Here is a 144,179-nt window from a genome sequence, read left to right on the forward strand (position 1 = left end):
CTTTCTTTGTTTTTACTTTCGTTTCCTTTCTTTTTTTCATAAGCTCAAGTGTCTTTTCTGAATACGTCTTGGCTTTGGTTGTATTAGGTTTTCCTACTTCCGCTGATTCTTTGAGCACTTTTGTTAGTCTGTCATTCAGCTCATGAATGTCACATTCAGCATTACTGAGAGCCTGAAATCTGTTCCTTATTTCCAACTGAAAGACTGTTTTGTTTTCATTTACTTTTATCGGGCATATCTTGTTATCTTTAATCATGTTCTTTCTTTCACTTTGAAACTGAATCTTTTTGTGCAACCCATCATTCTGTGGTCACTTCCAATATTTACTTTGTTTATAACTGTGACATTTGTGATCGTGTTATTCTTATTTGCTATAATGAAGTCAATTTCATTCATTGTTTCTCCATTTGGGCTTCTCTAGGTCCACTTTCTCCCTGTTCTTTTGTGAAAGAATGTGTTCATTATTCTCATGTTAAACATTTCTGCAAAGTTTACCAGCATTTCTCCTCTTTCGTTCCTTTCTCCCACTCCAAATTTTCCCATGCATGCTTGTCCATTTTTTGATTTTCCAACTATTGCATTGAAGTCTCCCATGAGTATAGTATAGGTGGTCTTTTCCTCTTCCATAATCTGGGAGATGTCATCATAGAATATTTCAATTTCTTCATCTGAGCTCTGAGAAGTTGGTGCAAATATTTGTATTACTTTCAGGGTATATTTTTGGCACAGTCTGATTACAACCACTGCTGCTCTGTCAGATACACTGCTGAATTTAACAATGTTATCTGCACGATTTCTGTTAAATTAGAAATCGTACACCACTAACTCTTTCATTTTCCCTTCCTCAGTAGTAAATTAGGTTGCCACTGTCATTGAGCTGAATTACTTTTTCTTTTTTTTCTGTGGGTCTCACTCAAACTTACAATATCCCAACTAATGTTGTCCAGTTCAGCCATTAAGTTATCAAGTTTGTAATTTTCAGCAAGGCTTCTTACATTGTATGTATATATCTTCATGGATTTAAGAGAGTTTAATATCCCAGTCTCTAACTTGTCAACACAGTGCCTACTTGCTTTCGGTGGCACACTGCTCGTAAGCACGGGAGGCAGTGCGGTTGGATCTATAGTAGACGATGATCCAACAGGAACGCCCGTCAAATAGTTTGCAATAGAACTCATGTTTGGTTGGGAGGATTGTGAGAAATAATCTCACCTCTCTGCCACATAGTTTCTGGTGAGATGCAATTTTTCTGCCACCTTATTCGATATATTCAGTGGAGCCCTATATATCTGTAGGGGGTCCCATGGTCCGTGCCGTCCAAGACGGTACCTTGTATATCTACAAGGCCATATCATCAGCTATTGCAAGCCCACTGCTGAACAATGCCTCCCTCAGCCTTCTCCACGAACTCCTCTGCCATGTTTTGCCAGCATAAACTTCTCTGTTTCATATCTCCACCTTGTTTATGGACTTTTTCTGCTATGCTTACAATCTCTTGAAGTCCAGTCAGTCAGCCTCTTCTCCGTCGGTTATCCCTTGTTCTTGTTATGTGACCTACACACCTTCATTTTTATTCTTTTATAACTTCTATATTTGTCGTTGACTTCAGTCTGCTCTATCACTGATCTTTTCATTGCTGTTTTGGAACGGATTAGTTGATTTTCGATCGATTTTGTCACATTGCACGTCTCACTACCCTACGTTACAGCTGGAATTATACATTCGTCATATACTTTTCGTTTCGTATATACTGGCAAAGTACTTTTTATGATGTCTCTTTGTCTACCGAAAGTTTTCCTCCCAGTTATAATGCGTATTTTTATTTCGTTATCATGGTCTTTTGTTAGTTTTAATATTTGTCCCAAGTAACTGGACTCGACCTCTTCAGGAATTTCATTGCTTTTCCTGATGATGCTCTTTGATGTATCTTGATTAAACATTAGTTTTACTCATTTTCATCTTCAGGCCACTTTGTGACTTTCTCTATTAAGGTCATTAAACATTTCTTGCAATATATCTGATAGTTCTGTGATTAGGACATTGTCATCCACAAATCTTTAATGGTTAAGGTTTACACCATCTGTGTTTACTCCTTTGTTCTCCCAGTCTAGCTTTTTGAAAATACTTTCTAAGCATGCTGTAAATAATTTTGGTGAAACTGTACCGTATCTCCCTCATGCACGCTCTTCTCAGTTTTACTTTCTTCTGAATCGTTATGTAATTCAATTGAGCAGTTTCCTCTTTATATAAGTTTTGAGCAGTTTTGCAACGTCCTCATTTACTCCTTGTTCTCGCAGTGAATTTACAATTGCTTTCTGCTCAACTGAGTCAAAAGCCTCTTTGTGACGAACAAAACCTTAGCACAGTGGTTTCTTATATTCTGTATTCTTCTCAATTAGCTGATTCATTGTGAGTAGATGATCAGCATTTGAATAGCCGCTTTGAAATCCTGCCTGCCCATGAGGATGTTTTTCTTCCAGATTTGTTGTTAATCTGTTCGTAAGAACTTTAACGAAGTTTGTAAATGACTGGTAATAAGCTAATGGGTCAATGGTTGGGTCTGAGAGACCCATCCACTTTTTGCCACTTACTGGTTCAGCAACTACTATATGCCAGGGACCCCTGTCCTTCCCAATAGCTTCTTAGGTTTGGATGCCCATGCTAAAGGTGGCTGAGTGGTTTTCCAGGTCTCCTTCTGTTTTGGTGTATAACACACTAAAGTCATCGTCGGGTCTGTGAGACCCAGGTTTACTGGATAAGGAGGGCTGAAATTTACTGTTGTGTGATGCAAATTTTTTCACCCTGTGAATTGCCCTCTCCACACCACAAAGACCCTTCATGCCACTAGCTTTGACAGCAGTGTGAGCATCATTGTGTCGTTTCTTTTCTTATGGGGTCCATGTAAACAGAAACTGTACAGATTTTTTTTTTTTAAATTTGGCTAAAATGCTTTAAATATGTTAATGTTAATTGTATATTCATTATTGCATAGTAAATTGAACCAAAAAGGTTGTAGATTGGTCAAAGATTCAGTAAATAAAACACAAGTATTTTTTTTTTTTTTTTCTATTTTGTGGGTCTGTGAGACCCAGGTGTCCTAATGGTGTATAGGCGCAACTAGGTGTACTGTTTCAGGGTTACGATCTTTTTGGTCGCCTTTCTTGTAAAGCGAATTAACTATTACATTACACCCCATTCAAGGAATTTTCTTCCTGTTTATACACAGAGTTATTAAGTGTGCAAGCCTGTTTTGTACTCTTACTCTTGCATCCAACAGTAAATCTGCTACTATTCCATCTTCTGTGGCCTTCTCTCTTGTCATACTTTCATTAGAAGTTTAATTTTACACAACAAAACAGAGGAAGGAAACACAAATGAATAAAAAAAATAATAATAATCCATACACCAGATTACTGGCATCCTCCAGTCATAGAATATCAGAAACAGTTGGACTTGAACAAGTGTAGGTTGAAGTCTGGGGGGAAACAACCCCAGGGAAGCGAGTTCCAAAGATGCAGTTCTGGGAGCAAAAGATTTCTGATAGAAGTTCTGCAGTATGGCTGCGTGACATTCCAGTCATGACTGCTACCAAATGCCCATGTACCACGAGGTAAGGCATGGTGAGGTGACACAATGAGCGCAACTTCGTCTGGGCTTTTGCCATAAAAATATCTGTAAAATAATGCAAGGGAGCCATCATTCCTTCTTAATTGTAGGGGAAGTACGTTATTTGTAATAGCAGGGTTATTAAAAATTCCAGCAGCTTGATTCTGAATTTTATCTAGTTGTTTTAGTGCAACCTCTCCACATCCATTCCACAAGGGTGAGCAATATTCAAGCTGAGAGCGAACATGACACTTACAGTTTAAATTATAGCTAACTTCGTCTGGTGTTGCCTCTGGTATTTTGCTTGTGGCAATTGAAATGTTATCTATTGGTACTATTGTATTTGATGCATACAGTTCTTTATAAAATTCCTGAACTCTTCACCATCTTATCCTTGCATGTAATGATTTCAAAACTGTCTTTCAGTGATATAATTTATTGCTTTCCTAGTGGCATTTTACTTTGGATCTGTTTCAGACATTTTCCTTTTTTGATGGTTTCCTTGACCTGGTTCATGTTTATCATTCTCTTTTCTTTTCTGTGTCTGTTGTTGACAAGCGTATTAAATTCCACGATTTGTATTTCATCTTTCTTTATTTGTACTTTTACTGTATCTCATTTCAATTTTTCATGAGCACTAGGGCTATGTTGAAAATTTGTTGGCTTTGGTTCCATTAGCTTTCTCTAATACATCCGCTGATTCTCTTAGCACTATTCTTCGTCTATCATTCAACTTATGAATGCCACACTCAGCATAAATTAACCCGCCGTGTGCCAATGCCGTTTTAAAACGGTCTGACATAACTGCACGGCCAGTGCCAGTGCTGTTTTAAAACGGTCTAAAATAAAAAAACTCCACTGTGACCGCATTTTTCAAGATTCGCGGGTAAAAATTGGCAGGCATGTAAGGTAACTGCTCCTCTACCATCCCCTAAGCTGTCAAGGCCATACACTCACTTGTTCCCCCGCTCACGCTCGCTCTGCCTCACCCTGCTTGTGTGTCTCACCCAGTGCTGTACACAGTGAATGCATTTTGTAAATATTTTCATGTAAGTGTAAGTTATAAATATTTTCTTGTAAGTGTATGGACTATATCATGAAGTCAAGTTGTAAATATCTTGTTATAAGTGCCAGGACTGTACGTAATGAAGTCAGGTTGTACCTATCTTCAAGTAAGTGTAAGATAATGCATTCACAGTGAGAAAGACACTCAAATTGTGATAGATGCTGAAGTAGTGAGTAATTAGAAAAGTGTACAGAACATTACTATACCTTCCCAGCATAAATACCTGAGTATGCTTTACATAGAAAACGGCTTTCTCTAACGTAAGTAGTAAATGTGAGAGAGCGACTATATCTGTATAAGAGTATATCGAACTGAATGAAACCCATTTTCGAGCCTTGGTCAGCATTTTAACGGCAAAATTCGTTGTTTCCACATCAAAATCTACCATTTTAGCCAAAAAACAAAAGATCAAAAAATGGCCGGTACTGGGGTGACCCAAAGGGCTAAAAATAGCCAGCACGTGGCAGGTTAAAGCCTGAAATATGTCCATTATTACCTGCAGCACTGGCCAGCAGGTCAATGAGTGGCCAGCATTCTTCTTGTTCTTCTTCTGGCGGATTTGTAAAAAGTAGGTCTTCGAGACATGAAAGTGGTACCATATATGGTAATTTGACATGACAAATCCAAATGTGCCATCAGCTGACACCTGAGGTGGTGCCATTTCATGACAATTTAGTAAACATGCTAATTTAAGCCTACTGAGACAAAAGTCAGTCCATATAAGGTTATTTGACATGTAGAATCCAGATTTGTTGTCAGCTGACACCTGTGGTTGTACCATCTAGAAACAACTTTAGTAAAAGGTCATCATTTAAGCCCATTGAGACAAAAGTGGTCCCATATAAATCTAGTTACTTTTTGCTGCACACTGTTGGAAACAAAACCCTCGCTGCTGGTCCCAGAGCAAGTTTACTCTTGTTTCGAACTGAAAGACTGCTTTATTTTCGATTGCTTTTATACGATACATCTTTTTACCATTATTCATCTTTCTTTCACTTCTGAAATTGAATCTGGCTGTGTAACCCATCATTCTATGGCCACTTCCTATAATTACTTTGTTTAAACTGTGACATTTATGGTCATGCTATTTTTATCTGCTATCATGCGGTCGATTTCATTCTTTATTTTCTCCAGTTGGACTTCTCTGCTCCATTTTGCCATTGCTGTTTTCTGAAAACATGTGTTTATTATTCTAATGTTATACATTTCAATAAAATCTGCCACCACTTCACCTTTCTCCCACTCCAAATCTTCCCATACATGCATCTCCATTATTCGATTTCCCAGCTGTTGCATTGATGTCTCCCATGACTATAATATACTTTGTCTTTTTTTCTTCCATAATCTGGAAGATGTCGTCATAGAATGTTTCTATTTTTTCTTCAGAGCTTTGAGAAGTTGTTGTATATACTTGTATTATTTCCACAGCGTATCCTTTACCTAGTCTAATTATAATCCATGCTGTTCTGTCTGATAAACTGCTGACTTTAACGAAGTTTTTTTGCAAGATTTCTGTAAATCAGAAACCCTACACCACTTAATCTTTCATTTTGCTTTCCTCTATGGTAAAAAAAGCGATTGCTGACTTGGAGTTGAAATAATTTTTCTTTTTTTCTGTGGATCTACTCAAAACTACAATATACCAACTCATGTTTTTGAATTCAGTCATTAAGGCATCTAGTACTTAATCTTCTGTGAGGCTTCTTACATTATTTGTGTAGATCTTCATGGATTTCAATTTGTTTAATGTCCCGGTGTCTGATTTTCCGAGACAGTGCCTATTTACTTTCGGTGGAACACTGCCCAGAAGCACAGGAGGCAGAGTGGTTCGACCTTTAACCCCTTAACCGCGGGACGTCACTCTCGTGACGCTTGGGAGCAAGGGATCATACCGCGGGGCATCGCTTTTGTGATTCTGTGTTATTTTGAATCCACCCGGGCTTCCAAGTGGGGGCTTGTATCATCTATCAGTACTGCCAATGTCCAACACTAGTCAGCACTCCTAATCTCATCTGTACTCCCATCCATTGTTGACAATTTAGCCATTTCTCCCTGTTCTTGACTCCCCTCCCTACCCCCCCCTCCATTACCCTATCCTCTCGCCTGCCTGGCCGTGCTACGCTAAGTAAATCTTCCCTGGAATTTTTCACTGATTTCATCCATTGAAATAAGCCCTATGCCCTATTTTTATACCAAATAATATATACAAGAAAGAAATAAGGTAAGTGAGAGTGCCATACACCTGGAATTGGCTAATTATCACCTGACAACACCTCACGTGCACTCGTTCGCTAATTTTCGCTGTTTATTTCCCCTTGAAATATGCTGTATAATCTATTTTCGTAATAAATATACATATAAGGAGGGAAAGGAGAAGCCTAAGTGATATTTACATTCACCTGGAACTACCTAATTTACAATGTATTGTCTAGATTTCCTGCCAATCATTTCACTGCTATAAATTAGCTGTGTCAAGAGGCTAACATAGGGAGTACTGATTTCCCTAGGTAGGCCACCACCCCGGCCCACCCTTATCAGTTCACTCTCATCTTCCAGTTTGGAGATACGTCTGTTCGCTCTTGCTAGCTTCAGGGACTTTTTCACCCCCATGCAAAGGGCCGTGTGACCTTTACCCCCTAGTAAACCTCGTGTGGCAAGAGGTAAAGGGCTGACAATTGATAAAAGAGTGACTACGATCTTTCTATTGAGTAAAACAGTGCAAGTGGAATTGTAAATAATGTGTAAATAATGTGTAAACAGCAAGTGAAAGTAATGAATGTGAATATACGTGAACAGTGGAAAATAGTTTTATAAGTTACTTCAAGTGACAGTGCATAACACAGTGTAAATAAAATAGAAATGTAAATAACGTAAATAAAATAGAGAACGTAAAGAGAAATGTAAATGAGTAGTATTATAAGAATACGAGTATATACCCTAGGAGTAATGAAAGTGAAGTTTCACTCTAGAATGTCTGAATACTATGAGTTATGAAAGTGAAACTGAAAGTGACAGATTCACTCTCAATGCTAGTATACAGGACGAGAAAGTGAATGCTACGTATTTTACTGAAAGAAATTGAATCCCTACAGTGACATTAAACTAATACTACTGAAGGAAACTTATGGATAAAGACTGCAGATATATATAAGTGTTATATAGTAATAGAAATATAAAGTGGAGGGGTTTTATGAATAATAAATGACAGAGTACCAAGAGCGAACTAGCGCAAGTGCGATGGTCAGACGCGCTCATAATTTTCATTGCTTTCACAGTGGGTTTTTTTTTTTTGGAGTATGGATCCCAAACTACTTGAAAATCATAGAGTACTGTTTATAGTGTTAATATCTGACTGTGGTAATCATATTACGGGTTGTCGGGAAGTGTAAAGTGGAGACTTCGTTACCCAACTTCAGAGGTCTCCATAAGACCTACGGTAACAGACGAAGGCTCAACAAACATTCCAGGAGAAAGCTGAAGGTATGTGCCATAAGCATATGTAATTTTAATATTCTAGGACTAATAACTGGTTTTTGGCAAATATTTTTTGAGAGTCTGTCGGAGCCCGAATAACCCCACAGCACACGCAAAACATTGGTAAACATGCCTGCGGTGTAGGGGTTAATAGATGATAATACAGCAGGAACACTCATTAAAACATCAACAGTAGAATTCATGTTTTGTTGGGGTCTATCTATCTATCTATTGCCAGACGCCTCAATCCCGTTTGGGGTGGCCACAAACAAATCGCCTCCAAGTCGCCCTGTCCCCCGCCATCTCACTGCCCTGCTCCCAACTCACACCCCCCTCTCTCATATACCTCTCCACCCCATCCCTCCATCTCATCCTCGGCCTCCCCCTCCCTCTTTGTTGGGGTGATTGTGGCAAATAATCTCACCTCCCTGACACATAGTTTCTGGTGAGATGTAATACAGTATTTTGTGCACCTTATTCATTATATTCGGTAAAACTTTATATGAGGTCTGTTCAGAGAGTATCCGACCTTAGGCTCTAAAAAAAATAATAATAATAAGTAACTAACCTGCTGAGCTAGGCTACAAATCCCCCTCAAAGTAGGCCGTTTCTTACATGACACACATAGCCCAGTGTTCTTTCCAATGCCTGAAACATTTTTCAGTCAGATTTCGGCATCTCCTGCATGTGCTTCTTCGCATTCGTCATTATCTCCTCTCTCGTCTCAAGTCGGGAACCCTTCAGCGGAGTTCTGAGCTTGTGGAATAACCAAAAGTTGCACAGAGCCATGTCTGCTAAGTAGGAAAACTGCCGGACCTGCGGGATGCTGTGCATGGGCAAAAATTCCTGAATCAGTTCAGAATATTGGGCTGGGGCATTGTTATGGTGGAGTGTCCAATTTGCTGCTTTCCAAAGGTCTGGCCTCTTCTGCTGAACTGTTTCACGATGACGATGGATAGCATCGAGGTAGTAATGTTTGTTGACAGTCTGACCACAACACCACAGTAGTTGGATAAAAACAGTCAGCACGCTTTTCGGCTCTATTGACCTGTTGTCCTTTTTCACCAAGGGAACCCTGCATACTTCCACTGGGACATCTGTGCTTTGGTTTCTGGGTCGTTCCTGTACACCCAAGTCTCATCTTCAGAGACAGCAGTTTTCAGAAAGTTAGGATCGTGATATGAACACTGTAACATGTCTTGAGCAACGTTCATCTGCAGAGCTTCTTGTTTATGTGAATGGAGCTTTGAAACGAACTTGGCGCAAACTCTTTGCAAGCATAAATCATCCATTAACATTTTGTTTATTAATCCATTGCTGATTCCAATTTCGTTAGTAATTTCTCTGACATTCAACCATTTCCCATGACCAAACTGTAGACCTTCTTCTCGTTTTCATCACTCCTGCTTGTTGAGGACCTCCCAGGGCGTGGATCGCTGTCGACTGACAACCGTCCATTTTATCAAGTGACTGAACCACTCTATTATTTGCATTACCTCCATGGTTTCATTCCCCGAAACTTGCTGGATCTTCCTGATATTTTGAAGTTGTGTATCACCTAGTTTTTGGCAAAATTTGATGCAGAAACGTTGTTCGACTTTTTCTGTCATCGTGACAGGGACAGGAATGCAACGAGGATGAGATGCATTCCACGAGCACAGGCTGACTGACGGCCAATGAGTCCCTTCTGACAGCTGATATTAATAATGCATGTGCACGAAAGTCCTGCAGTGCGTTAAACAAAACCCCACCACTATCCAACTGGTTGTTGAGAAAAAAAAAAGTCAGATACTGATACTTTCTAAAAGGACCTCGTATACTTTTTGTGGATCCTATGGTCTGTGCCGTCTAAGATGGTAGCTTGTATATCTGTAAGGCCCCAGCCTTCCGCCACCCGGGGATGCACAAGGTGGCGGCAATGTATGTAACCTATATATATATATATATATATATATATATATATATATATATATATATATATCTACAGGGTGTCCAGCAAGTCATGCACCATAGGGAAAACTGAAGTTTAGAGTATTTGTTTGAAGTGCTGACCGTCGTGCCTCATACAAGCATTCAGGCTCATTGAGGACATGTCGTCAGATGTCAGGGGTTATTTCTCTGCATGCAGCTGTGATTCTCGATTTCAGATGAGTGGCGTTATATTCTCTGCATGCACAACGGCCATTAAATGACCCCACAGGTAAAAATCCAGAGGTGTGAGGTCAGGGCTAAGCGGGGGCCATTCTACGTGTCCACGTCGACTAATCCATCATCCAGGGAACTGTTTGTCCAGATATGACCTGACTTTAACAGCATAATGAGCAGGGGCTCTGTCCTGATGAAGCCACGTTGGATATTCTCCCTCAGGATTCAGTATGCTTGGAAATGCCTTGGTATCCAGCATCTCTAGATACCTTTCTCCCGTGACATTGTTGTCAAAGAAGAATGGACCAGTCAGTCTCATTCCACAGACCACACCACACCATTACACGTTCACGTCCTTGTTCTTTACTGGCATCAAACCAATGAGGGCTCTGAGGGGACCAGTGACGCGTGTTTTGGTGATTAAGTTCGCCAGACATGTAAAAGCTGGCCTCATCAGAGAATAGGATGCTGGTGGCAAAGTCGGGGTCATAGTCCACTTCTGATAAAGCCCACTTGCAAAACTGCACTCACTGATCTGGGTTTTCCTTGCGCAGTTTCTGCAGTAATTGCCTTTTGAACAGGTGCTACTCCTCCAACTTCAGGATGTGGTGAAAGCTGCTTTTACTGACCCCGATTTCAACGGACAATCGGCACAGGGATTTCTTTGTGCTCACAGCAAAGCGTGCCAAGATAGCAGTACATGTTGCTTCGTTTACAACAGTCTTTGGTGGTCCTGAACGTGGTTTGTCGCACACACTTCCCTTCTCCTTGAATTTGGCAATCATTTATCCAACAGTGGTATGAGAAATTGGGTTTCCATGTGGATGTCGGCGATTAAACTCGTCTGTCACCTCTCTTTTGCTTTGCGTACTCAGCAGCAGGGTGATCTCAATGCGTTCCTCTTGGGTCAACATCGTTGTGCAGCTGTATCATAAATCCTGCAACAACAACAACAACAACAAAAATAATTAACTTTTTCCCCTATGGTGCGAGACTTGCGGGACAGCCTGTACATATACACGGAAAATTTAATAATAAAACGGTCAATGTGTGTGAAATAAGTAAGAAAACAGGAAAAAGAAAAAACTCCAGAACACACACACACACACACACACACGCACCGCTCAACTGTGCAATGCAATCAGTGACATCCGCAGCAGGGCCCGACAGCAGAGCTGGTTTACCACTGCCACTTCATAACAGACTCATCCCCTTGCCCGTACCTGACCTGAAATAGCTGATCAGACCAAATGCGGGAGAATATCCACTTAGGGCTGCATCATCACTTATTCATTCACAATTTCTCTCCATTTATTTCTGTCACGCACAGCCACTCTTCCTTGCTCAACAGACATCCCTCTCGCATCCAGCGCTCTCTTCACACTGTCCATCCATCCTATTCGTGGTCTTCCTCTCAGCCTTACACCTCTCACATCAGATCTAGTTATCTTTTTCACCAATCGCTCATCATCCATTCTCTCCATATGCCCAAACCATCGCAACACCCTCTGCTCAACTCGACCAGCCATCTCCCGAACAACTCCAGTTCTCCTTCGCACTTCATCATTCCGCACCCGATCCATACGCGTCACTCCACACATACTCCTCAGACACTTCATCTCCATTACATTCAAACTTTTCCTCTCTGCTACACCCATATTCCATGTTTCAGCCCCATATAATGCAGTCGGTACCACAATACCCTCATACAGCCTTCTCTTTACATCCATTCTAAGCGAACGACATCTAAACACTTTTTTCATTCCTCCCAGCACCTTTCCTACTTCATTTATTCTAAACTTCACTTCTGCATCTATTCTTCCATCCACAGCAACATGTGACCCTAGATATGTAAAACACTCTACCTCCTCAAGCAACTCGCCATTCAAAACTATATTCATCCCCCTACCATCTACCAACCTCGTACACTTCATCACTTTACTCGTATTCTCATTTACTTTCAATTTCCTCCTTTCACACACCCTTCCAAACTCCTCTACCAACTGTCTCAATCTCTCCTCTGAATCAGCCACCAGTGCAGTATCATCTGCAAACAACAGCTGCTTCAGATTCCACTCTCCACCATCAACATTCACCAGACTCAGACCTCCACCTAAAACTGTTGCATTCACCTCCCTTGCAACACCATCCATGTAAATATTAAACAACCAAGGCGACATCACATATCCCTGTCGCAGCCCCACTCTCACAGGAAACGAATCACTCACAGCATTTCCCACTCTTACACACGCTCTACTATTCACATAAAAACTTTTCACCCCTTTTAGTAACCAACCATCAAGTCCATATATGGGTGAGACACGGAAAATTTAATAATAAAACGGTCAATGTGTGTGAAACAAGTAAGAAAACAGGAAAAAGAAAAAACTCCAGAACACACACACACACACACACACACACTCACACACACACACACGCACGCACAGAGAGAGAGAGAGAGAGAGAGAGAGAGAGAGAGAGAGAGAGAAGACAAACTTGAAAGAATAATCGGGAATAAAAGACTAACGGAGGACCTCCGAATAATACAAGACAAAAGACTGCTGTCGTGAGAAATCAGAGAAAATCGACAAAGAAGAGAACACCAAGAGCCAGATTCTCGTCGGGTGAGCAGGCTTACTATTACGGTACCTTTCTCTAGTGGTTGTATTGGACGTTATTCGTAAATTCCAATACTCTCTTGTGCGTTCTTTGGATCTTTATTTTAGCTGTAGTTTCACAGAATTGCACCAACTCAGTGTAAATGGGCCATTTGAGAAATAAGATTGGAATGAGAATATGTGGTCAAATCACAAAAAAATTGGCTACTGTTATTCCAAATCCAGTCTCAATTGGATATAAAACGCGTAGATCTTAGAATACTGGCCACTTCAGCCGGTCCTTCCCAAAGATTTTATGTTGAGATTATGGTGACATTCGTTTCTGTTGTTATACTGAAGTGCACGATGTAAGAAACCGCACTGTAGTGTGGAAGCAGTGGACTGTGTGTGTGTTGTAATTGATGTAGGTATGTAACAGGAAGGGGTGGCGACCACATTTCAGTCTGGTTAGGTGTACTCGTGTCTCTCTTTAGGTAGGGAATTTTCTCATGAGTGAATGTCTAACTATGGTTCATGGTTTCAAATGAACTGTTTTGAACAATTGTGCTGGTTATGTGTTTATGTATGTGTCTGTGAAGCGAAATGTTGGATGGATGGTGTTTGGAAGTGTGAATGGAAGATTGTCAGGTGTTGATAGAGGAAGGGCGAGAGAAGGTGTGGCCCTGTTAGTGAGTCCGGAAGTACAGCAGTGTGTGATTGAATGGAAGGAGGTGTCATCGAGACTGTTGTGGGTGAAAGCGAAATTTGAACGTGAGTTGTGGGTGTTTGTGAGTGCATATGGGCCTGGTAGTGAAAGGGATGAAGAAGAGAGGGAGTCTTTCTGGAATGATGTTGATGAGTGTCTGGAGAGTTTCGGAGCGAATGTGAATGTGGTAATGATGGGAGATCTGAATGCTAGAGTGGGTAATGTAGCAGTTGAAGGTGTAGTTGGTATGCATGGTGTGGCTGGAAGAAATGAAAATGGTGAACGAATGATAGGGATGTGTGTTGAGCGAGAGATGGTGATTGGAAATACGCTGTTTGAGAAGAAAGATATTTATAAGTATACATGGGTGAGACAGGAGGGTGGAAGGGTTGTGATAGAGCACTGATGGACTATGTGGTTGTGTCTAGGAATGTAATAGGAAGATTGTTGGATGTGAGAGTTCTGAGAGGGGAGGGTGGAGGAATGTCTGACCACTACCTGGTGGAGGGGAAGTTAAGAGTAGGGAAGAGCTAGGTGAGAGCTAGGAGGGTTAGGTATAGCATGGAGGTTTTGAAAGTGAGTGAGTGAGTTGGATAAATGACAGAATATGATAGAGTATCAGGAGAAATTGAAAGATGAGTGGAATGCAGTGAAAGATCAGGAATATGGCAGTGTGGAGGAGGAATGGCAGTTGTTTAAGAGTGCTGTGGTTGGTCATGCAGAAGAGGTGTGTGATGTGAGACGTGTGGGTGGTGGTGTAAGAAAAGGAAGTGAATGATGGTGCGAGGAAGTAAGTATGGCTGTGGCTGAAAAGAGACGTGCATATGAAGTGTGGCTGCAGAGGAAGGATGAGGTGTCATATGAGAGATATAAGGAAAAGATGAATAGGACAAGAAGGGCTGTGCATGATGCTAAAGTGGCGGCAGATGAGAGGTGGGGTAGGCGGCTGACTGAGAATTTTCAACAGAATAAGAAAATATTCTGGAAGGAGGTGAAAAGGGTGCAAAAGAGAGAGTCTGGGAAGGAAGAGTGAGTAAAAGCAGAGGATGGAAGGATGTTCACTGAGATGGATGCAGTAAGGAGGAGATAGGCAGAGTATTTTGAAAGATTGTTATTTGAGTAGAGGAGGAAAGGGTGGCTGAGACTATGGCGGATGGAAGGGTGCAAGGAATAAATGTGTTGGGGGAGTTGAATGATTCTTTGATCACGAATGAGGAAGTGAAGAAGGCAGTAAAAAATATGAAAACAGGGAAAGCTGCAGGTATGGATGGGTGTGCTGTGGAATGCCTGAAGGGTGGTGGAATGACTACTGTCGACTGGTTAGTAAGATTGTTGAATGTGTTCTTTGTGAAAGGTATGGTGCCAATTGACTGGGCAAGTACTTGGGTGGTCCTGTTGTATAAGGGCAAGGGTGATAAGTATGAATGTACTAGCTTTAGGGGTATAAGTCTGTTCAGTGTTGTAGGTATGGTGTATGGTAGTGTTAATTATGAGAGTTAGAGAGGGTACAGAAGGGGTGATCGGTGATGAGCAGTGTGGCTTTAGGAGAGGGAGGGGATGCGTGGATCAGGTGTTTGCTGTGAGACAAGTGCGTGAAAAGTATTTAGCAAAAGGCAAGGATGTGTTTTGGGCATTCATGGATTTAGAGAAAGCGTATGATAGAACTGATTGGGAGGCTTTGTGGACTGTTTTAAGATTGTATGGACTTGATGGTAGGTTACTAAAAGGGGTGAAAATTTTTATGTAAATAGTAGAATGTGTGTAAGAGTGGGAAATACTGTGAGTGATTCGTTTCCCGTGAGAGTGGGGCTGCGACAGGGATGTGTGATGTTGCCTTGGTTGTTTAATATTCATATGGATGGTGTTGTAAGGGAGGTGAATGGAAGAGTTTTAGGTGGAGGTCTGAGTCTGGTGAATGTTGATGGTGGAGAGTGGAATCTGGTGCAGCTGCTGTTAGCAGATGATACTGCACTGATGGCTGATTCAGAGGAGAGATTGAGACAGTTGGCAGAGGAGTTTGGAAGGGTGTGTGAAAGGAGGAAATTGAAAGTAAATGAGAATAAGAGTAACGTGATGAAGTGTACAAGGTTTGTAGATGGTAGGGAGATGAATATAGTTTTGAATGGTGAGTTGCTTGAGGAGGTAGAGTGTTTTAAATATTACAGGTCACATGTTGCTGTGGATGGAAGAATGGATGCAGAAGTGAAGTTTAGAATGAATGAAGTAAGAAAGGTGCTCGGAGGAATGAAAAAAGTGTTTAGATGTCGTTCACTTAAATGGATGTAAAAAGAAGGCCGTATGAGGGTGTTGTGGTACCGACTGCGTTATATGGGGCTGACACACGGAATAAGGGTGTAGCAGAGAGGAAAAGTTTGAATGTAATGGAGATGAGGTGTCTGAGGAGTATGTGTGGCGTGACGCGTATGGATCTAGTGCGAAATGATGAAGTGCGAAGGAGAACTGGAATTGTTCGGGAGATGGCTGATGGAGTTGAGCAGAGGGTGTTGTGATGGTTTGGGCATATGGAGAGAATGGATAATGAGCGACTGGTGAAAAAGATAACTAGATCTGATGTGAGAGGTGTAAGGCTGAGAGGGAGACCACGAATAGGATGGATGGACAGTGTGAAAAGAGCACTGAATGCGAGAGGGATGTCTGTTGAGCATGGAAGCGTGGCTGTGCATGACAGAAATAAATGGAGAGAAATTGTGAATGAATAAATGATGACGCAGCCCTGAGGGGATATTCTCCCGCAGCTAGTCAGGTCAGGTGCGGGTAAGGGGCTGGGTCTATTATGATGTGGCAGGGGTAAACCAGCTCTGCTGTCGGGCCCTACTGCGGATGTCATTGATTGCGCTGTGCAGTTGACCCTTGTGCGGTGTGGTGCGGTGAGGATCTGTCCGTTCTCCCCTTTGGGGCTAAGATGCGAATGAATGTGTTTGAATGGATGTGTAAATGGGGAGTGTGTCGTCCTGTCTCAGCTACCTCCCTCTCCTTGGGGGAAGCAGCCTAGGTATATAGATAGATATATAGAATTTTGGGCGGTTGTTCTTTTTCTGTTTCTCTGTTGAGGGGAGTGATGCAACTTAAAGTTACAAGGGTGCAATGGGTCATTGGCTGGGGTGATGAATTGTATGGTCCTTGATTGGATGTATCTTTTGTTTCTTGTTGTAGCTTGCCTATACTACTGTGTAGTCTTAGTGCATCGTGTTATTTGTTCTACGGCACTGTTTTATTTGGCTATAAGGCTCGGTTTTGTTTTCTTGTTAGTTCAAAGGTTTTCGTTTGCTGTTATTAGTTCTAAGGCTCTGTTTTGTTTTGTTATTACTTCTAAGGTTCTGTTTTGTTTTCTTTTTTTAAATGTATCCATGACTGTATTGGTTAACACTGGGGACAACTTGTACTAGCATAACTTACTGTTCTTTAATTAAATGTTTATAGACATTTTTTAGGGACTCTTCATGTTCTCAAAATGTACAGCCTGTGAGTCTCAGGGCATCGAGTTTTTGAGACGCCTTTCCACTGATGTTCATTATATGCTGAGAAGAAGGTCATGTGTATGCCCAAGTTGAGTTCTTGAAGAATAATAACCCGGTCAGCACAAGAACGACTTTTCATTCTGTTCTAGCAAAAGTCAGTCCAATTTTTTTCAGCATCAGAAGCCTCCCTCGCTTTTTGTAATGAAGGCATTATCGTAAGTCTATGTCTTTCTGCCTCAGCTCCGAAAGTATCTGTAAACCTGAATGAATCCGTCTGGAGGAAAACAAATGACAAACCCCTTATTAACCCTTTGATTTATTCCACAGAACCAATTGCATGGAAGGTCCAGAGAGTAAAGTCAATTCATCTAAGAAGGGAAGAACCTTCGATTTCATCTGAGAAGATATGAACCTTATGCTTTTGAAAACTGGCAGCTGATTGGTTGTCCGAGTGCATTCATTAGTATCAATGAATTTTAAATATTTTCATTATAAGAGTTATAGTAGCAGTTTCTGCGGAGAAGTCTTCTGAAAAATAATATACGTATCGTTAATTACATGGTCCAGATAAGTGTGAAATTTTCAGTTCTTTTTTGGTCTGCCTCTCGCAACCCTACCCATGACGATCACACCTCTCACCTTGCGCACCCAGTTACCATTTTCAGTGCTCTTCATATGCCCAAAGTATCTCAATCTCTTCCTCTTTATCATAACCCTAATACATTCAAGTCTCATCCTTCCTCTCAACTCCCTCCAGTCGCAATCCTAACCCCCCAGGCCTCTCATTCAATGACGCACTACACATCCATCTAATCGTTTTTGTACGTTTGAGACTACAAAATTCATCTTTCTTCACTGCCCAGGTCTTAATGCGGTACATCATTATCACAAACTGCATACAGTAAACCCTTGGCACGGATGAAGAGCCCTCTCAGTGTCAGGAGAGGCAACAGCTCCCAGAACATCCTCCAACCACTCCTTACCCTAGCCACAGATCTAGCTCCAGTCCCACTCCCAGCACACAACATGTTCCCCAAATAGTAAAACTCTTCATTAGTTAACCACACACAATTTAAATATTTCTTATTTATAGGCACATTTGTATATTCTATCAAGTGTACTGCCAGACGCTCATGTTCAGTCAAGAAATTTATCAGCCATCAAGAGACTTTTCATTTCTGTTGAACAATCTAGGAATCTCATTATGGCAAAGACAAGACGATTTATCCAACTGTGAGAAATCGTAAAAGTTAAACGGTTTAATGCTCTGAAACACTTCTATATATTCAAAAAATATTTTACCATAGATAATGGTGACAACTGATCCCATTTTGCGCTCCTCGAGATGTAGGGACCCTAAGTTTAGCTACCTACTTATGTAACATTTTATTGTAGGTCACTGCCCTTGGCGTTCTTCTTTGTCCCCTTTGTCACTGTATTGTCCCTTGTAGGGGGCGGCCTCACTAAATTGTTGCCTCCACGTCACTCTGTGTCTTACATCTGTTAATATTGTTTTCCGTATACTCTTACTCACTCCATCTGTCCATCTTTTTCTCTGACTTAACTCTTGACCTTCCTCACCGCAATGGCTGTTTCCATGCTCTGCTCACCGGTTCATCTGCAACATTCCTAATTACATATCTGTAACGTCTTACCCCTCTTTCCTTATGATTTGCACTTATTTCAACTACTCCCATTGTCCTATACTTTGGCTGGACATTAACATACTGCAGAAACCACCAAACGTTATCCCAACTGGCACCTTTAGAACACTACACCATTTAAAAAAAAATAATTAATATGGAAACATGTTTGTACTTACAGAATCTTTCTGCGCCTAAATTATTTTCTTGGCTTTGAAGAACCCGCAGGTATGAAAACATTAACTTCCAATTCGGGTGCTATGTACGTACGTACATTTTCATAATCAGTATGATGTATTCTACCATTTCATAATGCTAAAGATGATTTTTGAAGGGGTCCTCTCTTCCCCATTTCCCAGGATAGGACACTCCAAACCATTCTTAACCCCTACACCGCGGGCTTGTTTACCAATGACTTGCGTGTGCCGCGGGGTTATTTGGGCTCCGACAGACTCTCAAAAAATATTTGCCAAAAATCAGATATTAGTCCTAGAATAATAACATTACATATGCTTATGGCACATACCTTCAGCTTTCTCCTGGAATGATTGTTGAGCCTTCGTCCGTTACCGTAGGACTTGTGGAGACCTCTGAAGTAGGGTAACGAAGTCTCCACTTTACACTTCCCGACAACCCGTAATATGATTACCACAGCCAGATACAAACACTATAAACACTATTCTACAATTTTCAAGTAGTTTGGGATCCATACTCAAAAACAAAAACACTGTGAAAGCAATGGAAATTACGAGCGCGTCTGATCGTCGCACTGGCACTAGTTCGCTTTTGTTACTCTGTCATTTATTATTCATAAAACCCCTCACACTTTATATTTCTATTACTATATAACACTTATATATATCTACAGTCTTTATCCATAAGTTTCCTTCAGTAGTATTAGTTTATTGTCACTGTAGGGACTCAATTTCTTTCAGTAAAATACGTAGCATTCACTTTCTCGTCCTGTATACTGGCATTGAGAGTGAATGTCACTTTCATCTTCACTCTCATAACTCATAGCATTCAGACATGCTAGAGTGAAACTTTCACTTTCATTACTCCTAGGGTATATACTCGTATTCTTATAATACTACTCATTTACATTTATTTACGTTCTCTATTTTATTTACGTTATTTACATTTCTATTTTATTTACACTATGTTGTGCACTGTCACTTGAAATAACTTATAAAACTGTTTTCCATTGTTCACGTATATTTACATTCATTACTTTCACTTGCTGTTTACACATTATTTACACATTATTTACAATTCCACTTGCACTGTTTTACTTAATAGAAAGATCGTAGTCACTCTTTTATCAATTGTCAGCCCTTTACCTCTTTCCACACGAGGTTTAGTAGGGGGTAAAGGTCACAGGGCCATTTGCATGAGGGTGAAAAAAGGCCTTGAAGTCAGCAAGAAGAAACATACGTACTCTCGCTTCGGAAGATGAGAGTAAACTGATAACGGAGGGCCAGCGTGGAGGCCTGCTTTAGGGGTTATTCAGAGTTACCAATATTGGTTCTTGAAACAGCTAAGTCTAGCACTGATATGATTGGCAGGAAATCTAGACAATACATTATAAATTTGGTAGTTCCAGGTGAATGTAAATATCATTTAGGCTTCTCCCTTCCCTCCTTACATGTATATTTATTACGAAAATAGATTAGAGGCCTACTTAGGAGATATATATTCAGAGCTACCAATGTTATATCTTGAAACAGCTTTGTCTAGCACTGATATGATTGGCAGGAAATCTAGACAATACATTATAAATTAGGTAGTTCCAGGTGAATGTAAATATCACTTAGGCTTCTCCCTTCCCTCCTTACATGTATATTTATTACGAAAATAGATTATACGGCATATTTCAAGGGAAAAAAAAACAGCGAAAATTAGCGAACGAGTGCACGTGAGGTGTTGTCAGGTGATGATTAGCCAATTCCAGGTGTATGGCACTCTCACTTACCTTATTTCTTTCTTGTATATATTATTTGGTATAAGAATAGGACATAGGGCTTATTTCAATGGATGAAATCAGTGAAAAATTCCAGGGAAGATTTACTTAGCGTAGCACGGCCGGGCAGGCGAGAGGATAGGGTAATGGAGGGGGGTAGGGAGGGGAGTCAAGAACGGGGAGAAATGGCTAAATTGTCAACAATGGATGGGAGTACAGATGAGATTAGGAGTGCTGACTAGTGTTGGACATTGGCAGTACTGATAGATGATACAAGCCCCCGCTTGGAAGCCCGGGTGAATTCAAAATAACACAGAATCACAAAAGCAACGCCCCGCAGTATGATCTCTTGCTCCCAAGCATCACGAAAGTGACGCCCCGCGGTTAAGGGGTTAAGGCCTAGGGGTTCCTGTATCATACACATCCCGTTCCAAAAGTCTTGCCTGAGCTGAACATAAGCATCTGGAGATAGTAAGACTAAAATAAATGATCCATTGTTAATTTTTAAAAAGCCACTGTACTGAATGGGACAGCAGCGAGGAATGTACACAATATTACTTGTTTCTGGTCCTGTACCTAGCAAGAGTTCGTAACTAACATTGTTAATCAACATAAACCAACAAAAATGTTTGACAAAATTTCTTACCATACTTGGTTCCTACCAAAGGAAACTACCTACTGAAAATCTCCAGTGATAAGATTATCAGATTCTGCCATTATCTATCCCTTGGGAGAATGAAGTGTGTCGGGTTTGGTGAAGTAGTTTCATGAAACCTCTGTATAATATTAACTCCATGAATACAGTTTTTCTTTTGCTACATCCTGTAGATTTAGCTCAAATTTAAAAAGTTCTTTCGTTATGATCAGATGAATAAAGTTTATGTCTAAACGCTCTAGTTCAAAAAGCCTATAGCTGCAAAAAATTGTCTGGTGGTAAAATAAAAAAAAAATGAAAAATATATCAGTGAAGTAGTTAAGCAGTTTGGGATGTTAACATTATCAAACTTTCCGATCAACAAACTTAATCTATTTATGGGAAGCTAGTAGACGAATCATTTAAGAGGATCTTCCTTACAACTTTTTCAATTATCAGTCCCGAAAACGTAAGTTGTACTGCTGGCAGTTTGGGATGTTAACATTATCAAACTTTCCGATCAACAAACTTAATCTATTTATGGGAAGCTAGTAGACGAATCATTTAAGAGGATCTTCCTTACAACTTTTTCAATTATCAGTCCCGAAAACTTAAGTTGTACTGCTGGCAACAAGGAAAAATGTAACATTTCAGAAACTGAAGTAAAAACAAATGTCATGAAAATATTCTAAGACGGCACGGAAAATGAGACATATTCTTTAAAGTAAAGAAATCACTAGTATATGACACTCCCCAGTCACAGATGACTGTGTCCCGAAGAATACTATACAACTTCCTTTTATAGGAGCTGTTTTGATCGTGTAAGCAGCCATTCACTTTCTTGCCCTAGTATTCCCTACCCTCTAAATATCGCCCAATTGCCTTAACATCCTGTATTCCAAATTTTCTAAACTATTCTTATTAAAAGAAATAAATAAAAAGCTACCTTTCCAATCAGAACCTTCATTCCAATTGTCAGCATGGGTTCCATCAAAAATGCTTGACTGGCGATCTTATCACCTTTTCCGACTCCTGGCCATTTTCTTTTCGGGAATTTGGTGAAAGTTTTGCCTTTGCACTTGACATCTCAAAGTCTGTCGACTGAGTCTGACTGAGTCTGGCATAAATCTTTAATTTCCAAAAAGCCCTCGTATAGTTTCTATGCTTCTATTTGTGCCTTCATATCTAGCTTCCTTTCTGGTCGTTCAACAGCAGCTGTTGTAGACGGCCACCATTCTTCTCCTAGAGCTGTCAATAGTGGTGTTCTTCAGGGCTCTCTCCTATCACCAACACACTTCCTTCTATTCATCAGTGAGCATCTAAGCTGTACATCTAACCCTATCCACTCATACCCTGATGACTCCACCCTTCTCCTTTCCACTCACTTCTCGCAGCGTCTATCTCAGTAGTTACGTCAGCAAACAATGAATGGGGCTATGGAGCACTAATTATCTGATTTGGCACACATCTCTGAGGTAAAAGTAATCTTGTTCTCTTAATGCATCAAAAACTCAGCTCTTACTGCATTTTACCTGTCAAAATCTTCCACAAGAGTATCCTCTAATTTTTTAACATCCAGCTCAGTCCTTTATCATATCTGAACATATTTGGGGTTTCATTCTGTCGGCATTTATCTTGGGAAGATTATATTAACACCCTTGTAATATCTGCTTCTAAGAGATTTGGTATGCCAAGCTGATTCCATATATTTTTTTTTTACCTCTGCACGGTTGTTGACATTATCCGAGGCTTTTATTTTTCCCTGTGTAGATTGCAGCCCTCATAAATGAGGAGACTTTCCAAATACAACTCTTCCCAACAAGGTGGAGCCAAATGCTTTTCATCTATTTAACTCTCCACTTCTAACTGGTTCTCTTCAACCTCTGTCACATCGCCGCACTGTTGCATCTTTGTCTCATTTCTATCATTACTTCAGTGGACATTGCTCCACTGAACTGTTTGCTTGTATCGCTTCACCACTACAGCAGCAGTTAGCACCCATCTGGGGGAGACGGTGGCTCAATCGGTAGAGATTTGGCCTGAAGTCCTACTGGATCCAGGTTCAAATCCCCGCTGGGGCAGGGAACAGTTTAAGGATTTGAATTTCATAAAAGCAGACTTTACTGATCTACCAGAAGACCTGCCGACAGGTCGTAAAAATACCCCGGCTAATACCAATACACCAGTTCTGTATAAGACAACCCTAGAATGTATTCAGTATGGACGGTGGGTGTTAGTGCCGTAGTGGTGACATATAGAGGTTTATAATATGTCGGAGGACTACTTGGTCTTGGGCGCCTATGCCCAGAGTCGGACACATAAAGAAAAAAAAAATCTTTTTCATTTTCTGTCTAGTTCACTAAAGCAAGAATTAATCGTTACTTCCAGTCGTTCAGGTATGCAACAGGTCATCTCTGAAACTGTCTTTCTCTGTCAGTATTTCCTACTACCTATGACCTCCGGTCTTTTAGACGCAGTGTGTCCAAGCATCTTGAAATGAATGGATCTTGAATTTGGCTCTCTGTCATTTAGTTTTTGTTTTTTCTTGGAGGAAACGATCTTAATGGCCTCTGGTCTTTGTTTCCTTCTTTCTTGCATAAAAAAGTAACCTGACACACTAAAATAACTGAGTTTCATTAAAATGTCTGAACTTTCATGCTACTTGATTGATAACATAAATGTTGCCCACAATCAAAACTTCCTCTCCTTCGTCCAGAACTGGATTGAGCAGATACACATAGACGTGAGGTACTGTACTCATTACACTAAGTAATACAAGCATTTATCTGGAATAGTTATACAAGTCCCTGAATATTCACATGGTGGGAGAAAGTGCACATTTCCGACCAGAGTTGGCTGACTGTAACCACCGGAAGCCTCCACTAGTTAGGAGAGAAAAATGAAGGTTCGTGAGGTAATCATTAAAAGAAACTGAAGCAGGAAGAAAAGAAAGAATGACACGGCAGACACGCTATGAAGGTAAAAATTAGGAACAGCCAATGAATCACTGAAATATGAAAAGCAATGGCGAGATTCTGGGGAGAAAATGGGGCAAAAAATTTGTATTAGTAAAAGGTGTGGGTGAAAATTATCAGGAAGATATTAAGAACACCCAAGCCAGCGGAATGATGGTCCAGGTTATTTCTTTCCTGGGCATCTAAGACTCACTCAGCTGAATAAGACTGCCCAGCATTAGACAGAATAAATTAATATACGGACCTCCACCATGAAATAGTTAACTCTCCCAGCATTATCACTCTCAGCCTTTTATATTCTCTCTTAGTTGAATGAATTGTCTGGCGTATTTGAAAAAAAAAAATGCCATGGGTGACCATTCCCAACCCTCTAACTATCGTCCAATTGCTTTAACATCCTGTGTCTCAAAAGTTTTCGAGCCAAATCTTAACAGAAAAAATTTAAAGCATCTTTCCTATCACAACCTTCTTTCTGATCGTCAGTATGGGTTCCGTCAGGGACGCTCCACTGGCGATCTTCTCACCTACCTTTCAGACTCCTGGTCATCTTCCTTTCGGGACTTTGGCGAAAGTTTTGCCATGCACTTGATATTTCAAAGGCTTGTGATCAAGTCTGGCATAAATCTTTAATTTCCAAACTATCCTCTTGCGGTTTCTATCCTTCTATCTGTGTCTTCATCCATAGCTTCCTTTCTGGTCGTTCTATAGCCGCTGTTGTCGACGGCCATCGCTCTTCTCCTAGATCTATCAACAGTGGTGTTCCTTAGGGCTCTGTCCTGTCACCACCTCTCTTCCTTTCATTCGTCAATGACCTTCTAAGCTGTACATTCAACCCTATCCATTCGTAAGCTGATGATTCCACCCTTCACCTTTCTATTCGGTTCCTGCAACACTCATCCAAGCAGTTACTTCAACAAACAAGGGATGAGGTTATGGCACTCCTAATGTCTGACTTGGCTCGTATCTCTGACTGGGATAAAAATAATCTGGTTGTTTTTAATGAATCAAAGACTCAGTTCTTACACTTATCAACCTGACAAAATCGTCCACAGGATTATCCGTAAATGTGTAATAATATCCAGCTCAATCCAGCATCATCCTGGAACATGTTTGGGGTTACTTTCACTCGGGATTTACCTTGGAAAGATCATATTACATCTCTGATAATATCTGCTTCCAAGAGATTAGGTGTACTAAGCCAACTCCGTACCTTGTTTACCCCTGCACAGTTGTTGACTTTATACACGGGATTTATTCTCCCATGTGTGGAGTACAACTCTCACGTGTGGGGAGGCTCCCCACATACAGCTGTTCTCAACAGGGTGGAGTCAAAGGCTTTTCGTCTCATTTACTCTCCTCCTCTTACTGGCTCCCTTCAACCTCTGCCTCTTCGCCACACTGTTGCCTCTTTATCCCTTTTCTGTTGCTACTTCCATGGTCACTGCTCCTCTGAACTGTCTGGTTGCATCCCCCCACCTCTACAATGGGTGCGTAGCACCCATCTAGCAATAAACTCTCATCCCATTCCTATCCAGCTGTCTAATGCAAGAGTTAACCGTTATTCCCAGTCCTTCATTTATGCAACAGGTCAACTCTGGTACTGTCTCCCTTTGTCTGTATTTCCTACTCCCTATGATCTCCAGTCTTTCAACCGCAGTGTGTCCATGCATCTCGAAATGAACGGATGTTGAATTTGGCACTCTTTTGTATTGTTTTTGTTTTTCTTGGAAGGAAGTGTTTTTTGGGCTCCTAGCCTTTGGTTCCTTCTTCCTGACATCAGAAAAAAAACAAAGAAATAAAAGGCTGAATATAATAACATCAGGTTTAGCAATGGCTGGAATGAGGTTTGAAAAGGTATTCATGACCTTCAAGGTTCAATAGTCGTGTATTTTCCCCAAACTTCACCCTCTGTCCTAAGAGGTTAGGCATGATGAACTTACTTTTTTCTTTTAATCCTTCAGTCTGAGGCTGTTATTGATACATTTGCTATTTCCAGACGATTTTTTTTCTGTTTGTTTGTTTTCAGTATAGGAAAGAGTTTCAGGCTGGTGGAATTAGTTATATGCTTTGTTAATCCCTTCAGTAGGAATGACCCTTACCTAAGTTAAACAGAACCGACGGCAGATTTTAAGAGTGAAATGAAAAATTCGTCATTGGATCGAAGTGCAGTAAATTATCAATTATTCGCCATCACAAAATCAGGCCTTATGCAATATCTGGTACTTCTTGTTCGGCTCTGTTAAAGCAATACCTAACAAAATTATGCAATATCCGGCCAAAAAATGGGAAGCAATCGGTCCTCTGGCCCAAACACGGGACCCAATCGGCATGTGGGCAAACCCCGGCAATGTGCCAGCCAATCACAATTCATTGTGGGGGTGGCCCACCCAATGTGCTGAAGCTACCGTTGCTCTCTCAGTCTCTCCTGTGGATGCCGTATAGTGAGGACGTATCTGTGTTGAAGCTTTGTAGCCGACATTTATATATATGTAACTCTTTATTCTTGTAATAGGCGAGCCTTGAGTTTTGGTTAAAGTTATTTTGGTAATTGAAGAGCAGGAGGAGTTAAAGATGAATACAGGGAGTTGATCTTGATTTATTATCTCCAGAGAAAGTCTAAGTTGAGTAGCGTATGTATTATACAGAGACTTAATATACTAAGTAATTCTAGTTGGATCCCTCTTCTTATTTGCTCTCTCCATTACCCGCCGATTCTATGGCCTGTCTCCTTCTGATCACAGATTCCTACATTCTTGTGTAACAGGGGTCGTGTCACGTGTGCTCTACTGTCGTGGAAGCTTCTAGAATACTGTATGTCTGTGTGTATGTACTGCTTCCGGTGCACGATCAACATTCCTTCATTTAAAGAGTTGCAAGCTAATTTCCCGTTCCCACACCTTGTGTGGTGCTGTCTATCTATCTATCTATCTATCTATCCATCATGCTTTCTGTTATGATTTGTATTTATAATATGGAGTCCTGACATCGCTCGGTCACGCAGCTGGCGGTCCTCCGACAGCAATCATCCTTGACATATGCTAATCTATTAATACATAATATTCTTCTTTTTCACTCTTATACATAATATTGATTATAATATTTTACAGATATAGTATTCATGGTAATATTGCAATGATTCAGTAATATTACATTTTAATCCGTCACGTCCCGAGGTTTTCCGCACCTCCGACACCCCCATTCCCGAGGTATTTTCGATTTTTTTTTTTTTTTTGGCTAAAACCTCCGCTTTTGGTGAGAAACATCGAAAATTCATGGAGAAATCGCTCACCTGAGGTTTAAAATACTCAATCCAGGTAGGAGTTCCTTCCTACCTGACTGGGTTTTCTAACATGTTGGCACCAAAGAAAACGAGTTCTATGGGAGGGTAACTATTTTATCCACTCATAAACGATATTTATTTATTTACTTGGTACGAATTTATATGTAGTATGAGAGTATATTGGTTTTCAAGCAGTAATATAGGCATTATAAGCATTGTTTCACTCACTAACTAATCACCATTCATGACCTTTTTTTCCCACATTACCTGATCATCATTTCTGACTGTTTCTTCCTCTAATGCTATGTAAACCTTGTCCTCCACATTGTCATCGATTGGGGAATCACTCTGGCCCTGAATGTCTTTATTGGCCAGGTCACTGGTAACAGGTGAATTGCCGAGACAACGGCGTGAGGGGGGGAGGGGGGAGGTTATGCGGTGTAAGGCATTGTCCCTGCTTGGCATCTTGTAGAGGAATAGAGGAAGGTGTCCCGTGTATACATACAAAAAATCACGCGCAAAAATTGAAAATTGTGCAAATTAGGGACCTTGCAATTGCACGACGTACCAGTACGTCGCCGGGACTGGCAAATGCAAATCGTTGCAACGTACCCATACGTCGACAGGACGGGGCGGGTTAGACAAGTTGTATACATAATTGAATAAAAGCAATATGGTTAAATTATTACAGTGTAATACATTTTGTAAATTGGTTATTGTATGACATTTTGTGTATGTATAATAGTAAAATACATATATGCAAAAAGAATAGTTCAAAGTTAAGATTATGTAAGAGCTATTAATATTTCATATAGAGATAATGATACTGGTATACTTCTATATCATGTGTCATTCTCCTTTTTTTTTTTTTAATTAAAATTAATACTATATACAAAATATGTACACTTCTTTCAGGGGGGTTAACTTGGATGCTAATTCTACGCCCCCTAAATACTGACTCCAAATTTGCAATTCTTGCATGCATTCTGTGCATTGCGAATAGCACTACTGCAAATACAATGCAGAAGATTATAAAGACAGTAGGTGCTGGGTTATACACATAATATGGGTTGAACATACACAAACTCAAATCTTCCCAGGGCTTCATTGTTTCATTGATCAGTTGCATGGTTTCAAACTTAGGTGAAGTCAACTTAATACTTGTGTTCATGTTTAAGTCCATATTAGGCAGTGGGTGGAAATGTTTGTGTGTATGATTGAGGATGGCGTAGTGACTGATGGTGGATAAAGTGGACATGGATGGTGTAAATACCGCACAGTAGTCTGGTGCTATGTATAATCCTGATGCTGAAATATGAGATGGTGGTATATCTGGACAGACTATGTAAACTGTTGTGTTATGAGTGAAATAAAAAAAACTATGAGTGTCCGATGCGTTGATGGTGTACAAGCTTATCTGGAGCAAAAGTGAAGTTGCAATGATTATGAATATTGTGATTTCTTATGATAGCCATTTCACAAGGGACTGTTTCAGTAGGCTGAAACGTAAAAATGTACGCAGGACAAAGGTGAACAACATGTAAGGATGTACGACACTTTCGTTCAATCATTGATTCACTTGCGAAAGTGACGGTGTTCCGTCTCTTGGAGACCATGATGAGTTCGGTGTCTGTGTTGATGTTGATGATGACCAAAATGTTATTATTCTTACAAGGAAAGGGATGTATTTCGTATACTGTGAACAGGTCGTCAGTTGTGAATGGTATATGAAATACTGCTGATGTTGGTGTTAGTGTTGCTTCTAAATATGGATAATATTGCATGAATTCCCTACTTCGGAACAGAGGCTTCAATTTATGTTTATGTATGCCTTGACTGATTATCTGACGTAGCTCATGAACTGGAAGTAAGTCAATCGTGATCTTCCCATCACCGGCATTCGAATCCCCTTGCATAAGTGCCCTGTAACGAACTCTAGTGTTGTCTAATTGGAGTAGAATTGTGTCAATGTGTTCCGGGATGATGGTGAAGTGTTGGAAAAGTGTTATATTACCTTCCATGTCATTAATTTTGTCTGCACTTTCGAGAGCTATGTTTTCCGCCTTTTTAAGATTTTTCACGATTGTCTTCATTGCTGAGTTATGTCCTGTGATGAATTTATCTTGGTATGTTAGTACCTGAGCTATTTTTTTAAATTTGTTGTTTATTTCTTGAAGGTCTTCCTCTGTAGCCAATCCAAAGTTGTTCCCAAGAACTGCGCCACCCAGGTCGAACAAACCGTGCTTTTGGCGAGTACGTGTGATGTTGTTCTTGTTGCTCAATACCTCTGTTCCATGAGATGGGAGATCTTAGATCATGATGAGCATAGTTGACTTAGCTTGTTCCATTTTCCTTTTCACTAACTTCACTATTTCATCCACTTCCTTTGTGTTATGTGCTTGTGAAACATAGTCTCCTATCATGAAGTCCAGGGTTCTCATGGGTCTTACGACTGTTTCTAGATAAGAAGGTAATTCATATAAGTAATCCAGACTTATTTCAGTACTCATGACTTTTACGATTGACGTCGTGGCCATTGGAGCTATGAGGCATCCTTGCCGTACTATGTGTTGGGGGTCTAAGTGTGCATATCCTCTTGCTATGTAGAGGAGAATCCATAGCATAAGTCCTTTCATCGTTACCTACCGACAAAAAATCTATTAATTTTCTAATATGGTCATGCTGTTGTCGATGATAGTGATGATGTGAATTACGGTTGACTAACGTAGAACAATAACTGGACTGTATTTCATTTATAGAAGGAGTTTAACCCACCCCGTCCTGTCAGTGTATGGGTACGTTGCAACGATTTGCATTTGCCAGTCCCAGCGACGTACCAGTACGTTGTGCAATTGCAAGGTCCCTAATTTGCACAATTTTCAATTTTCGCGCGTGATTTTTCGTATGTATACACGGGACACCTTCCTCTATTCCTCTACAAGATGCCAAGCAGGGACAATGCCTTACACCGCATAACCTCCCCCCTCCCCCCCAAGCCATTGTCTCGGCAATTCACCTGTTACCAGTGACCTGGCTAGTAAAGATATTCAGGGCCAGAGTGATTCCCCAATCGATGACAATGTGGAGGACAATGTTTACATAGCATTAGAAGAAGAAACAGCCAGAAATAATGATCAGGTAATGTGGCAAAAAAAGGTCAGGTATGGTGATTACTTAGTGAGTGAAACAATGCTTATAATGCCTTTATTACTGCTTGAAAAGCAATATACTCTCATACTACATATACATTCGTACCAAGTAAATAAATAAATACCGTTTATGAGTGGATAAAATAGTTACCCTTCCATAGAACTCGTTTTCTTTGGTGCCAGCATGTTAGAAAACCCAGTCAGGTAAGGAGGAACGCCTACCTGAATTGAGTATTTTAAACCTCAGGTGAGCGATTTCTCTATGAATTTTCGATGTTTCTCACCAAAAGCGAAGGTTTTAGCCAAAAAAAAAAAAAAATCGAAAATACCTCGGGACTGGGGGATGTTGGAGGTGTGGAAAACCTCGGGACGTGATGGGTTAAATCGATATTTAAATCTCGTAAATGATGTATTGTAGATTTTTTTGGAACAGTTGCACCTATGTTTGATTGTTTGGTATATGACTTTAATTTATTTTTGTAATTATTGTTGTTTTCTTGATAGGTTTCATGAGTTACGTTCGGTTGCTCGGTGGTATCCGAGGCTGAATAATTATTGGACAGTTCCCTTGAAACTCGTTTTAAATGGTCAATATGAACTTGTTTCTCTTCGCGACTTGACAGTGACCTAATTAAAACTTTGTTTGCTTTTATGTTACTTACTCTGCATGGGCCCTCAAATTTTGGGGATAATTTATTGTTTCTCGTATGAATGATACCATAGACAATGTCTCCTAAGCTGATAGGCGAATCTCTTGCCTTTTTATTTAATGCCTCCGTCATTTCTTCCTTGGACATAATTGTTTTTTTATTCTTTTGTGTATGTCCTGGAATTCACGTAAACGGAGTTTAAAGTAATCATCGTAGTTGTATATGGGCTGACTGTCACCTTCTAGGAGCTTATATGGTAGTTTTTTATCTGTCCCATATATATAATGAAATGTGTGTCACCTATGGATTTATTTATATATCCATTAATTGAGGCTTCTACTCTGGGAATCCAATCATCCCAGCTTGCATAATTTTCAATGAGAATGTGTCGTAGCACATCTAATACATTTTTGTTTTGTCTCTCAACTAACCCATTAGATGCTGGGTGATAGGCTAGTTAACCTTTTTGATATTGTATTGTTTACATATTTCTTGTAAGATATCAGAATTAAATTATCCTCTGTTATCACTTATTAGTACCTTTGGGGTATTAAAGCGTCGTATTACATTATCTATTATTGCCTTTGCTACTGTCTCTGCTCTTTTATCTTTAATTGGGGCTAAAATTACATTACGGGAAAAATGACCCGTTGCTACGAATAGGTATTGGTTATTATTGTATGATAATGGCATCATGAGTAAATCAACCGCGACAAAGTCCCATGGTTGATGTGGTACAGGGTAATTACCCATCGGTGCAGGTGAAACTGGGTATCCTTTGTGTTTTGCACATGATTCGCATCTGTCTTAATGATTGTTTATATCTTTTTGTAATGATGGCCAGTAATATAACAACTGGGCTTGTCTGAATGCCCTATCTTTTCCAGGATATCCTGCATGTGGGCCATCGTGTATCGTTCGTAATACTTGGGGTATCATGTCATTAGGTACTACCATCGGTTATTATTTCTTTGGCGTTTTGGTTGTCCTGGGTTGATCTTGTATAAAGTATTATTGACTATTGTGAATTGTTCGAGTGGTACATGTAGTTTGGGTAATTGTATGTCATCTCCACTTTCTAACTTGTATATAACTTTAGACCATATTGGATCAAGTCTTTGTGCTTTTGCAATATCATCGTGGTTTGGGATGTCTCCTTTGAGATCTAATGCCGTGACCTGAATTGTGTTCGGGTTCCTAGATAATTCGTTGGCTACTAGATTCACTTTACCTTGTACAATATGTAATGAATATATACATTGTAGTTTTCGACTGTACATTTCCATTTTGCTTTCCTCCCAGAGAGGAGTTTTTCTTTAAACATACCCACTAGCGGTTTATGGTCAGTGAATAAGTGTATTTCGTAACCATATACCAAATCTCGAAACTTTTGTAATGCAAAAACCACTGCAAGTGCCTCTAAGTCTGTAGTGCAATAATTTGTCTCTGCATCATTTAAATGTATGCTAGCAAATGCAATTGGTTGATTCTGTCCTCTTCTATCTTCCTGCATCAGTACAGCCCCTAATCCTTTAACTGATGCATCTGTACATATAATAATGATTTTGTGAAATCCGGATATGCCAAACAAGGTGCATTTGTTAGTTTAATTTTTAGTTTGGTAAATGCTTGTTTTTGTTCTTCTTCCCATTGGAATATAGCATCTTGTTTGAGTAGTTGGAATAGAGTAAAGGCTATATGAGAGAATTGTGGTACGAATGACCTATAGTACCCAGCTAGACCCAAAAATTGTCTAACTTCTTCATTCGTAGTGGGTTCAGGATAATCTCTTACTGCCTGTATCATCAGTGGTGTGAATACCATTAGAACTTAATTTGTAGTCTAAGAAATTTACTTCCTTAAAGCAAAATTTGCATTTAGAAAGCTTAATTTTTATGCCAGCATCACCAAGCTTTTGTAAGAGTAGGTCTAATTTCTGGAGGTGTTCTGTGATATATTGCGTTGCGATGATAATATTAAGATAAACAAATATTCTTTGTCCTAAAATTCCGGACAATACGTAATTCATAAGATGCTGGAATGTGCCCGAGGCTGTCCTCAGTCCCATGGGCATCCTTCAATACTGATAGTGTCCTCTATTTGTGGAAAAGGCAGTGTATTTACGTGACTCCTGTTCGACAGGAATTTGATAATAACCACTTAGCAGATCGATCGTGGAAAATACATTATTTTCTGGTCCAATATTCTGTAGGATGTCGCTTAGCAATGGCAGAGGTAATCGGTCTGGGATTGTGTGATTGTTTAGTTTACGGTAATCTACTACCGCACGCATTTCTCCATTTCGTTTGGGCACGAAGAATAATGGGGCATTCCACAGGGAGACTGATGGCTCAATAATTCCAAGTGTTAACATTTCATCGACATACTGGTTTGTGAATGTATGCTGAGATTGTGGGATCCGGTAGGCTGGTACGAAAATTGGTGGTGTATCTGGGTGCACATTAATCTGATTAATCAGGTTAGTACACCCTAATTGTTTTCCGGGTAATGCTACGGTGTCCCTGTGTGTTTCCAACAGGGTTAACAAATCATTTTCTTCATCAAATTCACCTGAGTGAATTAAATTCTCTTTTATGCTTTCTCTATCCTTAGATTTTTTCTCACTTGTCACTCCGGTTACAACTATTTCCTTCACAGGGGCAGGACATTTTTCAATATTAAGTATGCAAATCCCTTTTTTCAACTGTACTTCCCCATTCATGTGAATAATAATGAATATCTGAATTTGCCCTTCGTTGTTCATGTCACAATGCGTTTTCTACTGACATTCCCTTTAGATAATTCTTCTAAGACAAGAACAGTACTAGTTCGTAATTTGCTCTTCATGGTAACTTTCATATAGGAATTAGGAGGTATAACTAAATCATTGGTGAGATGGGCGGGAAAAACTGATAAATCAGTACTGTTACTAAATCATTGGTGAGATGGGGGGGAAGAACTGATAAATCAGTACTGTTACCTGGGTTTCTAATCCTGGAGGCTAGGGGGGAGGGTGGTGTGAGTGGATCTATACACTCATCTGTTTGTGTGTTTGTTTAAGCTTTTAATATTACCAATTCTTTTTGGTTCTCTTTTACTAATCGATGAGGGCTCTTATGGTACTTCCTCTATGAATTCATTGTCAAAGTCTATTTCATTCATTTGTGGAATGGTACTTCCTCTATGAATTCATTGTCAAAGTCTATTTCATTCATTTGTGGAAGTAAAGTTATTTTCTCTGTTCTTATGCATCTTAAGCCCAGTAACATATGAGCTTTAATTGCTAAGTTTTCAACTGTATTTTGCCCCTGGTCCTTCCTCTGCGGTTTGTTTGGACCTTGGCCTTTATTCTGAGAACGGCCTTGTTGCTGGGGTTCGGTCTGAGACGGTTTCCTAGATTTATCAGCTTTCCTGTTCCAGGTGCGCTGCTTGCGAGTTTGATACCCGTATGCAGTGAAGAATGCATCAGCCTTGTTCGCCATTTGGCTGGCATCCCTTACCTGGCAGATCTTAAGCTGAGCCATAAGTTCAGTAGGCCACGACTTTTCTAGTTGTGTGCGCAGCATAAGGTCAATTATCCCCTCATCCGTGGAAGGAGTTTCATCTTTCTCCATCCACTCATCTAAGTAAGCAGTAAACCGATCAAGAAACTGAACGGCAGTCTTTTTTTTCTTGTAAACGCGCCCTCATAAACTGACTCTTGGCGTCGTCAACTATGAGATTGTATTCTTTGATGAGTGCGGCCTTCATCATCTCATATGTGAGATTGTCTCCACGAATTCTGTGGAGAATATCGAGGGGAGGCCCATCAAACAGGCTAAGAAACTGAAGCTGCTTAGCTGCCTCATCCAGCTGGTACAGCTGAGCCATGTCTTTGAAATGGGCTATGAATGGCTCGATTCGCTCGCCTTCCTTGTATGGAGGAAGCTTGATGTGTGGGGTCGTCAAAATGTGTGCAGGGAGAGCGCTTGTGGAGCTTGGGTTAGCTGCACCAGATGCTTCTGAAGCCAAGGAGTCTTGCTTGAGCCTCAGCATCTCAGATTCATGTTTTTCACATGCCTCACGCTCGGCACGTTCGTGTTCTCGTTGTTCTCGCTCGTATTCACGTTCTCTCTCACGTTGTTCTAACTCGTGTTGACGTTCTCTCTCACGTTGTTCTAACTCGAGTTGACGTTCTCTCTTGCGTTGTTCTCGCACGTACTTGCGTTGTGCTCGCTCGTACTCACGTTGTTTTTGCTCGTATTCACGTTGTTCTCGCTCATGTTCATGTTGAATTCTACACTCTTCGCGAGCATCATTCTCACGAGAATTTATAAACTTTCTCAACAGTACACAGCAGACTAATTACTCACACTTGCTGTTTGTTAGTACTGTTAGCCTCTGGAGAAAGTGACTCCACCCCTGACAATCAATAACTAATGCTATTAATGATAAACAGGTTCTTGCCAGTGTATCAACTCCATGCTGGCACAATGGATTTAAGCTTATTACAAGAGGACTGGCCTAAGTACCAGTTATGGATAATACAAAGCATTTATGTGAACTAGGAGCGGCAAGTAAAATAAGCTTAATGTGGAAAAATAAAACACGAGTTTACATTACATTAAGCTCAAGAAAAAGAACTGTAAATTTATTAATTACAATGAAATAAATTTACGTTACATGAGTCGCAAAATGAATTCAAAATAACAAGGAGAATACACTCACTCGCTCACTCAAAAGCTAAACTCTTAAGCCTAGGAAAAACGAAAGGAAATACTGGTCAGTAGAGTGGGCTAGGTGGAATGAACTGGGCGCTGCTAGTATGACGGATGCTGCAATACGCTAAACCTCTCGCCGATTCACACTAGGTGGAGATTTCAGGAACTCGCTGTGGCAGCGCTGCTCCTTCTCTCACAACGCTCTAATCCTGACTGAATTCGAATTATGGGCAAGGGCTGGAGCTGGCCGTGCTTGGTTCAATGGTCATTAAAAACAAAGTGAGCGACACACACTCACAATAAATCACTCAGCGAAGGCGCCAATGCCGTGCAAGGACGATCACTTATGAAACAGTGAAAAATGTTCTGAAAACACTCCTGATCGGGTCAATACGAGGACGGTTAAACTGAGTGATACTTATTGGGAATTCCGCTAGAATTTGCTGTTTCCCACCAAAGTACAATGTCACGAATTTGTTTAGATACAGAATCGCGCGAATTCGTGACAGACAATGTCTCCTAAGCTGATATGTGATTCTTTTGCCTTTTTATTGAGTGCCTCCATCATTTTTTCCTTGGACATCGATAAATATTTTTTTCACTCTCATATGTATATCCTGGAATTCATGTAAACGGAGTTTGGGGTAATCATCGTAGATGAATATGGGCAGATTTTCACCTAGAATTTCATATAGTAATTTTTTATCTGTCCCGTAGATAAAGGAGTGTGGCGTGTCTCCTTTAGACTTTTTTTTAGATCCATTAATTGATGCTTCTACCCTGGGAATCCAATTATCCCAGCTTGTATAATTTTCATTAAGAATATGTTGTAGAACATCCAATACTTTTTTGCTTTGTCTCTCTACTAACCCATTGGATGCTGGGTGATAGGCTAAAACGTTGACCTTTTTGATATTGTATTGTTTACATATTTCTTTTAAGATATCAGAGTTAAATTCACCTTCATTATCGCTTATCAGTACCTTTGGGGTCATGAAGAGACATATTACATTATCTACTATTGCTTTTGCTACTGTTACTGCTGTTTTATCCTTAATTAGGGCTAAAACTACATAGCATGAAAAATGATCTGTTGCTATGAATAGGTATTGGTTATTATTGTATGATAATGGTAACTTGAGTAAATCAACCGCAACAACATCCCACGGTTGATGTGGTACAGGGTAATTACCTACTGGTGCAGGTGTGATTGGGTAGCCTTTGTGTTTTGCACATGATTCGCATCTGTCTGTATGACTGTATATATCTTTTCGTAATGGCCAGTAATATAACAGCTGGGCTTGTTGAATGTCCTATCTTTTCCAGGATGTCCTGCATTTGGGCTATCGTGTATCGTTCGTAATACTTGGGGTATCATGTCATTAGGGACCACTAATTGTTTATTATTTCTTCGGCGTTTCGGTTGTCCTGGGTTGATCCTGTATAAGGCATTATTGATTAGTGTGAATTGTTCTACTGGTATATGTAGCTTCGGTAATTGTATGTCATCTCCACTTTCTAACTTGTATATAACTTTAGACAACATTGGATCAAGTCTTTGTGCTTTCGCAATTTCATCACAGTTTGGGATGTTTCCTTTGAGATCTAATGCCGCGACATGAATTGTCTTCGGGTTCCTAGATAATGCATCAGCTAATAATTTCATTTTGCCTTGTATGTAATGAATATGTACATTGCAGTTTTTGACTGTACATTTACATCTTGCTCTTCTCCTAGAGAGGAATTTTTCATTGAAGATACGCACTAGTGATTTATGGTCGGTGAATTAGTGAATTTCGTAACCATATACCAAATCTCGATACTTTTGTAATGCAAAGACCACTGCAAGTGCCTCTAAGTCTGTAGTGCAATAATTTTTCTCTGCACCTTTTATATGTCTGCTGGCAAAGGCAACTGGTTGATTATTTTCTCTCTTATCTTCTTGCATTAATACAGCCCCTAATCCTTTAACAGATGCATCTGTGCAAATTATAAATGGTTTTGTGAAATCCAGATTGGCCAAACATGGTGCATTTGTAAGTTTATCTTTTAATTCATTAAATGCTTGTTTTTGTTCTTCTCCCCATTGGAATATAGCATCTTTTTTCAGTAGTTGGAATAGAGGAAAAGCTATATGAGAGAACTGTTGTATAAAAGACCTATAATATCCTGCTAGACCTAAAAATTGTTTAACTTTGTCTATCGTTGTTGGTTCAGGGAAATCCCTCACTGCTTGTATTTTATCATCGGATATATGGATCCCTTCTGCATTTAGTTTGTGGCCTAAGAATGTTATTTCCTTATAGCGAAATTTGCATTTAGAAAGCTTAATTTTTAAACCAGCATCACCAAGCTTTTGTAGGAGTAGGTCTAATTTCTGGAGATGTTCTTTTATATCATTAGTTGCAATAATTATATAATAAAGATAGACGAATATTCCTTGTCCTAGAATTCCGGACAATAGGTAATTCATCAAACGTTGAAAAGTGCCTAGTTCTGTCTTCGATCCTACTGGCATTCTCTTGTATTGGTAATGTGCTGTATTTGTGGAAAAGGCAGTGTATTTACGTGACTCCTCATCTAATGGTATTTGGCAATATCCATTAAGCAAATCGATTGTGGAAAATACATTATTTTCTGCTCCAGTATTTTGCAGGATGTCACTTAGCAATGGCATGGAAAACCAGTCTGGTATTGTGTGATTATATAGTTTACGGTCATCTACTACCTCACGCATTTCTCCATTTCGTTTGGGCACGAAAAATAATGGGGCATTCCACGGGGAGACTGATGGTTCAATAATACCAAATTTTAGCATTTCGTTGACATACTGGTTTGCAAGTGTACGTTGTGACTGTGGGACTTTATAAGCAGGTCAAAAAATAGGTTGCGTGTCTGGGTGCACGTTAATCTTGTGAGTAATCAGGTTAGTACACCCTAATTGTTCTCCAGGTAATGCTACCGTTTGCCGATGTTTTTCCAACAATTTTAAGAAATCAGTTTCTTCATCAAATTCACCTGAGTGAATTAAATTCTCTTTTATGCTTTCTCTATCCGTAGATTTTATCTTACTTGTCATTCCAGCTAAAACTATCTCCATCACAGGGGTGGGACATTTTTCAATATTAACTATACAAGTCCCCTTTTTCAACTGTACTTTCCCATTCATGTGATTAATTAGGAATACCTGACTTTACCCATCATTATTCATCTGACATAATGAGTTTTCTACTGACAATCCTTTTACTAAACATAATTCTTCCAAGACAAGAACAGTACTATTCTTCAATTTGCTCTCTATGGTAATTTTCATGTAGGAGTTAGGAGGAATACCTAAATCATTGGTGAGATGGGCGAGAAACACTGATGAGTCAGTACTGTTACCACAGTCTCTAGTCCTGGAGGCTGGGGGGGGGGGTGAGTGGATCTATACACTCATCTGTTTGTGTATTTTTGTTAACCTTTTAATATTTCCAATTCTTTTTGGTTCTCTTTTACTAATCGGTGAGGAATCTGATGGTAATTCTTCTATGAATTCATTATCAAGGTCTATTCCATTCATTTGTGGGAGTAAAGTTATTTTCTTTGTTCTCATGGATCTTAAGCCAAGCAACATATCAGCTTTTATTGCTAAGTTTTTAACTATCTATCTAGCTATAGCCCGATGCCCTAATCCCACAAAGGGTGGCCACAGACAAAATGCCTCCAAGTCGCTCTGTCACCCACCATTTGACAGCCCTCCCCCCAACTCACTCCCCTCTCCCTCATATACCTCTCAACTCCATCCTCCCACCTCATCCTCGGTCTTCCCCTCCCTCTCCCTCCCTCCACTTCACCTATATACACCCTCTTAGTCAGTCTTTCATTCTCCATTCTCTCCACATGTCCAAACCATCTCAGTGTATTTCTCCTAATTTTCTCAATGACATCCACATCCATCCCACAACACTCCTTCACTTCTTCATTCGTCAGCATGTCCCTCCATGTCACTGCACATGCTCCTCTCAAGTAACTCATTTCCACTGCTCTCACTCTTGACTTGTTCCCCTCTAGCGAATGCCATGCTTCCATAAGTCAGGGTAGGGATCACAATACTATCATGCAGCGACTTCTTAACTTCTATACTCACCTCCCTATTTCTCATCACTACTTTCAGTGAACAAACAACTGTTCTTCCCTGCTGTACCCTTTCAAGCACTTCAATTCCGAAAGTTCCATCCTTACTCATCACACTACCCAAGTACTTCAGTGCACTCACATTCTCCATATTCTCACTATCCAACCTCACTGTGCATTCTGTGACTTCATTCCTCTCAAACACCATAACTTTACTCTTGTTTACATTAACTTTCAGATTCCTCTTCCTACACACTGTCCTAAATTCATTCACCAAACCTAGCAACCCCACATTCATCTTCACTCAACAAAATTGTATCATCGGCAAACAGCAACACTGGAATCTTCCACATCTCACTCTCATTCATTAGAGCCACCCCAACATCCACTGCCTTACCTTGCACCTCCTTTACAACCCCATCCATGTATATATTAAACAGCCATTGAGACATCACACATCCCTGTTTCAGTCCCACAATGAGATCAAAGAACTCACTCAGCTCACCATCCACTCGCACCATAGCCCTAGCTCCTTCGTACATATTCTTCATAGTGCTCAACAATTTCCCCTCCACTCCATATATTCCTAATACCTTCCACATACCTTGCCTATCTATTCTGTCATAAGCTTTCTCCAAGTTCATGAAGGCAGCGTACACTTTCTTTCCCTTCTCTAGATACTTCTCCACTAAACATCTTAGAACAAATATCTGATCTACACACGCTTTTCCCTTCCTTAATCCCCCTTGTTCATCTCCAGCTAGCTTCTCTGTTATATGCCTAACCCTGTCAATGAGTATTCTGCCATATATTTTTCCAGTCACACTATGAGGGCAAATACCCCTGTTGTTACCACATACTTGTCTCTCCCCTTTTCCTTTGTATAAGGGAACAATTATACCTGATTTCCAGTCCTCTGGAACCCTTCCCTCTTCCCAAGCCACTCTACACAACTTCCGAATCCAATCCACAACAATCTCACCCCCATACTTCAGCATTTCACCACACACTCCATCAATTCCTGGGGCCTTTCCCTATTCATAGCAACAGATCATTTTTTATGCTATGTAACTTTAGCCCTAATTAAGGATAAAACAGCAGTAACTAGCAAAAGCAATAGTAGATAATGTATTATGTCTCTTCATGACCCAAATGTACTAATAAGCGATAATGGAGGTGAATTTAACTCTGATATCTTAAAAGAAATATGTAAACAATACAATATCAAAAAGGTTAACGTTTTAGCCTATCACCCAGCATCCAATGGGTTAGTAGAGAGACAAAACAAAAAAGTATTGGATGTTCTACGACATATTCTTAATGAAAATTATGCAAGCTGGGATGATTGGATTCCCAGAGTAGAAGCATCAATTAATGGATCTAAAAAAAAGTCTATAGGAGACACGCCACACTTCATTATCTACGGGACATAAAAAATTCCTATATGAAATTCTAGAAGGTGAAAAACTGCCCACATTCATCTACGATGATTACCCCAAACTCCGTTTACATGAACTCCAGGATATAGATATGAGAGTGAAAAAAACATTTATCGATGTGCAAGGAAAAAATGATGAAGGCACTCAATAAAAGGGCAAAAGAATCACATCAATGTAGGAGACATTGTCTGTCACGAATTCGCGCGATTCTGTATCTAAACAAATTCGTGACATTGTACTTTGGTGGAAAATAGCGAATTCTAGTGGAATTCCCTATAAGTATCACTCAGTTTAACCGTCCTCGTATTGACCCGATCAGGAATGTTTTCAGAACATTTTTCACTGTTTCATAAGTGATCGTCCTTGCCACGGCATTGGCGCATTCGCTGAGTGATTTATTGTGAGTGTGTGTCGCTCATTTTGTTTTCAATGACCGTTGAACCAAGCATGGCCAGCTCCAGCCCTTGCCCATAATTCGAATTCAGTCAAGATTAGAGCGTTGTGAGAGAAGGAGCAGCGCTGCCACAGCGAGTTCCTGAAATCTCCACCTAGTGTGAATCGGCGAGAGGTTTAGCGTACTGCAGCATCTGTCTTAGTACCAGCGCCCAGTTCATTCCGCCTAGCCCACTCTACTGACCAGTATTTCCTTTCGATTTTGCTAGGCTTAAGAGTTTAGCTTTTGAGTGAGCGAGTGAGTGTATTCTCCTTGTTATTTTGAATTCATTTTGCGACTCATGTAACGTAAGTTTATTTCATTGTAATTAATAAATTTACAGTTCTTTTTCTTGAGCTTAATGTAATGTAAACTCGTGTTTTATTTCTCCACATTAAGCTTATTTTACTTGTCGCTCCTAGTTCGCATAAACACTTTGTATTATTCATAACTGGTACTTAGTTCTCTTGTACTAAGCTTAAATCCATTGTGCCAGCCTGGAGTTGATGCACTGGCATAACCTGTTTATCATTAATAGCATTAGTTCTTCAGAGAAATTACCAATATGCCGGGAATCGAACCCAGGACTCTCAAGTGAGAGCCAGGCAGCATACCACTACACCACGACCAGGTAAAAGTTAACTCATGTTGTCACTTTTACCTGGTCGTGGTGTAGTGGTATGCTGCCTGGCTCTCACTTGAGAGTCCTGGGTTCGATTCCCGGCATATTGGTAATTTCTCTGATGATTTTTCCTGTGTAAAAATACTGGTTCTCTCTTCAATAGCATTAGTTATTGATTGTCAGGGGTGGAGTCACTTTCTCCAGAGGCTAACAAACAGCAAGTGTGAGTAATTAATCTCTGCTGTGTACTGTTGAGAAAGTTTATAAATTCTCGTCCTTAGAGAGTCGGGGAAGTAAGCCGGCATAAAGTAAGCTTACTGCTTGATTTTCAGAAGTCAATTCATTGTCTCTATTTTCAAGCAAAACATATAACATTTATTAAATTCTTAAATTCACAAAACCCCGTGACATCTGGCGACCTCATTCCAGGATACTAACTCCTAGCTCTAAAGTTATTAACGGGGTAATACTCACTCACTCATATTTAGGTATTTATCATTAAAGTCTATAGGCACTATCTTACTGGTGATTAGTGATTCATTTCTATTAATTTTATGTAATAGTTTTTACAGTCTGTTGTTTTTGTATTTTCTTTCTTTATCAGTTTAACTAGATAAAACTGGTCACCACTAACCTGTGCCTATATTCTTTACTCTTGATTATTGGCATTTCTCTGCAAAATAGCAGTCAGTACTTAGTCTTTAGCTCACTCAGACTGAGTTAGCATAATGTCTACCAACGTCTATGTACAGGAAGCTAAAGATATGGGGCTTAGCGACCCCCAAAAAGTTAAAGACTACGTCCTCTCTCGGTTTAGTTACGAGCAGCAACGTGAGAATGATGCTCGCAAAGAGTGTAGAATTCAACGTGAACATGAGCGAGAACAACGTGAATACGAGCAAAAACAATGCGAGTACGAGTGAGAACAATGCAAGAGAGAACGTCAACTCGAGTTAGAACAACGTGAGAGAGAACGTCAACACGAGTTAGAACAACGTGAGAGAGAACGTGAATACGAGCGAGAACAACGAGAACACGAACGTGCCGAGCGTGAGGCATGTGAAAAACATGAATCTGAGATGCTGAGGCTCAAGCAAGACTCCTTGGCTTCAGAAGCATCTGGTGCAGCTAACCCAAGCTTCACAAGTGCTCTCCCTGCACACATTTTAATGACCCCACACACCAAGCTTCCTCCATACAAGGAAGACGAGCGAATCGAGCCATTCATAGCTCGTTTCAAAGACATGGCTCAGCTGTACCAGCTGGATGAGGCAGCTAAGCGGCTTCAGTTTCTTTGCCTGTTTGAGGGGCCTCCCCTCGATATACTCCACAGAATTCGTGGAGACGGTCTCACATATGAGATGATGAATGCAGCACTTATCAAAGCGTACGATCTCACAGTTGACGACGCTAAGAGTCAGTTTATTAGGGTGCGTTTACAAGAAAAATAGACTGCCGTTCACTTTCTTGACCAGCTTACTACTTACTTAGATGAGTGGATGGAGAAAGATAAAACTCCTTCCAACCGTGAGGGGATAATTGACCTTATGCTGCACACACAACTAGAAAAGTCGTGGCCTACTGAACTTATGGCTCAGCTTAAGATCTGCAAGGTAAGGGATGCCAGCCAAATGGCAAACAAGGCTGATGCATTCTTCACTGCATACGGGTATCAAACTCGCAAGCAGCGTACCTGGAACAGAAAAGCTGATAAATCTGGGAAAATCATCTCAGACCGAACCCCTGCAACAAGGCCGTTCTCAGAATAAAGGCCAAGGTCCAAACAAACCGCAGAGGAAGGAGCAGGGGCAAAATACCCAGAAACCTGAGTGGAGACGGTACAACAAGTACCCTAACCAGCAGCAGTATCAGCCACGCAACCAACCGTCAGGACTGTCCTTTTCAGCACCAGCCCATCGGAGGCAGGAGGCGAACGCAGCCTTCATTCCTCAGTAGCAGCACGGTGGTGTCGTCCCTAGCAGTACAGGTACTTCCCCGCAGTTCTCTAGTCCCCCAGCAACAGTGAACACTCTGCCACAGGAGGTCAATGCTCCGTCTCCCCAGACAGTGAGTACAACCTCTCAAGTATCTAATTCATAGGGCAACATGTTTGCCACATCATTTATTCAGCAGCCTCATCAGTGGCTGGCTGCTTCCCCCACAGGTAACAGTGCCTTCCTTGTTCAGCCAGGGTTTGTGGGAGGCATTCCTGTGAATGTCCTGAGAGACAACGGTTCCTCAGGTTGCTCTGTCAGGCAGAGCCTTGTTCGGCCTGAGGTGTACATAGGTCGACAGATCCATGCTAACCTTATTGATGGATCAGTGAGAGTGTTCCCTGAGGCACTTATCCAGGTGGCATCTTCATTTTACGCTGGTACGACAGTCACAGTTGTCATGCCAGAACCTTTATTTGACCTTATCATAGGCAATATTCCAGGTGCCAAGTATAGTTGCACCAAAGATAACGCTACACAGACTTCGGCTGCAGAAACACGAGCCATGGCTGATGCTCCAAACTGTGTCAACCCAGCGACCATTTCATCGCCACAATATCAGATGTGTAGCCAAGTTGTTTTTCAAGAACAACATTCTGACCTGATACTTGCTGCCGTGCAGAAGAAGCAAAAGGGTAGAGTGATTAAGTATTCACGGGGAGGTCAAGCCAAGTTCCTTCGTAAACAAGGACGGCTGTACCATGAGTCACAAACACCCCAGGGTGAGGTTCGACTGCAGTTTGTCGTTCCCACTAAGTATTGCCAAGCAGTGTTAAAATGGGGTCACTGTTCAGCCTCAGGAGGTCACATGGGCAAAAGGAAAACCCAGGGCCGTATTCTTGCTGACCTTTTCGGGCCAGGGATGGGACGAGAAATAGATAGTTTTGTGCGTTCCTGCAATGTGTGTCCACGTACCACTAATCAGGGACATGTCCTTCCTGTGCCGTTTGAATCCACACCCATCATCTCAGAGTCAGTTGAGAGACAGGGCAGTGGTGAAGTGGGTCCAGACCTGACGTCTTGCCTGTTGGCCCCACAAGACACATCATGTCCAGGGCCTGTACATACATATGTACCATAGGTTAAGGGGAAAGTTCAAGAACCCCGCAGGGACAATCCAAGGTTGTGTATGAATTACCTTGTGGAACATCTCAAGCTGTGGGCCTCTCTGAGGATTCCCGGAGAAAACACATTATCTACATAAATGTTCACATCCACGGTGGGTGTTAAAATGTGACCTGCCCGAGATTCCGTAGGGATTCTCAGCTTCCTGTCATTAATCGTAAATGTAGTGTTAGGTTAACCAGTAAACTGCTTGTTCTGAGCGATTTGATCAATGCAAGAACTGGCACGTTTCCTGGTTAATAATGTAGGTTAACCAGTAAACTACAAGGGTCCTGAGAGATTTGTTAATCCAAAAACTACGTTTCCTGGTTAATAATAAATATAAGTACTGATTGCTAGGCAGAGAGAAAGAGAGAGAGAGAGAAATGACACTTTTGATGCTCCACCTTGATTCCTTTCGCAGGTGCAGCTGGCGGGTGCAGCATTGTTGTGCAGATCAGCTGTTCGCCCCTGTCGCATGCTGCTGCCTCTTCTCCTCTGCCTCGTCGTCATTATTTACTATTAATTTGTATTATCATTTTACACGTAGGCACAGTTACACCGCAACTGTCACACCTACACCATGTATTACATACATCGTGCTACATAACAGTTAGTTGTTAATGTAAATGTAACGAACTTTTTGCTCAGTTTGACCTGAGTACAGGATTTTTCACCGTCATCTTGGAGTTTTTTCCTGAAGCTTGCTTCTATTAACGTAAATACGAGGTTTTTACGCTCATGGGTGACCGTGATTTTCTCCTGTAGCAGGGTAGTACACACACCACAATGTGAATTTTGTGTAACTGACTTAGGATTTATATGTATGTATATATCGGAAAAAATTTCATAAGAAAAATGTGATATTGATGGGGCATAATGTCACGAATTCGCGCGATTCTCTATCTAAACAAATTCGTGACATTGTACTTTGGTGGAAAACCGCAAATTCTAGCAGGATTCCCTATAAGTATCACTCAGTTTAACCGTCCTTGTATTCACCTGATCGGGTGTGTTTTCAAAACATTTTTCACTGTTTCATAAATGTTCGTCCTTGTGTGCGGCATTGGTGCCTTCGCTGAGTGATTTATTGTGAGTGTGTGCCGCTCACCTTGTTTTCACTGACCGTTGAACCAAGCACGGCCAACTCCAGCCCTTGCCCATAATTCGAATTCAGTCAGGATTAGAGCATCGTGAGAAAAGGAGCAGCGCTGCCACAGCGAATTTCTGAATTCACATAGTGTTAGTCGGCAAGAGGTTTAGCGTATTGCAGCATCTGTCCTAGAACCAGTGCCCAGTTCATTCTGCCTAGCCCACTCTACTGACCAGTATTTCCTTTCGTGTTTCCTAGGCTTAAGAGTTTAGCTTTTGAGTGAGCGAGTGAGTGTATTCTCCTTGTTATTTTGAATTCATTTTGAGACTCATGTAACGTAAATTTATTTCATTGTAATTAATAAATTTACAGTTCTTTTTCTTGACCTTAACCCTGGAATAGTAGTGCTGTCAGCATCACGTGCCTACTTGCAATGTCTGGAATCCCGGACAAACTTTGGGGGTAGAAATATACATATAGGAATGGGACAGTTTATTTTAAAAAAATTTCACTTAAATTAGATGCTAATCTTAACTCTAGGAACTATGAACTAAATGTATTTAACTAAAACATTATAAAAAAAATAAAACAAAAAATGTGTAAAAATGACAAACAATGCTACATCCTTGTAATCTTTTCACCACTGCCAGCCACAGTGTTGCCTGATGGTGATGACTTGTGCCACACATGAAGTCCAGACGTCCCCCGATATGCTCCAGCCTCCCTAGACAAAATTCGACACATTACATGATATGTTTCGTAGGCATACTCACAAGGTCCTATTTTAAAAACGTTGTACAGAATACCGGACAATTGGCTACAGCAGATGAGAAAAAAACGGGAGCAACACGAACACACCTCACACACACAGGACAAACTGAAATGTCATGGCAGCTGAGTGCTGTAGGCCTTGGAGCGTCTCTTCCACAATGAAAAGTAGGCCTAAATTCGGGATCCCGGACGACGCCACTGAACTAGGGTTAATGTAATGTAAACTCGTGTTTTATTTCTCCACATTAAGCTTATTTTGCTTGCCGCTCCTAGTTCCCATAAACGCTTTGTATTATACATAATTGGTACTTAGGCCAGTCCTCTTGTACTAAGATTAAATCTATTGTGCCAGCCTGGACTTAATGCACTGACAAGAACCTGTATATCATTAATAGCATTAGTTATTGATTGTCAGGGGTGGAGTCACTTTCTCCAGAGGTTAACAGTACTAACAAACAGCAAGTGTGAGTAATTAGTCTCTGCTGTGTACTGCTGAGAAAGTTTATAAATTCTCGTCCTTAGAGAATCGGCGAAGTAAACCGGCATAATGTAAACTTACTGCTTGATTTTCACAAGTCAATTCATTGTCTATTTTCAAGCAAAACACATAACCTTTATTTAATTTTTAAGTTTTCAAAAACCCCGTGACATTGTCTATGGTATCATTCATACGAGAGACAATAAATTATCCCTAAAATTTGAGGACCCATAGAGAGTAATTAACAAGACAGCAAACAAAGTTGTAATTAGGTCACTGTCAAGTGGCGAAGAAAAACAAATTCATGTTGACCATTTAAAACGAGTCCCAAGGGAATTAGCCTAGCCAATAATTATACAACCTCAGACACCACCGAAAAACCGAACATGACTCATGAAAACAATCAAGAAGACAACAATAATTGCAAAAATAAATTACGGTTGCGTACCAAACAAATAAACATAGGTGCAACTGTTCCTAAAATTGCTGCAGTACAACATTTACATATTTTACATATCGATTTAAACTCCTTCTGTAATTGAAATAACGAGCAAGTTATTGTTCTCCGTGAGCCAACCGTAACACACATCATCACTATCATTGACCACAGCATGACTAGATTAAGAAATTAAAAGATTTTTTTTTTTTTTCAGTAGGTAACGATGAAGGGACTTATACCATGAACTCTCCTCTACATAGCAAGAGGATATGCTCATTTAGACCCTCAACATATAGTATGGCATGGATGCCTCATAGCTCCAATGGCCACGACGTCAATCATAAAAGATGTAATGAGTACTGAAATAAGTTTGAATTATTTATACGATTTACCTACTTACTTGGAGAACATTGCCAAATCAATGAGAACCCTGGACTTTATGATAGAAGGCTATGTTTCAGAAGCTCAAACACAAAGGAAGTGACTCAAATAGTGAAGCCAGCGAAATGGAAGATAGAACAGGCTAAGTCCATTATGCTCATCATGGTCCAAGATCTCCCATTTCATGGAACGGAGGTATTGAGTGACACAAACAACATCACACATATTTGCCAAAGGTGAGAACCGGTACGTGTGATGACCTGGGTGGTGCAATTGTTGGGAACATCTTTGGATTAGGTACAGAAGAAGACCTTCAAGATATAAACAACAAATTTAAAAAAATAGCTCAGGCACTAACATATCAAAAGTTTGTCGCCAGACAAAACTCAGCAATGAAGACAATTGTGAAAATTCTAAAAATGACAGAAAGTATAACTCACCAGAGTGTGGACAAAGTAAATGCCATGGAAGGGAACATAACACTTTTCCAACACTTCTCCATCATCACAGAACATATTGACACAATTCTACTCCAGTTAGACTAAACTAGAGTTCGTTACAGGGCACTTATACAAGGAATTGCGAATGTTGGTAATGGCAAGATCACAACTGACCTACTTCTAGTTCATGGGCCATGACAGATAATTAGTCAAGGCATACGTAAGCATGGTTTGAAGCCTTTGTTCCATGATAGAGAGTTCATGTTATATTATCCTTATTTAGAAGCAACACTAACACCAACATCAGTGGTAGTTCATGTACCATTCATAACTGACGACCTGTTCAAAGTGTATCAAATATACCCCTTCCCTTCTAAGAATAGTAACACTTTGGTCATCATCAACATCGACAGACACCGAACTCATCATGGTCTCCAAGAGACGGAACACTGTCACTTTCGCCAGTGAATCAATGATTAAACGAAAGTGCCGTACATCCTTCCATGCAATTCACCTTTGTCCTGCGTACATTCTCACGTTTCAGCCTACTGGAACAGTCCCTTGTGAAATGGCTATCACAAGAAATCACGACATTCATCCCCACTGCAACTTCACATTTCCTCCAGATAAGCCTATACACCATCAGCGCATTGGACACTCACAGGTTTTTTTTTTTTTACTTCACTGATAACACATCAGTTTACATAATTTGTCCAGATATACCACCATCTTATACTTCAGCATCAGGATTATACCTGTCATAAAAGACTTTGTATAAACTTGTAGAGAAGTTTTGTAGATCAGTTATATATATATTGAACTTGTAGTGAGTAGCTTTGTAAGTAGAAAATCTTCATTCCCATTTGTCATGCAATGACAGGAGAGGTAAAGAATAGTATGGGACTATTTTTATTTGTCTTGGAAATATTAACAAAGTCTCTCACACACGAGTGAAGTATAAGTAGAGACCCGCGAGCTACCTCCCTGTCTCGCTTTCTCTCTCTCTCTCTTCCCTCTCGCCCATGTTGCTAGGCTCGTTCTCCCTACTACCTGCCGGTTCTATGGCCTGTCTCCTTCTGAGCTCTGCTTCCTAAATTCTGGTGAAGCAGGGGTCTTGTCACGTGTGTTACACTGTAGTTGGAAAGTTCTAGAAACCTGTGTGTGACTATGTGTGTGTATGGTCACTAGGCTTTGTTCGTATGCTATCTCGCTGACACACTACCTACATCATCCCCTGACTTGCTACTTCCTGTGTATTGTCAACATTTCCTCAGTTAACTTGCAAGATCATTTCCCTTTCCCAGGCTTGCCTGGAGCTCCGTCCATCCATCTATTTATCTATCTATCTGTTATGATTTGTAATTATAATATGGAGTCCTGACATACATAGAACCAGACTACTGTGCGGTACTTACACTATTCATGTCCATTTTATCTTCCATCAATTACTATGCCATCCTCAATCATCCACACAAATATTTGCACCCTGTACCTAAAATGGATTTAAACATAAGCACAAGTATTAAGTTGACTTCACCTAAGTATGAAACTATGTAACTAATCACTGAAACAATCAAGCCTGGGAAAAAATGAGTTTGAGTATGTTCAACCCATATTATGTGTATAGCCCAGCACCTACTGTCTTTATAATCTTCTCCATTGTATTTGCAGTAGTGTTGTTCACACTGCACAGAATGCATGCAAGAATTGCAAACTTGGAGTCAGTATTTACTGGAGGAAGAGTGAATATTCAAGTGAGACCCCCAGAATGAATTGCAAATATTTTGTAAAGAGTGTTAGTTTTTTTTTTTTTTTTAATTGTTGGAACACATTAATTAATATTACATGATATGAAGTATGTAATTCTTATACCAGTATCATTATATCTTTATGAAATACAAATTTATTAATAACTCTTACTATAATATTAACTTTGAACAATTTTTTGCATATATGTGCCCGTTATACATACACATTTTACAATATGTCATACAATATTCTATAATCAGTTTAACTACAGTGCATTTGCTCCATTATGTATACAGTTTGTTTAAAATGTTTTATGTTTCTAGGATATTATTAGGTCAGTACAATATTATCATGAATATTATGTCTATACAATTTTATAATCATTATTATGTATTAATAGACTAGAGTGTCACTAATGTAGGCTGTCGTAGGTTCTCTAGCTGGCGTATCCAAGCGATATCAGGACTCCATATTATAATAATACAAATTATAATAGATGGCATGATAAATAGATGTAGGAATCTACATTATCATAATACAATTCATAACAGATAGCATAATAGATAGGAACACCAGTAAAAGCTATGTGTTGAAAGGAAATGAGTTTGCAAGATTGTGTGTATAGGAATGCCAGAGGTGCAACAGAAGTCCTACATACATACAGACACACACAAGTTTCTAGAATCAGTACATACGGGTTATACACATGACACAAGCCCTCCTAGAGAAGGAAGGAAGAAATAGAGAGTCAGAGGGGGGCTAGCTTTAGAAACTAAAGGTTGTAGAGAGAGGGAGAGAGAAGAGGGGTCTAACGAGACTGTGGAGGGTGACAGTGGGACTCTATATTCACTCGTGTTTGAGAAACTTTAGTTAATCTTTTCAAGACAATAAAATTATTAATATTCCCATACTCATTCTTACCTCCCCTGTCATTGCATGGCAAAGGGAACTAAGATTATTTACTTACAAACCTACTCACGTATAACTACCGCTCGTCCACGAGCACAATATATGTATAACTGATCTACAGAACCCACTACAAGAAGCTACGAAGGATGTGTTGCTGTGCTAAGGCTGTGATTTGAACTATTTTCGTTGTTAGTTGTAACACTCACTTTGATAACAAAGCAGCATGCCCACAACATCTTATGTTTTTCTAGTATATTTTGTTGTGGTTTGCCTGCTTTTTATATGAGCTTTTATTTGCTAGAAATGTTTTGTAGAATGTAAACATGGCCTCTTTCAATTTTCGATTCGAAAGGTGGAAGAGGCTATGTTTACACTTCTTTTTCTATATCTCAGTACAAAAATGAACGTATTATTAAAAGTATCCTAGCATTACTCGCCATAACAACAACTAAGAATAGAATCGTTAGTATTACTAAGTGGCAGTCAATGTTTACTTTTGTTTACCACTCACTTCAACTCCTTATGCTCAGTCCGAAAGACCATATTGTGACGTCAGTAGGTCTTATAAACATCTATAGAACCATTGATCCTGACATTATACTATTAAACAGCCATGGTATATCATCACATTCTACACTAAGAATCCCAGGATATACCTCCCACAAAAGAAACTCATATAACCGACCAATGGATGGCTCAGCTATAGCCATAAAGAATAACTTATAAATTACTAGACCATTTCATTTCAGACATGATTGGTGTAGAAATTTCAACACACACCGGTAAAGTCATAATAGCCACTGTTTATCTTCCACCCAGGCGCCCTTACCTCCCAACCCCCGATTTTATTAACTTATTCAGAAGAACCATCCCTGTCTACCTCATTGGTGATCTTAATGCTAAACACCGCCTCCTGGGCAACAGAAATTCAAATGTCGTAGGAAGACAACTCGCTAGTCTCATCCAAGACACCACAGTAAGACATATTGGCCCCAACTTTCCTACATTCCTCTCACACAACTCCATCTCCACCCCAGACATAGCCCTTTGCAACCTAATAGCTTACCACAACACCCATTTCTCTCCAGGCCCTCTCACCACTAGTGATCACACCCCCATAATTGCCACTATCTCCACCGCCCCAATAACCGTCCCCATTCCTCCTCGACCTAACTTTGCCATGGCCAATTGGAATAACTTTAAACAAGATTTAATCACAACATTTACTAACTTTCATATCCCCGATGATGGTACACTAGAGGAAATCGATCGATCTCTTGAAAGATGGTACTCCAACATAAATATTGCAATCAACAATAACATCCCTACAACCACACATAGAACAATCACTACTCCTAAACACAGCAGAGACACACAGATACTCATCAATCAATACAACGCATTAAGAACTCACTCCCAAAGACATGGTTGGACACGAGATCACTATAGACGATACAAACTACCTCAAACTCAACTACACACATCCCTCCTAACAGAACACAACACTCATTGGGCAAACACTATTACAAACACTGCCAATCTTTACAATGATCCCTCCACATTTTGGCGTAAAATAAAAACCCTCTCAGGAACTTCAACCCCTGAGCCTCATTACATATTAGATCATCTGAGAAACAGACAACACTCAGCCTCTGAAAAAGAAAGAACACATAGGCGACACTGGGAGTCCATCTTTCAAGAGATCGAAGAACAGAACAACAACAGACACGACAATTTAGTTAAAGAATTCCTTACCATCAACGCAGATAGATTAACACCGTACCATTCAGCTAACCCCGATAGATTAGACTCAGACACAATATTTACCACTCCTATTGCGACAGATGAAATTACCTCTATTATTAAGAACTTAAAAAAGACTTGCCCGGGAGAAAGTGGATATAATAAAACTATACTATCCAATCTCCCCAATATAGCCATTGAAAATTTAAAAAACATATTTAATGCAACCATCTCTGCAGGATATTTCCCCGACAAATTTAAAGAAGCCATTATAAAACTAATCCCAAAAAAGAACAAGAACCCACATCTCGTAGAGAATTACAGACCCATCTCTCTCTTAGAAGTCCCTGGAAAGGTACTGGAGAGAATAATTAATAAAAGGCTCAGACTACACCTTGAATCTGAGAATCTATACAATAAGAATCAATACGGTTTTTGACTACTAAGGGGCACCACTCAAGCAATTGCAATAGCATCAGAACACATAGCAATAAGTAAATCTAACAAAGGACAATGCCACACCATCCTTAGAGATGTAACAAAAGCCTTTGACAAGGTGTGGCATTTAGGACTTAAATATAAATTACTTAATCTCAACCTCCCAACTATAACTGAAAAAATTCTCTGTGATTTTCTTGACGACAGAAAGGCTAAAATCAAAATAAATAATTACACAGGGGCTAGCTTTGCTCTGGAAAGCGGGGTTCCTCAAGGGAGCGTACTCTCACCAACTCTTTACTCTATTTTCACCAATGACTCCCCACAAGCAACCATGGCATCAATATAAGTTACGCTGACGATATTTCCCAAATTATTAACTATCCTGGACCTTCTAGAAGGATCATAAACTCAAGAACTCAAAGCGAAGTCGAGAAAATTAACGAATATGAATCAAAATGGAAAATACAAACTAACATAAATAAATTTTCCGTCATCCAACTTGCCAACACCAAAAAAGAACCTTTAATAATTAACGAAGAAATAACAGACTTCAAAGAAGAGGGTAAAATACTTGGGTTTAAACTTAACTCTAGAGGCTATCTTCCCAGTGTACAGGATAGAAAACAAAAAGCTACTGGAGCATTATCCCGCTTACTCAGATTCAAGGACATGCCTATAAAAGTCAAATCCCACCTTGTCAAAGCACTGATCCTCCCCATACTAGAATACCCACCCATTCCCACACACACCTTCAGCTATACCCAACTTAAAAAACTACAAGTCTTACAAAACAAAGCCCTCAGATTTGCAACTAATCAGCAGTACCCTTACACACTTAACACGGAACAAATTCACGCCATAACTAAAACCAAACCGTTAAACATAAGATTACATAACCAAGCGAAAAAAATCTGGAGTAAAATCGAGGAAATAAACCCTGAAACATACAACGCATTAACTTACAATATCAACGATGAGAATCGCTTCTTCCACAAATGGTTCCCTAGTAGTTTAAAAACCATAATAAACAACCAAGACCCTATACCAATTTACTAAACTCAACCAAAACGATAAGTGACGCACTAACGAATACTAAAACCACACCTATTTGCGACATAACCTAATTACGACATAAACCCAAGCAACCCAACCTAACCCTCAAAAGCTAGGTAGCTAGCTCAAGCCAAACATACAAAACATATGAACGCACACCCACGCACACGCGCTCACATCCGCGCGCACAAGTGTACACGCACGCACACACACAAACACATCGCGCGCACATACGTACACGCACGCACACACACAAACATACACAGCCATAACCACTACATATACTTACCAAACTAACACAATATACAAAACAAAGCACTTACCTAACTAACTCAATAAACAAAACTAAAGCAGTTATCTAACAAATACTATAAACAAAACAAAGCATGGTGGCCAGCCCACCAACTGTCTACTCCCTCTTCCTTCCTCTTTCTTACTATCCCTTCCCCTATTCTCTCTTCTTTCCCCACCTTCCTATTAAAAAAAAAAAAAAAAAAAAAAAAAAAAAAAAAAGGTCCGCATGTTGTCCGTATGGAAATCCGGAGTGCGGACCCATATTCGTTAGAACCAGCCTTAACTGTAACTTCTAATGGTAAGTAGTTCTATAGCATATGATTTTTTAGTTTCACATTAGTACTTGTATTTTTGTGTCTTGTACTCTTCCTAGTAATTGCATTGCTGTTATAATTTCTTGTCTGTTTTTTTTCTGCTGCATTTTGTTGTGATTGGCATGACTTTCACAAAGAACTTACATTTTTTTTTTTTGCTCCAGCATATAATATGGCCACAGCAAAGAAAAAAAAAAAGAAAAAAAAGTGTAGGCAATAGTGTGGAAAATCTGAAATATGGATTTGTACAGTATCAGCACCAAATAACCAACAGCAAACAATGTGCCTGTTGTGTGAATAAGTCTTTTCAGAGTAAGCCATGAAACCTTCCGGGCTTCTTGAACATTTGAAGAAAATGCACTCTGATAAAGCAGACAAAACTTAACGTATTTTCAGTCATTTCGAGAAAACTTTCAGGAACGGAAAACCATTGGAGATATGTTTGCTAGCACTTCATAACAATCTAGTGATGGTCTGCGTGTATCATACAACATCTCATTGCTGATTGCTAGGTCTGGGAAGCCTCATACAATTGGAGAAGAGCTTATTCTGCCAGCAGTAAGAAAGGTTCTGCATACAATTTTACACAAGTCACCTGAACAATTTATAGAGTCATTCCTCTCATTGATAACTCTGTTCAAAGAAGAATGGATGAAATGGCTGAAAACACTGAAGACACATTGTGAAACATGCTTAGGATAAGAGAATTTAGCTAACAATTAGATGAGTCCACATTGCCAGGCAATGAATCTTTGCTTCTTGCTTATGTTCGTTTCGTCAAAGATTAAAAGTTTGGTTCAAGAGCTGTTACTTGCCAGACAACTAGAAATAGACACTAAAAGAAAGTCAATATTTCGTGTTCAGAATTATTTCAAAGAGAAAGACATCCCGCTTACCAACATTCTTGCTTGTGCAACAGATGGGGCACCATCGATGATACTGTAGGTCGTCATCGTGGCTTCATCAGTATCTAGAAAAAGGCTGTACCTGGTGTGTTTACGGTGCACTGTGTAATCCACAGGCAACATCTGCTCCCCCAAAACCTAAGTGGTCTACTTCACAATCACTAAGCACTGTTATCACAGCAATAAATAAAATCAAGGCACATGCACTCAATTCCCGCCTGTTTCAACAGCTTTGCACTGAGAATGATGATTTCGTCTGTTGTTGCAGACAGAAGTTAGATGGCTGTCAAAGGGAAACTGCCTAAGACATTTTTGTTCACTTCTTAAAACAGTTGTTGAATTCTTCCAAGACTCCAATTCTGTTCTCTGTGATGAGCTAAGAAACATTAAGCATGACACTGCTTACTTGTCAGATGTATTCACAAAGTTCAACGAAGTTAATTTGCAACTGCAAGGAAAGAAGTAAACCTCATCAAAGTCAAATCAGCCCACTCCATGTTTCTGTCCAAGTTACAGTTATTCAAACGTAACATAGCCCGTCGTGAATTCTTCCAGTTTCTGAGCCTCTCTGAACTGGAGAAGGTGAAGAGCATACCAGACGATGACCTTCATGTGTATTGTACACAGTTGGATGCTGCATAAAGACGTGTCTGACATATTTCAGGATCATTTTTTGCTTAAAATACTAGACTGATATCATCCATGAAGAAACAGGAATTGTGGAGGAAGAAGTGGTTTCACTCAAAATGACCCTGAACTGAAGCCAAAGTTCAAAAAACCGTATCAAGATTTTTGGCTACAATTAAACATTTCTGACCGCTACCCTGCACTGTGAAACAAAGTCAAGATGTACCTTATTGCCTTCCCAACATCATATTTAGTAAAGCGGGGCTTAAGTGCAGTCGGCCAGCTTCTTTCCAAACAAAGAAACAGCCTGAAAATTACTGAATACAGGGATCTAAGACTTCTTCTTAGTGCCTTCCAGCCTGAGGATGAGAAGCTGATATCCCTACACCAAGCACATCCATCCCATTAAAACTGTGAAGACAATGTAGTTTCAGGTGAGATGTAAATTTTCCCATTCATATTGTTAAAACAGCTAAATAAATTGCATTATTAGGTTAAGTTTTATTTGTGAAATACATACGTGTGTTTACAGTATTAGATTAGTTGTTTTGAATATGCAGTATACCCAATACCAAGCAAGATGTGTGTGCTCGTGTATGTGTGTGTGTGGAGGGCGGCACTAGGGATGTGGCCTGGGAACCAAGGGGGCGGCAGCCTGAAAAAGTTTGGGAACCACTGCTTTAGACAATTATAAGTAAATGTATTTATCTATTATATTCAATTATACAACGATATATCAGTTCAGCTTCATCCACATCAGTTTACGCTTCCAAATTAATGTGTGTGTGTGTGTATGTGTGTGTGTGTGTGTGTGTGTAATTCACCGGGTCGGTCAGGATCACTTGATGGTCGTGATTGTCAGCTTTTACCCTCCCGGAAGGGAGCTGAGAGCTCATATAGTCCGATCTAAGGGCAAGGCTGTGACCTTCACACACGCACACACCCGTCCCCTTGCTCTAGGGGGACAGTAACCACTCACTTCGTCAGTGAAACTTTTCGCAACCTGAGCGAGGCGCGAACTCCCGTCCACCAGTTTGCAAGCGGGAACGTTACCACTGCACCAGCGAGCGGTGTGTGTGTGTGTGTGTGTGTGTGTGTGTGTGTGTGTGTGTGTGTGTGTGTGTGTGCTTAATATGTAATGTGTGTTTGCGCTTAATATGCAATTTCATTTTATGTTTTAGTGCATGGAAAGGGAAATAGGCAGGCTTATTGGAGGCTTGTAGACAGGAAAAAAAAAAAAAAGAATGGTGAGAAAATTAATATCATTGTGTCCTCAGATTTCTAGAAATCCCAGCTTTATCCACGACCTCCATTCACTCCCCATCATACTTTTTAAACTTAACCCTCTCACGGATATTCCCTCACACCATCGCCTAATACATTAGACTTTCATTTGACACCTGTCACCTCCACCCGTTACCAAGCAACCCTACCTAACCTGACGCAAAAGACTCTTATCTAACTCCTGCACCTCCACCTTACATCCCTTAAATTCTACTTTACATTTCCATGTGTTTTAGGTTATTTTCCGTCTTATACCTTCGCCATATTCTTTTATCTGCCACTTTACACATCCATTTTTTGGCAAGTTGAAATGAATCAAAGGCCACGACACTGGAAAATGTGCCTCTTCCAAAGAATGTTGAATTAAATGATGAAACAAATATCGGTTAATTTCGATGTAACTGGACAAAGTGTGTTTTAAAGACAAAAACTTTCGCAGCGGTAAAAACCGACTGAGAATGACAATTCCAGAGTTGACCAGCTGCACACATGAATTTCAGAGCACCTACTATCTCTAGCCATTGAGAACCGGGCAGTATGTTGCGAGACGGGTGCTACATGTTCACTGCAAAGTGAAACAGATGTAAGCAAAGAGTTCTAAAGAGCACTGAGTAGCGCTAAATTGGCTGCGGGTTAAGAGGAGAGAGTTGATGAGTCGAAAAGCATTTAACTCCATTTACTTAAGAAGTTTCCTATGTTGTACACACAGGTCCCTACATATTTATCACTCTTCACTCAATGGCTGATCATTCCACTCTCTTTTTTTCCATCTTCTTCTCTTTACATCCAACACAACAGTTGCTGCAACACTCACGCAGTGAGTCATTTACATACTTATGTTACCACTGATAAATAATAGGAAGAGACTGGCTGAAAGTAGGTAATCGTAAACAGTTATAGAAGAACTGTGGCTGTCTACTACATCAGCTATACATCAGACAGACAGGAAACATGCGAAGTCCTTTCCTATGTGAAGCCCAAAAGAAAGAAAAAAAATATCAAGGAAATTCGAAAAGAAGAATGATCATGTTAAAAAAAAAAAAATGGGATCGTCACTTGACCATTCTTGACGGTACCAGCCGAACGGTAATAAAGATAAAGAATTGACAATTGTTTCAAAATCATGTTGCAGGTGGATTAAAAGACTTTGGAAACACATGATACAAAGGCAACAGGGACATAGCTGCATGATACGTAATACCTCTGCTTAGTACATTTTAACACCTCTGTCTTACAGGCCTATCTAGTTTTGTTACTTACGTAACCACTTATTCCATATTACAGTTGCTCGAGGAATGATGTTTCCATCTGATTTCACTGCGTCATTTAGCATGCCCTTAACAAATAACACACGCGCTGACAGCCCTACCTATCACCCTACACCTCACAGGACACACCCACCTGATACTAACACCCCTCCTGACAAATTAAACCATGGGCTAACTTCTCACCCTAGTCAAACCAGAGTAGAGGAAAAAGCGCAACCCACCTCGATGTAGACGACTTTGTGGGTTGGTAGTTTAATGGGAAATGAACAGTATTTTTCTATGAAGTTTCCCCTGACCTGAATAAAATCATATCAGTGGCAAGTATAAAGAAATCATTCACAACGAAAAACAGTATGGTCTCCACACAATTAAAGGACACTGACATAAGGAACAGGCAAGGCTTCTGTTCCATAATTATTAATGAACTATTTGTTCATTTTTACAATCTCAAAATAATTAGGTCTGTATTGTTTGATCTTTGACTCCATAAAACCCTTTAAAAACGTCTTGGTTAAAAAAAAAAAAGTTATCTTTCCGCCAAGGAATAATTCTAGCAATACATTGAATTGGTAAAGAAATGAAGGCATGGAACCAGACTGCAGTGTGTGGAAGAAAGAAACAGGAATGAAGAAAAAACTGAGGAAATAAAATATATCTCCACCACAGTACAGAGACCATAATCAAAATCAGACTACCTGTATAAAAAATTTAACTCCTTCTGTTCAGTGATGTATTTTGTGGTTTATTTTTTGCTGCCATCAGACGATTTTTCAGCTTGGAAGGGATCGTGAAAGTGGCATATAAATGATTAAATGTGAGAAGATCTCTAGAACTGGTTGAGCCAGTCAATCACATCCTAAGGATTTTCACACGCAAGGCGCTTCACTCTAGCGTAGCCTCATATGGTGCTTCACTTTATCTAAGATTTTTCGCACGTAAGATGGGGCAGTTTAGTTAAGAACCACATGGTTCCTCACGCAGCGCCCTAAGGATTTGCAAACAAGGTGCTACATTCTCCTGGAGTTCTATGTAGTGCTCCACTTTAGCAAAGACCCATATGGTCCCTCATACATCTAGTACCTCTGGACCTTTGCACTAAAGAGGGCCCTGTTTAACTTAATACAATAATCTGGCGGTAGCAAGAACAAAGTTATAATGACGATTTCGCTGTGCTGGAGTTTACGGATTTTTCTCTCAAAAACGTTGATGATGACAGCTGTTATACAATATTAGTATTTGCGGATGACAGTCCTCGATAAATCATATCAACAAATGCGAACGAGTGCTGCTGCATTGACATGATAATACAATGATGGAAATAAATTGAGAAGCTTAACTTAGTCAAATGAAATTCATCAATGAACAATATTAAATACTGTGAAAATTAACGCATACGAATAGGCATTTATGATACGGGTTGGTGGATTATACAGGGTAATGGACTGATGTACAGTTGCGAACAAGATTTCATTTCCACTGCCTTCAGTGAGTCGTAACGTATTGAAGTGTGGCTAATCTCACCGATAATACTTAAATGGGATGATTAATTGTATTGCATTGTTTCGAAAGTGAGTCAATACCTATATTGCCTCTAAAGTGTTAGCACCTACTAAGATCAGCTAAACCATCGCTGCCCAACTAGCGGCAAAGGAGCCACATTTGGCCCGAGGGCAGCCTCTTTTCGCCACTACACTCTCTATATTTGAAGTGGATTTAATATGTGTGTTTATTTGTTTTGCAGATTACGGTACTTGTATTTAAATCTAATTGTCAATGTTGATAATTCCAAAATAATTTTCATGGTCAGTGTGTGTAATGCTAAAAATACTGTTATTAAAACTAATGAGTTCACAACGGCTGAACAAATGGGTTAGCTCTAGTTAATGAATAAAGTAATAACACACACACACACAATATATATATATATATATATATATATATATTGTTACATAGCCTATGATTTCATCATCCTTTGTGTAATTCTAACGTACAGTGTGCTGCCTGTTTGATCACGAGCGTGTTCTACCTCACTCCCCCCTTCTACCGTTATAGTAGAGTAAGTCGTTCTTTCTGTTGTTCAGAGCAGGATTGTCAGCTCTTTGTCCTCTATGGCTTCATTTGCGCGTCCTTCTTACAAGTTGTATCAAGCTCTGCTGGCCCCTATATAATGAGCTCAGTCTCTGCATTATTGCCACTTAGATCTACTCCTCATTTTGTTCACATCTCTGTCCTCCCCTGTACAGTTATTATTGTGAGTGCCCAGGAAGTCTCCAACCATCTAGCAGCTGTGTAATTTGAGTATAAGTGTTATTGCATTTTGTTCTTGTACTGTATAGCATAAGTTGTTAATTCTTAGGCCTAGTGAGGTTTTTGTAATTTATATAAAGGTTCTTATTGTCAGCAATTATTAATAATAGTTCGTATCTGTAATAATTTATCTTGCATTAACTGAGCATTACCCAGTGTATTTTCATTTTATCAGGGCTGACTTAGATAAACTTACTCTTGCTAATTTCGTGTTAATAGAGGCTATTGCAGTTAACCATATATTTAACCTGTTTTTTGCCATTACATTATCCTTATGAGTCCTGACTGTTGTTAGTTTGAGCATTAAACTTTAACTTGTAATTTTACCTAACTCTTTTGTTTTGAACCTGGAACTTTACGGGACAGTAGTGATTTTTTAGTATTCTCACTTGGAGTGTACATTATCTTTCTCTGTTCCGTAACAATATATATATATATATATATATATATATATATATATATATATATATATATATATATATATATATATATATATATATATATATACACACACATTATTATTTTACTGTCATGTTTCACATCATGTGTACGGACGTGCGTCACAAAACCATTCGCAATATAAAGATGGAAGCTTTGGGTAAAAAGAGTGAGCTCCTCTCTGATAAATTAACCAGCAATATTCAAGCTGGTTGTCTCATTAGTTCGTAATACCAGATGCAGAAAAATATTACTACCCGCAACTGTACATACTTGTCTAGTAGTGTAGCGATCCCACCACCCAGCACTTGGATTGTTAGCATCCTCATATCCCAATTTCTCTCAGCAGCACGGTGTCACTTCAGAAACAGCACTAGAGTGCCTTGCGATACTAAACGAATTTTAACTCAGTGACAGAGAAAGATTTGTTACATCATCAGCACTCACCACCAGAGCTGATGGATTAAAGCTACAATTCAAACCAACAAATTCTTTTTACACACGCAATACTGAAACTAGAGAATGTGTTATGTTCTTAGCGGCATGTACTGTACAGTGTAGTGTGTGTGTGTGTGTGTGTGTGTGTGTGTGTGTGTGTGTGTGTGTGTGTGTGTGTGTGTGTGTTAGCAGTATAACCCAAACTTACCCGATATTAACCAATCTTCGTGGAAAGGTGGAGGGACAGCCCATATACAAATTTATTAATTTTCAGAAAAATAGATCAGGGGTAAAAATCACAGGGCTAGGTCGAACTTTGTTTGGCATAATCGACTTGCAGTTTTTTGTAAATGCATTTTGAACTTCGCTTATGGGAGTGACTAAGGTACAAAGGAGTACAAAGGAAAGCAAACAGCAATAGACATTATGATCCTTTCGAGGCTGTTTGTTACAGAGTAGACTATGACTATGAGATCTAATTCTACATGCTGAAGGATAAGGATAGTAAGGCAAGAAGCCTCCCCCCCCCATCTCCAAACCCTTCAAAGCAAGAAGCCCCCCCCCCCAGCTCCAAACCCTTCAGTTAAAACTGGCAAGAAAAAGTGAGAAAAACCACAGTGCAGCATGCAAGTGCGGGCGTACTAAGGAATTAAAGAAAGTGAGGACGATATTATCGGATTTATATTCAAATGCACTACTTATGAATCCTATCAATTTATTTATTTATTTTTTTTCAGCTTCTGCACATTGTTTGCTTGGTTAAAATCGATAGGTATCATAACTCTTAAGTCTTTTTCATGGTTTATCAAGTTAGACAATATTCATGCTATAACTAGCTCGTACATTTATATTGCCAATGTTTAGGATTTTACATTTATTAATACTGAAATCCCTTTGCCAGACTTGGACCCAGTTAAACAGTTGATCAAGATCTCTTTTATTTGCCTGCCTCTGCAGTGCTGTATATGCTCTGTCACCTGTATTAGTATCGTCATCAAATTTTGAAATTTTACAACATAATCCTTCATCAATATCATTTATATATATTAAGAAAAGCATAGGATCTAACACTGAATCCTGCGGCACTCCACTTGTAATGTTTAACTAGTCTGACTCTTTTCCGTTTACTACAACTCTTTGCTTTCGTCCAATGAGCCAGTTTTCTACACACCCGAGAACACTGCTGCTGAAACTATGTGCCTTTAGCTTCTGAAGGAGTCTTTTGCGTGGAACCTTGTCAAAACCCTTTTGAAAATCGGGGTAAACAGCATTAACAGATTTAGTGTCATCATACATGCTCAGTATATCATTGAAAAAAGTCCAGCATATTCGTGAGGCAAGAGCGATTGTTATGAAAACAATGTTGCGAATCTTTGATGAGATTGTTTCATTCTATGTGTTTTACAAACTTGTCTCTGATAAAAGTTCCAAGCAATTTGCAAATCAACGATGTTAAACAATTGGGCGGTAGTTTTCTGGCTGTGCTCTGTTGCCTTTTTTTAATATTGGGATTACGTTAGCAAACTTCCATTCATGTGGCACTTTACTGCTCCTAAGTGATAAGCTAAAAAGTTCAGATAAAGGCTTTGATATTTCATTCTGTAGTTCCTTCAATACATGTGGAGATATTTTGTCCGGTCCCGGTGTTTTATTCTCTTTTAATCTGCTAATTGCAAGTATTACGTCACGATCATTAACTGTAATGTCAGTGATTATGTGGTCCTCTTCTATAGGAATGGGGAAAACAACAGAAATCGTATGTATATTTTCTGTCGTAAATACTGACGTGAAGCTAGTATTAAGAATTTTCGCCATCATAGTTTCATCATCAATGTGATCTCCATTATTTGTGATTAAGGGACTGATTGTCGGCGTTATAATCTTTTTGCTTGTTATGTAACTAAAAAATTCTTTGGGATTTGATTTACTGATACTTGCAATATGTGCCTCAAGGTTTCTTACTGCATTTAATTAATTTTTTGGCTTTCCATCGAAGGGCATCGTATTTGTTTTTTTCACTTTGACTCTTTGCGATTGTATAATTTTTATGCAAGATTTTTTGTTTCCATACAATGTTTAATGTAGGAGTTCCACCAACTGGGTTTAGAATTTTTGATAGGCCCTCTGTTGCGCACTGGAATACATAACCTGACAGCACTATTGAGAGTTTCTGTAAAAAAATTCCACTCTTCATTGATATATAAAGTTTCGACAATAGGATACCAGTTACCTGCACCTACAATTGCCTTTAATATCTTAAATTTCCCCTCTTAAATTCAGGCACTTTCTCACAACTGGCCCTGACATTGTCTTCGCCGATTTTAATAGTAAATATAACTATGCAATGATCATTTGTACAAAATTCTTCTCCTACAGTGACATTGCTCACTACGTTTTTGATGTGGCTAAGACAAGATCTAGGATGTTAGCTCCACGTCAGATAATTTACAAATTGATACAATGAGCTTTCCTGCATGTTTGTATATAGGTCTAACCCTGTGTGTAAGGATAGAGCTTCTCCTTATTTTGGAATTGGTAAATTAAAATCACCAAATATTTCAGTGCTTTGCATACAAGACGTTTCAGCAGTTTGATTGTAGGTTTCATTGTCGATGTTCAGTGGCTAACTGGGTGGATGATAAATTAACCCAAGAGTGATTTTATGACAAGATTCATTTCTGAGCTGAATATAGTGTCAGTGTTTTCAATACATGGTTTGGTAATTACCACTGGATGAAATCCTGATTTAGTATATAACAACACACCGCCCGCTTCTCGATTCTTCCTTTCACGACTGAAATGTGATAGCCAGGTAATTAAATTCTGCTAGGAAATCTCTTTGCTCAGTATTTTTCCACGATTCTGTCATACCAATTACATCATTATCTTCAATAAAGACAAGGGCCTCTAAATCAGAAAATTTATAACGTTGACTATGCGCATTTACAAGAAGAGTTTTAATGTGTTTTCCCTTCCGATGTGGGAAGCTTCCATTACTTATTGATTCGTTAGATTGTATGACATCTACGTTTGCCTCCCATGACGCTGTTTTTTCTCCAGAAATAACTTACTGCATCTCTAAGCAAAAGACCAAGACGGGCAGAACCAATGGCATTCAAATGTAGTCCATCATTTGCAAATAATGTTTGCTGCTCATAAAACTGGTTCCATGTGTTGATGAACTCAACTCCTTCCTGCAGGCAAAGTGACTTGACCCTATTATTTATACTAAATGCTTTACTGAAGAAGGCATTCCCTGTACCAATCCTTGGGAGTATTCCTGAAATTAAGATGTTGTTAGTTTTCTCCTTGTAGCATCGAATCATCCTACATTTGCCTACTGTGATAGTTGTTTTTTCTCCAGAAAAAACTTACTGCATCACTAAGCAACGACTGATATGGGCAGAACCATTGGCATTCAAGAGTAGTCCATCATTTGCAAATAGTGTTTGCTGCTCATAAAACTATGGTTCCATGTGTCGATGAACTCAACTCCTTTCTGCAGGCTAAGTAACTTGACTCTAGTATTTATACTAAATGCTTTACTAAAGAAGGCATTCCTTGTACCAGTCCTTGGGAGTATTCTTGAATTTAAGATGTCAATTTTCTCCTTGTAGTGTCGAATCATCTTCCTGTACTTCTCTATCAGCTCCTCTGATCAGGTTCGTACAACATCATCAGTACCTGTATGAATGATAACTACCCTGTCATTTTTTTGCATTCTTAAAAACGTCATCCACAGCCTCCGTTACGGCATCTACTTCTGCACCTGGGATACAAAAATGCTTTCGTTTAGAGGGTGTCCTGTCGCAAAATTCAACCAACTGACCATGGATGATGGAGTCCCCAACAACCCGTGCCTCATGGGGCTCTTCCTCTACTTCCGTGAGAATCTGAAATTTGTTGTATGTGGTTAATGGAGTGATGTCCCTTTTCCTTGCAAGCCTTGCGCCATTCTGCACTGGCTGGAACTCATTCTGTACCGTGGGGAAAGAAGTAACTACAGCGGGAGGAGGATGGTTAACCTGGACTGCAGTTGGTCAAGCAGTGACATTATCCTCCACAGTGTGTCTAACATTACTCACAATGAATTCTTCCAGCGCATCAACTTTTCGGGTCAGGCAGTTAAATTGGTTTGTAATCTCAGACAGCATGTCTTCCAGGCTCTGACGTAGTTTGAACATCCTGCAAACAAAGGTGCGGTCCATATAAAAGGATCCAGTGAAACTACTGGAGCAGGTTAAGCAAATAATGTTCCACGGCATTCTGAAATCCAAGGTTACTGTGAAGAATTTTCAGAGAAAGAGAATCCGATAATACTGATTAGTACCTGCAAGAGATATTGGAACAAGAATAAGTTACATATACAAAACCTGCTAGAACTGTGACAATTTATGCAATGGTTACAGGTTTTGTTGGTGGGGTCATGTTGCTGTTTAGAACTGTACAGGAATGGATACCTTACTGGTTAGAAATGTACCTGTTACAAAGACTGGAAAGCTAACCGTTACTTGGAATGTAGAACTAAAATTATACAGCCTGAAATACAACAGTGAAGTCACAACAGTCTTACAATACACATTCATTATACAAGTTATTGTCACTTGAAAAGTTACAGAATATGAAAACACAATTATATCTTACCTGTAAGGATAACTGTAGACGTGGGATATAAAATGTTTTCATTGGTGGGAACAGTGAAAAAAAAAGAAAGAAGGGAAGAGTACTCACTCACAACGCTGTGCACAGGGGAATGCTTAACACTAAATCCACCAAGCATACTGTACCAGACTGCAGTTGTTTACATCTACCAACACAACGGTGCCAGCCACAGTCACAGACGATTGTCACAAACTGCTCAGATCGTCACCGAAATCGTTCACACACTACTGTTAATACGCAACAATTACACTGAACTGCTGTATCACTCCAAAATAAAGATCAATTCGAACAAAGACAAGCCAAAACATTACAAAATTCCACTCAACCTATAATATCAGCTCAAACAAAGAAATCAGAAGAAAACAAAGTTCCACTCAGTTCCGAATGGTTATACTAGGTATAAAGTGTTCTTACCGGCGAAACAACATTTATATATCCTAGGACAACTACCTACATTTTACTATTAATATCTGCTTAACACTTGAAATTTCGATCTGACATTTCAATCTCACAGGACAATATCCTTTCCTTGCATTGCCTGAGGGCTAGAAGGTGGGGGAGAGCATTGGAGCATATCATCCAATGCATGAACTAATTTGCCTCTTTAACTTCTTTAATTAAATGGTAAATATACATATTAATGCTGGGGTCTGACCACCTAGCAATGGAGATCTTGTGTATGTGGTTTTAATTTGTGTGTAACTCTCTCTCTCTCTCTCTCTCTCTCTCTCTCTCTCTCTCTCTCTCTCTCTCCTTCAGCTTGCCCTCCAGCAATAATCACACACACAAATCTCATTACCTCAAATCCTCCTACCATCTCCTCAGGTGCCTAATGATGGGAGAGAGGATAAAAAAAGAGAAATGGGCAGGAGGAGGAGGGGGGAGGAGGGGGGGAGGAGGGAAATTAAAGGGAGAGAGAATTTACTCTTCGTACATGCGGCCAGATGATTGTAACTTAAAGAGTTTCTACTTCTGATGGCGTTATTGAAGGGAATACCGAAGCAGTTCGAAATGCTCTTCCTCACCTAAATAAATTTGTCTGGAAACGAAGGTGTCAAAATACATAAACACGTCACTTCATCAAAAGTGATTGAATGTTGTGCAATTTATCAAAGCAAATTAATTCAATGTGTATTTCGCCACTGAATTTCAAACACCACCTAAGAGAGTAAAAAGAAGTTTTGTATACTATTCACCCTCATCAACATCCCGGCATAGCTGGCCCGGGAAACTTTATTGGATAGTTAGCAAGTACAGTAGGTGTAAATGTTTGTCAACAACATATTTCTTGTTTGAAATGATATAGTGCTTAGGGGAAATGAGGGAAAAGGGGAAGGGGAATGGATAAGAGGGAGTATGATGAGGGAAAATGGAGAAAATACAGCAACAGTAAGATGAGAGAGAGAAATGAGGCATAAGAGAGAAGATGAGGAGGAGAAGGAGGACACGGGAAGATTAGTGTGAAGGGAGGGAGGAAGAGTTAATAGAAGAGTAGGAAAAAGAGAAAAAGTGGGAGGAGAGGGCGAAACAGGAAGAGAGGACAGGAGGGAGAGAGGCAGAGGACAGAATGTTGGGACGATTAGGGCGGAGGATCGAGAGGCATAGGATAGAGTGTGGAGGAAAGAAACACGAGAAGAAGAAGAAAGTGTAAAAAGGAGGCAGGGACAATAAGAGATGAAGATGGAGACAAGTAAAGCAGGAAGGAAGGAAGCGGAGAAAAATGGAGGGAAGTAATGGAAAATAGACAGAGGGAGAAAAAAGGACACCGGCTGGAGGAAAGAAAAGGAGAGAAGAGGAGGGGATAAGGATGATAGAGCCTGAAGGAAAGGAGAGGACCGATGAGGGAGGGAGATAGAGTGTAGAAGAGGGAGGGAGGAGGAAGACAGAAGAGAGAGAAAGGAGATAGGCGAGGAGGGAGGAGAAAGAGGATAGATGAGAGATGGTGGATAAAAGAGTAGAGAGGGAAAGATAAAAGAAGAAAGGAGATAAAATGAAAAGAAACGGAAGGAAGGAAGAGGAAAGTGGAAAAGGGGAGAACAAAGTGAAAGAAGGGAGACGAGGAAAGATGGGGAAGGAGAGAGGGAAGAAGAAGAGGGGAAGAAGGAACAATGGATAATGAAAGAAGAGAGGTAATTTGTACCATCATCCACTTATTTGATGTAGTGCTGCCTACTTCTTCCCTCATGTTTTTCATTCTTTTTTTGTGTCTGTCCTCCCTCTTCCTATTTTCTCCCATCCCTTCTGACTCTGCTAATACTATTCTTTACACTTCAGGAGGCTCTGCGCTGAAAAACAAGCCAACTGGTTTCTTGTAACACAGGAAACCATTTACAACGCTGGGTGGTAACCATATAATTAAATGACGGGTTGACAAGGAGCCTACAATGGTGCCCTTGTTATACTAGGCTGAGAGATGCGAATGAGGGATCCATCCAGGAATCAAACCTCCACATTAATCCCCGCTCCTCTCTGGGCGTGGCGCTAGCCAGAGTAAGGGAATATTGGCCACTAAGTGCAATGCTCCTGCAGGGGCGATCGCTTGCTTGTGGATGGTGGGTCTGTTCGATATAACAGATTGGAGTAAAACAACATCAACAACAATTATATTGATCAAGAACTGCTCTCCTTCACTTGCCTTCAAAACTGGCCAACGGTCCCATAGCCATTACCTCTGGTACAATTCAACTGCCGTATTACCATGCCTTTTAAAAACATCGTTTACTTGGATTTGATTTCCTCTCAGACTGTGCTTGATGTTATGTAATAAATTGAGTTTCTTAATGTTACGTTAATGGTTTTCTTTTGATCTATGTAACCGATCATTTTCGGGACCCATTTCGAGCTTTTGTCTTCAGTAAAGAACACCGGTATGAGCCTCTGAATAAGAAAATGTTTTTCACAGACTACATGTACAGGTATACGTTGATACGTGAAAAACTTTAATGCATTTTCAGTTGTAGGAGTACTCGTAATTCTAGGCTCGTATTTGATCAGTCAGTACACCATAAAGGTTATCACACTAGCGAAGTCCCATGTGGTGCTTCATTTTACCAACCCTTATATGGTCCCACATTTACTACTATTTTACTTGCAGCCTTTTTGGTGGGCGAACTTGGGATGCTTGTGTTATCTCGACTACATTCTTGCATCCCCTCATTTATTCCTCTTGTGTAATGATTTACTTTTCCCAGATATTGTACCGTCTCGTTTAAGGGATGACCAAGGCAGGGAACATGAACTGAGTTCCCGTTAAGACCGTCATACGTAAATAAAGTTGGCTGCTTGTAGAACCGAAGTCATGTGATGAAAATTTTTACACTTTGCTGCAACCAAATCTAATTATTGAAACTGAAGGTTCCAGTGCCGAAGACGATTTCACCAGTGATCCTTGGCAATACATCAGAATTTTAAAGGTTTATAGTCTTTCCTTTACAGCACTTTTATTTTCCTAGCAACTCCTGAGACCCGGTTCATGTATACGATAAAAAAAAAACAAATCGTACGGAGCGGGTCCAATGTTATGTGAAATATTCAACGTAGCTCATAATACTCCACTACTATTATTATTAATTAGATCAGCAGTACAGATTAGAAAATGCTAAACAAGGAAAGTATAATATCCACATGAACGGAGGTCTACCAATGTGGGGTTGAGTCAGCGGCCATTTAGTAATTCTCATTGTCTGTACTGACATATTCTTAATGCGAAGTGTGCATCAATAATACATATGGTTGGACTGTGCCTGCATGGACAGTAACAAGATTATTACTAATTGTGTCATTAGCACCATTCTCCAGGGCCTTTGTTAAATCATCGAGTACAGAAATTGGAATGAAAAGAAAAAAAAAAAACTTTCACTAAGTGCCCTACCGCAAAAATCCACCAGCCTATCATAAATGATCAGTCCCCAGTCACACTTGCATGGTAATGCACCGCTTTTGCATCTGTCAGGATCAGGAATTTATTGTACATGGTTACAATAAGTTCCTTCTCGTCCTTTCTGCTTTTGCACCAAGACGCAGGGAAATAAGGAAATCAACATGATAGCCAGATTTAAAAAAATTAAAATAAAAAAAGGAAAATGGAAGGAAAAGAAAAATATGGATGGAAAGAGTAAGTTGGAAATGAACATTAGCCCAAGGCAATGATATGAAGGGAAAGCAAAACAGAAAAATGATAGGAGAAAAAAAGAAAAGAAAAAAGAAAGGGGTGGATAACCAAGAATAGTAGATATAAAGCCTGGAAATGAAAGAGGGTGAAAAGGGAAAAAAAAGGAAAGGGACAGATAATGAAGGAAAAATAGGGCAGAAAGTAAAAGGAATGAAAAAAATGCAGTTGAGAAGAGAAACGAAGGGTGTAGTTAGCTAGAGGAAAAACTGAATGAATTTATACAAAGAAAATGTGAAGAGCAAAGAGAGAAAATGCAGAAGACGTAGGAATGCAAACAAACTGAAAAAGACAGAAAATGTGACAGTTAAAAAATAGAAGCAAATGAGAAGAAAGGGAGAATGAAAGGTAGATTAGCGATAACAGAAAAAGAAAAGAGGAACAATGTAGTCTAATGCTAAATTACAGTAGTAGAAAAAGAGACGAAGATAAGAGCAAAGGAACCTGGAAATGGAGGGAAATACAAGAAGAATGTGAGGAATCCGAAAAGTTGAGACAAAAAGCCAGAAAGTATGTCATGAGAACTGGAGAGAGAGAGAGAGAGAGAGAGAGAGAGAGAGAAGTGATTAAGCTGATAATTGTGGAGGGATTAGATTATTTCGGGGCGGCAAAGTGTACATAACGTGTGTGTGTGTGTGTGTGTGTGTGTGTGTGTGTGTGTGTGTGTGTGTGTGTGTGTGTGCGTGTGCGCGCGCACACACACCCCCATCCACTTGTTCCTTAACTCCCTTTCCATTCCTAAATCCAATTCTGAAACTTAATTCTCCATCCCCACCCCCTCTGCTACTTCGTCTTCCTCGCATCCACCCTCTTTCACCACCTTTCCACCTCCCTCTCCCTCCCATATTCCCTTCCTCCCAGCTCTTCATCCATTCCAACCCTCCTCCCTCCCATCTACCCCCGTCTCCCTCCTCTCTACTCTTTCCTACGACCCTGCCATCTCTTCCTCACTCCACCAATTATTTCTTCTCTCCATTCCCCATTTCCTACCTTTCATCCCTTCTAACCCCCTCCCTCTCCTCCACTCCACTCTCTCTCCCTTTCACTCTCGTTTCCCTCCCCTCTATCCCTCAATCTTCCTTATAGCCCCCTCTCCCTCTCTTACACCTTCCTCTTCCTTCCCAACTTCTTCATTCGACCATTTTCCACGATGATAAAATCCTACGTCAGGTTAATGAAGGGGTTTATATATTATCTGATTATAAGTCTGTTGTCTGATCCCGCATCCTGTGAGGGGTGACCTCCAGGCGTTTCTGCTCTTATTAATTTGCGATCCCTTACCACGACTCACCAAATTTCCTTACACACTCTTTCACGAAGGCCGACTCTCATTGGTCCGTCACCCTTTTTTTTTTTTTTTCCAGAGCTGAAATAAACTAAATATGTATGAATAAAATAGTATGTGGTAAGGATGGAAGGATATGAACAGGCTTCCTTGGCTCCGTACCAGAAAAAAATAAGTATGAGAAACTCCCTTAAAAATATGAAGATAGAGTATTTTTCCGAAATATTCAAACCTAAAATGTTTCCGTAAAATCTGGGGTCGTAGGGAGTGCTCCAGCAAAGTTTCATTAAAACTGGTTCAAGCGTTTGTGATGAGCAGATGGATAAACCCTTTTAAATACAGACAACGGTCCACTATAATATAGATTACCACTACAGCTATAACTACTGTGAAGGTGGATGGAATAGTTGGTGAGTGGGATGTGCCTGCAGAGGTGGATGAGAATGGCAGTGCTCTAGTGGACATTTGTGCCGGGAGGGGGTTGGTGATAGCCAATACCCTATTCAGGCACAAAATGATCCACAGGTAGGCTATACGTGGCGAGTGATGAGAAGGGTGGGTGGTGAACTGAATGAACGGAAGGCAGTTACTGATTATGTGTGTGGATGATAGGATGAGAAGGTGTGTAATGGATGCAAGAGCATATAGAGGTTGGAGAAGTGGACTTTCTGACCCCTTCACCCTGTGGTGTGGGGGACACAATCTGGCCTCACTGTGGGTGGAACTACCACTCTACGGTTAGGTTGTGTTAGGAAGAATTCTGCCACGGTATTCCCTGCGTGTCTTCAAAGGCGACTAAAAAGGGGCAGGGTGAGGGGACTAGGAACCCCCTCCTCCGTTTTCTAGTTCCTATAGTGAGGCAGGGAATAGAAAGAGATGGGAGACTGAGTTATCTCCGTACCCTGAAGACTGGGTCTATGAATGTGCATGGATGTAGTACGATTGAGGCTAGAAGGGAGGAGACTGGAGGAATATTTGTGAGAAGAAAGTTAGATGTGTTAGATTTGAGTGAAACAAAGATGAAAGGGAAAGGAAGGTCTTAGTTTGGAAATTTGAATGTGAGGATGTCAGGTGTTGATAGAGAAAGGGCGAGAGAAGATGTGACCTTGTTAGTGAGCCCGGAAGTCCAGCAGTGTATGATTGAATGGAAGGAGGTGTCATCAAGACTGATATGGGTGAATGCGAAATTTGGACGTGAGTTGTGTGTATTTGTGAGCGCATATGGGCCTGGTAGCGAAAGGCATGCGAAAAAGACGGAGCCTTTCTGGAATGATGTTGATGAGTGTCTACAGAGTTCTGGAGCGGATGTGAATGTGGTAATGTTGGGAGATCTGAAAGCTAGAGTGGGATATGTAGCAGTTGAAGGTGTAGCTGGTATGCACGGTGCCCTCGGAAGAAATGAAAATGAGGGAAGAATGATAGGGATATGTGTTGAGTGAGAGATGGTGATTGGAAATACCTTGTTTGAGAAGAAAGATATTTACAAGTAAACATGGATGAGACAGGAGGGTGGAAGGGTTGTTGATAGAGCGCTAATGGACTATGTGCTTGTGTCCAGGAATGTAATAGGAAGATTGTTGGATGTGAGAGTTTTGATACAGGAGGGTGGAGGTATGTCTGATCACTGCCTGGTGGAGGGAAAGTTAAGAGTAGCTAAGAGATAGGTGAGAGCTAGGAGAGTTAGGTGTGGAAGGGAGGTTTTGAAAGTGACTGAGTTGAATAAAAGAGAAAATGACAGAGTATCAAGAGAAGTTGAAAGATGAGTTGAACGCAGAAAAAGATCAGGAAAATGGCAGTGTGGAGGAGGAAAGGCAGTTGTTTAAGAGCGCTGTAGTGGGTCATGCGGAAGATGTGTGTGCTGTCAAACGAGTGGGGGGTAGTGTAAGAAAGGGAAGTGAATGGTGATGATTATGGCTGTGGCTAAGAAAAGACATGCATATGAAGTGTGCCTATAGAGGAAGGATGAGGTGTCATATTAGAGGTATAAAGAAAAGAGGAATAGGGCGAGAAGGACCTTGTGTGATGGTAAAGTGGCAGCAGATGAGAGGTGGGGTAGGCAGTTGACTGAGAATTTTCAACAGACTAAGAAAATGTTTTGGAAGGAGGTGAAAATGGTTCAAAAGGGAGAATCTGGGAAGGAAGAGCGAGCAAAAGCAGAGGATGGAAGGATGTTAACTGAGATGGATGCAGCAAGGAAGAGATGGGTGGAGTATTTAGAAAGCTATATATATATTTTTAATAACAGAATGGAGGAAGGAAAAACAAATGAATAAAAAAAAATGATCCATACACCAGATTACTGGTGTCCTCTGTTCATAAAATATCTGTAACAGACTTGAACAGCTGTGGGTTGAAATTTGGAGGGAAACAACTCTGGGGAAGTAAGTTCCAGAGAGATGCAGTTTGGGGAATGAAAGAATTCTGAATGGTAGAAGTTCTGCAATATGGCTGAGTGACATTCCAGTTATGAGCGCTACCAGATGCCCGAGTAGCACGAGGGAAGGCATGGAGAGGTGGCACCATGGAGGCAACTTCGTCTGAGTATTTGCCAAAAAAATATCTGTAAAATAATTCAAGGGAGGCAACATTCCTTCTTACTTGCAGGGGAGGTAGTTTATTTGTAATGGCAGGATTGTTAATAATTAAAACAGCTTTGTTCTGAATTTTATCTAGTTGTTTTAATGCAACCTCTCCACATCCATTCCACAAGGGTGAGCAATATTCAAGCTGAGAGCACACATGACTCTTATAAATTATAGCCAACTGCTCATCAGTGAAGAAGTTACGGACTCTGTACAATAATCCAAGTTTCTTAGAGGCGGTTTTAGCAAGTGATCTAACATTTAAAGGTAGAGGAGGAAAGGAAGGCTGAGACTGTGGCGGATGGAAGAGTGCAAGGAATAAATGTGTTGGGAGAACTGAATGATTCTTTGATGACGATGGAGGAAGTGCAGGAGGCAGTAAATTAGGTGAAAGCAGGGAAAGTTGCAGGTATGGATGGGTGTGCTGTGGAGTTCCTGAAAGGTGGTGGAGCGACTGTTGTTGAGTGATTAGTAAGATTGTTGAATGTGTGTTTTGTGAGAAGTATGGTGCCAATTAACTGGGCAAGTGCTTGTGAGAGTCCTTTGTACACTATAAAGGTAAGGGTGATAAGTATGAATGTACTAGCTTTAAGTATATAAGTCTGTTGAGTGTTGTAGGTTGATTTGATTAATTTATTACGCCCGAAGGCGACAAACCTGTTACAGTGCCATGTGGCCATATGTGAGGTGAGTACAGGGGAACTCGTGCCATGCAGGACACGCTGTCTACCTAAAACAAATTAACACCCACCAAAGTGTGGATGTTGCATGAGAATAAAATCTAGGTTATCATCTTCCAACATATGTTTACAAGTGCCCACTAATGTGAGTCCGTGTGGTAGTAAATCAGAGACAAGTGGACATTGCGGGCAATAATGGTCAAAGGTGTTGGCACTGGGTGCATCACACAGCTTACAGGGGTAGAAATGAGGTGCGTTGCATGTCCCAGCCACATGCCACACAGGTCAGTAGCCCAGTCTGAGGCGGGCACACACCACGTTATGTTGACGAACAATAAGACCACTGCAATGATATCTATGGGGACGAGAGAGAAAGTGGTCATAATGTTGGATAGACGCACTGTGAGCCCTATCAGCATTTCTACGGTGGAGAATAGGGGAGCGGACTGCTCTGCGTATTATCTGCTTGTAGCAAATGGGGGAGGCATTAGTAGCATCCACAGCGGGTGGATTCGGTCCACAGGCAGTCCTAGCAATGTCAGCAGTGTTGTTGGCTGTGAGACCAGTATGAGAAGGAATCCACAGAAAGTGCACCACAAGCGAATGATCGCGGGCAGTGGCCAACTGATGGAGTATCTGGATAATGAGGCATTGATATGCAGGCCTGGGAGAGGAGAGGGCATGGAGGGCCGGCTGTGAGTCACAGATGATCAAGCCACTTTTGTTCGTCTGTATTAATAAAGTAACTGCATCCTGGAGTCCATGTAGTTTGCAACATGAAGAGCTCAACGAGGTTGGCAGTTGACGTCCCAACCGTCCCACTTGAAGTGGGTCCAGACTTGGGGAAAATACAGCACAGCCAGCACTGCCATCCTCCTGCAGGGAGCCATTAGTGTAGATATGGTGGGCCGAAGGGAGGGAAGATGACAACCTGGCGATGGTCTCCAAAGCTAGCTGTTTCCAAAGCTGAGGCAGGTCAGTCTTGGAGGCTGGAGTGTATGAGACAGCAGGCACAGGGGTCTCCCAAGGTGGAATGCCATAGTCCACCTCCTCAGCAAGCACTGGTACGTTGATGTTTAGCCGTCGGACGTTTGAACAAACAGTATTAACTAGTGTGTGGCCACCACTGCAAAGCAGAGGTCTTGGTGCAGTGGGATCAAGGGAAGTCCGAAAGATGTGAGAGTAGTGGGGTGAAAGGTGAGGATAATGCAGGCACTTAACGCTGAAGTATGTAACCATGGAGTATATTCTCTCAACAAGTGGTGGAAGGTGTGTTTAGTTAAGGTGTATGGTAGAGTGTTAAGAGAGTTAGAGAGTGTACAGAGGAAGTGGTCGGTGATGAGCAGTCTGGCTTTAGGAGAGGGAGGGGGATGCATGGATCAGGTGTTTGCTGTGAGACAGGTGTGTGAAAAGTATTTAGTGAAAGGTAAGGATGTGTCTTGGGCATTCAGGGATATAGAGAAAGTGTATAACAGAATTGATAGGGAGGCTTAGTGGACTGTTTTCAGATTGTATGGACTTGATGGTAGGTTGCTAAAAGGAGTGAAAAATTTTAATGTAAATAGTAGAGCATGTGTAAGAGTGGGAAACACTGAGAGTGATTGGTTTCCCGTGAGAGTGGGGCTGCAGCAGGGATATGTGATGTCACCTTGGTTATTTAATATTTATATGGATGGTGTTGTAAGGGAAGTAAATCCAAGAATGTTAGGTGGAGGTTTGAGTGTGGTGAATGCTGAGGGTAGAGAGTGCAATCTGAATTAGCTGCTGTTTGCAGATGATACTGCACTGGTGGCTGATTCGCAGAAGAGATTGAGAGAGTTGGTAGAGGAGTTTGGAAGGGTGTGTGAAAGGAGGAAATTGAGAGTAAATGAGAATAAGAGTAAAGTGATGAAGTGTTCAAGGTTGGTAGATGGTAGAAGGATGAATATAGTTTTGAATGGAGAGTTGCTTGAGAAGGTAAAGTGTTTTAAGTATTTAGGGTCACATGTTGCTGTAGATGGAAGACTAGATGAAGATGTGAAGTTTAGAATGAATGACGTAGGAAAGGTGCTGGGAGGAATGAAGAAAGTGTTCAGATGTTGTTCGCTTAGAATGGACGTAAAGAGAAGGCTGTAAGAGGGTGTAATGGTACCGACTGTGTTATATGGGGCTGAAACATGGAATATGAGTGTAGCAGAGAGGAAAAGTATGAATATAATGGAGATGAGGTGTCTTAAGTGGTGTGTGTGTGGGGTGACGAGAATGGATCGAGTGAGAAATTATGAAGTGCGAAGGAGAACTTTTTTTTTTTTATGCGAGGAAGAAGGCTGAACTTGGCAGAGAGTGTTGTGATGGTTGGGCAGTATGGACAGAATGGATGATGAGAAAAACAAAATGGATCGGAATAGAGAGCCAAATTGAAAGGAGGACAATGATCATTTTGACGATGCCTGGACAGTGTGAAAAACTGGAGATCATAGGCAGCAGCGAAATACAGACAGAGGTGATAGGAATGATTCCAGAGAAATTGACCTGAATGCATAAATTATGAAAGACTGAAGGGATATTCTCCGATACTTGGTCTAACTCATCTGATCAGGTCAGAGTTGGACAGAAAAGAGGATGAGAGTTTGCTGGCCAGGGGTAAACTAGGGTCTGCTGTCAGGCCCATCGTAGAGGTGGAGGAATGCAAGCAGTTGACCCTAGTTCAGAGTGAGCAGTGACCATTGGGACTAAGATCCGAATAAAGATGCAACAGTGTGTTTGGATGAGACAGACGTTGAAGTGTGTCGTCTTGTCTCGGCTACCTCCCTTTCTCTGGAGGAATCAGCCTTGGTAAACAGATAGATAGACAAAGGAAAATGGGAAAAAGAAATGTGTGATAATCATAGGGGCATCTGTCTTCTCAGTGTATTAGGAAAAGTATATGATAGGATGTTTAATGACTGAGTTACGGAAATAACAGGAATCAGTCGGAGAAGAAAAGGGAGGTTTTAGGAAGGGAAGAGGTTTTGTAGATCAGATATTCATTCTTAGGTCTTTAGTGGAAAAGTTTCTCGAGAAGGGAAAGAAAACCCCTTTATGGTTTTGGAGAAAGCATGTTCAAGGATGATAGACAAGGATTAAGCTGAATAGTATTAAGAATATATAGTGGAGTATACCTATGGGAAGATGCTGATTGTCGTGAAGTTGATAGGTGTAAGAACTGAGTCTTAGATGCATTAAAAAGTGAACCATGAATTATTTCTATATGGAGGTTGGATTGAAACGAGGGATGTGTCCATAGCCTCATCCCTTGTTTGTTGAAGTAACTGTATATGAGATGGGGATATAAAAGAGATACAAGGTGAGGGCAGTGGAGTTGGAGCGTACTGAGTGGATAGGGTTTGGAGATGTACGTTGCTTGCAGAAGATCATTGATGTTAAATGAAGACGAAGGGGAGCTGCAAGGCTTGATGAATGAGTCTGGGAGAGTGTGTAAGAAAAGGAATCAAAAGAAGAATGTAAGGAAGAGTAAAGTTATGGTCTTCGAGAGAAATGAATCAGTGAGTGTACTGTGAGGCTGGATGAGGAGGAAATGGAAAATGTGAGTGCATTTAAGTACTTGGGTAGTGGTACTAGTGTGATGAGTAAGGATGGAAGTTTAGAGGGTGAAGTGCTTGAAAAGATACAACAAGGAAGGAAGGTTGCTGGTTCTGTGAATGGAGTGATAAGAAACAGGGAAGTGAGCATAGAAGTTAAAAAGTTACTGCATGACAGTATTGTAATACCAACTCTAACGTATGGAAGTGAAGCTTGTACCTTGTTGGACGGGCACAGGTCAAGAGTGAGAGCAGTGGAAATGAATTTTTTGAGAGGAGCATGTGGAGTCACATGGAGAGACAGACTGACAAATGAGGAAGTGAAGGAGCTTTCTGGTGTGGATGTTTAGGTGATAGAACGTGTTAAGAGAAACACACAGAGATGGGGTGCCCATGTGGAGAGGATGGAGAGCGAGAGACTGACGATGAGAGTGTACGTGAGTGAGGTGGAGGGGGAAAGGAAGGGGTAGGCCAAGGATGAGATGGAGGGATGGAGTGGTGAGGTATATGAGAGAGGGGGGTGTGAGCTGGGAGCAGGGCAGTGAAATGCGGAAGACAGGACGACATGGAGGCGATTTATTTGTGGCCCTCCCTTACAGGATTAAGGTGTCTGGCAATAGACAGATAGATAGATAGAACTACAACTACTACTATTTAAATTAGTACTACTACTACTACTATGAATAATAGTGTGTCCTTGTCGGGGCATCATGGATGATATTCCGTTCCCCTAACGTCTTTATGTATCCGTATTCAGAAGACAGATGCGACAATACGCACTGGCCTTAAAATGTGTCAGTGTGTAGTTCATCGTGTCGGTCAGGATCAGGTGAAGGTCGTGATCATCAGTTTTTTACTTTCTCGGAAGAGAGCTGAGAGCTTATATAGTCCGACCTAAGGGCAAGGCTGTGACCTTCACACACGTATAAAATCATCTCCTTGCTCAAAGTGGACAGTAACCGCCGGCTTCGTCAGTGAAACTTTTCGCAACTTGAGCAAGGCGCCAACCTCCGTCTTACCAGATGGCAGGAGACAGCATTGCCACGGAGCCAGCGAGCTCCGTGTGTGTGTGTGTGTGTGTGTGTGTGTGTGTGTGTGTGTCAGCGTAACTTACTGTAAGTGGATTACCAGTAACGTTGCAGGGCTGGGGAAAGCTATGGAAGGGTGGGTATAAGTGGAAGGATGAGGGAGATTAAGGGAAAAGAAGGAACAGAGAATCAGAAGCGGGCGAAGAAAGTCCAGAATGAGAAGTGATGATGCTGATGATGATGATGATGATGGACAAAGGGAGAGTGACGGGAGAGTGAGGAGGAGATGATGATGATGATGATGATGAGAGAGAGAGAGAGAGAGAGAGAGAGAGGGAGGAGGGGGGTTCCGGATGTCATTTGCGTACGAAACAAACATTCAGATAGCACGCACCTCCTTCAAGGCAGTGTTATGGCCCCTCTAACCCTGACCTTCGAACTTAGCCTATTCGCCGAAAATTATCCACTTGTTGCTCTGATGGTCTTCAGTCATTATTCCATGTTTGGTGAAATTTCATCAAACAGTTGTTGTTGTGTTTTCTTTAACAGCATTACTAACAGACAAACGTAATTACAGACATATTACATCAGAGTCGAAATCATAACACTTGTCGTGTTAAGAATGTCACGTATATCTTTTGACATCAGTTCGGTGACCCTTCTTTTTTCGTTACTTTTTCCTCTGTAGTCATCGTCTGTTTTCAGATTTACACTCCACATCCTTATGGCGCTACAGTGAATAACATATGGGGCTTCGATAGACTGAACCACCTTGCATGTGAAAATGTTAAGGAATCTCAAGCGAACCACCATATGAAGCTTCCCTTGAGTGAAGCACCTTGCCTGGCATGACTGACCGACTGGGCCTGTCCTAGAGAAGCTTCCGCATCTAAAAATATTCAGATTATAGCAGTTCTGCCTAAGTGGCAATTCAGACTAGTCTCTGACCATCAGTGTAATGTAAACTAACGCTCAAGAAGATTTAAACAGTTATGGTATATTCAGTTATACCGTACATTTATGCCTTACAGTATTTGGAGGGTGAAGTGCTTGAAAGGGTACAGCAGGGAAGAAAGGTTGCTGGTTCTTTGAAAGCAGTGATAAGAAACAGGGAAGTGAGCATGGAAGTGAAAAAGTTACTACATGACAGTATTGTGATACCAACTCTAACGTACGGAAGTGAAGCTTGGACATTGTTGGAAGGACACAAGTCAAGAGTGAGAGCAGTGGAAATGAGTTATTTAAGAGGAGCCTGTGGAATCACGTGGAGAGACAGGCTGACGAATGAGGATATAAAGGAGCGTTGTGGTGTGGATGTGGCTGTGATAGGAAGCGTTATGAGGAACACACTGAGGTGGTTTGGCCATGTGGAGAGGATGGAGGGTGAAAGACTGACGAAGAGAGTGTATGTGAGTGAGGTGGAGGGGGAAGAGGGAGGGGGAGGCCGAGGATGAGATGGAGGGATGGGGTGGAGAGGTATATGAGAGAGGTGTGTGTGAGTTGGGAGCAGGGCAGTGAAATGGCGGGGGACAGGGCGACTTGGAGGCGATTTGTTTGTGGCCACCCCAAACGGGATTGAGGCGTCTGGCAATATATATATATATATATATATATATATATATATATATATATATATATATATATATATATATATATATATATATATATATATATATATATATCTGCAGTAGAAAAGAATAAAGTGATAGTTACTGAGAGCTGACTCCCAGTGCGATGTTACAGTGAATGGACAGAGACTGGAAATGGTGAGAGAGTTCAAATACCTTGGTACAGTGATAGGAAAAAGAGGAAAATGTGCAAAAGGAGTGGATAGTAAAGTGACACAAGGAAGGAAAGTAGCTGGTGCAATGAAGGCCTTGATAAGAAACACAGGCTTGAGTGTTCTAGTTGCACGAGGCTTGCATGAAGGAGTGTTAATGCCAACTTTAACATGTGGATGTGAGACTATGGTGTGGCATGAAAATGAAAAGTCAGGAGTGAGAGCAGAGGAGATGGAACTGCTGAGGAATGTATGTGGAGTATACTGTAGAGAGTGGATAGGATACGAAATAATGTGATTCGTGAAAGATGTGGAGTGAGGAAGTCTGTGGACAGCAGAATCGAAGAAAGTGTACTGAGATGGTATGGTCATGTGGAGAGAATGGATAACAATAGTGGTGAAAAAGGTATATCTGAGCTAATTTTAAGGAAGGAGGAGGCGAGGTAGGCCAAGGAGAAGGTGGAGGAATATGGTGGATGCATGTGTGAGGAAGAGAGGTTGGGAAGTAGGTGAGGCTAGGGGACTGGCAAGAGATGGAGCTGGCTGAATGAATATTGAGGAGAAGCGCATGATCAGGGATTTGGCATCCATTCTTAACGTGACAGAGTTCGGATTGATTCTGTCGGATACGTGTATGTGAAGCTACGGAACGTGGTGAATGTTATTGGCGTATCACGATTCCGGGGGCTTGAAAGGTGAATGAATGGAAACGTGACTTATTGGACTGGGCAAATTTAGGCTGACTGGACATTGCTACTCCTCACTCTGCCCAAAGGTGGGAAAGGAGGTCCAGATGATGATTTTATCTATCTAAAATATATATATATATATATATATATATATATATATATATATATATATATATATATATATATATATATATATATATATGCGGGAGAATTACAGCAAAAATATGGATCTACCAAGCTGCTTTAAAATATAAAATTGCCTGTACAATTTCCATGAGTTAGGACATGTGAGTAGAAACCATTCATCATTATCCTGACTCTCTGTCAAACGTGCAGAGAAGGTGGGGAGGTATACTACAGTAAATAATAAATTAATCGCACACTGCTAATCATAACCGCAACTACGACTGTAATGGAGAACAAAGACTACTACTGCTACTACTTCAACCCTCATAACTTCGGGCGACATAATTTAAGACCACATAAGATCAAAGTCATACAGCCAGCATCAAGGGTAAACAAAATGTATCCTGTTGGCCCCCACAATGTATCCCTGTCTCATCCTGCCTCATCCACCTTACATTACCCATTTTCCGTCAACCACCCTTCCCCACCCTATTTCACTTACTCAGCCTTATCCATCCTGCCTTTCTCTGTCTCCCTCCTCCATCCTCCCAGTGTCTGATTCACACAGCCTTACCCACCCTGCCTCACTACCTTGCCTTACACTGCGTCACCCATCCTGCCTCACAGTGAATGCGTCACTCACCCTGCCTTACCTTTCCTGCCTCAGATTTTCCACCTCATTCGTCCTGTCTTACACATCCTGTCTAAAACTGCCTTACCCACTCTGCCTCACCCTTCCTCACCAGTCCTGTCTCAGCCTGTCTGCCTCAGTGTTTGCTTCGCTTTTCGTTACCCTGCATACCTGATTCATCCAGATTTTTCCTGCTTCGCTCTTGCTCACCAATCTTGTCTCACCTTTTCTGTTTCACCCACCCTTCCTCATCCTGTCTAATCCATCCTGCTTTATCCACCCTGCCTCGCTCTTCTTGCTTCACCCACCCTTCCTTAACCATCCTTCCTCACCCTGCCTCACACACCCACCCTTTTCTTTGCCTCACATATCTGCTCTCACTCATCTACCCTCACCCACTTTTCCTAAACCACCCTGTCTCACTCTTCCTACCTCTCCTATTCTGCCTCACCCCTTTCATTCACATTGCCTCACCGTTTCAGTCTCATCCATCACGCCTCACCCACCCTGTATTACCCATCTTACTTCACCTCACTCATCCTGCCCCACCCGCCCTGCCTTACACCTTCCTTGTTCTCCTTCTCCCATCTTGTCTCACTTATCCAGCCCCACCTTTTTTCTTTCATCTTGACAATAGAGTTACACTTTTTTTTGACCTCGCCTTAGTTTTACATTGCTGCTTCTTTCTCCCTCACCCTGACTTCCCTCCCTCCTTCCTGCCCTCCTCTCTGCCTCCCTCCTTCCTGCCCTCCTCTCTGCCTACTTCCTTCCTGCCCTCCTCTCTGCCTCCCTCTCCCTCACACTGCCTTCCCTCCTCCCTGCCTCCATTTCCCTGAACCTGTCTTCCCTCCTATGTGCCCAATTTATCATCAGCCTCCCTGTTTAACCCTGCTCTCAACTCCCCTGTTTCTCTTTCCCTTACCCTCCCTTGCTCACTTTCCCTTTTCTCATCCACCCTGTCTCGCTCTCCTTCACATCGTCTCTGTCTCCCTCATCCCCCCTTCCCCTGTCTCACTCTCTCTCTCACCCTCCCTCTCTTTCACAGTGCCTTCCCTCTTTCTATCCTACCTCCTTCTTTCTATCCTACCTCCTTCTTTCTCCCTACCTCTGTCTCTCTCATCCCTCCTGTCTCCTTCTCCCTCACCCTTCTTGTTTTACTCACCTTGTCTCGCTCCCTGTTCCTGCCTCTCCCTGCCTCAAGAATAATTATCCAGCCAGCCTCCCATAAGCCCCTTCTTTCTTTCTTACCTTAATTCCATCTCCACTTCCCTTTCTTCCTCCGATCTTAAACTTTCGTCTTTCTCCTATCAACAGTTTAATTCTTACTTTGTCATTCCCGACTGCCTCACTCTACCGATATGAGTACGCACATTCTGCCTTACCTTACAGAGCTGTTCCCCACACTCCCCGCCGTCTCATTCTTCATCTTCCTCACACCAGCAGTCTTTCTACTTCTCTCCCCAGTCTTCTCTTTCCTTACTGCTTCTTCCTACCAACAGGCCTACGCATCTGTACTCTTACTCTACGAAATCCTTTCCACACCCTGTCTCACTTTCTTTTTTCTTTTCTTTTTTTTTCTGAGCCATGCCTCAGAAATTTCTACCTCATCCTACAAAACTCTTTCCATAGTTTCCTACCCACATCTCTCTCTCTCTCTCTCTCTCTCTCTCTCTCTCTCTCTCTCTCTCTCTCTCTCTCTCTCTCTTTATTTTTACTACCTTACTCATAACCTTAATCTCACCTTACCAAGCCCTATCACTCTTTCCTCCCTTTGCCTCAGACTGCCTTATCCAACATATTTAGCTAACCCTATAAAATTATTGCACACTTTCCTCACGCCATCTCTCCCGTTTTGCACCTTACCTTAGTCATATTCCCCCACCCTAACCAGGTCTTTCACACTTTCTTCACCCTGTCTTACTCTATTTTCATCTTGCCTTACTCAAACTTTCTCACCCAACATGAACTTTCACATTCTACTCACACTGCATCCATCCTTTCAGCAGCACCCTACAATCCTACTCCACATCTTCCTAATCCTTTCCAAGCTATATCACATTACCAACCTTACTCACCATTTTTGTCTTTCTCTGTTACACCTTTTCATCCCCTGCTTCGCCATGTCTCGCTCTCCATTATTCTTGCATCCCGCCTTACCCAGGCTTATCCTTTCTCATTATTCCAATCTTCCTCACCCTGCTCCACTCACCTTTTTTCCTTCATCATATCACACCCAACCTAATCCTTTCTGTCTGTCTCACCTTGGCTTAAGCGGTAGATGGCGGTGACTAGCATCCATTTACGTGATGTAATGCTGCCAATTTCTTCCTTCAGCTTTATCATTCTTTTTCTGTGTCAGCTCTCCTCTCTTCCTGTTTCTCCCAGCCTTCTTGTTTTTATTACTTTTCATTCCACTGTAAGTGACTTTACATAGAAATACAAAAATAATCGTTTCCTGTGACCCAGGAAACAATTTACAATGTGAGTGGTACCCATATAACAAAATAAAGGCGTGATGTGGAGCCTGCTCTGTTGACCCTGTTAAATGGGTGGAGACGCAGATGCGGCGTCCAGCTGGAAACCAACCCCCCCTTACTCTTCCTTGTGCCTTGTTGTGGCAAGGCACCGCCCACCATGAGGGAACATCGGTTCACTGCACAGGACAGTCCTACGGCTGCAATTGCTGCATTTGATGGGTCTGCTTGGCCAGACAGACTGGGATTACTCAACAACATCTACAACTACAACAAATACTCACTCATCTTCGTTCTGGTTACTCCTCATTCAACCTATCTTTACCTTACTCGATTTCTTGCCTCACCCTGTCTCACTTTCCCTCACTCTGCCTTCTTCCTTCATCCTTTCTTAGACTTTTTCACTCCCTCACCCAACCTTACTCCGGCTCGCTCTTTTTCCCTGCCTCACTCTAGCTCACTCTTCCTCACTCTTTCTAACTGGTTCACTCTTCCTCATTTCCCCTGCCTCACCCTGGCTCATTCATTTTTTTTTTTTTTTTAATGCAAGGAAGAAGGGACCAAAGGCCAGGAGCCCGCAAACCGTTCCTTCCAAGAAGAAAAACAAAAAACAATACAAAAGAGAGCCAAATTCAAGATCCGTTCGAGATGCCTAGACACACTACATTTGAAAGATCTGGAGGTCATAGGAAGTAGAAAATTCACACAGAGGAAGAAGTTCCAGAGTTGATCTGTTGCCTAAGTGAAGGACTGAGAGTAACGGTTAACTCTTGCGTTAGAGAGTTGGACAGAAAAGGTATGAGAGTTTCTTGCTAGACGGGTGCTTCGCTCCTGTCGTAGAGGTGGAGGGATGCAAGCAGACAGTTCAGAGGAGCAGTGACCATTGAAGCAGTGACAGAAAAGAGATAAAGAGGCAACAGTACGGCAAAGAGACAGAGGTTGAAGGGAGCCAGTAAGAGAGGGAGAGTTGATAAGACGAAAGGCCTTTGATTCCACCCTATTGAGAAGAGCTGTATGTTGGGAGCCTCCCCACACATGAGAGTTGTACTCTAAACAAGGGCGGATAAAACCCGTGTATAAAGTCAACAACTGTGCATAGGTAAAGAAGGTACTGAGTCGGCTTAGCACACTTAATCTCTTGGAAGCAAATTTTACAAGAGATGTAATGGGATCTTTCCAAGATAAGTCCCGAGAAAATGAAAGCCTAGGTATGTTTAAGGATGATGCAGGATTAAGCTGAATATTATTAAACATTTTTGGGTACTCCCATGAAAGATTTTATCGGGTTGATAGGTATAAGAACTGTCATTAATGCATTAAAAACAAGATTAGTTTTACTCCAGTCAAAGCTAAGAGCCAAGTCAGACATTAGGTGTGTCATAGTCTCATACCCTGTTTGTTAAAGTAACTGCTGAGATGGACGTTGTGGGAAACGAATGGAAAGGTGAAGGGTGGAATCATCAGTATGTGAGTGGATAGGATTAGATGTACAGCTTAGAATGTATTGATGAATAACAGGAAGACAGTTGGTGATAGGGCAGAGCCCTGAGGAACACCACTGTTGAGAGATCTAGAAGAACGATGGCCGCCTACAACAGCAGTAGAGAACGACCAGAAAGGAAGCTATAGATGAAGGCACAGATAGTAGGATAGAAACTGTAAGAGGGCAGTTTGAAAATTAAAGATTTATGCAAGATCGAAAGCCTTTGAGATGTCAAATGCAATGGCAATACTTTCGCCAAAGTCCCGAGTTTGAAAGGTAGGTGAGAAGATCGCCAGTGAAGCGTCCCTGACGGAACCCATCCTGACGATCAGAAAGGTTATGATAGGAAAGATGCTTTAAAATTTTTCTGTTAAGAATAGACTCGAAAACTTTTAAGACACAGAATGTTAAAGGAACTGGGCGATAGTTAGAGGGTTGGGAGTGGTCACCCTTCTATGGGACTGGCTGAATGAGAGCAATCTTCCAGCAAGAAGGAAAGGTGCAAGTTGATTGACAAAGGCAAAAGAATTTTCCTAGGCAGGGTGTAAGCACTGAAGCACAGTTCTTGAGTACAACAGGAGGGACTCCATCAGGCCCATATGCCTTGTTGGTATTGAGGCCAGTGATGGCAGAAAATACATCAGCTGAAGAAATTTTAATGTCAGCCATGAGGAAGTCGGAGGGAGGAAGTGATGGAGGGACAGCACCGGAATCGACTAAGGTGGAATTGGAGGAGAAAGTCTGAGCGAAGAGATCTGCTTTATCAGTAGAAGAAATAGCTACAGAGCCATCAGAGTAGAGAATAGGAGGGAAGGATGATGAGGTAAAGTTGTTAGAAAGGTTTTCGGCAAGGTGCCAGAAGGAGCGTGAAGAATTCGAGTTGGAGTCTTGAGAGCATTTAGTACGGATGAAATTATTTTTAGCAGAGCGAAGGACAGTCTTAACACGATTCTGGCCAGAAGCATAAAAAGGATGTGATTCAGGGGTGGGTTTGCTCTGGTACCTTTTATAGGCCCTCTCCTTGTTTTGGACAGCATTAGAACAAGCGTGATTAAACCAAGGCTTTCATGCTTTAGTCACAGGATATGAGAAAGGAATGTATTCTTCCATGCACAAAGCACTCTCAGATTGCTCCCGGCCATGAAAGCAATAATCATTCCATGGAAAATCAAAGAAGTAGGCCTACTCTCTGAGGGCCTCCCAATCAGCAGCTCCAAAGTGCCACAGCCGACGTTTTTTAGGAGGGTCCACAGGCCGGGTAGGGTGATAAGACAGTTTAAGATAACAAGGTTGTGATCGGAGGAGCCCAACGGAGAGGAATGACCAACAGCGTAAGCAGAAGGATTAGTTGTAAGGAAGAGGTCAAGTATGTTGGAGCTCTCTCCAAGACGGTCAGGGATAGGGGTAGGGTACAAGCTGCACTATGTCATTAAGGATCGAAAAGATGTAGGATTCTTCACCAGGTGGATCAATGAAAGGAGAGGAGAGCCGAAGGTGGTGGTGAACACTGAAATCTCCTAGAATGGAGATTTCAGAGAAGGGAGGAATGGATAGGATGTGTTCCATCGTAGAAGTAAGACAGTCGAAGAATTTTTCATAGTCAATAGAATTAGGGGATAAGTAAACAGCAGTGATATACTTTGTCAAAGAATGACAGGAAAGCCGAAGCCAGAGAGTATAGATTTCAGAAGAATTGGGTTCAGGAACACGAGAGCAAGATAAGTCGTTGCGTACATATACTCAACAGCCACCTTTGGCTTTGAAATGAGTATAGAGAAAGTAGGAGGTTACAGAACAGGGTTTGCTATCAGTTGCCTCAGACATCTGAGTCTCAGTTAAGAAGAGAAGGTGAGGTTTAGAGAAGGAGAGGTGGTATTCAACAGAGGGAAAGTTAGAGGAAAGGCCGCGAATGTTGCAGAAATGAAGTGAGTCAGACAGTGGTTCCAGGTAGCTCGTTGAGTCGTCACCGGGAGAGGGGCATACGGTGGGGGCATTTATGGTCCCCCTCCTCCCCTGGGGACTCCGAGGCTTGGTTATTAGACGTCATTTTTCTTTTTTAAATTTGAAAAGGAAGTGTAGTGTGTCATGTGCATGTAGTTTGGTGTTAACAGAGAAATTTGTATCGGAGAGCATGCTGGCCTACTCTCTGTGTTACTGAAACACTGAAAAGTTCAGCAATTACTCTCCTTTCTCGTACTCTCATTTCATCTCTCGTACGCTTAATTGCTTTTCACTTTCCCTTAACCTTTTATCCTGCCTCACTGTTCCTTATTCTTCGTTACTACCTCAATTCACTTTACCCTCTATCCTTCTCCCTTACCCTGCCTCACTCTCTGTTGCTCTTTCTACCTCCCTCGCCCTGCCTAACTCCCCCCTATTCTATCTTCTTTCCTCACCCTACCTAACTCTATCTGGCTTTCCTTACTCGTTATCTTATCTGACCCTGCCTCACCCTGCTACTCATATCACTCTTCCTTGGCATTCTACTTCACCCTGATACATTTTTTCTGGCTTACTTCGCCTTATTCTTCAGTTGCACGTCACCCTATCGCCCAGCTTACTTCACCCTGCCTCTCTTCCACACTCATCCTTATTCGTCCTGCATGGCTAACTCTCTCTCTGTCTATTATCCTCGACTTACCCTGCCTATCTGCACCCTTCCTTTCTTTATCCACCGTATAATCCCTGACCTGCCTTATTCAACCTGACACCCTGCCTTATCATCCTCACTTAACTCTCTTTGTCACCCTCCTTGCAACCATTTCCTACCTTCCCTACGTAACTCTCCATGCCATCCTCCCTGCAGCCATTTTCTAACTTCCCTACCTAACATTCCCTGCCAACCTGCTTAACTCACCCTACCTCAGCCTCCCTGCTACCATTCTTCACCCTCACTAAGCAGGGCCACCCTGCCTAAATCATCTACCCTACCTAACCCTCCATGTCATCCTATCCAAACCCCCCCTACCTTATCCTCCCTGTCTCCCTACGTAACTCTCCTAGCTTTCCTCTTCCTACCTTATCCTCTTTGTCACTCTACTTAACCCTTCCTGCTAACCTAATCAACCATCCCTATGACTTTACCAAGCCCCCCTACCTCCCCCTCTGCGTCACCTTACTTAGGCTTCCTGCCACCCTTCCTTACCCTCTATCACCCTACGTTATCCTCTCTGCCTTCCTACCGTAGCTTTCCTATCACCTTGTCATAGCCTTTCTACCAGACTAAATCTCCCTGCCACTCAGCCTTACCCTTCTTGGTCATCCTGCCTTATCCTCTCTGCCATGCTACCTAACGCTTCCTGCCACAGTGCCTAAACTTTGCTACTTAACTTTCCCTCTCAACCTGAATTACCCTTCCTGCCAACCAAACTAGCTCTCACTGCCATCCTTTCTCGCAAAAATAACTTTCCATCAAGCTCAGTTTCACGACATTATCAACAACTCCGTCACCCCTTCCTTTCCCCCACTTCCTGTCACCTTTCTCCCATATATAACCTCCCTTCCCTCCTCCCTCCGCCACATCTCCTCCAGGCCACAGCCTTCCCTTCCTCGTATACATGTAAGAGGTCTGGTTAAATGACACGTGAACCTTATATCACGTTGTCTTCACAAGGATGCACGTGCACACAAAAATACACACATTCTGCCATGTAATATCACGATCACTAGTTTCCTTACCCCCTGGCAAGAAGCAGTTGTAAGACATGGTTGGTGTGAGGGCAGGCTAATGGATAATGGAGATTCAGTATGTAATTTTTTTTTTTTTTAATGTGCTCGACTCTGGACATAGGCTTCTCAGCCTGCTCCCAAGGCCCAGTAGTCCTCCTACATATCGTACACCTCTACATGTCACCACCTCGGCGCTAAGACCCACCGTCCATATTGAATACATGCTAGGGCTGTCTCATACAGGACCGGTGTATTGGTATTAGCGGGGGTATTTTTACGACATGTCGGCGGGTCTTCTGGTAGATCGGTAAAGTCTGCCGTAATGAAATTCAAATCCTTAAACTGTTCCCTGCCCCAACGGGGATTAGAACCTGGGTCCGGTAGGACCGCAAGCCACCTCTCTACCGATAAAGCCACCGCCTCCCCCAGCCAGCCACTGTGTGAAACCAAAACACCTGAGGATCGAGAAACGAAGCTTCTGAAAGAACTGCCACTTTCACCCAACAGATGGCGCACAGTAATGTTTATGAGAGGGGTAGGGAGACTGGGAGAGGGAGGTGCGACGAAAAGAAGTTTGTATCTGAGTGCAGATTACGTTACTTAATCACCAGATGTTGATATGGGTACAGTGGTGATAGAGATGGATTACAGTAAGAACGATATATAATGTTCGGTAACAATATATGTATGCGTGATGGATGTTGTAGCAGCAACAATGGTCTAGTTACTATCATGATTACTTGCAGTATACTGAAAATACGCGGTTTAAATGCTGAAGCAGGGGCACATGATTCTTATTACTAATATACAGTATTTGTGATATTATTTTCAGTGTCGATAAACGGCCAGCATTCAGACAAACTGTTGTTCCAAACAATATTTTATTTTGACCTTTATAAAATATTAGATTATATTCCACACATTACCAACCCAGTAAATATTTCGCAATAAGCAAATACATCGCACACTATTATATGTATATCGTCAACAAAAGTTGCCTCCCCCACCAGGTACTAACTGTATTGCAGGGATTAGTGGCTTAATTACACCTACAGTTACATCAGGGAGGTTTCCCTCAACCTCGGATCAACATAACAAATGTGGTGTTCATTTGTCTTTGTTTTCCACTTTACCTAACTGACGGGCTACTTTAATGGTTAAAAATTGCACTGCATTTTATTTCTCCCAGTAAACTAGCACCTTCAGTGAGGTAAATTGAAGAAAAGGCATATTATGTAAACTAAAGTTATTGTTAACCCGTACCTTAGTTGAGGGAAATCTGTCAAAGTAACCTTAGCCTTTTCCTGACTCGATTAGAGCGGGTGGAATAGATAGTCCATACATGGCGCAGAGATGCAGACACTTTCAGCTTCCTAGACTCGTAAAATGGGTCTGGTAATCATTAGTTACATAAGTTGTTCACTTCGTCTTTATCACTATGCAAAAGTAAAAACGTGATATCCACAACTTATGTAATAAAACACATACTTTACCAGAAGTATATTGCAGGTCTTAAATTGTACTATGATACACATAACTGGTTATTGCATGTCAGGACCACCCATAAACAGGTGGTTTACTATCCAGGAGTGATGGTCTTCACGTCTCTCGTAACTCTCCTTTGTCTATCTTCTGTAGAAATGCTTTCTTCTGATTTTTTTATGATGGTGTCGGAGAGGTTGGGAGATGCCGTTGCCACGAAAGTATGTTTAGATGCACCTGACATCTGTTTTTGTATTTGTGATCTTATTCGAAATCTAATAATCGACCATCCCTCTGGCAACCTATTATACCGAACAATATTTTATTTGCTGTATTATGTTCCGCGTTCATTCCACACATTACCAACACAAGGTAAATTGGCCTATCTGTTATTACCCGTCCCCGCCCCGGAGAGGATTGGGGACGGGTATTGTTTTCACTTGGTTTGTGTGTTTGTTTGTTTCTCTGTCTGTCTGTTAACATCTTAACGCGAAAACTACTGTTATGATTTTGACTAAAGTTACAGAGATGAAGGGCTATTACCTGATCACCTAATTAAATTTTGAACCAAATTGGGCCAAGGCCCAGGCTGTAGGGCCAAAAAATGTATAAAAACGGGGAGGGGTAAAAATCGTTTTTTCGCCATAACTGATTTCAAATTTGTCATATAGACTTGGAGTAAGCACTTTGTGTTATTACATAATTTGTGGACCTCACGTTTTTATTTTACTTTACATAGCAATACTACTGAGTGAATAACTTTTGTAATTGCATTATCACATTGGTAGTGTCTGCCCCATGTATTATGGACTGGCTATCCCACCAGCACCAAAGCTGGACTTAGATTGGCAGGTTTCCCTCAACCATAGGATGGGCTGGCAGGAACGTCGTTATTCATATTTTCATTGTTTTAATCGATACCCTAGTGAAGGTGCTACTTTACTGAGGGAGTATAACAACAAAAGTATATTTCCAAAATCAAGTAGCCCGTCAGTGAGGTAAAAAAAAAAAAATCATACCACTTGTTACTTTTATTCCGACTCGTGGTTGACGGAAACCTGCCAATGTGACCACATATTTACTTAAGGCACCAGTTCCTGCAGTACACACTCACTACGGGCGAGGGTGGTCTGTGGGTCACATTTGTTCACAGTATTCACATAATAGTGTGAAAGTATTCTTATTACAAGAAGCGGTACTAAGGCACAGCAAACCCGTCCCCGGCAGTCATTTTAGTGCTGACGTATGAACACAACAGGATATCTAATCAAAGATGTCACATATCATACTTGGAGTAAATCGAGTGAAAATTTACGATTTTATGCTCATTTGAGATTATACGCTCGACCCACCTGACACTGATCTTACCGCTAACTGGGGGGTGACCCACCTGAAGTAATGAGGCATGTTATAGGATGTAGATTGGAAAATGCTGCTTTAGGTTTTGCTTTCATGTCGAATTTGGGGTCTTAATCTGTTTATGACGCACGTGACTGGTTATCACCTGTCAGGACCACCGATAAACAGGTGGTGAACTGTCCAGGATCGCTGGTCTCCCCGTCCCTCATTAACCTCCTTCGTTCTTCCTACCTCCTCTGTCTGACTATACATTGTAAAACACGTTTGCAAGTGTATTTGTGCAAGTCGGTTGCTCAAATATTTCGTATTGCAAAGCATATTGCTGTATGGTCCCCTCCTAGGCACCGTGTGAGGCTCGTGCAACCAGTTCCTGGTCTGGACGGTAGTGAACAATACCTCCTGGGAATGACCTACAGTATATATTTTTTTATTATTTTTACTATTTTTAATGTGTCCAACTCTGGGCATAGTCTTCACAGCCTACTCTCAAGGCCCATTAACCTTCCTACATACCATACACCTCCACATGTCACCACTTCGGCGCTAACACCCACCGTCCATACTGAATACATGCTAGGGCTGTCTCATACAGGACTGGTGTATTGGTATTAGCGGGGGTATTCTTACGACATGTCGGCGGGTCTTCTGGTAGATCGCTAAAGCCTGATTTTAGTGAAATTTCAAATCCTTAAACTGTTCCCTGCCCCAGCGGGGATTTGAACCTGGGTCCGGTAGGACTGCAAGCCACCTCTCTACCGACTGAGCCACCTGCATTAGATATCCCACCAACATGTATAAAAAGGTATCATGTCTGTTGCATTTTCTTTCTTTTCTTTTTCTGTGAACTTGGTATTTCACCATTATTATGACAATCGTTTTGTTAGCTCAACATATGGTGATTAAGCTATATAATCTCCACCCCCATACAAACTTTCTGTCGTGGCATCGGCCTCTCCCAACCTCCCCGACCCCATCATAAACAAATACAGAAGCAAACATTTCTACAAGAGACAGACAAAGGAGAGCGATGAGGGACGTGAAGACCATCACTCCCGGATAGTTAACCACCTGTTTATGGGTGGTCCTGACATGCAATAACCAGTTACGTGTATCATAGTACAATTTAAGACCCGCAATATACTTCTAGTAAGGTATTTGTTATATTATATAAGTTGTGGACATCACGTTACTATTTTTGCATAGTGATAATAACGGAATGAACAACTTATGTAACTAATGATTACTAGACCCATTTTACGAGTCTAGGAAGCTGATAGTTTCTGCGCCATGTATGGACTATCTATTCCACCCGCACCAGTCGAGTCAGGAGAAGGCTAAGGTTACTCTGACAGATTTCCCTCAACTAAGGTACGGGTTAACAATAACTTTAGTCTACATAATATGCCTTTTCTTCAATTTACCTCACTGAAGGTGCTAGTTTACTGGGAGAAATAAAATGCAGTGTTACTTTTACTAATTAAAGTTGCCATGTAACGCAGTGGTGGACGATCTGGTTAAAGTCCCTCCATCATTGCGAGATTTGCCAGCAGTATTCCACGCTCCTGGTTTAACGGCCATACCACGTTGAGTACACCGCTTCCCGTCCGATCAGCGAAGTTAAGCAACGTTGGGTCTGGTTAGTACTTGGATGGGTGACCGCCTGGGAACACCAGATGCTGTTGGCATAACGTTCTCCCAACGTGTCAAGTGGGGTTGGTGGAGGATTAGTGCCACTCCCTGTAAAACAATTAACTCTAAGCCTTGGCCACCCCGTTTGGGATACATGGCGTCTGGTAATGAATGAATGAAAAAAGTAGCCCGTCAGTTAGGTAAAGTGGAAAACAAAGACAAATGAACACCACATTTGTTATGTTGATCCGAGGTTGAGGGAAACCTCCCTGATGTAACTGTAGGTGTAATTAAGCCACTAATCCCTGCAATACAGTTAGTACCTGGTGGGGGAGGCAACTTTTGTTGACGATATACATATAATAGTGTGCGATGTATTTGCTTATTGCGAAATATTTACTGGGTTGGTAATGTGTGGAATATAATCTAATATTATATAAAGGTCAAAATAAAATATTGTTTGGAAGAACAGTTTGTCTGAATGCTGGCCGTTTATCGACACTGAAAATAATATCACAAATACTGTATATTAGTAATAAGAATCATGTGCCCCTGCTTCAGCATTTAAACCGCGTATTTTCAGTATACTGCAAGTAATCATGATAGTAACTAGACCATTGTTGCTGCTACAACATCCATCACGCATACATATATTGTTACCGAACATTATATATCGTTCTTACTGTAATCCATCTCTATCACCACTGTACCCATATCAACATCTGGTGATTAAGTAACGTAATCTGCACTCAGATACAAACTTCTTTTCGTCGCACCTCCCTCTCCCAGTCTCCCTACCCCTCTCATAAACATTACTGTGCGCCATCTGTTGGGTGAAAGTGGCAGTTCTTTCAGAAGCTTCGTTTCTCGATCCTCAGGTGTTTTGGTTTCACACAGTGGCTGGTTGGGGGAACGAACTTTTGTCCGGGATAGTATTATTGCGGCAGGAGTTGTTAGCCACCCTCGTCCAGCCAACCAGTGTATGTGGCAGTGTCGCATTCACGAGCACAGAAGTTGCCTTCGAAGCAATTCTGTCGAAAAATATACCTTCAGCTTTGGGCTTGTACTAATGAATATAGCAATAGTAATATTTACTCTGAAGGTTTTACTCTGATAACAGGATTATATCACACTGATTATTTAATAACTTGTTTCTTGTATAGAGCCAAGCAAATGACAAATTTGTATAACTGGTTCCACTCCACCACTTCCTGTAAGTTTCAACCAGCGAACACAGAGTGAATAAGTTCGAAGCATTCATTTGTTGCCAGGAGAGAGAGAGAGAGAAAGAGAGAGAGAGAGAGAGAGAGAGAGAGAGAGAGAGTGGTGGGTGCCTCTGAATTTTAGAGGAATGAGTTGGAGAAATGAGTTGCTCAGCACAGTTAAAGTTTTTTTTTTCTTTCGTTTCGGTTGGCTTTCTATGCCTAAATGACTAAATGAAGGTAAATTATGAAATATATTAACTGGATGACGAAGTAGTAATAGGGTCTGGCAAATGGTTGTTTAGTTCAAGGAGTGCAGAGGTAAGCCTAATTCCAGGCAACGGTCGCGGTTAAAAGTTGGATATTTTAAGTCCCATTTATTTTAAATATCTCCATGTATGTTTGTTTACAGTACGTGTATGCCTCTATGGACCTATTTGCACCCCATGAATATTTTTATCAATGGATATTTTCACCACTCGGAGCACAATCCCCTATGGACCCCTTTTCCTTAATGACTTTTTTTTTTTTTTTTTCAAAAATCTGCTTTTCTATGTCAACCAATTTTCCCATGAACTAATTTTCCCCACTGATGTATTTTCTCCCCCTGGACCAATTTTTCTGTCGACCTTGAATCTCTCCATGGATGCAGGTTTCCTACATGGATGTATATCTATGGACATATTTTTCACAATGAACCTATTTTCCCCATAAACCTATTATCCGACGTGGTTATATCACCGACCGAAACACATTCTCTTAAGCAACAGACGTATTGCACGATGGACGCGTTGTAACTCACTGGATCTATATAGGGCCTACCTACTTCTGCAGGATTTCAGAATAATATCCCCTATGGACCGATTTTCCGCACACTGATCTATTCCCAACTTGGACATATTCACTCAAATGACCTAATCCCAGAGGCCTGTTTTCCCACAATCTATCTATCCACCTACATACCCATTCAGTCCTAGCGGACCCAGGTTCGAATCCCGGCTGGGGCGGGGAACAGTTTAAGGATTTGAATTTCATTAAATCAGGCTTTACTGATCTACCAGAAGACCCGCCGACATGTCGAAAAAATACCCCCGCTAATACCAATACACCAGTTCTGTATGAGACAGCCCTAGCATGTATTCAATATGGACGGTGGGTGTTAGCGCCGAAGTGGTAACATGTAGAGGAGTATGGTATGTAGGAGGACTGCTGGGCCTTGATAGCAGGCTGTGAAGCCTATGCCCAGAGTCGGACACATAAAAAAAAAAAAAAAAAAAAAAAAATACCCGCAACCTTATTCAATATGGTATGCATCAAAATTAGGACGACATAAACCCGTCTCTTGCCTTGTCCTACAGGTAGCCCCACCACCCACCCCACTTAATGCACGAACCCCACTTAACCAGCCCAACAATCTTCCACTCCCTCTCGCCTACCCACTCCACCTAATCCGCCTGTGAAACCACTAGCCTACACTAACCAATCCACCCACTCAGTCACCAACCTACCAACCTGCATACCATGCTCCACAAGTCGGATGACTCGCATTTCAACACACACACACACACACACACACACACACACACACACACACACACACACACACACACACACAGAGGCGGGGTGAATTTCCTTACACGAAAGATGAGTCTCACCGCTTAACTTAGTCTATCGGTAGAGAATAGTATTCTTTACAGGGAGGTTGCCAGGCCGATAAAGGTGTAGATATGGGCTTCATTCTGGCTACATACACATGATTTTATGTGATACGAGTAAATAACGTGTTCGAGCTAAACAGGGAAGTTTTCCTTTGGCTGATGACGGAGGAGTTTATTTATCCCAAGATAACGTCTCGTCGGACAAAATGTTTTTTTTTTTTTTTTTTCTGGGTAACGCCAGCTGACTTTGTCAAATTATTAGCCAGGCCGCGTAACTTCTGTTAAATTCCTTATGTTCGCATTTTTTTTTTTCTCTGGTGGTTGACACCTGGAGATTTTGGGCAAACTCGTGAGCATTTTTCTCATTAACCCGATGTCCCTCTCTGGACAGAGAGGCAAATTACTTTCTTAACCCATTAGTACCCAATGCCCTCAATATAGGACGGAACTGGGCATTTTCAAAATTTAATAAAGAAGGGAACCCCGGGGAAGGGACCTATGAGCTTCTCGACTATGAGCCGACAGGCGGAGGGCTATACGCCTAGCACCCTTCCAGCAAAATCCATCGCACAGGAGCTCTGGAAGCCAATGGGTTAAGCACAGGTTTTTGTTAAATCAACAGCATTTATCTCCTAATTCATTATTCTTCCGATAGCAATCCTAAAAAAAAAAAATAAAAAAAAAGAGAGAGAGAGAGAGAGAGAGAGAGAGAGAGAGAGAGAGAAAGGGACCCTTCATCACAAAGCAAGTTCTAGTGACTGATGGAAGAAATATTCACACTGTGGCCTGTTTTCAATGAAGCACAGGAATCCAGGGTTTCTCATCCCTTGCATTTCCCTGCACCAATCTGCCTCCACCTCATTTCTCCAAAATTCACAAGCGCCCACCATACTCTCTCTCTCTCTCTCTCTCTCTCTCTCTCTCTCTGTCTCTCTCTCTCTCGGTAGCAAATGAGAGCTTCGAACTTGTTCACTCTGTGTTCGCTAATTCAGATCTACAGTACAGGAAGTCGTCGAATGAAATCAAAGATATATATTTAAGTCACTTGCTTGGTATTGTATGAGATAAAAATAGTTACTCAATAATAAATGATATAATTGTGTTATCAGAGTCAAACCTTCAGAGTAAATATTACCATTGTTTTATCCATTAGTACAAGCCCAAAGCTGAAGGGATATTTTTCGACAGAACTGCATCGAAGGCAACCTCTGTGCTCGTGAATACGACGCTACCACATACTGTACACGGGTTGGCTGGACGAGGGTGGCTAACAACTCCTGGCCGCAATAGTACATAGATACTGTATATATCTATATCTATCTATCTATCTATCTCTATCTATACATGTGTGTGTGTGTGTGTGTGTGTGTGTGTGTGATAAGATGCCCATTTCTGCTCACCTGGCCTTTCTCCAGTCTTGTCCTCCGCCTCTCTCTCGCCAGAGGTAAAAAAAAAAGAAAGAAAAAAAAAGCGATCGTGATAGTACACACACTCGTCACACTAATTTACATGTATGAGTATACACCCATAATTGTTATATTAGATACACAGAGTTAAATGCACATGTCTTTATCTACCTGGCTAATTGTTGGTGAAAGGTCTGTACGTCACACACACACACACACACACACACACACACACACACAAAGGCATGTTGATACAAAGAGACTCAGAAAGTTGTCTCAAACTCCATTACAACCATTAAACCATCATCATTATCAAGCACCGCAAGTCCATTGCATGCCAGAGCTCATTCTCCATTCTGACCTAGCTTCTTCCGTCTCAAACCTGCATTATATGTCTCTCTAACTGCTAAATATTCCCTCATTTGTCTATACAAAATCACCTGGTGTTGGCCTGAATGAAATACCTACGTGAGCTATCAAGATTTTTCAACACTCCAAAGGCTATTTTTTCTTTCTTTTTTATTTTAAATAAAATTGTCCGCTGTCAACCCGATTAAAGTACCGTATTGTATGTGGCCTACTTGGCTTCGTAGAATCTCTTCCTTAGTGATTGATTATTCATAATAGGACTTTAAATTACCTTCCGGTGCTATGCATATCGTGTTGGTAGCAACTCAGATTAATTATATACGAGATAATAGTGAGGAGTAATCTGAACGGTAAATCGCTAAAGAATAAGTGCTACTACATCTCCAAGGCCACCTATAATCCAGATCGAATTGTCCCATCATGCAAGTCTGAGTAAAAACTACAAGAATAAAACCTCTCTTCACTGAGCCATTTTCTGGCCGTTCATTACCCACTGTCACCTGCATCACGTCTGGCACAGACAAACGGCTGCATAGAACCTGCCCAATGAAACGGGTTGTTCTTCCGAATGCCGTTCCCAAACAACGCGATCAGCCTATTCATATCAGGATATGCCCGAATCAGGCCTCAGAGTCATTAGTTGTTAAATTTCTTGAATCCAATGACGTACAGTATATTTTTATTCTTTGATATCTCCAAAAGATATTACTCATCCTAAGATGGACTTTCAAGACTGGAGGAGTAAGATATAGCCGTCATTTACTCATTAACTACAAGAATGGTCTCCTAAGGTGAGGAAAATCGTTTGGAGGAAGCAGTACTGAAATATGAAACATGCCTTCAGAGGGACGGGGTTTGATTAATTGATTATTTGCTTATCTCCATGAAAACTGTGACCTGCTCATAAATATTTCTGCTCTTTACTGTGGTGGTTTTCCATCCATTTTGATTTTACTTTACGTCCTCTTTAACATCAAGCTTTTTTTAATCTCTCTTGACATGCTTACCCTAGATAATTTACCTTTCCATACCTCCCGCCCACGCACACATACCTACACAGCTACCAAAGAAACTACGCACACAACTGCACAACTGCCTACGCAGCCATCGTCACACCTACCACTATACATACACTTTCCCTACACAACTATACTATTACCTTCACAACTACACATCTCTACACACGTACAAAACAGTCTATACATTATGTTACACACATAAGCATCCCGTTCACTATCAAACCGCCTACAGATCCACTTACCAAAACATTCCATACATACACCTATACAAGCACCAACACATTTTTTACACATATTACAACTCAACAGACCTCTACAATCACCTACACACATACACACCCTGTACACACCTACATAGCAGCGTCTCGTGCACATTAGCTATTAAGGCGACACCAGATTGAAAGATACGAGGCAAGTCACGCAGATGCAGGAGACCAACGCAATAGTGCTGCGTCACCCATCCCCACACCTAGTTACCCCTTTTGCCCTAGCTTCACACACACACACACACACACACACACACACACACACACACACACACACACACACACACACACACACACACACACACACACACACACACACACACACACACACACACACACACACACACACACACACACACACACACACACACACACACACACACACACACACACACACACACACACACACACACACACACACACACACACACACACACACACACACACACACACACACACACACACACACACACACACACACACACACACACACACACACACACACACACACACACACACACACACACACACACACACACACACACACACACACACACACACACACACACACACACACACACACACACACACACACACACACACACACACACACACACACACACACACACACACACACACACACACACACACACACACACACACACACACACACACACACACACACACACACACACACACACACACACACACACACACACACACACACACACACACACACACACACACACACACACACACACACACACACACACACACACACACACACACACACACACACACACACACACACACACACACACACACACACACACACACACACACACACACACACACACACACACACACACACACACACACACACACACACACACACACACACACACACACACACACACACACACACACACACACACACACACACACACACACTCTGCCTGATTACTAGCCTATTACTATTATTTTTCTCATTATCATGAAGCGTTTACTCGGGCCTGACAAAGATCCACAACACCATTCGACTCAGTTTATGGCCAAGGGTTGTCAGCCTGCAGTGTTGATTTGGCCAGTAATCAAGACGGATCATTCCTTTTATATAACTACGGATCATCAAATTTAACATTACCATGCCTTAGTATTAGTTTCGGGAGTGACCCAGTTCCCTAAAGTAAAAACAGACCGATTATACTAATTTTACAACTACGTTGCTTAATTGCTCGTATGGCGGCTTAGGTGGTTGGTTCAGTGGCGTGGGCGCATACCAGTGCTTCTCGTTATAAAAAGAGAAAGAAGAAGAGGAGGAGAAAAAGAACATGGAGGAAGAAGAAGAAAAAAGAGGAAAGGAGAGGAAAAGAGGAGGAGGAAGAGGAGGAGGAGGATAGTAACAAAGCTGACTGGTAGACATTGACCTAAACACTGACCTTGGATTTTGTCAACGTACGTGTGGGCAAATGCATACTTATGTACAGTCACTCATAAAAGAAAAGACCCCCCCGTGCGTTAGAGGCAATATAACTCGGGGTATTCAGTGTTGGTAACAGTGTATTTGACGTCAGCCATATGGGGGCATGAGGAGGGGTGTTTGAGAGGAGGGCGGAGTTAATCTGCACGAAACACTGCTTCAATCCACAATTCGAGTCAAACATACATTATATCTGACTTGTTATGTTGTGCTTCACACAAAATTAACTTTATGCTACAAGAACAAAGAACTTTCAGGTGATAACACAATCCCATACCCGAAACATTTATGCATTAATGCCGCACATGATGCAAATGAAACCCCCGGCCTCAAGGGTTAAATGAATGGGCTCGACACACTTAGAATGAACTTTGAATGAACTTCCCCCAAACGCAGCTTCACACCCCCACACCTGACGTCATTTACAGTGTTACCAGGACCGATATCATATTGGTTGAAAGGTGTCTTGGCCGGGGGGGTCGTTTCTTTTATTAGTGACTGTACATCTTCACACACACACACACACACACACACACACACACACACAGACACACAGACACACACACAGACACACACACAGACACACACACACAGACACACACACACAGACACACACACACAGACACACACACACACACACACACACACACACACACACACACACACACACACACACACACACACACACACACACGAAATAATAGAAATATAGATTAGTTTGCACACAGTCATTAAAAATCGCACGATACAGCATGCATGCACAACTTAAACTACTAAAGCATAATCTCTCCCCTCTGTAAAATAATTTGCATACCTATAATCTACTACTAACAATTCTATTAGCCTTTAAGCTTTTGTCTTTAACTTCATCATATATTTAGCAAGTCAGAATTGTCGTGATTCATAAACACTCCAAGATCTTGTAACTGACTTTAACTTTGTACAGGACTATTAGACGCTCGGTAAAGTCAGCTTCAACACTTCTGCAAGAAATCTGTTACATATGTGAGGTGATGTTACAATGATGGGAAATACGGTGGAATGGTGCTGCTGCTGCTGATGATGATCCTTATGAAGAGGAGGCATTGATAATGATGATGATGATGATCATGCTGATGATGATGAGGAGCACGTAAGGGAACTGAATTAAGTATTCTGACTGATTTCACAGTTTATCACTGCGCTTCCTCCTCCATTCCTTACCAGTGACTACCCTTCGATACTCGCCTCCCATCGACAAGGAAGTGTAATCAAGATCTAATGACATTTATACAAGTATGTAGATATACTGCAACTGTAAGCCGGAAGTCATACACAGAGGGGAAAACACTTTGAGGAGGACAACTTCACAGTTAATCAAAAACAGTTTCCAAGTTCGCAACAGTACATACCACATATGAAGGATGAAAAATATGCTTAACTCTTGCATTACAGTGTTTAGTAGAAAACTACCAGTGTATGTAATTAGAAGCGTGTTTCATGCCCGACGTAATAAGCTAGCCTTCACCTGCATTCTAGTTAAACTCTCACTTGTTTCACCCCCGCTCCTCTTCAGTTTTTAAGCCAGTGAACACTACCAGTCATCACTAACCACATATCCCCCACCACAACCTCATCCCCCTTTAATAATTCACTGCCACCACTTTATCGACACATACAGCTCTTCTCCCCACATACAGCTCTTCTCAATAGGGTGGAGTCAAAGGCTTTTCGTCTCATTAACTCTCCTCCTCTTATTGACTCCCTTCAACCTCCGTCTCTTCGCGCCACTGTTGCATCTTTATCTCTTTTCTATCGCTACTTTAATGGTCACTACTCCTCTGAACTGTCTGCACCCATTCCTCCACCTCTACGACGGGCGCGTACCACCCGTCTGGCAGCAAACTCTCATCCCTTTTTTGTCCAGCTCTCTAATGCAAGAGTTAACCATTACTCCCAGTCCTTCATTTATGCAACAGGTCAACTCTGGAACTGTCTCCCTCTGTCTGTATTTCCTGCTTCCTATGATCTCCAGTCTTTCAAACGCAGTGTGTCCAGGCATCTCGAAATGATCGGATCTTGAATTTGCTTTCTCTTGTATTTTGTTTTTTCTCTTGGAGGGAACTGTTATTGCGGGCTCATGGCCTTTGGTTCCTTCTTCCTCGCATTAAAAAAAAAAAAAAAACTATTTACCAGTCTCTTACCATCACCTTCCACCTCCTCCTCATCAACCGCTCTCGTCACTGTCACATCCTACCCACACCAATCATTCATTTACCTACTCCAGCCACAACCCGAATTCCACATTCTCCAACGCATTACCATCCTGTTCTGTACAAGTCTCTCATGGGTTTCCACACTACAGTAAGCTTCCACCCCACCAACATCTCCTCTGCTCGACCCTACACTCCTCACACCAGTCCCTCATCTGTACCCACCACAACCATCTACCCAACCAGTTTGCATCACTCTCTCATCCTATACCCCACCATTCTCTCTTTCCTCCCTACTCACCAAACTCCCATCGCTCCACCTTACCAAATCGCACTTCTCCTCATTACCCCCTCCATCACCATCAGTATATCCCATCACTTCATCACCCTTCCTTTCTACCCCAGTAGCCCGTCACCCCGACCCCACCACCAAGCCCCTATCAACCCTATCCCCTCCCATCTCTCTGCCTCCCTCCCTGCTAATCCTTCTCCCCATGCCATCCTCATAAAAAATATCCCTTACTCCTCCCCACAACCACTCCTTCCCGATTATCCCATCCAGGCACCGTCACCTTTATGATTGGGTCGGGCAAGTTTATTCAGCAATTAGACAGTGTTAATGACCCGAGTGACGCTAATACCACCAGGTGTAACTCAGGTCGTAATGCCCGCCCTAACTTGGCCCCGAGTGATGAGAGGAAGGGAGGACGGGATGAGATTTTGTGTTGTGGGGATACGTAATGAGAGAGAGAGAGAGAGAGAGAGAGAGAGAGAGAGAGAGAGAGAGAGAGAAACCATGTAGCCACGTGTGTACTTCCATCAAGTACATTATTTGCGGACGAGAAACCGACATAGTGGGCGCTGGGTAAACAATTTAGCCCCAATAATCATTAATCTGTCTAAAGAATAGACCAACAAAGCTTAACATCGCATCCCTTTAATCTTGCACGAGCGACAGTTCGCTTTCTCACTACACTGAAGTGTCTCCGGGGATATTCTTCCTGCATCCAATCCACTATTTTCATCTTAGGAAATGGAGGCTGCTTGTAGCCCTTGTCAGAGTATGGTCGTGTTACGAGAAATTAAAAAAAAAAAAAAAAAAAAAAAAAAGGATCTTAGTGCTGAAGGAATTTTAACTTTCCATACCGGTTATGTAGTTCTTAATTTATTCTTGCTAGTTCCGTGGTTTTTGTTCGGCTTAGAGAGACTTTTCTAACTGGAGGATTACAGATACAGATTTCTTACAACCCTTCAGTACGAGAAGCCTTTCCTAGAATGTACAGCTCCGGTCAGATTTTGTTGATACAGTCAGCACTGCCAACGCCAAAGCGCCTGGGGTTCAGAGTTCGAGAATTTCGACTCGCGTGTCTGATACACACACACACACACACACACACATATACACACACACACACATACACACACACACACACACACACACACATACACACACACACACACACACAGATAGAGAGAGAGAGAGTATACACCTAAGGCATGGTAACGGACATTGAAGGAGCGTCTCCCTATCTCATTACAGTCACGATCAATATTTCTTTGAAATATGTAACCTATATACTTCCATATATGTAAAAGACTAGTGATTTTATTATTAGGACTGCTTTATTCCCATGTCACATGAATTAATGTGGTTACGCAGCATAGTACTATATTTACTCAGAATATATCCTATGCATGTACAGTATAATCATAGCTCGGAAACGCTGACGGGTAACTATTTACCACATGCCTTGCCCAGTGCAATTGATGTTTTAATTTCAACTACACTTGTGTAGTTAAATAGATGATGAAAGTGTAGCACACCTGTGTCTCGTGAGTAAGCTATGAAACACACGGATGGTCGGGTCTCCTTACATTTTTGTCTAAGCTGCGGGTTAATCACATAAATGACGGATGCGACCAGAACGTGGATAAGCGTCTTATTTTAAATTATGATTAGTAGTGTGAAATCAATATATTGTTTTCTCTCTTAATAATATTATAATCGTAATAATAAACACTAAAGGGGATGAAAGACTCAATTGCTCTGATATTTATTATTACCATACGTAATATCCAGTCCACCCACCATTTTTCTCAATCATTTTTTATAGCCTCCGCGTCACTGATGCCACATGCGTTTGCATCACTTCTCGCCTGTGCCTGTGATACTCCCACTGCCATTGAACGTGGGCCATCAGCGTGTTGGTATTTCTCTAAATTTCCATTTCCCTGCTGTTGATAATCTGGGCCCACACGTGCTCAGTGACATTCATGTCAGTTTCTTTGCTGGACCAGTCAAGAAGCTCAAGGTTGTCCTGCCTCTGACACTACCTCTGTACAGCGTGAGTAGTGTGATTCGGGCATTTATCTTGAGTGAAGGGAGCGGGCCAGGAGGAAAAGGGTAATCTCTTTCTCAGAGGGAAGGCAGGAAACACTCCTCTAAAATTTCTGTGTCAGCTGTGAATCGACCTTTTATTTGAAACACGTCACACATGCCGTGTTGACACACCCAGTCCCAGACATTGCACGTGACGTGACCAGAGCGGGCCTCCTCCGGAATGTTGGGTTGGCATAGCCGCAGGAAAAAATAAGCATGATATTATTGTCCTCTCGTATCAGTCATTAGTAATATACAGTACTTTCTAAGTGGCATTATGGGTGCGCATTTAAATAAATATACAGTATTAATATTTTACCTTTATATGGATCGGTGCAAAAGGGTCAACTAAATTATTACCAAAGAGCAATGATGCACATAGTTTTCATTATTGGGGTAACACAATATATATATAGCGAGGGTAAGTAAAGGTTTCTGTTGTGGTCAAATGCCACACTATTCTACTCTGAAAGAATATTCGTCGGATATATATATATATATATATATATATTTGTGTTAGGTGCGGGCTCTCACCATCCACTCACTTGATGTAGTGCTGCTGTCGGGTGTCTGCCCTTTCTTCTCTTCCATCCTTCTTTCCTTTCATCCTCTTCTGTCTTCCTTTCCTTCATTCTTTCCGTGTCCTTCTGCCTACGGGTAACTTTACACTCCCTCTTCTGTCTTTGTTTCCTTCATTCTTTCCTCTTCCTTCTGCCTGTGGGTGACTACACTAAGTGACAAGCCAAATGGTTTCCTGTACACCAGGAAAACATTTAGTACGCTGGGTGGTAACCATATAACCAAATTTTGGCGCCTGGTGGTTTAGTGGGTAATTATTGCGCTCCAGTCGGATTGAGCCGGTGAAGGTTTATATCCAAGGGATGGTTGGGGTTCATTGCTCATGTAATGCCACTCAGGGATGAGTGAGGCTGGCCACTCTCATCTTAAATGTCATGACCAACTGCCTAGCCTCGGGCTTCTATGCTCCTCATGGGGCAATGTAGGACTGGATGATGGATAGATGGATAAATCATCTCTCATCCCATCTTATCAGCCATTAGAGTGTCCACTGCAGGACCGGCCTATCCCGACCGAAGCGGGGAATACAGCCAATGTATCTCTACCAAGTGGCTTATGGTGTCTGGTAGAGATTGTATGTAGGGTGGGAAGGGCATGTAAGTGTAACTATAGTGATGGAGTGGCTTTGGATGTATGTGTAGTCTGTGAACCAAGTGTAATCGGCCCGCGCAAGCAGACTGGGTGCAAGTATAATTTATAGTATGCGACAATGGTTCAACCACAGCATCCCTTATGTCTGCCAAGCAGTACGTGGCCAGAAGAACGCTCGAAAAGTTCATCACCCTGGCAGGGGGCGAACCTTCGTTCTTCAGTGTACGAAAACGCATACTTTACCACCGTACCATAGAGGCTCCAAATATATATATATATATATATATATATATATATATATATATATATATATATATATATATATATATACATCTATCTATCTATCTATCTATGTATCTATATAGATATATCTCTTTATCTATCTATCTATATATATATAATGTATATATATATATATATATATATATATATATATATATATATATATATATATATATATATATATATATATATATATATATATATATATATATATATATATATATATATATATATATATATATATATATATCCTTTCATCATCTGATCCTGTGTTGCCCCATAAGGAACGTAGGAGCCCGGGGCTAGGCAAGTTGGTCCTGACATTTAAGATGAGAGTGACCAGCCTCACTCATCCCTGAGTGGCATTACGTGAGCAATAAACCCCAACCATCCCTTGGATAAAAGCCTACACCGGCTCAATGCGATTGGTGCGCCGTAATTACCCACTAAACCACCAGGCGCCAAAATCTGGTTACATGGTTACCATCCAGCGTAGTAAATGGTTTCCTGGTGTACAGGAAACCATTTCACTTGTCACTCAGCGTAGAGTCACCCACAGGCAGAAGGAAGAAGAAAGAATGAAGGAAAGAAAGAAAAGGGAGTGTACAGTCACCCGTAGGCAGAAGGACGAGGAAAGAACTAAGGAAAGAAAGAGAGAAGAGGATGGAAGGAAAGAAGGATGGAGGAGAGGAAAGGGCAGACACCCGAGAGCAGCGTATATAATTAAAGTCGTGCAAGGGAGAGAAGAAGACGGCGCAATGTTGTAAGGGGGGTGTCGCGACGTTGGTGACCCAGACCCTGTGAGTATGAAACTGCCAATTTTGTTTTATTTTTCCATGTGCTTTGGAACAGACACAAAGTTGGGTCACAGTAAAAGGTTTTTAGAATCCAAATGTGATGTGCATGTGATCCCTTAATCGCCTCATTCCGCCAAGGCGAGGTCACAATAAACCAAAAAACTAAACAACCATGCAAACTCCGGTCACATTTGCATCACATCCACACTCTCAACACCGTAATACGTTTTACAGTATTTAAGTCTGTGGTTATTAAAATACAATAAAGCCGTATATATTACAAGACTGTCGACAGTTCATATCTTACAGTGTATTATCCCTCCTTCCACAATAGACTCTGCCATGGGAACTAGAGGAGAAATGCCGCTCATCTGTAAAGATGGCTCTGCTCCATAAGTCATCATCCTGCTCAACATGGAGCTGTGCAAAAGCCAGTCTTCCTGCACGGTGCTGGTTCGTCAGACGTTAGTTCTGAGCTGGGGTGCGATGGTGTATTCCAGCGCGATGTAACCTTCTCCTTACAGTTCTGGCTGACACTTCTAACTGCAAGTCATGCCTTATTGCTGCTGCGTTGGTATGGGGATTAGTTTCCACTGCAGCAATAATGTTCCCCTCCTCTACTGGTGTCCTCCTCCTTAGGCTCTTGTTCTCTCTAAGAAAAGGAGTTTGCTGTAAAATGTAAACCCAACGAGGTTGTGATGCATTTATTGAGGTGTTCTCAAACGTTACTATTATAGTTTGCTTGGGTCTTTCCTAAGGACTGTGTAAGGTTTTAGTGCATCCGTCCAACTCCGTGAAACCTGAACGATCTGCATATGCAGTATCGTTTCACGGGAACGTCACTCTCTCACCTTGTCAGAGCCACTCAGCGGAGAGATGTTGCCATATGCAGGTCGCTTGGTTGTATCGATCTCGACGAATGGACTACGTTACTACTTCACATGCTAACACTGTCACCTCCATAGAATCCACGAAAATTTGACAACACAATGTTAACCAGTTGGGACTATTTCCTTACTGACATTACCGACAGAGGAACGTGTGAACAGGACTGTTTATATTACTCTATACACCCATATCTTTTCTCCTCATCCTTTATCTCTTTTATCAATGCTCACCCCTATTTCGCTAACACTGGTGGAAGAGGAATCACGTAACACATAGATATGACGCATAATACGAATCTTTTTGTAATGTTAATGGATCCTAAATGTAATGGATAGTTTAATCACCAGCTATGCTTAATGAGTGAAACAATGATATGGATTTGTAGTTAAAGGGTATGTGGAAAAACTAATCACCTCCTTTGCATGTCCTATAACATGGTCATTTGAGAACGGGAGGGTGGGAGAGATGATAAGGTTATCGGAAAACTAAAGAGGAAGCCAGAGCTACAATGCGTTTTGCTCACGTATTTGCTACAGCCTGGTTCCGATGCCCTAAAAAAACATAGATAACATGTAAATATGAACTACTACTGTACTATAATGTTACTGTAAGTCATACGTTGCCGTGAACAACACTTAACCATCATAGCACGCTTAACAGCTTAACACAGACCCTCCTTTACTCCAACCCCATCACTGACAGGACTAAACCTCTGATACCCTACACTACCCCACCACCAACCAGTAATGCAGGTCACAACACAATTGTTGATGGTTGTAGGTGTAATCGCAGACAATATGTATTTTCGTAGAATATGATTATCTATATAGTGAAAATTTCAATATAATAACTGTAACCTCATAGGTAAAATATTTATAATTGTTCACATACACTATATCTTATGTATAATCGTACTATAACAAATCTAAGTATGCACATAGAACTTAAAGACCTTACGCAGGTAGTTTATGTTTCCATTGGTGTTCCACCTCGTAATCCACTTGGCGACGGTCCTTTGTGCCAGGCAAAGTCGCTGAGCGATGGCACATATAGACAGCACAATATCGCGCGAGCGATGATGAAGCCTCTCAACTCCATGTTTTGCTCCTTCCTGGATCCGTATGATACAAAGAAATCTCTGATGATTTCCTTCCTCCTTCCCTCCCTCTCTATCAGTGTCAGACACGCGAGTCGAAATTCTTGAACTGATGCAAACGTTTGTGGCATCATTGACGAGAAAGCTACAGAAAATGATTGAGAAAAATGGTGGGTGGACTGGATATTACTTATGGTAATAATAAATATCAGAGCAATTGAGTCCTTCATCCCCTTTAGTGTTTATTATTACGATTATAATATTATTAAGAGAGAAAACAATATATTGATTTCACACTACTAATCATAATTTAAAATAAGACGCTTATCCACGTTCTGGTCGCATCCGTCATTTATGTGATTAACCCGCAGCTTAGACAAAAATGTAAGGAGACCCGACCATCCGTGTGTTTCATAGCTTACTCACGAGACACAGGTGTGCTACACTTTCATCATCTATTTAACTACACAAGTGTAGTTGAAATTAAAATATCAATTGCACTGGGCAAGGCATGTGGTAAATAGTTACCCGTCAGCGTTTCCGAGCTATGATTATACTGTACATGCATAGGATATATTCTGAGTAAATATAGTACTATGCTGCGTAACCACATTAATTCATGTGACATGGGAATAAAGCAGTCCTAATAATAAAATCACTAGTCTTTTACATATATGGAAGTATATAGGTTACATATTTCAAAGAAATATTGATCGTGACTGTAATGAGATAGGGAGACGCTCCTTCAATGTCCGTTACCATGCCTTAGGTGTATACTCTCTCTCTCTCTATCTGTGTGTGTGTGTGTGTGTGTGTGTGTGTGTGTGTGTGTGTGTGTGTGTGTGTGTGTGTGTGTGTGTGTGTGTGTCAGACGCGCGAGTCGAAATTCTCGAACTCTGAACCCAAGACGCTTTGGCGTTGGCAGTGCTGACTGTATCACCAAAATCTGACCGGAGCTGTACATCCATCCATCCATCATCCAATCTTATGTCGCCCTATAAGAAGCGTAGGAACCTGGGGCTAGGCAAGTTCGTCCTTACATTTAAGATGCGAATAACCAGCCTCACTCATCCCTGAGTGGCATTACGTGAGCAATAAACTCCAACCACTTCTTGGATATAAGCCTACACAGGCTCAATCCGATTGGAGCACCTTATTTATCCACTAAACAACCAGGCGCCATAATTTGGTTATATGGTTACCACCCAGCGTAGTAAATGGTTTCTTGGTATACAGGAAACCATTTGGCTTGTCACTCAGTGTAGAGTTACCCATAGGCATAAGGAAGAGGAAAGAATGAAGGAAAGAAAAACAGAAGAGGGAGTGTAAAGTCACCCTAGAATGTACAAAATCGTCTAAATATAATAAAAATTAATAATTACATATATGAATGCAAAGGATAAATCTGCATGAAACTACATAGGCATGGTCTAACTAAAATATGAAAAAGTAAAATAGTTAATATCTACTATAATGAGGTCTTGAGGTTTATTCATGTGACCTACAGACAACTACTGGTATGTTCATCCATGGTTAGACTATCATCTAGTTTGAACCCATTCACTTCAGTGAAGCATATTTTAATCTGGTGCTCGCTATGTTCAGGAGATTTTATTCCATAGCGGAGTCTTTTCGAGCTTAAGAAGTAATATATATATCCCTCCTGAACCCTCGGATGGTTGATACAACTCTAGTAATCTTTTCCAGTCAACCCCTGACGATTATAACTCAGTTGATAAGTACTGTCAGCCTAAGGGTTAAGTTCACTCCGATGATGTATTCCTTCATATCTTTCCAGTTATTTTCATATATATATATATATATATATATATATATATATATATATATATATATATATATATATATATATATATATACAAAAATCATTAAAGACCAAGGCATAGCCATGGTTCACTATTTTTCTGTTGATCTTTTCGAGTTTTTTTACACATTGTAAGAAAACTCGAAAAGGTCAACAGAAAAATAGTGAACAATGGCTATGCCTTGGTCTTTAATGATTTTTGTATAAAAGAAAACATTCTGCCTAAATATACTAATATATATATATATATATATATATATATATATATATATATATATATATATATATATATATATATATATATATACATACCGTCAAGCAGCGTATGTGTGTCTCTCTGTGCACTTAATTGTTTCTTTCACAGGCAGGGTAATAGACATGGACCTAGTTCTATTTGCATTAGGTCGGAGCAAGCCCAGTCAGTGTCAGAAAAATACCAAACGAAAATTTTGGCTGTCGCGAAAATAATAGTCCTAGTAGAAAATCGCGCACCGCAAAAACATGCGAAAAGAACTTTTTCGACTTTTTGGTCAGACTTGGTCTTTACGGCATGGAAACAAAGATAATTGGTATTTGCAAACATTCTGTGATGGAAAGGCTATTAGTTAGTCTCGCAAATTGTTGCAGGGATGCAGTAGTATATATATATATATATATATATATATATATATATATATATATATATATATATATATATATATAAGGGATAATTGTCTATGTATAACGCTTTATCCAGGAAGTCCTTATAGACATGTTGACCGATTTTGATGAAACTCCAAGAACATTCTTTAGTGCCCCGGATTTTTTTTTTTTTTTTTTTTTTTTTTTTTTCGGAATTATAAAAACGTATTGTATTTGTCAAAATATTATAGGTACTCCATTTTTTTTTTTTTTTTTTTTTTTAATGGAGCCAATGAAGCTAAGTCCATTTTTTTTTAAATTTTACATCCTACTTTATTCATACATATAGTTTTTTTTATATAGTTTTTTTAAGTTCCGAAAGGTTAAAAAGAACACCAAAAAAAGGATGACAGACCAGTCCCTGTAGGCAGCCTTACACGATACACACACACACACACACACACACGTTTATATATATATATATATATATATATATATATATATATATATATATATATATATATATATATATATATATATATATATATATAATCATCATCAGCCATTGGAAGTCCACTGCTGAAAAATGCCTCCCCCAGTTTTCTCCACGTATTCCTTGGCAGCCAATCATTACCACGTTTTGCCTGCAAACATCTCTGTCTCATCCCTGCGCCTTCCTTGTGGCATGTTTTTGCTACGCTTACAATATCTTGGAGTCTAGTCAGTCAGTCTTTTGCTCTATCGCTTATCCGTTATTCTCGCTACATGACCTGCCCACCTCGAATTCTTTTCTTTTATATCTTCTAAAATGTATTTGACTTTAGTCTGCTCTCTCACCCAAGTTGATCTATTTCTGTCTCTTAATGATATTCCCAACACTGACCTTTCAATTGCTCACTGAGAAAGTCCAATTCGGTTTTCTATCGATTTTGTCAGTTTCCAGTTCTCACAACCGTACGTAATTGCTGGGAATTGTATATATGTTTATCGAAAGCTTCCATCCAATTGTAAAGTGTCTTTTCATTTCGCTATCATGGTCTTCCACTAGTTTTAGAATTTGCCCCAAGTAATTGTACTCCTTGAATCTTCGTGAATTTCTTCGCTTATTCTGATGAAGCTCTTCGGTCTGTTTGGATTAATATTAGTTTTACTCCAGTTCATCCTTAGCCCTACTTTGAAACTTTCACTATTTAGGTCATTTAACTTTTCTATAGAGAGTGAGAGCAGTGTGAGTATAAGTGGTTGGGGAATGGCTGGGAGAAGAAGAGATGAGAGGAGGGAGGGAGAGATCAGTAGGGCGGAAGTAGTGGAAGCGATGAAGAAGATTAAGCTGGGAAAGGCCCCAGGAATTGATGGAGTGTGCGGTGAAATGCTTAGGTATGGGGGTGAGATTGTTGTGGAGTGGATATGGAAGTTGTGTAGATTGGCTTGGGAAGAGGGAAGGGTTCCAAAGGACTGGAAATCAGGTATAATTGTTCTTCTGTACAAAGGAAAAGGGGAGAGAGAAGTATGTGGTAACCATAGGGGTATTTGCCTTCTTAATGTGACTGGTAAAATATATGGTAGAATACTCATTGATAGGGTTAGGCATATAACAGAGGAGCTAGTTGGAGAAGAACAAGGGGGATTTAGGAAGGGAAAAGGGTGTGTAGATCAGATATTTGTTCTAAGATGTTTAGTGGAGAAGTATCTAGAGAAGGGAAGGAAAGTGTATGCTACCTTCATGGACTTGGAGAAAGCTTATGACAGAATAGATAGGCAAGGTATGTGGAAGGTATTAAGAATATATGGAGTGGAGGGGAAATTGTTGAGTGCTGTGAAGAGTATGTACGAGGGAGCTAGGGCTACGGTGCGAGTGGATGGTGAGCTGAGTGAGTTCTTTGATCTCAATGTGGGACTGAAACAGGGGTGTGTGATGTCTCCATGGCTGTTTAATATATATATGGATGGGGTTGTAAAGGAGGTGCAAGGTAGGGCAGTGGATGTGGGGCTGGCCCTAATGAATGAGGGTGAGATTTGGAAGCTTCCTGTGTTGCTGTTTGCCGATGATACAGTATTGTTGACTGAAGATGAATGGGAGTTGCAAGGTTTGGTGAATGAATTTGGGACAGTGTGTAGGAGGAGGAAGTTGAAAGTTAATGTAAACAAAAGTAAAGTAATGGTGTTTGAGAGGAATGAAGTCACAGAGTGTGCAGTGAGGTTGGATGGTGAGGATATGGAGAATGTGAGTGCATTCAAGTACTTGGGCAGTGTGATGAGTAAGGATGGAACTTTGGGGGATGAAGTACGTGAAAGGGTACAGCAGGGAAGGAAGGTTGTTGGTACACTGAAAGCAGTGATAAGAAATAGGGAGGTGAGTATGGAAGTTAAGAAGTCACTGCATGATGGTATTGTGATCCCTACCGTGACGTATGGAAGCGAGGCGTGGACCTTGCAAGAGGGGAACAAGTCAAGAGTGAGAGCAGTGGAAATGAGTTACGTGAGAGGAGCATGTGGAGTGACGTGGAGGGACAGGTTGACGAATGAAGAAGTGAAGGAACGTTGTGGGGTAGATGTGGATGTGGTTGAGAAGATTAGGAGAAATACACTGAGGTGGTTTGGACATGTGGAGAGAATGGAGAATGAAAGACTGACTAAGAGGGTGTATGTAGGTGAGGTGGAGGGAGGGAGAGGGAGGGGTAGACCGAGGATGAGGTGGAGGGATGGAGTTGAGAGGTATATGAGGGAGGGGGGGGTCAGTTGGGGGGAGGGTAGTCAAATGGTGGGTGACAGAGTGACTTGGAGGCGTTTTGTCTGCGGCCACCCTTTGCGGGATTAGGGCGTCGGGCTATAGATAGATAGATAGAACTATTCTTGCAATGTCTGTGCTGTTTCTGAGATTAGGACCTTGTTATCGTCAAATCTTAAATGATTTAGGCTTTCTCCATCTATGTTTACACCTTTGTTCTGACAGTCGAGCTTTCTGAAATTACTTTCTAGACATGCTATAAATAATTTTGGTGAAACTATATCTCCCAGATGGAAGCCCTTCTCAGTCTTTTTTTTTCTTTTTTTTTATGCAATTTAACTGTAGCCGTTCCTTCTATATATATGTTTTCGAGCAGTTGTGCAATGTTTTTATTTTCTCTTTGTTCCCGCAATACATTTATAATTGCTCTGTGCTCCACTGAGTCGAAAGCCTTTTCGTAATCAACAAAACCTAAACACAGAGGTTTATTATTCGGTGTACTTTTCTCAGTTAGTCGATTTATTGTGTGTAGATGATCAGTAGTCGAGTACCCGCCTCGGAGTCCTACCTGCTCAAGCTGTTTTTCTTTAAAATTTGTTGTTATGCTGTTCGTAAGGACTTTAATGAACAATTTGTACGTAATGCCCCCACCATCCGCCCCTCTCCCGGTGACGACTCGAGGTCCTGGAACCACTGTCTGACTCTCTTTTTCATTTCTGCAACATTCGCGGCCTTTCCTCTAACTTTCGCTCTCTTGAGCACCACCTCTCCTCCTCTAAACCTCACCTTCTTCTTCTAACTGAGACTCAGCTGTCTGAGGTAACTGACAGCAAACCCTTTTCTGTATCCTCCTACTTTCTCTATACTCATTTCAAAACCAAAGGTGGCTGTTGTGTATATATACGCAACGACTTATCTTGCTCTCGTGTTCCTGAACTCAATTCTTCTGAATTCTCTACACTCTGGCTTCGGCTTTCCTGTCATTCTCTGACTATATATATCTGTGCTGTTTACTTATCCCCTATTTCTACTAACAAAAATTCTTCGACTATCTTACTTATACGATGGAACACATTCTATCCATTTCTCCTTTCTCTGAAATCTCCATTCTAGGAGATTTCAATGTTCACCACCACCTTTGGCTCTCTTCTCCTTTCACTGATCCACCTGGTGAACAAGCCTACATCTTTTCTATCCTTAATGACCAAGAGCAGCTTGTACAGCACCCTACCCGTATCCCTGACCGCCTTGGAGAGAGCTCCAACATACTTGACCAATTCCTAACAACTAATCCTTCTGCTTACTATGTTAATCTTTTCTCTCCGTTGGGCTCCTCCGATCACAACCTTATTATCTTAACCTGTCCTATCACTCCGGTACGGCCTGTGGACCCTCCAGGGAAACGTCGTCTGTGGCATTTTGGAGCCACGGACTGGGAGGCCCTCAGGCAGTACTTCTTTGATATTCCCTGGAATGATTATTGCTTCCATGGCCGTGAGCCATCTGAGTGTGCCTTGCGCATTACGGAGGTTATTCTCTCGGGCATGGAAGCATACATTCCTTTCTCATATCCTTTGACTAACGCAAGAAAGCCTTGGTTTAATCACGCTTGTTCTAATGCTGTCCGCAACAAGGAGGGCCTACAAAAGGTACCGGAGCCAACCCACCCCTGAATCACATCATCTTTACGTTTCTGCCCAGAATCGTGCTAAGTCTGTTCTTCTCTCTACTAAAAATAATTTCATCCATGCTAAATGCTCTCAACTCTCCAACTCGAATTCTTCCCGCTCCTTCTGGCACCTTGCCAAAAATCTTTCTAACAATTTTACCTCATCATCCTTCCCTCCTCTTGTCTACTCTGATGGTTCTGTAGCTATTTCTTCTACTGATAAAGCAGATCTCTTCGCACAGACTTTCTCCTCCAATTCCCCCTTTGACGATTCCGGTGCTGTTCCTCCATCACTTCCCCCCTCTGACTTCCTCATGGCTGACATTAAAATTTCTTCAGCTGATGCATTTTCTGCCATCACTGGCCTCAGTACTAACAAGGCATATGGGCCTGATGGGGTCCCTCCTGTTGTTCTCAAGAACTGTGCTTCTGTGCTTACTCCCTGCCTAGGCAAACTCTTTCGCCTTTGTCTGTCAACTTGTACCTTGCCTTCTTGCCGGAAGTTTGCTGTCATTCAGCCAGTCCCAAAGAAAAGTGACCACTCCCAACCCTCCAACTATCGTCCAATTGCTTTAACGTCCTGTATTTCAAAAGTTTTCGAGTCAATTCTCAATAGAAAAATTTTAAGGCATCTTCCCTATCACCACCTTCTTTCCGATCGTCAGTACGGGTTCTGTCGGGGACGCTCCACTGGCGATCTTCTCACCTACCTTTCAGACTCCTGGTCATCCTCCTTTCGGGACTTTGGCGAAAGCTTTGCCATTGCACTTGACATCTCAAAGGCTTTCGATCGAGTCTGGCATAAATCTTTAATTTCCAAACTGCCCTCCTACAGTTTCTATCCTTCTATCTGTGCCTTCATCGCTAGCTTCCTCTCTGGTCGTTCTATAGCCGCTGTTGTAGACGGCGATCGTTCTTCTCCTACATCTATCAACAGTGGTGTTCCTCAGGGCTCTGTCCTATCACCAACTCTCTTCCTTTTATTCATCAATGATCTTCTAAGCTGTACAGCTAACCCTATCCACTCATACGCTGATGACTCCACCCTTCACCTTTCCATTCGGTTCTCGCAACGCCCATCTCAACAGTTACTTCAACAAACAAGGGATGAGGCTATGGCACACCTAATGTCTGACTTAGCTCGTATCTCTGACTGGGGTAAAAATAATATGGTTGTTTTTAATGCATCTAAGACTCAGTTCTTACACCTATAAACCCGACAAAATCTTCCACAGGTATACCCACTAATGTTTAATAATATTCAGCTTAATCCTGCACCATCCTTGAACATGCTTGGGGTTTCATTTACTCGGGACTTATCTTGGAAAGATCATATTACATCTCTTGTAAAATCTGCTTCCAAGAGATTGGGTGTGTTAAGCTGACTCCGCTCTTTCTTTACCCCTGCACAATTGTTGACTCTATACAGGGGTTTTATCCACCCCTGTATGGAGTACAACTCTCATGTGTGGGGAGGCTCCCCACATACAGCTCTTCTCAATAGGGTGGAGTCAAAGGCTTTTCGTCTCATTAACTCTTCTCCTCTTACTGACTCCCTTCAACCTCTCTCCTCCTCTTACTGACTCCCTTCAACCTCTGTCTCTTTGCCGCACTATTGCATCTTTATGTCTTTTCTATCGCTACTTTAATGGTCACTGCTCCTCTGAACTGTCTGCTTGCATTCCTCCACCTCTACGACGGGCGCATAGCACCCGTCTGGCAGCAAACTCTCATCCCTTTTCTGTCCAGCTCTCTAATACCAGAATTAACCGTTACTCCCAGTCTTTCATTTATGCAACAGGTCAACTCTGGAACTGTCTCCCTCCGTCTGTATGTCCTGCTGCCTATGATCTCCAGTCTTTCAAACGCAGTGTGTCCAGGCATCTCAAAATGATCGGATCTTGAATTTGGCTCTCTATTGTATTTTGTTTTTCTCTTGGAGGGAACTGTTACTGCGGGCTCATGGCCTTTGGTTCCTTCTTCCTCGCATTAAAAAAAAAAATGGTAAATTGCTAATGAGTTGATAGTTACTAAGATCTTTTGAGTTACCTACCATGTATAGCAAAATAACTATTGCTTTACACCGTTTTGGGAATTTTCTTCTTATTTATACCCTGAGTAAATGAGTGGGCGAGCATATTTTTTTTTTATTCATGCATTCCACAGTAAATCTGTTACCATTCCATCCTCTCCTGGGGCCTTTCCTGTTTTAATACTTTTAAGAGAGATATTTACTTCGTCTCGTTTCCTCTGGTGTTTCATTTGTGTCAGCTGAGAAGTCAGCTAGTGGTACTAATGTATTTGATGTATGCAGTTCTTTAAAAAAAAAAAAAGAACTATTTACTCCATACTATCTGTCCATGCAATGACTTCACTGTTTTAGTTTTTCAGTGATATAATATTGCTTTCATAGTGCCTTTGTACTCGGACCTTTTTCAGATTTTTTCCTTTTTTGGTTGCCTTGATCTGATCCACGTTTCTCTCTTTGTCACCTTCACTCTGTCCCTTGTTGATAAACTTATTTACTTCTGTTCTTTCTATTTCATCATTCTTTGTTTTAACTTTCATCTCCTTTCTTATTTTCGTGAGCTCAAGGGCCATTTTTTAATATATGTTGGCTCTGGTTGTGTGAATATCTATCTATCTATCTACCTATCTATCTCATGTGTATATATATATATATATATATATATATATATATATATATATATATATATATATATATATATATATATATATATATATATCCCATTGGATCCCAGGGGTGCTAGGCGAGGCATGGCACTGGGTGGGTACTAAGCGTACCGCCCTCTGCCTATCGGCTCATAGTCGCGAAGCTCATAGGTCCCTACCCGGGGGTTCCCTACTTTATAAAGACTTGAAAAATCCCAGTTCTGTCCAATATTCCGGACACCGGGCTCCAATGGGTTATATATATATATATATATATATATATATATATATATATATATATATATATATATATATATATATATATATATATATATATATATACACCAGTATGTGTGTGTGTGTGTGTGTGTGTGTGTGAAACACGCATTACACTTGTGGACATAAAGTATTCAGCATGTTTTTAAAACACTCTAATCGAGATGCGGCCGGAACTCCTGGATAGGAGCCGCGGCTGATATCACCACACTATGGAGTGATAAAAGCCAAGCCACTCAGTTTCTATGAAGAACAGGGTAACTCTGTTAGGAGTAGATATATGTCAGCCCATTCCATGGCGTAGTGATATCAATGCTTGGCTTCCATCGAGGAATCCAGGGTTTGATTTCTGGTTTGAGCGTTAAAAAAAAAAAAAAAAAGATGTTCGCATGTGTAATATAATTTTTTCCCAGTAAGCTCATGCCAGAGTTATCCCACCATAACTCTCATGCATTTTCATCCGATCGTAGCTAAACTAACTAAAACTTGCCAAAATTAACCCGAATAAAAGCCTAAATATCGAAAATTGTACATACTTAAAAAAAAAAAAAAAAAAAAAACTGTGGGACACCAACCCCCATCGACAATCAACCTATCGAACTTGAACCCTCCTCTACATGTCAGCAATGTTTCTATAGCAAATTATTAAAATATTAATACTTACCTATCCTAGAAAAAAAAAAAAGTATGCATCCTAGCACAACAGTGGATGGAAAGCTCCTCTCAAAACGACCCTAACACATTTCAGCCTCCCCTGTACATTTCAAAAGTTAATAAAAACTTTCAAAACTTACCTACCCTAAAACCGCTTTTAAAAATTACTTTTAAATAACATGCATCCAAGAGGACGATTGAGTAGAGTTAACCCACTTCTAAACTTGACCCATTTGATTTTTTCTCCAGTACACAGTTCTAAAGGTTGGACACCAAATAATTTGTTTAATATACCTAAAAACTAAAGGAACATCTCGAAAAAATAAAACTAAACAAAAACCTAAACCAAAATATCAAAAAAATCTGTCGTAAAGTAAAATTAACATGTAAATCAGATTTCAACGCTTGCCACACATTTTCAAAGGTTAAACACCAAATTTACAAACTCTCATTATCTACCTATCAATATATTTTTAAAAATCTTAGTATCTCAAAAACTTTTCATACCAACGCAAAATTGAGGGTCACGAACCCCCTTCTGAAACTGATCTGTCATATTATAACATCTTTCTACACCGGTGATTTCAAACTCAGTCCTTCCCAACAGTCACACCTCAGTTCTGTTGATCGTCTGAGGGTCAAGTCTACCAAAACTATAAATATACAATACGGCAAACCTGCAGCGTGTTCAAATGTTCCGAGAAGTTCAGTACGCCATCGTACCCTTCCAGTGACATGGGCGTCTGCTTCAAGTTATTGATTTTGTTTGAATATTTTCGTGACATATTTGTTCACCAATAAAATATTCAAATGGTACTTTCATCAATCAAATTATCAAAAAACATTTCCAAACAGTGCTGTAATATTTCTTCACTTCATATTATGACAAGCTTCATGGTATCTTCCGTTTGTTATTTCTCATTTTTTTCTTAAGTCATCGCGGGCCACTCATATACTCTTAGAGGGCCACATTGTCGCGAATTCACGAGATGGTGTTATAATGCCAATTTGTGACATTTTATTATTATGGGAAGCCACGAGCTCTAGTGGAAGACCCAGTGTGTTTCGCTCAGTTTAACAGTCCTGTATGCACTTCGATTGAGATGGTTTTTCAGAACATTCGTCACTGATTCATAAGTGACTTTTCTTAGGCTTGATATTAGTGTTTCACTGAGTGAATTTATTACGTGTGTATTTCGTTCGCCCTACACTTCTTGACCGTTGAAGTTAGGCCACGCCCAGTTCCGGTGAATATGCATGAAAACACGTTGTTTTAGTTGACAAGGGACCTTCATTAAGGGTATATGTGTGCTGGTGTGAGGATTCCCGGGGATTTGACTACTCCTGAGTTGTGGGCCTTAGCTAGGCGATGCCATGCCTCTCCACTCATTGTGGTTACACTTGGTGATGGACGGCCGAGAGAGAGAGAGAGAGAGGGATAGCGCGTATCTTGATCTGTGGATTATCTGTGATTCCCAGGAGATTGCCCATTCCCGGAGATCACCCATCCTTCCGTCGGCAGCGCTGGGAGTGTGGACGTAGCACCTGAGGAGCAGACAGGAAAATCATCGAAGACTACACTCCTCGTCTTGCGGTGTTTTAGCGGCGACTCCAGTCTGTAGTCTCGTGACTCCACATCTCCAATTAACAGTATCTTTTTCTGTTCCCAAAGCTTAAAATTATGGTAAATATCGGTTTTAAGCCCATACTGCTTTTTCCCACGAAACCTAGGTTTTTCTGATGGTTCTTGATGTGAATCAATCGATTCTGAGCATCATTTCCGTCGGAAATGACCCGATATTGAGTAAACCCCCTCCGTCCCCCCCGCAATAATGAGGGATCTTTGGGGAATCGGGGGCTTTAGGGTGGGGAGAAACACAGAAAAAGGTCATTTCCGAGTGAAATGAAGCTGATAAGCGAATGAATCACACCAAAAACCATCGAAAACACCTAGGTTTCATGGGAAAAATACGAAGCTCAAACCTATCCCAATCTAACCCAACGTAAAACCTAACCTAACCGAACCGAACCGAACCTAACCTAACAACCTAACTTAACAACCAAACCTAACCTAACCTAACAACCAAACCTAACCTAACAACCAAACCTAACCTAACCTAACCTAACAACCAAACCTAACCTAACCTAACTTAACCTCACCAAACCAAACCCAAACTGCAAGTAACCTACTATTCCTGCCTTACTCGTCGTCAGAATCTGTCATCAGCGATGGGGATAGCAGGTGTAGGTACTGAGGTAGGCCTGGTGCAACCACGAAGTGGGGGATACAGCTTTGCCACCTCCTTGAAAAAACAGTGCATTTCTTGATCACCACTTGCTTCAGGAACAGGTACCGGGCCAGGTACTGACGCAGGTAGCAGGACCGGATACCTGGTTTCTTAATCCACTCCTTTATGTCTTTCCACAATCATTCAATATTTTGTGTGTGCACCTCAGGCTGTTCTGGGTCTACGAAATTTTCCCTGTGATTAATACTGTAGTGTGTGTAACCTTCATCACTTAGTTTGGATAAGCAGCCCAACAGTCACTTATGATTACAGAACCAGGTTTTACTTATTTTCTTATAATTGGCACAAGTGTATTCTTGTCTCTTCTCAATTTCATTAGAAACAGGGTCGACCAGAGGAATTACAAACTTCTTTTTTGACTCTCGTTCTCAGCCACCGAAAAGCCAGGTGGTCGGGTTACCTCTCGACCTCGATTATATCTGCGGCGTACAACAGCAGTTTCATCAATCTTCACTATAACCCCCTCGCCATCAATCTGTTCTTGATTGTCAAACCAAAATTCACAGACCTCTGAACAGAAAGAACGCCAGTCAACACTTGTTTCAATTGTAATTTGCACATTCCGTAGCACTATTACGTGGTTAAAGACTTTTTGGACCCAGTAATACACAAAAATAACAACTTGCCAAGGTTCCAGGTGCACTCTTTCTAGAAATGTGCCATGATAATCCGAAATGCAGTAATTACACAATTTGCGCTTCTTGGTCTTTGGGATCACATGGCTTCCTGTGCAACGCCACTGGTGCCGGTCTTTCCTAAATATACAGTCCTTCCCACACTTAGGACACTGAACAGACTGGGGCAAAACACCGTGGGACCTAAGAAATTCAATGCTTGATTCGTGGTTCTCAAAACAAATTTGAAAAATGCGGCCGGGAACCGAGGGACACCTGCTACACTGTACCGCCATGTCTATGATTTTGAAATGAAAGCGGGAGGTAGTGCGGGGAGCTGCCCAAACGCTGATTGGCTGTAGGAGATCTTGTGACGGCTGTGATTGGCTCGCTTCGTGCCGGCGTCGAGAGCTAAGTTTGAACCGAATTTCGTTGAGCCAGCAAGTCATCCTAGCTGGGTTGCAAGGAGGAGGGTGGGGAGGGGCTACCGAAATATTATGATATCTTCCTTAAAACCAATTTGCGACGGAAGTGTATTAGGAAAATTTTGATGCACTTGAAGAGATGAGTGTGCAGAACATAATAAAATTGACGGGAATGATTATGGGCTGAAATCCGATATTATCCAAAATTATTAGCTAGCATGGCTGATTGAGTGAATTACTTTGAGAGTCTTGTAATTAATTTTATTGTAATTAATTTCCAGTCCTCTTTGATCTCCATTAAATGTAATAATCGTGTTTGATTTCTCCACATTTATATTAATTTACTTATTCCCAGTTTGCACAAACTTCTTATATTAATCATACTGGTACTTAAGCCAATTCTTTCTAATTAATTAATAAATCTTTTGTGCCAGCCAGGAGTTAGCAGCAGCAAGAATATGTCTTTATTAGTGTTGATTATCGATTGTCAGGGGTAAGGATACTTTCTCAGAGGCCAACAGTATCAACAACTCAGCATTCGTGAGTGATTAGTCTCCGCTGTGTACTGTTGAGAAAGTTTATGAAATTCTCGTCTTTGAGAATCAGCAACGTAAGCCGGAATAAAGTAAAAACTTATTACCATATTTCATAAGTCGATTCCCTTGTGATTGTGGCGACTTTCCTCTTCTCCAATAAGTAGGAGAAATATTCAGTATATTCTTTTCCTCTCAGCAAGAGAGTGGTGATTTGTAAGCCATTTATACCGTTATATTGGTCATATATTTCAACATTCTAAACCTCCCTTGACATTTGGCTATCTCACTCCAGGATGCAACTCCGAGCACGACTCCCTGCCGTTGTCGGACACTTGTGTGTTCGTTGGTGCGTGTTATGTGTGTGGGTGGATTAAGCGCATGCGTAGCACATGAATCAGCAAATCACAAAGTAGAATTTCAAATGACCCACTCTAGGGCCCGCAAGATTTGAAAGTCAGTTCGTCTCCAACCATGGACTGGGAAGCCTGCAAAAAATATTACTTCACTGTTATTTCACAGTTCTACCAGCAAGAAGATAAAGCTGTAGCCTTTGTGCGATCGCATGGTATTTTACCATCAACAGGAACAAATTACCCAAATCAAGGCAAAAGTCTCCTTTTACGTGAGGATCAGAAAGTGTTGCACTGTCGCCCGTCACCAGTTGCCGTTACAGCTACAGACGACTCTTCAGATGCAGACGAGGAACTGTAAACTGCTAGGTAAATGCATTATTTCTTATCTACACCCGGTTAGGTTAGGTTAGATGAGGTTTGGCTAATGTCATGGGGGGTCTGAGGGGCGAAGCCCCCCAGTTAGGAAGCACGGTCAAGGTTGGGGGGTCTGGGGGGCTTCGCCCCCCAGTTAGGAAACACGAACTCCCTAAGAAGCTTAAAATTATTTTATTCCGAAGGATTTTAGTGTTTTCGTTTGATTTTGATAACAGTTCTAGTAGGAAATCACTCGCTTTTGCGTGTTTCCCCCACCCAAAACCCCGGTTTCCCACAGGTCCCCCAGTATTCTTGGGGGGAGTGGGAAGAACCGCAAAAAAAATACGTTTCACGTGATAAGCATCCAACCTGAGTGTTTTCTGTTCTTTTTGATGTGATTTTTTTTTATTTGAACCGGTCCTTTCCACCGGAAGTCGTCAGTGGCGTTCAGCAAAAACTAGCGACATGTGATAGAAACGAAGGTCAAAATCGATCGAATCACACCAAAAACAACAGGAAACACTCAGGTTGGATGAAAAAATCGGATGAGGGCAACGTGTAAAAATTGACCGTTATTAGTTATAATAACTAACGTTTATAGGCACTAGCTTACTGATGTTTACCGTTAGTTTGGCATGCCAGTTCCTGCTTCATTAACCCATAGAGTACTTAACTCGATTTCAGTATTTTATTCTTGCAAACGCCAGACGATTTAATTCGCCTCTGGGAAACCGCCGATACCCAAAGCGTTAATTATTGTGTCTTCCTAGTAAGCTGGTGGATTTCTTTTTCTCGTTTACCAGTTTTACTAGATAAAACTGGCCACCATCAGCCTGTGTCTATACTCTTAAATTAGAATTATATATTAACACTCGAAACAGCACAGTTCGAACATTAGTTCTAGTTCACTCAGACTGAGTTAGTCCTATGGCTCCTAACCTGTTTGTACAGGAAGCCAAAGGTATGGTGTTTAATGATCCCCATGAAAGTGAGATTGTTTCCCACATGTATTCTGGCAGCATCTCCTCTCTACGCAGGTCAGCAATGACAATTGTTATGCCAGAATCTCTGACCTATTTATAGGTAACATTAGTTTTAGTTCACTCAGCCTCAGTCTGAGATATTCCCATGGCTCCTAATTTGTTCATAAAGGAAACCAAGGGTATGGGGCTTAATGATCCCCAGATCAGTGAGATTGTTTCCTGAGGCACATATCCAGGTAGCATCTCCATTTTTACCGGCTCAACTGCTGCAGTTGTCATTGCAGACCCTTTGACCTAATTCCAGGGAACGTTAGCGGTGCTAAGCATTGTTGTACCAAAATTTTAGTTTAGATCTTGTCCAAGAGCAAGAGTCTGACCCGACACTTGCCACAGTGCGTAAGAAACTGGAGGGTAATGTGATTAAGAATTCGCAGGGAGGTCAGGCCAGTTTCCCTCATAAACGAGGATGGCTGTAACATGAGTCACAAAACCCCAGGACGAGGTCGACTGCAGTTTGTCGTTCCCGCAAGTGATCGCCGAGCAGTGTCAGAACTGGGTCATTCTTCAGTGATGGGAGGTCACATGAGCAGAAAGAAAACCCTTGGCCATATCACCACTGATTTTTTCTGGCCAGGAATGGGACATGAAATAAGTTTGTGCGTTCTTTTGATGTACGTGGACGTTCCACTAATCAGGGACGCGTCTGTCCTGAGCCATTGGAATCCATGCCCATAATCTCTGAGCCACTTGAAAGAGAGGGCAGTGAAAATGTAGGTGCAGACCTGATGTCTCACTTGCTAACTGATGACTAACAGGCAACTTGTACAGTGGGTTCCATAAGATAGGCGTCCTCAGTGATTTAAGCATTCCAAGGACTAGCTCAGTTTCTAGTTAATAGTATAACAGTAAGACCTGACATCTGGCCTGTGGGTCCCACAGGACACATTATGTCCAGAACCTGTATATCCATGTATACCATAGGTTAAGGGGGAAGTTTGAGAACCTCGCAGAGACATTCCAAGGCTGTCTGAATTACCTTGTGATGTGTCTCAAACCGTGAATCGTCTGTGATTCCCGGAGAATACACGCTTTACCTGGGTGAAAATGTGACCTGCCCGAGTTTGCACAGGGATCTTCAGCTTACCAATATTAGTCGTAAGTGTAGAGTTATAAGGGTAAGTATGCTCTTAGGATGTCCGAGTGAGTTGGAACAAATGCTGCCGGACAGTACTTAGATTAGGAGCAAATGCACAGAGCCCTGAGTTAACAGTCACTACTCTTACTTTTGACCTGTGGCAGGGTGTGGGTCATTGAGGGCCCTGTTAGTAACTGACACCCATCGGGACCTTTTTAACGTACCAGGGGTCAATGCTGTAGGGGGTGGATCACCTGAAATGATGCAGATGAGAGGAGCTGGTGCCTGATTGACTGCTGTCTTCCTTAAAAGTGACACGAAAGACTCTTGACCTCACCCCTTATATCCACACTGTGTCTGTGCCTTAACCAAGGAACACCTTATTCTCCAGTTAATAGAGATATAGATTTAACCAGCAAACTACAGGTGTCCTCATCTATTTGGGCAATCCAAGGACTAGCACTTTTCTTGGTTAATGATGTACCTAATAAGAAATAGAGTTAGGTGGAGGCGCCCATCATCCACTCACTTAGTGTAGTGGTACTCCGTTTTGGGGTAGCTCTGCATTGAGTGGTGAGCCAAATGATTTCCTGTAAACCAGGAATGCATTTACAATGCTGGCTGTTAACCTTATAACCAACCAACACGTGTTCCCTTTGTGACACCAAGTGGGTTGGCAGAGGGTTAGTGTCCCCTCCCCAGAAAACAACGAAATAAAAATACGAACAAGAAGCCTCGGACCAGCACTGACCAAAAGGTGACGACTAAGAACCGAATAAAGGACATAGCACAGGTATCTACATGGAATGTATGGGGTGCAAATGATGAGGTGAAAGAAAGAGAAATTGTCCAGGTGCTTGAGGGTGCAATAGTGGATGTATGTGGATTAACTGAAAATGGGGAGGTGCGAGTGTGAGAGAATGGGAGTATGGATGGGGCATATGCGCGGGAGTAGGTGAGAATCAGAAGGGAAAAGAAGTAGTGTGTATTGTTGTGGGTAACAGATGGAAGGAGAATATAAGAGTATGGATCAGTTGGCTAAAGGACTGTGTGGGTAAGATTGAAAGTTGGACTACAAATGTGTGCAATTGTGTGCATGTATGTGCCAATGCAAGATTGTACAAGCAGAGTGAGAGAAGAGTTCTTGTCAAATGTGCAAGCATGCATGGAAAAGTTTGAAAGGAATGAGTGTTTTATTTATTAGAAATATGAATGGGAAAACTAGGGAATGTGGTGGTGGATGGAGTAGTTGGTGTGTGTGGTGTGCCTGTAGAGATGAATGAGAATGCCAGTGCTTTAGTGGACATTTGTGCCAGGAGGGGGTTGGTAATAGCCAATACCCTCTTCAGGCACACAGTCATCCATAGGTATATGTGGCAAATGATAAGAAGGGTGGGTAATCATCCATAGGTATATGTGGCAAATGATGAGAAGGGTGGGTAATCATCCATAGGTATATGTGGCAAATGATGAGAAGGGTGGGTAATCATCCATAGGTATATGTGGCAAATGATGAGAAGGGTGGGTAATCATCCATAGGTATATGTGGTAAATGATGAGAAGGGTGGGTAATCATCCATAGGTATATGTGGCAAATGATGAGAAGGGTGGATGGGGAACTGAATGAATGGAAGACAATGATTGATTCTGTGTGTATGGATGACAGGATGAGAAGGTGTGTAATCGAAGTAAGAGTATATAGAGGTTGGGGGAGTGGACTTTCCAAGTGGTGGTCAGAATCAAGGTCCGATTGAAATAAAGAAATAGAAGAGGGGAAGGACAGGAGGAAGTAGTTCTTACAAGGAGGGTGGAAAAGTTATAAGCGGATGGAAAAAAGGCAGAATTAAAGAGGGAAGTGGAGGAGCGATTTGACAAATATGGATTGGAGCAGACTGGGGACGTGGAAGGTTTGTGCAAGAATTTCACTGAAGAAATCTGTGCAGCATGTGAGGTGGTGTGTGAGGTGAAGAGAAGACGAAAGAGGCTGCGGGGAACAGCATGGTGGAGTGAAGAAGTGAGAGAGGCTGTGGCACAAAAGAAGAAGCATATAGTGAGTGGATGGCAAACAGGGGCGTGGGAGAAGCTGAGAGACAGCAGAGAGAGTAATATGTAGAGAGTAAGAAAGAGGTGAAAAGATTAGTAAGAGTAAGAAGAGAATGGATGAGGAATTTGGAAGGAATTTGAGTGTAAAGTGGAGGGAATGTAAGAAAATGTTTTGAAAGAGGTAAAGACAGTTAGACAGGGTGCCAAAGAAGTTAGCTGGGAAGTGAAAGATAAATATGGTAGATTACTAATTGAGAAGGCAGAAATGGTGAGCAGATGGAGAGAAAACTATAAGGAATTGCTGAACACAGTGAATGAAAGTAATGCAAGTGTAAGTGGCTGGGGAATGGCTGGGAGACAAAGGGATGTGAGAAAAGAGGAAGAAATCAGTAGGATGGAAGTTGTGGAAGCAATAAAGTTAAAATGGGGAAAGCCCCAGGAGTTGATGCACTGTGTGGTGAAATGCTTATCCATGATGGTGAGGTAGTAGTAGAATGGATGTGGAAGATGTACAAATTGACCTTGGAAGAAGGTAATGCCCCGGAGGATTGGTGGTCACGTATAATTATTCCCCTGTATAAAGGAATGGGGAAAAGAAAGTACGTGGTAATCATAGGGGCATTTGCCTTCTTAGTTTAATAAGAAAAATATATGGTAGGATACTTATTGATAGAGTTAGGGAAATAACAGAGGAATTAGTTGGAGAAGAATAGAGAAGTTTTAGGAAGGGAAGAGCTTGTGTAGATCAGATACTCATTCTTAGATCTTTAGTGGAAAAGTTCCTAGAGAAGGAAAAGAAGTTGTATGCAGCCTTCATGGATTTGAAGAAAGCATATGACGAGGTGGATAGACAAGGATTGTGGAAAGTATTAAGAATATATGGAGTAGATGAGAAGTTGTTGAATACTGTGAAGAGTATGTATGAGGGTACTAAGGTTGCAGTGCGTGTGGATAGTGAACTGAGTGAATTTTTCTATTTGAAGGTTGGATTGAAACAGGGATGTGTCATGTCTCCATGGTTGTTGAATCTGTGTATGGATGGGGTTATAAAAGAGATACAAGATAGAGCAGTGGATGTTGGAGCTGTCTTAACCCCTTAACCGCGGGGCGTCACTTTCGTGACGCTTGGGAGCAAGGGATCATACCACGGGGCGTCTCTTTTGTGATTCTGTGTTATTTGGAATTCACCCGGGCTTCCAAGTGGGGGCTTGTATCATCTATCAGTACTGCCAATGTCCAACACTAGTCAGCACTCCTAATCTCATCTGTACTCCCATCCATTGTTGACAATTTAGCCATTTCTCCAAGTTCTTGACTCCCCTCCCTACCCCCCCTCCATTACCCTATCCTCTCGCCTGCCCGGCCGTGCTACTCTAAGTAAATCTTCCCTGGAATTTTTCACTGATTTCATCCATTGAAATAAGCCCTATGTCCTATTCTTATACCAAATAATATATACAAGAAAGAAATAAGGTAAGTGAGAGTGCCATACACCTGGAATTGGCTAATTATCACCTGACAACACCTCACGTGCACTCGTTCGCTAATTTTCGCTGTTTTTTTCCCCTTGAAATATGCCGTATAATCTATTTTCGTAATAAATATACATGTAAGGAGGGAAAGGAGAAGCCTAAGTGATATTTACATTCACCTGGAACTACCTAATTTATAATGTATTGTCTAGATTTCCTGCCAATCATTTCAGTGCTAGACAAAGCTGTTTCAGGATCTAACATTGGTAGCTCTGAATATATATCTCCTAAGTAGGCCTCTAATCTATTTTCGTAATAAATATACATGTAAGGAGGGAAGGGAGAAGCCTAAGTGATATTTACATTCACCTGGAACTACCAAATTTATAATGTATTGTCTAGATTTCCTGCCAATCATATCAGTGCCAGACTTAGTTGTTTCAAGAACTAATATTGGTAACTCTGAATAACCCCTAAGAAGGCCTCCACGCTGGCCCTCCGTTATCAGTTTACTCTCATCTTCCGAAGCGAGGGTACGTATGTTTCTTCTTGCTGACTTCAAGGCCTTTTTTCACCCCCATGCAAATGGCCCTGTGACCTTTACCCCCTACTAAACCTCGTGTGGAAAGAGGTAAAGGGCTGACAATTGATAAAAGAGTGACTACGATCTTTCTATTGAGTAAAACAGTGCAAGTGGAATTGTAAATAATGTGTAAATAATGTGTAAACAGCAAGTGAAAGTAATGAATGTAAATATACGTGAACAATGGAAAATAGTTTTATAAGTTATTTCAAGTGACAGTGCACAACACAGTGTAAATAAAATAGAAATGTAAATAACGTAAATAAAATAGAGAACGTAAATAGAAATGTAAATGAGTAGTATTATAAGAATACGAGTATATACCCTAGGAGTAATGAAAGTGAAAGTTTCACTCTAGCATGTCTGAATGCTATGAGTTATGAGAGTGAAGATGAAAGTGACATTTACTCTCAATGCCAGTATACAAGATAAGAAAGTGAATGCTACGTATTTTACTGAAAGAAATTGAATTCCTACAGTGACAATAAACTAATACTACTGAAGGAAACTTATGGATAAAGACTGTAGATATATAAGTGTTATATAGTAATAGAAATATAAAGTGTGAGGGGTTTTATGAATAATAAATGACAGAGTACCAAGAGCGAACTAGTGCCAGTGCGACGATCAGACGCGCTTGTAATTTCCATTGCTTTCACAGTGTTTTTTTTTTTTAGTATGGATCCCAAACTACTTGAAAATTGTAGAATAGTGTTTATAGTGTTTGTATCTGGCTGTGGTAATCATATTACGGGTTGTCGGGAAGTGTAAAGTGGAGACTTCGTTACCCTACTTCAGAGGTCTCCACAAGTCCTACGGTAACTGACGAAGGCTCAACAATCATTCCAGGAGAAAGCTGAAGGTATGTGCCATAAGCATATGTAATTTTATTATTCTAGGACTAATAACTGATTTTTGGCAAATATTTTTTGAGAGTCTGTCGGAGCCCAAATAACCCCGCGGGACACGCAAGTCATTGGTAAACAAGCCCGCGGTGTAGGGGTTAATGAGAGAGGGCACTGTTTGGAAACTCCCTGTACTGTTGTTTGCAGATGATACTGTGTTGTAAAGTGAAGAAGGGGAGCTGCAAGGCTTGGTAAATGAGTTTGGGAGAGTGTGTAAGAAACGGAATCTATAGTGAATGTAGAGAAGAGTAAATTTATGGTCTTCAAGAGAAATGAAGTCAGTGAATGTACAGTGAGTTTAGACGAGGAGGAAATGGAAAATGTGAGTGCATTTATGTACTTGGGTAGTGTGATGAGTAAGGATGGACGTTTAATGGGTGAAGTGCTTGAAAGGGTACAATAAGGAAGAAAGGTTGGTGTTTCCTTGAAAGCAGTGGTAAGAAACAGGGAAGTGAGCATGGAAGTGAAAAAGTTACTACATGACAGTATTGTGATACGAACTCTAACGTATGGAAGTGAAACTTGGACGTTATTGGAGGTACAGAAGTCAAGAGTGAGAGCAGTGGAAATGAGTTGTTTGAGAGGAGCCTGTGGAGTCACAGGGAGAGACAGACTGACAAATGAGGATGTGAAGGAGCGTTGTGGTGTGGATGTAGATGTGATAGGAAGCAATAGGAGAAACACAGTGAGGTGGTTTGACCATGTGGAGAGGATGGCGAGTTAGAGACTGACGAGGAGAGTGTATGTGAGTAAGGTGGAGGGGAGGAGAGAGGAGGGAAGACCAAGGATGAGATGGAGGAGATTGAGTGAAAAGGTATATGAGAGAAGGGGGTGTGAGGTGGAAGCAGGGCAGTAAAATGACAGGGGATAGGGCGACATGGAGGCGATTTGTTTGTTGCCACCCCTTACGGGATTGAGGCGTCTGGCAATAGATATATACTGTAGATAGAAGAAATCAGTGGCGACCTTAAATGTATGAAGCTTTGGCTGTCACTCGAATTTTTCGGCTATAGTGTACTTTTTGTAGCATATGCATTGACTACAAGGCAGGGGGTAATTTCAGTTAAATTCAAATTGTTTGTCACATCAATATCATTGATGGTCCACCCTGATTTCACAGGTACAGTTGGTGGGTAGAACAATGTTGCCGTGCAGGTAGAGCAATGGGTGTTGCAGTTTTGTCGTGTGGGTCAGCTGATCGTCTCTGCCACACGCTTCTGCCTCTTCTCCTCTGCCTTCGTCCCCTACATATTATTATTAAGTTGTATCATACAGTTTTACACGTAGGTACAGTTACAATACAACTGTCACACCTACACCATGTATCACATACACCACGCTATATAACAATTCTTTGTTAAAGTAAGTGTAGCAAGCTTTCACTCAGTTTGACCTCAGTACAGGATATTTCACCGTCGTCATGGAGTTCTTTTTTCCCTCAAGGTTGTTTCTATTAACATAAATATGAGGTTTTCATGCTCACTGACGACAGTGATTTTCTCCTGTAGCAGGGCAGTACACATACCACAGTGTGAATAATGTGTGACTGAATTAGGATATATATATATATATATATATATATATATATATATATATATATATATATATATATATATATATATATATATATATATTCAAGGTGCGACCCAAAAGTTCCGGATGTTTGAACAGAGGGAGCCAACCGTTTGCAGTTTTGCTTTTGGTCAGCAGGAGGAGTCGGCAGCATCCCCTGTGAGTCAGTGTGGTCCCGGCCGTGTCAGTGAGCGGACATGTTGTTCAACTATGCTTACTATTGTAACGTGGAATGTAGGTGGTTTGGCGGTTTTGCAATGGCGCAGCAATGTCAAGTCAATGTTGATAATTTTCTTCGATATTTAAGGGATTGTTCACAAGGAATTCGTTCCACCCGGACAATCTTTCAGTGGAAAGTTCTGTTGTGAAGTTTTGCAGCTTCTGAGGGAGAACATCCGTCGCAAACGTCCAGAACAGTGGAAGAACAAGGACTGGGTCCTTCATGATGACAACGTCCCTGCGCACACATCAATTGTTGTCCGGCAGTTCCTGGCTTTCACTAACACGGAAGTCATTCCCCACCCACCCTATTCGCCTGACCTTCCCCCCTGCGAATTTTTCCTGTTTCCCAAGCTGAAATTATGGCTGAAAAGGGGACAATTTGACCCAGTTGAGGAGATCCAGGCAGAATTGCAGGAGGTGCTCAATACTATCATGCATGAAGCCTTCCAGGGATGCATGGACTCGTGGAAAAAACGCTGGGACCACTGTATACATGCCCAAGGGGACTGCTTCGATGGCGACAGTGAGAACTAGGAGTAAGGTAATTTATTTTCCAACAAGATTCAAATTACTGGAACTTTTGGGTAGCACCTCGTGTGTGTGTATGTATATATATATATATATATATATATATATATATATATATATATATATATATATATATATATATATATATATATATATGTATATATATATATCCTGTCAAATTTTTCCAAAAAAATTCATTTTGATGGGGCATAATGTCACAAATCAGCGAGATCGTGTTATTATGCCAATTTGTGACATTGTGTTATTATGGGAAGCCATGAATTCTAGTGAAAGGTCCAGTGTGTTTCTCTCAGTTTAACCATCCTTTTATGCACTTTAGGATGGTTTTTCAGAACATTCGTCACTGCTTCATAAGTGACTTCTTATGCTCAGCATTAGTGCTTCACTGAGTAAATTTATAATGTGTGTATATTGTTTGCCCCACCTCTTTTGACCACTGAAGTTAGGCCACTCCCACTTTCGGTGAACATTCCTCTGTAGTACCAGGCATGAAAACACTATTTTAGCTGGAGAGGGATCTTCGTTAAGAACATATGTGCGCTGCTGCGAGGATTCCCGGGGATTTGACTACTCCTGAGCTGTGGGCCTTAACTCTGCGATGCCATGCCTCTCCACTCATCGTCGTTAGTAATTAGTGATAGACGGCCGAGAGATATATGGATAACGTGAATCTCGATCTGTGGATTGAGTGTGATTCCCAGAGATCGTCCATCTCTCTGTCGGCAGCCCAGGGAGTGTGGACGTAGCAATGGAGAAGCAGACAGGAAGACCATTGAAAATTACCCTCCTCATCTTGCGGTATCTTAGCGGCGACTCCAGTCTGCAATCCCATGACTCCACATCTCCAATTAACAGTATCATTATCTTTTCTCTAAGCTTAAGCTTGTTAGCAAGCATAGCTGATTGAGTGAGTGAATTTACTTTGCTTTGAGATTCTTGTAACAAATTTATTTTGTAATTAATAGATTTACATGTCTTCTCTGTGAGCTCGATTAAATGTAATAATAATGTCTGATTGCTCCTCGTTGATCTTACTTTAATTTGCTTACTTCCGGTTTGCACAAACTTCTTATATTAATCACGACCTGTAGTTAAGTCACTTCTTTCTAATTAATATATCCATTGTTCTAGCCAGGAGTTAGCAGCATCAAGAATATGTCTTTATTAATATTAATTATCGATTGTCAGAGTTAAGGACACTTTCTCAGGCCAATAGTATCAACAGTTTAGCATTCGTGAGTGATTAGTCTCCACCGTGTGCTGTTGAGAAAGTTTATGAAATACTGGTCTTTAGAGAATCGGCAACGTAAGCCAGAATAAAGTAAAACATATACTTAATTTAATAAGTCGATTCCCTTGTGATAAGTGGCAACTTACCTATTCTCCCACAATTGGGAGAAATATTCAAAATATTCTTTTCCTCTCAGTAACAGACGTCGATCTGTAAGCTATTTATACCATAAAATTGGTTATTTACCCCAGTATCATAAACCCCACGTGACACACACACATGTGGCCCGCGGGCCACCAGTTTGACACCTCTGCTGTACATAATCCCAAAGGTTAAAAAGAATCTAATGGTCATAGGTTTAAAAAAATGATGTGGAGGCTATGAGCTGCACCTGAAACAAACTGATTTCATTAAACATATTGTGAAATTCACATTTGCGGGACGCCGGTTTTGTGTGATCTTTGAATGCTAATACTCTGTCTATCTATCTATTGCCAGACGCCTTAATCCCGTAAGGGTTGGCCACAAACAAATCGCCCCCATGTCGCCCTGTCCCGCGCCATTTCATTGCCCTGCTCCCAACTCACACCCCCATCTCTCACTTACCTCTCCTCTCCATGCCTCAGTCTCATCCTAGGCCTCCCGCCTCCCTCTCCCCCCCTCCAGCTCACTCATATACACTCTCCTCGTCAGTCTCTCACTCTCTATCCTCTCCACATGGCCAAACCACCTTAATGTTTTTCTTCTAACGCTTCCTGCCACATCCACATCCACACCACAACGCTCCATCATTTCCACATGTCAGTCTGTCTTTGCAAGTGACTCCACATGCCCCTCCCAAATAACTCATTTCCACTGCTCTCACTCATGACTTCTGTCCCTCCAGCAAGGTCCAAGCTTCACTTCCAAGCCAATATTACTGGTACAAAATGGGAAAGTTAAGAAAGTTCTCCACAACTAATCTCAGATCCAGTTTATATAATGGTATACTGTACAGCCACTCTTCATGTACCGACATGCCTATTAGTCTCACCCCGTGTCACATTTAAAACTAAGCACACTGACACATTGTGACATCCATTGTGGAAAGGGTTGACTGCGCAACTGAGGAATACGATGATTTTTGTTTAAGTATACTACCATAATTTCGTATCCTAACTAACCTAAACACTCACAACAGGAACCGACTTCGGTACTAAAACACGGGCTGGTTGCCGAGGTGGCTGATGTAAGCTAATTGGTTCCTCAATGACTCATCAGCTCAGAAACTTATTTACAAGCTGTTTCTAGGCCCAGCTCTTGCAAAGGTCCCGGAAACTGTACTATTTCGACGTGTGATCGTCTAGTAATTAAGGCAATACCTGGAATGATGCCTTTGCTTTGAGTGTACAGGATCAAAACTCCAGGATGCACCTGGAGTTTTCTTTTGTCATTATTATTATTTAATGCAATTGGGAGAGTACCACGGCCCTCCCTTTGTAAACCTTTCAGTTTTGCGACATCAAAAATTTTATTCTTGGTATTTCCATATTGGATAATTCAGTTTGTTGGCATTTGGAAGTTATATTTTCCCTTCAAACCCGTTCGGTAATAGAATTAATTATTGTATTGAATAAAATCGTCTAACAATTACAAAAAAAAAAATAATAAAATAAAATAAAGACGTCTTCGAACTTGTGATACCTTATTTACCACAGGTGCCTTTCACTTGAAAGAGGGTAATATGGGGCCTCTGTTTGCCGTATGCTGTATCTGACGGTTTGATTTACCATTGCAGTTCATGCACATAGTTCATGGAAATATCAGTCAGCAAACCAGGCTCCAGTACAATATTCGTGCCCCAATACCAGTGCGTTCTGTCAGCTTTGAACTAAAAACGTGTTCTGTTTTCCATGACTGAATATCAAACGCCAAAAATGTTTGCAGCGTTTATTGTAACTTTTTAAAAAATTAGTTTGCAGTTTCGGGTTTTGTTTTCTGCTTCTACCTCCACACCCGCGTTCACTTTATACATTCTCGTACTCATTGCGATGAGAGAGAGAGAGAGAGTGAGGAGGGGGGGATAAGACCGTCTTACAGTATAAAATGCAAAGTATACATATATATCACCTCGTAATATTTCAGGCTTAACACTTTCAGTGTGATGATGTTATGCGTCTTTTCTTTTGGCTACCAAATAGACCATTTGTTTTAGTTTTCGGCAAATCTATCACCATGAAAGAGTCAGTGAAGGCTGTATATATCCTTTGCAATTCGAAAATCATCTCTTCTAACATGAGTACAATCGTCTGGTGGCAGCAAGAACACATTAAAAAGCCGTTGGAATGAAGTAGTTAACTCATTCAATCCTGTGACGTGTTTTATTTCTGTATTCTTTGTACCTCCAGACATATTAATTTACGCTGGCTTCCTATAAGGAAAGGGGTCAAATAATGGTACATTAAACCCTCTAGTTCCAAGAGTACTACGTAATCTGAGTGAAATCTTCTGGTGGCACCAGAGACAGCATATAAAACACGTCGCTGTAGTAGGTGGACAAAAAAGATGCTGTCGTAGCTGTGCAGTATAGGTTGTTGATTTGTACTCCAGACATAACACTCACAGTCGGCAAACACACCAAAGCGAAACTAGAGTGGAAAAATAAATGAAGAATATGCTGAAGCCATATCAGAAATGACTAACTGCTGGGTTGACTGCTTTACCGTAAAAAAAAAAAAAATGGTTAAGACTATTTTCAATTAAAATTCATTGTTCAGACAAATAAATGAAAAAATAGAAGAAAGTGCTTAGAAGATTTCGTACAGTCTCTCTCATGCCCTACACGTTAGTGGGAAAAATTATTAGAGTGATTTTGATAGTGATTATAATTGTGTGTGTGTGTGTGTGTGTGTCTTTTGTACCGAGGTGTTACAACATCAGGAAGACACTCTGAAAGGCCAAGAATGGTGCAAGTTTGGCCTAAAGCTTGTGTTGTTGTGATGACAGATATCTATCTCTGTATATGTCTATCTATTTATATAATACGGTATCTATCTATCTATGAAATACGGTATAGATAGATAGATAGATAGATATAAAATATAATGGTCGTTGCTAAACATGAGGTTGCAATATTAGAAGCCTGTTAATCATGAAGGGAGTTCGTCCACAGTGTAATTTTCCTACCGCAACTCGTGTATATCTATCTATCTATTGCCAGACGCCTCAATCCCGTTCGGGTTGGCCACAAACAAATCGCCTCCACGTCGCCCTGTCCCCCGACTCTTCAGTATGTATATTATAAACTTACTGAAAATGTGTCCTACAAAAAGGACCATAATTGCCCATGCTGATCATTATGGGATAATGCTATTCGTAATATACATATATATATACTGGTGAAGTGGCGGCCTGCAGTATCTATCTACCTCTCTCTCTCTCTCTCTCCCTCTCTCTCTCTCTCTCTATCTATCTATCTATCTATATAGATGTTTTGATCTGCGTTGGAGACTTTAATGCAGTAATGGGCTGTTCAAATAAGGGATTTGAGGCATGTATGGGTAAGATGGAAGTTGGTAGTAGGATGAGTGAAAACGGAGTGAGGTTTGGAAGCTTCTGTCTAGCAAATGACTTAGTCATCGGGGGCACACTCTTTCAGCATTGCAATATACACAAGACAACTTGGGTGTCGCCGTGTGGAAAGTATAAAAATCAGATTGATCACATCGCTATCAGTAGGAGGCATAGAAGTTCTCTGCTAGATGTTCATGTTAAACGGGGAGCGGATATTGGTAGTGACGATCAACTCAGCATTGCAAAAATAAGGTTCAAACTTAAAAATCAGAAGAAGGAAAAATCTGATGTTGGTAGATACGATATTGTTAAGCTTAGAAGGGAAGGAGAAGAAAAGGAGGAATTCAGATTAGAATGCAGAAATAGGTTTTTGGTGTTGGAAACGTTGGAAGAGGGGGAGAGAAGTGTAGATGAGATGTGGGAGGATGTGAGCAAAGTTTTGCATGAGACTGCTGAATGTACGATTGGAAGGAGACATAGATTCAGGAGAAAGAAATGGATATCAGAGGAAACGTGGAATATGATAAAAAAGAGAGGTGAGGCTAAATTGAGGAGTGAGATGCAATGCGTTGATGAACGAGAGATTGAATTAGCAAGAGCTACGTACTGGAGTTTGAATTCAGAAGTAAGAAGGTTAGCTAGGAGAGATAAAAGAAGATGTGTGGATGAAAAGGTTGCAGAGACTGAAATCTTAATAAACAAAAATGATGGACAGAGTCAAAGAATAGCATATGAATCGATTAGAGAACTGAGTGGTAATGCAGGTAAACGCAAGGAAATACCAGTTAGAGACAGGGAAGGAAATTTATTGACCAAAGATGGAGATATTAAAAATAGATGGAAAGAGCATTTTGAGACAGTTCATAATAGACCAATACCACCAGAAGAGGATATACCGTCTGCTCAGGAAGATTTAAATATAGAAACAGGAGAGTTGAGGCTTGCAGAAGTGGAGAAAGCAGTAAAACAGTTAAAGAATAATAAGGCACCAGGGGAGGATGGTTTATTTCCGGAAATGTTTAAAGTGGAGGGGGATAGATTAATAATGATCTTGACCAAGCTATTCAATAAGATATGGGTGACTGGGTTACTACCATCAGTTTGGAAGAATGGTGTAATTGTTAAAGTTCCGAAGAAGGGAGACCTGAGTGAATGTGGTAATTGGAGGGGAATCTCTTTGTCACCGATAGCTTTGAAAGTTTTCAGTAGAGTGTTGTTAAATAGGTTGGAGCCGGTGGTTGAGGGTATTCTGAGGGATGAACAGGCTGGTTTTAGAAAGGGACGTGGTTGCAATGATCAGATCTTTATAGTTAGGCATTTGATGCAGCAAGTTAATGAAATGAGAGTACCGTTAAGTCTTTGTTTTGTTGATTTTGAAAAGGCTTTTGATAGTGTTTCGAGAGAGACTATGGGGAAGATCATGAGACATTATGGAATACCAGAGGAGTTTGTGAGGGTCATTATGAACATGCATGAGGACACATTTTGTAAAGTGATGGTTGATGGTTGTCTGAATGATTCGTTTGAAGTCAAGTCCGGAGTAATTCAAGGTGGTGTTCTATCGCCTTTACTATTTATATTGGTCATTGATTACATTATGAAACGCGTTGGAACAGAAACCGGTGCAGGTATACTTTGGGGAGAGAACAGGAAACTTTTGGATTTAGATTATGCAGATGATATGGTTTTGATTTGTGATGGGCCAGAAGAGATGCAGAGAGTGTTGGACTGTTTGGTGAGTGAAGGTCGCAAGGTGGGTTTGGTTATTAATTGTGGAAAAACTGAAATAATCAATATGAATATGGAAAATGCGCAGGAATGTGTAATTGGAGGTATGGTTGTAAAGCAAGTTGATAGGTTTAAATATTTAGGTACTTATTTAGCCAAGGATGGTTCTTTGAACTTTGAATTCGAGGAAAGGTTAAAGAAGGCTAATCAGGCAATGGGAATGCTTAAAAATATTTGGAATAATAACAATTTCTCTGTGCATACAAAAATCAAACTTTATAAGGTAATGGTTAGGAGTATCTTAATTTATGGACACGAGTCTTGGTACAGCACAGTGACTATGGAAAATAAATTCTTAGTGTTTGAAAATAAAGCACTTAGAAGAATATTATGAGTTAAGTGGTGGGAAAGGATACAAATAGTAGAATTAGAGAAATAACGGGAATGCAGCCGATCGATGAATATGTTAGATTCTCACGATGGAAGTGGCTAGGACATGTGTATAGGAGACAGGGAATAGTACGAGGTACACCA

At 41.1% G+C, this 144,179-nt stretch overlaps 1 non-coding gene across 1 annotated transcript; it reads left to right on the forward strand.

Moving 5' to 3' along the window:
* The first annotated feature begins 96,368 nt into the window (after window positions 1-96,368).
* On the forward strand, window positions 96,369-96,487 carry LOC145395098 (5S ribosomal RNA). The gene has a single exon (XR_013896529.1). It is a non-coding gene; the product is annotated as a 5S ribosomal RNA (ribosomal RNA).
* Window positions 96,488-144,179: the final 47,692 nt, after the last annotated feature.

Source organism: Coenobita brevimanus, chromosome 29, assembly GCF_032717465.1.
Source record: "Coenobita brevimanus isolate Jiangsu-jjx chromosome 29, ASM3271746v2, whole genome shotgun sequence".
Classification (NCBI taxonomy): Eukaryota; Metazoa; Arthropoda; class Malacostraca; order Decapoda; family Coenobitidae; genus Coenobita; species Coenobita brevimanus.